Raw genomic sequence first — 127,960 nt, forward strand, 5'->3', positions numbered from 1 at the left:
CAGGAAAGACAGCGATGCAGACTGTCTGTGAAGGAGGAGGTCTGTCTGATGGAGCCGTTCATCCATTAACAGTCGTTTTCCATCAGAACCAGTAGATCCAGAGGTCGGTACAAATCCACTTCCTGTCTCCTGAAGACCCATATTTACAAAATCACTTCCTGAAATCACTCTTCCTCATCCACACAGTGTCCATGATTCTGTCTTGATATTTCTAGATGTGGGTGTAAATGACATCGGAGGAGACGTCAGTCATGGACCTGTGAGGGAGACCAGGACCAGAACCCAGACCCCAGACCAGACCCTCCCACAAAACCCAAAATGACCCCTCTGCCTCAAACTGTAACTGCAATAAACCGCACAAACTTCATTTTTATTCTTGTCTTTGTAAAAGAACCCAGATGGAGGTTCAGTTTGTTTTTGTAGAACATTGTTACACTTGGTCTAGGGGTTGCCAAGATGCAACATGATGTGAGACTCCCCTCCCTCCATGTCCCTTAAAATACAGGAGCAAGCTAAAAAAAAATTAGATGACCAGCAATGACACAACTGCAGTTTGAGGGATTTATTTACATAAAATAAAAAAAAAAAAATCAAGAAAAGCACTCGGAGAGTGCAGACCTCCACCAAGACAGATCTGCAAAACTTAATCAGTTGTTCCATGTGCCAGTGTCAACATTTCATGAAAATCTGTCCATAACTTTTTGAGTTATTTTGCTAACAAACAAACAAACAAACAAACAAACAAACAAACAAACAAACAAACACACAAAGCAAAGTGATCATAATAATACCTCCTGGTGGAGGTAATTAAATCAGGTAGGGAATCAAAGTAACAAACATAACAAACAGAATCATACTCCAAGCTCACTACGCTGACCTACAAACACAAACCAAGGAAACCACAGTGCATCCATCTTACCTACCCTCCTAACATAAAAATAGGAGAAAACTTAAAAAGATTCCCTCCTTTTGCAACTGATTATACAAAGCTCTCCAGCAAAAATGACAGATGGCTGGTTACAAATGAGGAGGATGGGAAGAGAGGAGTCTCCTAGGAGGTAGGGTGATCCTGCTTTAGATTTCCCTGCTCATCGCCGAGGAACCAATGAGCAGCAACAGTCCAGCACCACACCTGCAGCTCATCCTCACTCAACCACTATCTGTAAAGAGAGAAAGGCAAAGAACACACACCCATACACAGAAGAAAAAAGAAAAACTACAAAAATACAACAGAATCCCAATCACAAACCCTGAACAAACATGTCATTGCTTGGATTGTACCTCACTGATCTAGTGGTTCATAGTAGAAGACAGTGTTTAACCCTTAGGGGTCTGAGCCTGTTTAGGCTGTCTTCCAAAACTGATTTTACGTCTATATAGCATGATACTCTTTTTTTTTTTTTTTTTTTTTTTTTTTTTTAGCCATACCCATGTTTGGTACATATTTTTCAGCATTATTTCACCTATATGATCTGGTATTTCCTTTCAGACTTGATCTTACTTTAATAACATATTGGACCCAAAAATACACAAAAATATACTATTTATTTCAATGAAATCCACAATCATGGTCAATGATCTCTTTTGGAAGTTTAACAAGTAAAACAGGTTGCAAATATTAACATATAAAGGTTTTTATTTATCTGTTAATCATATATGCAGGTTTACATGGTTAAAAACAGGATGAAAAACTGTAGTCTGAAAAATAACTTTGAAAAGTAGAATGTCTGACTAAGACGTACAGAAACAGCAAATAAAGTTCTATACAATGAATATACTCAAAAAACTCAAAAATATATTCATTCATTCATTTTCTGAACCCACTTTATCCTCACTAGGGTCACGGGGGTCGCTGGAGCCTATCCCAGCTACTTATGGGCAAAGGCGGGCTACACCCTGGACATGTCGCCAGCTCGTCACAGGGCTGAAAATATATAAAAAATTTCAAAATATATGATATATGATATGTTATGGTGTAGTTATGTCGGTGTTCTGTTTGATAGTACTTTGTTCCATAGTTCAAATTACAGGGGGTAGTGGGGGGGTCTGTAGTCCCCAGTGAAGACCCAGACACTGGTGGGAATCTGACATCCTGTGTTCTGTTATTCATTTTAGCATTTTTATTACTTTTCCTGTAGGAAAGCAATAAAGGGACCGGGAGCATAGAGTTCCAGACTGGCTGTCCTGGACCAGCTGATCCTGACCCTGGTCCAAAAGCCTGAACCTTTCATACATGTTTATTTCCCTTTTAATCTCAAGGCACCTTGTTTTTTTGCACCTTTTGTTTCAGTTTTTAATAAAAAAAAAAAAAATCTAACCTAATACTGTCTGTTCATTTACAAGGCATCAATATATGAGTAGAGTATAAGTACTTTTATAAGTAATACGCAGTCAAATTAAATGCAGGCATTTGAGTAAATCTGTCTGACTTTAGCGTTGAACCTGGACTATATAAAACTATAAGGAAAAAAAAAAAATTAACCACTCACATGTTGGATTTAGGTTGTGTACTTACAAATTAATCTACAAATATACATGCTTTACTAATTACAGACATGAATATCTTGTGTTTTGTAAATATTTCACCCAGCAGACTGAAAATCTAAAATACAAAACATGTTTGAAATAAATAATTTAACGATTTCTGATCAACTGCCCTGTTAGCTCTGATCCCATGGTAGGGTGTCGTCATTTCCTGTTAGAGGTTTTCAACCAAAACTAAATGGAAATGGACAGAAAGCCACCTACATGCTGAAATAAAACACACTTCATGACGCCTGGGCTTTAAGAATTGAACCAAATATGTAGCTAGGCTCACATTTTTACTCTTTAAATCTTAAAGAGTTGCTCCTGTGAAATTTTTATTATTATTATTATTCATGGACTAAAGCTAAAGAACACCTAAAGTCATATCTTGGTGAGAAATGTGCAATGAAAATATTCTATTTGGAAAGAGAGTTGTTGGCTATTTTAGCTAGTTAGGTCAAAACCAGACAGTGTCAGTGATGTAGGATCAAATAAGTAAATGCACATTCACTTGCACATGTGATAAAAGAAATCAAGTCTTGTTTGCTATCCAAAACAGTGTTAACCGCCAATAGCTAGAGCCTAGATTCCCTGTCATGTCTACTCATACAATTCATAAAACATAAGACAACTATAGCAAACCTAGACTGAACAACACAGCAATACATGTTTTCAGTTTGTTCCTCCCAGGCTCCAATAATGAACCAAAATGTTGTCAGCTCCATTGAAAAAACATGAACCCAGTGAACTGCGGACATTGAGCACAAATAGTTAAATCTATCAGTGCCTCATGATGAACACTTATTCCTATTCCAGAGCAAAGAAAATAGGCATTGACTTAAATGCAGGGTCTGGAGTAAAATCAAATCTTGATTTAAAATTACTGACCAGTGGTATTCTGATTAAAATTAATACTTTTGCCATCACACTGCAGATGGAAAAATTATATCCCACAGAAAGTTAGAATAATATTTGTCTTGGTTTGAAAAATGAGCAGTATTGCAATGCCTTTGCACATTGAACTGTGACAAAAATCAGAGGAAAAGACGAGTGTCCCTTGAGAGAAAAGGCTCCAAGTAAATGGAAGAACCACATTATAGAAACACTATGTGTTGCAAACGCTGACTCATGAGTTGACAGGTAGGGTTATGAGAGAAAAAGATAATTTTGCAAAAAGGTTTTGGTTGAGACATCCAAAAATAACATTATTAATGTTATCATTGGGTATAAAATCCTGGATACCAGATGGTTATGGTATGTGATGGGTAACTTGCTTGGTTCAGTGAGGTATTCATTGTTCAGGTGATCTCTCAGAAAAGACCATGGAGACAGAAACAAAATAACAGCAGTATCTACTGAAAGGAAAGAAACAACCAAAGAAAGAAACCCTGCACTACAAACAAAGAAGGAAAGAGCTTCTGTATCAGGTAGAAATATGTTACAAAACTGAAGTGATTTAAAGGATAGAAATGAACCTGCTTTCACATTTATTAAAATAGTTCTGGACCTCCATATAAAATCAAAATCTGGAGACAAAAGTTGGACCATGTGTTGCTGACTAGAACTATCATGGAAAAACAGAAATTTGCTGAATTCAATCAATTCTTCCAGCGCAATATTGCGACAAGCAACATACGGTAATTGAATGAAATAGTTCATAGCTCCATAGAGTGCCAAATCTTGTTAACACCTCCAACCAATAAATGGAGGACATGTGCCACTTCAATCCAAACACTATTTCAGGGCATGTATCTATTCAAAGTGAAAAACAAAGTCAAGTTTGAAAAGTGTGGTTTAGTGAGTAAAATTTTGAAATCTTGATATCAAAATGTATTATTTTTTGGGGAAAAAATTCAGGCGCCTAAAGGGTTAAATTAAATTAAATTGAATTAAATTAAATTGAATTAAATTGAATTGAATTGAATTGAATTTAAGTACATCATTACATGATGGGGGAATTTTCTATTGATACTGCAATGTGAAATTAATGGTCAAATGTCAGTGGAAAAGCTTTCACAGAACAGATAAGGAGTTATCATCTGCAATTGATACCAAAACCTCTCAGATGTCTGTAGAGAAGAGAAGGCACAATTTCTTAAGTGAAAGAATCAGACTAAAAATGAAAGTAGGAGATTTCTGAGGTAAATAAGCTATCATGCAGATTCAGTTCACCTACTGTATATTATGTTAAGAGATGGAGAGAGGAGAGAAATGACCTACACTGCAGGGTTTTTTTCTGTTTTACTGAAAACTTTGCCCAAATTCTGTATTTTGTTAAGTGCACTATAGTTTTATGATTTCATTGCCCCATATCATGTGTTTTTTTGCACATGATATCAGGTGAGAGAACATTTTATTTCACTGTATGTCTATATTTGAATATTTCAGGAGGTTCTGAATACTTTTGGTGCTCTTTAGAAGTTATATTAAAAACAGCTACTGGCGACCAAAATCATCTACTGATCTAAACTGTTAAATAACTATTGATCCACTAATCCTATCAACACATGTAAATAATTATTGTAAAATACAGTTTGTCATCTTTTCATAGTCATCAGATATGATCCATTTGGACGTTCAGAGGCTCTGAAGGGAATGCGGAAACACAGTCATCTTCTACAACATTAATTCACCAGTAAAACCCATGGAGTTGGATCAATGACAGTGGATGGAGACACTGGGTTTATGTTCAGTTACTGATCAATTTTACTGAAAAGTCACTTTTTGTTCAGTTTTCTGTGTTTCTGATCTAATAACCATCAACTTTAATCTGAGCTTTAATGAACATCTATATGATCAGTGAATTAAATATGGGAAAATGTATTATTTTCACTGAAAAACTGCAAAATACAGAGGATAATATCATTAAAAATGGTGATAAATCACTTGAGAACAGTTAAATATAGAGAAAGAGAGAGAGAGTTATAGAGAAAAAACTATTTTGGAACTGCCACATAAGTAGCGATGGGTCTTCATGGGTTAAATTACATTGTGTCCATAATTGTAAAATAGCATCTAGTTGGTCTAATATAAGTTTAGATCTGCTTTCAATGTCTCTAAGGGGACTTTACACATAATGGTAGAAATAGTAGGTGAAATGTAGAAATAAAATGAAAAAGACAGTAGTAATCTTAAGATTTTATGTGACTTCTGCTTTATTAGATAGTATGAATGCAACATAATTAATATTTTGTTGTGTCAACTTTTGCATCCATTCCTGATATTCAGGCTGCAACGTATTAAAGAAAAGGTTTGGACAATGTCAGTGTAAGTATAATGAGTTAAAAGGTAATATAGTGAAATGTAATTAGAAAAAAAAGACCATATTTGGATTTTTGTTTCAGAAACTGTTTTGCATATGCATAATATTGACATCTTTTGCTTTCGTTCTAAACAAAATGAAACTGGGTGCCAGGAACCTACTTCATATGTCACTGAGATGAGCAGAAAATCACAGTTAAATCGCAACTTACATCTGTGGAACAAAGGGAATTGAAAGGTTCATGCCAAGCAAATATGAAAGATTCACTCTGGTCATCAAAAACCACATGATCCATTAAACACCATGAGATGGTCATGAGCAGTTCCTCTTTATTTGAACTTCCACGGTAGAAGAGAAACTAACAGAGTTACTCTAAGTGAAGAAAAGCAGGCAGCTGGAATCACATGTGGAAAATCTGAGCCACTGTCATTTCTGAATGGACCAGACTGTTGGAGCAAAATGTCTTCTACATGAAAAAGCCAAAATCTAAAAGGCAACTACTATGATTCCCATTAACATCCTTACAAAATGTATACTGTAAAACCATACAGTTCATAACATTATGTTACAACTGAGAATGTAATTTTATCCTCTGAACATATACTGTATATTATAAATTGTGGTTAAAAACTAGCAAAAAATGGTATAACTCTTAAAGTATTAGTTGAGTTACCAGGTCTGTGCTGCTGTCAGTACCTGAGGCTGCCTGATATAAAACCAAAGGAGGGCAGATGAGGACCCCTGCTGGATGAGGTGTCACAGGAAATCATAATGAAACATAGAGCAGGGGTGTCAAACATTTTAATTCAGGGGCCAAATACAGAACAATATGATCTGAAGTGGGTCAGACCAGTAAAATAATAACACTGGAAAAATGTACAATTACATTATGAAAATATTTATATCTACAAAGTATCTTTCATATAAATGTGAATAATGTGAACAATCACAAACAGGCTGAAATTTCTTTAAATAAATAAGTGCAATTTTAACATTATTGTGCCTCAGTTTGTCATTTACACATGTGCATCACAACTTACAGATCACAGTGGATCTACAAAAGCACAAAACATTTAATAACAGATACAACATTGTTAAAATTGCACTTCTTGTAATACATTTCATGTTGTTCATTTGTTCAAGTTGTTCACATTTTTTTGTGAAAGAATGGTTTATACGTGTAAATATTTTCATGTAACTTCTTTTTTTTCTTTTTTTTTTTTTTTTAACACAAAAACAAACAGAACAATTTTGAGTTGTCATTATTTATAGGTCATGTTTATTAAATTACATTTACTGCGCTGACCCACTTGAAGCTCCTGAACTAAAATCATTTGGACATACTTCATTTTTAATATCTTTTTAATTGTAATTTTTGTATTTCACACATTCATCCTACAAGGCAGATCAGACAGATGTTTGACATCCCTGATATAGAGTGTAATTCCTGAATTGCCATTGATCCTTCAATAGAAGTGGATAAAATGTACTGCAGACTGATATAATAGAACTGTAAAATATTAAAAACAAATACAAAAATAGCGTAAAATTGGACATAGTGTTTTTAACCTGTCATCTACTGTTTTTTCCTCATAAAAATAATTTATTGTCTACCTTTAAGTCAGTAACTACATAAAATTCTTTTTAAACATCATAAATTCAACAAAAACATGACAAAGACACTGTTGTACAATTAACTCCAATGATAAATATAGTTAGAGAGCTAGGCAAGTGGACTTAAAGGTTAGAAAAAATGAAAAGTTTTTTTAAATATTAGTCTGGAAATAATGTGTCTGGCTGTTTTAAGTGGAATGAACATCGTTTAAGTAGAGGTTTGCTTTTACGTGAAACAATTTAAAGATTTTTATTAACTCTCAAAGGCCCAGACCTCATCCTCTCCAGTTAATTTATAATGTTTTTCTATCATTTTCTATTGATCACCATCAGTTGTTTTTGACTATGATTGACTCAAAGTTCAATCTTGTTCTTTTAAAGTCCAGATTTTACATTTTGTCTGAGAATGGATCATTTTACTGAAATAAAAACTAAATCAGATGTGTTTTTTTTTTTTTTTTTTACTGTGAACATTAGAGAAAGTTATTTTCAGCTTCCAGATATCTTCATTATTTAAATTGAAGGTCCTTCATTTTAATATTATTGTGGGTGTTTTTCAGGGTATTTATTTATATATAGTAAAACGTAAACAGTCAAACATATCTGTTTGCATAAATTAAGGAGCTTCTGACTGTCCAAATGGGGCAAAAAACAAAAAAACAAACAAAAAAAACTCCACATTATATGATTAGAGATTCATCAGTTATTTTACAGTGATAGATATGTTCGGTCATGGCTTTTGGGGGTTAAACACATAATATATCAACTTTGTGCATAAATATGAGTGAAGTTCCATGTTATGTAGATGGAATGCAGCACAAATAACAGTCAATACAGCTCACTTTTTTTTTTTTTTCCAAATATTTTAATTACTTTTAAAATGCAGTGTTTTTTCTTGACCACTAGATGTCCCTTTCTGCATGAGTTACTAATATTAGTCACGGTTCGTGTCAAAATGATATTGTAAATGACATATGGTGCAGGTACTGACACTATTTTTGGACTATTTATGAGTTAAATCAGAATATAATTGAGTTGTTGGTGTATATTTCCAAACTGTTAAATGCATTTAAACATTTGTAATGAAATAAACTGTTTAATAGTTCAAATGGGCTTTTTATTTATTTTCTTTGTACAAATCTGTGAAATCCATAGGACACATTACTGCGTATTTGTAATGCACCTAAAACACCTTAACATCACACAAACACTTATGTAGAGGCATAAACTTCACACAAGCACAGTGAGACTCCAGCTCCAGCTTGAAATCCACATCAGCTCTTACTTCAGACTAGGAGAAGGAACTCTGGCCAAACTTAACAATACTTGTCCAAGTGGCCAAGAAAGAATGTCGCATATGTAAATACCATAATGCTCCCTGTGAAAAATTCTTACAAGTGTGTTTCAAGCATCAAACCAAAGTAAACTGGTTGAAGAGAAAGCTTTAAATCCAGTTCTGGTCCAGAAAAAAAAATGGACAGAAACAGGACTGAGAGGGTGGAGAGAGGAATGTGAGGAGCTGCTCTGGTGGTGGATGGAGGGAAAGTCTTCTTCTCTCTTGTGCTTCGGTAGCGTTTTCTGCGTCACAGCATTGAATTACACCCACAGCTGGACAAAATATTTCAGTTACTAAGACCAGACTCTATTTGAGGTCATTCTTCTGCAGAAATAGATGAAGTACTGTGGAAAATATTAGAGAATAAAATGAAAGCTAAATAATCCCCTGCTATACTCTGTTAAAACTTGAAAACGAATGTGTTTACTACTAAAAAACAGATAGTTAAGTCGTCTGTATAACAAAAAAGCATAATTAGGACAAGTGTAACATGAAAGCAAAGCAGTTTCTTTTAAGTTTAACCCCCCTCCCGTGCAGTAAATTACAGAATAACATGAACAGAGTAGAGAAAAAGCTGCTTTCACATGACAAATTAAGCAGTTTTATCGAGCATATTGTTTGCCAAGGCAAGAAAGTCACGCTAATTGTTATTCACAGTTGGCTTTATAGCAGTGGTGAATTGTTTTTAATTTGGCTCAAACACGGATGAAGGAAAATATTACTATTAAACTACAACAGGATACTGACTGACCGAGGATTTCCACAGAGAGTTGAAGTAATGTTGTGACTCACTTCTCATAATAAGACATTTCAACGTTGCATCACAAACTAGGAAACAATAACTGCTGCTAAATCTTCACTTCAAAGCTGTAATCACATAAAACTCATGGAACTGATGTCGTCATGATTGATTGCAGTTGGAAATGTTAGAGAATACAGTTAATTTTATTTAAAACACATGTTCCATAACACTGCACTGTACACATATTGCACAACAAATCTTTCAAAAATACTGACAAAAATCGAAGGATTCCTCACTTTGCTTTCTTTCTCTGAATTGTTTTTTTTTTTTTTTTTTTTTTTTTGACAAACAGGGAAATTTGTTGGGGAAGTGTTTGAAAATACAACTCATTTAACAACTCTTACTCAAGCCTCTTCTGCTTTAACTTCCTTTGTGGTTTCTTCTTTATTTTCTTTGGCACCAGCTTCAGTTTTTCCCACATTTTCTCCTGGCTCAGGTTTTGGCTTTTCTTCCTCCTTTTTAGGTTCAGGAAGAAGGATGACCTTGCCGATATTTTGGCGTTCATGCATGCGTCTCATGGCATCAGTTACCTGGGAAGACACGCATAATCAGGATGTGGACTGACAATGCTTAGAAATACATAAAAAACGTTACTATGGGAAACAAAAGGTCAGTGTGAGGGTATTAGACTTAAGTGCACTGCATAAAATGTCACATCTAAGGAGTGACCCAATCAAAATAGTATCAAACAATGTAGAGTTTAACAACAAGACCGTTCATTGGACAGTGAACTGGTTTCTCCACTGTCCTACCCCTTTAGGACACTAGCGACAAATTTCTAATCATTCCAATGGAAGCAATTATTGTGAATTACACAGAAGTCAATATTGGAGCCATTTTCTACAATCAGCATATCTTCAGACCATTTTCTAATTACACTGACATTTTTGAGATGCACAGGCCTTATCTAGTGGAGGTACAAACAAGCAGACGAATACAAATACTGATAATTATTTTTTTACAAACTTATTAACAACAGAGCATATTATTACTTATTACTGGATTTAGATCTTATTAATGTGCCTTCAAACTAGGGATGTAACGATTACCGGTATAATGATAAACCGCGGTAAAATTGCCAACGTTTAGTATTACTGTTTAAATTCTAATTATCATGATAACTGTGTGATTACCGCATTTTTCTGGAGAAAATGCCTATGTAAAGATATGCTTTTATGTCAGATATTTGAGCATAATTTTAATTTATTACAATTTTGATTTTATATACCTAATATTCACTTTTAAAGTCTTTGAAAAGGTTTGTTAAGCATCTGTGTGTTATTAATGCAATAAATTATATACATTTTTCAAATCAGATTTTATGTATTTTTTGTGTTTTCTGGCCTTTTATGTTTTTATAGCAGGTTAAACTGAAAAAATAATAGAGAGATGATATAGATGAAGTTGTGCTGAAAAAAAGGATACCAAACATGGGTATAGTAAACATTTCTGTATATAGTATATAAAGGCAAAATCAAAAGTACTGAAAAATGCCCAAAATAGGCTCAGACCACTTAGGGTTAATATTTGAATATTTCTGCCAACAGAAAGTACACTGTACCAATTATTTTATTTGGTTTTTTTGTTGTTGTTTTTTTCAAAATACAACTTGGTTAAATTATTTCAGTGTGCGTATCAGCACTTTTGGAACATTTTGAGCACAATTTCAATAATACCGCGATAATAATGATAACCGTGATATGAAACTTTCTTATCGTTACATCCCTACTTCTAACATTTAACATTCTCAACCCCTGACCACACCCACTTAGGAGACAGGAAGTGAACATATCATTGGCAAAACATGCGCTGCACCATCTTTGCAAAAAGAGGATCTTTGATTTGATGACATTGGACAGTAGTGAAGGATCATGGGAACTTTTTTCACTATCACTGCCAATGCTGCATCGCCCAGAGATCAAAATTACAGATGAAGTAATGTATTAAAGTTAAAACGCAACATAAAATGATGCCATACAACATTAAATAATGTTATAATAATTATTTGTTGTTGAAAATAACTTGTTTTAATTTAAAAAAAGTAAGTCAAATATATATAACTGTATTCTTATAGTCTTTATTGTGGAATAATGTGTTTGTGGAAATGTTACTATATCTTTAATACAATTATGATGATGATAATGAGTTATGAAGCTATCTTCTATGCTGTTGAATTTTTTTTTTTTTTTTGTTTAATTTATACTAATGGGGATCAACAGCATAAGACCATGTTGGAATTATTTGTTTGAGCTTTACTGTGTGATTGAGTTTTGCTAAATGTCTTGTCAGATGCAAAAAATTTACAATATCCTCAAGTCTGTTGTGACTAAATAAAACACATTAATGACTGATGTGCAAAAAGAGAAATTTTTTATCTTATTATTTATTTATTAAAAACAACTGATATTTGTGCTGTAGATCTACATTATTCCATATTTTATTTCCTGCCTCAGCTGCTTGTTTCCTGCTTTACAAACACACAGGATGGATTTTCTTCAATCACACTCCAGTCTATTCTTGAGGACAGCCAGAAAAACTGGAAACACAGATATCCCCACTAGTAGCTGATGCCACGGCAACAATTTAGAGCATCACCTAGCAACGGCCATTAAGTACCATGTCATCTGATGCGGCTGAGATGTGCTCATCGACCATATGAGCGATGGAAAAGAGGAAAACATCAGCAGCGGAAGCTTCCGTATTTACTCTGTTGAATACTATGAGGGATGAAGTATTTCAAGCTCTGTATTCATCATCATTTTCTCTCTAATTAACAGACTGACCTCCTCGAAGCGGAAACTTGAGTCAATGCGTGGCTTGATCTTTCCTTGACTGTAGAGCTCCAGCAGCTTGACCATAGCCTTGGAGATGAGCTCCTCGTCCGACAGGTATCCCAGGTGGAAGCCGCAGACGGCCTTATTGGCTTGCATCAGTTTCATGGTTCCGAGCGAGAGCTGGTTGTACCAGGTCTTCGCCATGGCCAACAGGTTCTTCTTCTGGCCGGTCACACAATTGGCCGCACCTGGAATGACAGTCAACAAAAGTGAATCAGAGAATAAATTCACATTAACTATGCAGAGGCTGTGGTACCGCTTGCAATTATGGGCCCCATGAAAGCTAAACATTGTGGGCCTTCATTAAATTCAGTATCTTGTCCGGGGGCGGGGGGGTGGGGGGGGGGGGGGGGGGGTGTACATGATGGTTCGGTCCATGACTAATGTAACTGTTGTGAAGCGAAACTGAAACTTTACATACTTTCAACACCTGTTTCCCGACTTCTATGCCTCTATTATATACTGACAGTCAATAGAAACTTTGAGGTAGAAATGTCTGCATATTTCTACTTGTAGGGGGGTTGAAATTATTCATTGTGGATAGTTGAGATAATGATGAGTTGTTATGTTGTCACGGTTCATTGCACTTGGGTTGGTCTCTTTGCAAAAGTGGACCAAATACACATTGAGCAATACTCAGTGGATATCTGCACAATTTGAGGATTGGCTTTGAAGGCCTATATAAAGGCCCAAAAAAGGCCACCATTGTTAGTCCAGTGAACGGCATCACACCACGTCTATCACGTGAACAATGTCTCCGGGTGCTGGGTATGGTGGAGGCCGGTTTGAGCTACAGTGATATAGCCAGGCCTATGTATGGGCTGTTCCCAACCCACAATCAGAAACCTGGTTGAACGCCACAACACGACACCTAGTCCGAAGCATGCGCCAACAGATCGCCGCCTGCATCAAAGCAAATGGCCGCCATACCCGGTGTTGACTGTTGTGACTTTGTGTTTGGCAGGTGCCATTTTCTTTTGTTAAGTTTTTTGTTTCGAAATTATTCTTGAAACGTTAGATTTTTGTTTCTGTATGCCAATATCCTAAACAAATGATTTATATGAAAAAATTCCAGTTTAGGGTTTAAAAATAAAAATTATGTCGAAAAATATGGTCTCAAAGTTTTCATTGACTGTGAGTGTACATCGGCCCTTACACGAAATTTTCACAACTTCTAACCCTAACCCACTGGACCCCCCTCCACAGCGCTATGGACCCCCCACAAATGTTGGGCCCCATGAATTTGCCATGTTTACGCCCCCCTTAACAGCGCCCCATTGCAGAGGTCAAATAATTTTTCCGTTATTTCAAGAAAACATGGGATAATTAAGTTCAATGTAAGCAAAATGACAAATATTGTGTAGGAAATTGTGAAGAAAATTATCATTTTCTGTCTTACCGAACACTATGAGTGTGCCCAAAGGTTTCAACAAGCTAAAGCCTTTCTGGGTGTCTGAACCTCCAAGTGGATCAAGGACGACATCCACTCCTACAGAAAAAAAGACAAAGCGTTCACAGGACAGAGGGATAAACGCAAGGTGTTTTGTATTTTGCACACAGACTTATTATTTTATAAGAAAAAAAAAAAAAAGATGACTGGTGACTTTCTCCCTCCCTCACCCTTGGGGCTGATTTTACGGATTTCCTCTACATAGTCTTTGGTGCGGTAGTCGATGGGGTGCGTCACACCGCCCTGGCTGATGGTTTCATGTTTGGCTGCAGACGCTGTGCCAAAAACGGTTACATCCTGCACAGTCTGACACAGCTGGGTAGCAGCAATACCCACACCACCTACAGATGTGCAAACAGCAAGAAAACAGACATGAGAACAGCAACAACGGCAGGTGTTTCACATATGTAGGAGAGGTTCCCAGCTAATGTGTGATCCCTCAGAGAAAAACAATTAAGTCTGAGAGATGAAATCATAAACAGTGCTGTTTAGAAAATCTACTTGTTAACAGTGAAGTGCAGGTGTAACAGCTATGAATATGCTGCTTCCAATCATAATATATTCACCAAACAAAAATAAAGCATGTTTTGTGGAATAGATTCAGAAAGATCCAAGAAAGGGGAGGCAGCTTTTAGTGTATATGCCCCACAAAAACCGAACACCCTGACTGATACAGTTAGACATGCTACATCAGTAGTCGTTTTTAAAAACAGATTAAAAACCTATCTTTTTCCGACAGCGTTCTGTTGTGTGTGTGTGTGTGTGTGTGTGTGTGTGTGTGTGTGGGTATATGACAAGGTTGAAACTTTGAGTATCATTATTGTGAAAAAAATATTGTGGAATAAATGTATACCTTTCATGCAGTGTCTTGTGTTGAATTTATTGGAAAAATTGTGTAGTTTCAGAATATAACATCAAAAAATGTGTACAACTTGTCCTTGTGTGACTTTTTGCATGATATTTGCTGAAAAGTAGGCAAAAATTACCCTTTTTCAATGACAAATAATTTGAAAAGCCATATTAATCCTGTTGCTGCTTGCAAATTTTCATTGAACTTGCTTCCTTTTAACCTTAGAAGAAGAGCTTATGGTCTGCCCTTTTGAATGAGTATCAGTTTCAGTAATTTCAGTTCAAAGTCAATGACGTCAGATCAGCCAGTTCCTCAGAAAATGTTCTGTGACAATTTTGTTTGAATTTTTTGGCTTCTAGGTAAGAATTTGACATATAATTCTTTATGTAGAGTTGATATTATTGTAAATCTGTATGTATTACACACCATTCTCTTTTCTTTTTCTGTTGTGAATAAAGCATTACCCAACAATTAAGTATATTCTAATATTAGATAAGTCAAATCATTACTTCTGCTAACCCTACCCCCATCAGTTTTTAGTTTGTGAAAAAAATACATACCATTGTAAAAAAAAATTGCATTCACTCAATTTTCAATATCTAGCCTCCAAAATTTAATCAGTTATGCCCACCTACATGGGCTACAATTAGTTTATATTATTTAGGCCCATTTACTTTCCTAAAGTGAGATCAAGTTTTTTTTTTTACAACCAAATTTTCATATTCGTTTTTGAAACTCCCCACCAACTTGTTAGATTTTGACTTGCTCTGTCAATGATGAAGCCAATTTAAGCAGCCAGAATCACTTTAGGAAGGCTTCTATAGATCAATTTATAGTTAAACTAACAAAACAACTCTTACACATGTTATGGAGTAATGCTTAATTTTTTCTTTTTTTTTTTTTTTTTAATTTCAGACTAACTAAATAGGGCTAAGATGCCAAGACCAAAGCCATCCAGGGGTGGAGGAAGGAAGGCCTCCTGGGGAGTATACAAAGCTCACAGATGAAGAGAAGAAAGCATGTTATGTTTGATTTTTGACAGAAATTAAATGGTTAAATCAAGTAGTGCATAGGCCAAATTTCATGTTTTTTGTTTCAACCTTCTGTCAATAAAGGCTCAGTGATTTGAAAACCACAAAAGATTTTGCATAAATGATTTCAGATTCCTGAGAAAATTTGACCCTAAACTGGCATATTTTCAGTCCATAACCAAGAACTTGAATTTTTGCCCTTAATGTCACTAAAATGCAACTCAAACCTTGAACTTTGTCATATGCGCATGTGCGAGATTAAGTGTGTATACATATGATTGTTTACTTGCACTCTCTTTTTTTTATGATTTTTTCCTAACTGTTGCTATATTATATACCTGTTGTGAAGCACATTGAGTCTGCCTTGTACATGAAATGCACTTTACAAATAAAGTTGAATTGATAGAATCTTTATTTTGTCAGTGGTAGTTTTGTGCACCAAACACACTGAAATGTGTCTTCTGCCTTTAACCCATCACTAGATCATGCATCACACACACTGCATGCGGGCTCGCCATGTCAGGCGCCTGGGGAGCAAACGGGGGGTGAAGGGCCTTGCTCAAGCGCACATCAGCCAACAACTCTCCGCCAGTCCAGGGAATTGAACCGGTGACCCTTCAGTCACAAGCCAACTCTCCCCGGCTGCCCTCCTTGAATAGATTCACTCTGAAATTTCCGAATATTTTATCAAAACACTAAAGCACAATTTTATTATCTCCGCTATGATGCTGATAATAAATCAAATTTCTCTGACAACAAGTTAAAGAACATAAACCTGCAGGATTTACATCATAAATGAACAAGTATGAAATCAGCTTCTCAGATATTAATAGCAGAAAAAATTGGCCCAGAAAAGGCATGAATCTGGTAGGGCTGGCACAGTCAGTGCTGGTCCAACATGGTCCAGGTACAGCAGCTGTTGCATCATCTTTAATGCGGCAAACAAGATACGGGCCTGTGGTTGAGGGTAGTCTTTGGCTCAGATGTCAAACTATTCATTTTCATCCACACATTCAAGCTACTTTTCCCCCTTAATGCTTTAACCAAATTCATCCAACTATAATTAAATCAAATAAAATGCAAGGATTATCCAAAACTTTTGCATTAAATGAATGAAGTTACATTTTACATACGGAACACCATCAGCTTTAATTGTTTGATGACTGAGTATGATATCAGGTTATGCACAAAGTGACTACATACAAAGGTACAAGTTGATATCACTGTGCTGACTATCACCTTACACCAACCCTGCTATCAAAAACACATCGGTTAATTGTAATCGGTGCATTTTTACTTCTGCCAGGAGGTATTGTGATCACTTTGCTTAGTGTGTTTGTTTGTTTGATGGTTAGCAATTTTACGGGAAAACTATTACAACCATCTTTACCAAATTTTACCCACAGATAGGCCTAGGCCCTGGGACGAACCCATTAAATTTTGGGCCAAGTAGGCCAAAGTTCAAGGTCACAGCAAGGTCACAAAGTCTCAGATTTTCCTATCTCTCATCATTGAGCAATTTTAAGTCAGTTTATACTTCTTCCTACTCCTTTTCGACCATGCAATATTCAGACTTGTATGTGCTGAGATAGATTCTGTTCATTTAAATGTTTTATTTTGTTTATTTTGTTTTGTTTTATTTTGTTTCCTTGCATATTCAAAATAAATAAATAAATCAAATCAAAATTTTCAAAAATTCATAGAAAAATTCAAAACCACTGATTAGCCTCCAATTTGATACACCCGTAGCTTATAACAATATCTTATATCTGGCATAAAAATTGTCCACATCCACTGTGGAATGTGGACTCTGTGGGCATTTCAATTTAACATTGAAAATCCCATTTACAAAACATAAAAAAAAAAGAAAAAAAAAAAAAGAAATAGTCAATCCATACATGTACACCGTTCGGGGTGCTTAGTGGAGGTTTGCGTTCTCTAAACATTTGTTTCTTTTTGGGTCAGTGAATAAAGTGGATGGTTACGGTTTAATTAAGATGTCTGGAACCAGTGGTGGATCTTATCCGGTCCAGGGCAGGGCCACTTAGGGTCAAACCATTGGCTGATATAGCTGTGACATGGGTCATATGTGGCCTTTGTTCTGGCTCACACATATCTTATCCACCAGTTGACTGGAATTTATTGCTATTGATTTGAAGTGGACTTTCAGTTTCTTATTTGGGAAATATACACTGTCACTCATAAAAGGTGGAGTCATTTTATTTTCAGACACATTCTTGTTTTTATTCCTATTTATACACATCAGTAATTACCTTTGACAAAGTGTAGGTGAGTCCCAGTTACACTTTATCAACCAAGAATAAATCACATTGTCACAATCATCTCATGGGAAGAGATAAAAATATTTTATTCCAACTTTACGGGCAATAGTGTACATCCAGAATTCAAATATAATTTTTGTGCTATTTCTTTGGTGTTTTCTGTTGTAGAAAACTAACATGATAAACACAAGGATACTCAAGTAAAACAGTGATATTTGTGGTGTACAGGCAGCGTCATACTTTCTATAAAAGCGTATAAAATAAAAGGTCACTCATGTGAACCAGGTTAGAACAGTTTCCAAACAGTAAGAGCTGCAATAACAACTGCAACATTAGTTGTATCTAAAACAGTGGTGATAGTGATGCTTAAAAGCACTGATTTCTTGGAAGCAAACAGTGCATTCTGGTTTTTACTGCTTCAGATGATGGCTGTGTGAGTGCAGACACACCGGTAATCCCTCCTGCCCTCCTCTTCACCCTGGCCTCATGTGGTTTTCTTACAGGTCAGCTGACAGCCTCCCACTCAACACTGAAAGATGGCCTTGGAAAGAGAGGGGGGTGCAGAGGACCACTCGACCGTGATGGTGGAAGAGATGCTGACAGTAGCTGACCTGTACACTTGGACTCTGTGCTTGTCAAAAAGTGAGCTATATGCACTGCTGCTGCAATATTACCAACAGGCGATACTGTAAGGTTCAATTTAGACTTCAATAGAGACTGGTATTTAACTCTAAATGGAAATGTAAACATGAAAACTGGAAGAATTAACATTTGTTTCATTAAAATAATGGTTGAAGAGTTATAATACCTGTATTTCAACCCTTTTAAGACTACCATTATAACAGGCAGCCTAAGTGTCTTCATGTTTTCTTAGCAATAAAAGTGTCAGAAAATGTCATTTTTTTGTTTTCAGGAAGAACCAAACTTTCAATATGTGGTCATTAATTATCATATGTTATTGCATAAAAAGCTGTGGAGTGACTTTGTGGAGTAATCTAGAACAGGAGATAAAGGAAAGTACACACATAAATGTATTTAAAAATAGGTATAAAGAATCATTTCTAAATAGGTACATGGAACATGAAGGATAAAAATAGTATTGTCTCAAAGACCAGTCGTGGGTTCTTGGAATTAAGAGAGATTCGAATTTCAGAGATTTTCATATGTGTGAGTGGATTAAAGTGAGGGCAGATGTGAGGTCTGGATGAACTGGGATTGTGGGTGTGAAATTATGGAATGGACCTTATGATACAGTCAAGTTATCCACTCATTTGGCGAAATAAAAAAAGAGTACTTTAAGTTTAAATTATTCAGAAATATTGAACCGAGATGGTAGATGTGTTTTTGTTGTTGATTTTTTTTTTTTTAAATTTGTTATTATTATGGTGTGAGTGCTCGATGCTGTACACATTTAAATTGATGTAAGCAGTGTATTACTTGAAAAGGATAGGCAAAAGAATAAGCTTTTGCCTCTAGCCTATTCCTTTTTTGGTTGTTATGTTTATTACGATTGATGTGCTGAGTACAATGATTGATGTAAAACCAAAAAAAAAATAAAAATAAATTTCTTCATTCATTCATTCATTCATTCATTCTTATACATAATAAATGCTTAAAACAGTGTGTTTTAGTAATAAAGAAAAAAATGGACTTGAAGTTTTTAGCTTATTTATGATCAGAAACCACTGTAAATGTCCGTAACAAAACTTTTTGAGATTGCATAAATAAACTTTTGACTATTTTACATCTCCTCAAACAATGTTTTTGGTCTTGAACATTCAGTATTCATATTATGGCTTCATATTTTTTGTTATTTCCAGGCGTTTTTAGCCTGTGTGGAAGTCTCTGAAACAGTTCCTTTCTACTTGTAATAGAGTCGCATATTGCTGCCGTAAACTGTTATATAGTGTCGGAAAGCTCAGCATCTCAGCTTTTTGAAGCCATTTACATTTTGTGGATAGTGCAAACAGTTCAGGAGTTACAGTAATCTGAATACTGTAAAGTGCAAAATGCAGCGCCGGAGACATTGCAGTTGTTAAAGGGTTAAAAAGTAAACTGCCTCTATAGTGATTAAAAATAGAGAGGGCCACTTTACTCCTTCTTGCTTTTGGCTACTTTCTTGCTGGAAAAAATAGTTAAATTGTCTTTAAGTAGTGATACAAAAAGCAGAATTTTGTTTTGAAATATTTGTAGTTTTATGCTACATCTATAAATTCTATTTATTTTTAGGCTGAATCTGCTCATGATCACCATAATAGTTAAACATGTTGTCTTGAAAGCATTTCGCCGTCCAGATCGGCATTTTTGTAACACACTACGACGAGGAACAACTGAAGGTGTGTCTCGAGTGTCCTTAAACAACCGACTTTAACAACCAGGTCATTAAATGAACCCCATAAACATATGCAGCACTTCTTGTCTTTTATCGCTGTTTTTGGTCTCTACCAACAGATGGGACGTATCTGCTTGTCTGGCTGCTTAATGCCTCACTGCATTTACAGGCTAGTTCTTAACTTTATTTTTCTGTGTTTAATGTTGCGAAGGAAACACAACAGAGTAGTGACTGAGTGTGAACCAAGGGAAGTCAGATAATAATTCACTGCAGGTTTATCAGGCAAGTAATCGTGTTCTGCACTGTTAATATAAAACTAGAGAGGAGGTGTGCACATATATGAGTGTGTGTCCATTTATAATAAAGGGCTGAAGGGCAAGAAAGATGATAATCAGCAGTGTGGTGTACTGGTACTTGAAATAGGTGCTAGAGTGAATTTAGAGCCACTTAAACAGGGCAAAGAGCGATTTCAAATGCGCTACAGAATTTAACTGCATAAGCTAATCAGAAAAAGAAGCAGACTTGGGCAGATGTTTGTGTACATGGGACCAGAAACCTAAAACAATTATTAACAGATACTTAGAACACTTGGGCAAAGTCAAGGGAAGGTTAACATCTGGTCAAAAAAAAATTAAACTACAATAATTTACACCAAACTTACTGTATATTTTCAGGAAAATGCATTTTGAAAGGAGAAAAAAAATATGAGGAAAAAAGTTTGAAGAGTTTTATGAGTGGCAATGTTTGGAAAGGGACAAAGTTTTCTGCCGTCATTCTGGGTTCATTTTGTAAACTCTCATAAATAAACTAAAACATAGATATTTGACTATTAAATTATTTATATCATATTCTAAACTCAGTGTTTAAAATTAATAAATGCATATATCTATACAAAATACATTTAAATATAATGTTAATATTATTTGTATGTGGTAAATATAGCAAAAAAAATGTATATGATGTTGATAATTGAAATAAAAAATGTTTAATTTGATATTTACTTTTGTTGTCCATCCGTGACGCTGCCATTTGTCAAAACTCTTGCTATTTAGGCATAATAATTTTTTTTTTCTTCTAACCAATTATTAGGTTGTAAAACAGAGGGTTTAATGTATACACTGAATAAATTGACTTCTGAGGACTTTGTAATTCTTTGCAAAAAATAGATGTTAATTTTTTGTCTATCAGTGACGCAATAGTTTTTGATGTTATTCATTAAAAATATTTGAAAGTAAATTTTGCCCTTTGAGTATGTTTAAGATGACAGTTAGACTTTTCCAACTATGTGTAATATTTGTCTTAAACTTATCTGGTTCAAAAGTTATAAATCAAAAAGTAGTGGGATGTCCATCTGTGACGCCCTTGACCTCACCCACTTATAACAGCTGCAGGACTAACTTACTGCTTAAGGCCAAAAAATAAAATAAAGTGTTTTTGAGGGTGTTTTAATCATGGTACAGTATTGATGGTAGTAGTAATAGTAATGGTACAGTGTAAAAAGCACACATTTGTCTATGAGGTGTCTGTTCCAGAGACTGAGGACCTGTTCACACATTAAAATGTATTTATTTCGAGTGGACAACCCTTAGTACTGTTCAAACCAAGCATTAGAAAGCATCCTTGTGTCTCTTTCCCCTCAATACACAAATAAACACACTCATGTGTGGCCTAATGCACAGCTCAGGCTTTCACTCCAAGATTAACAGGCTGCTCTTGTAATGTTTGTTTGCAAAGTTAATTCAGTATGCAGCGCAAAGACCGGGATAAGCTTTTAAGCGGTGCGTTTTCTCACTGAATGAGTTTTGTTATGCATTAAATCAATACACTTTCAATATCAATATGGCTACTCTAACAATTTTATTTAATTACTGACTCTCTTAAGTGACGATTGAATTTTAAAGCTCAAAATATAAGCAGCGAGATTATGCAAACTGTTGATGTTCTATTTCCTCAAAGCAGCCGACTGATAGAGCACTACATATATAAAGATTGTAGTATAGCCTTTAAAAAATATTGTCCCTGTTGGTAGATTGTGTTTCATTTACAGCAGTGGTTTCCAACCTTTTTTGGCTCGTGACCCCATTTTAACATCAGAAATTTCTGGCGACCCCAGACATTCAAAACAGAGACATTTTTTTGCTAAAATTTATTTGTTTTTGATCATGTAATAGTTTGTTATTGTATGTTGGAAATAAACATTAATTGTAGATGACATTTATGCTATATAATGTACGCTATATTGCCAAAAGTATTGGCTCACCCATCCAAATAATCAGAATCAGGTGTTCCAATCACTTCCATGGCCACAGGTGTATAAAATCAAGCACCTAGGCATGCAGACTGCTTTTACAAACATTTGTGAAAGAATGGGTCGCTCTCAGGAGCTCAGTGAATTCCAGCGTGGAACTGTGATAGGATGCCACCTGTGCAACAAATCCAGTCGTGAAATTTCCTGGTTCCTAAATATTCCACAGTCAACTGTCAGCTGTATTATAAGAAAGTGGAAGTGTTTGGGAATGACAGCAACTCAGCCACGAAGTGGTAGGCCACGTAAACTGACGGAGCGGGGTCAGCGGATGCTGAGGCGCATAGTGCGAAGAGGTCGCCAACTTTCTGCAGAGTCAATGGCTACAGACCTCCAAACTTCATGTGGCCTTCAGATTAGCTCCAGAACAGTGCGCAGAGAGCTTCATGGAATGGGTTTCCATGGCCGAGCAGCTGCATCCAAGCCATACATCACCAAGTGCAATGCAAAGCGCCGGATGCAGTGGTGTAAAGCACGCCGCCACTGGACTCTAGAGCAGTGGAGGCGCGTTCTCTGGAGTGACGAATCACGCTTCTCCATCTGGCAATCTGATGGACGGGTCTGGGTTTGGCGGTCGCCAGGAGAACGATACTTGTCGGACCGCATTGTGCCAAGTGTAAAGTTTGGTGGAGGGGGGATTATGGTGTGGGGTTGTTTTTCAGGAGCTGGGCTTGGCCCCTTAGTTCCAGTGAAAGGAACTGGGAATGCTTCAGCAGACCAAGACATTTTGGAAAATTCCATGCTCCCAACTTTGTGGGAACAGTTTGGAGCTGGCCCCTTCCTCTTCCAACATGACTGTGCACCAGTGCACAAAGCAAGGTCCATAAAGACATGGATGACAGAGTCTGGTGTGGATGAACTGGACTGGCCTGCACAGAGTCCTGTCCTCAACCCCATAGAACACCTTTGGGATGAACTAGAGCGGAGACTGAGAGCCAGGCCTTCTGTCCAACATCAGTGTGTGACCTCACAAATGCGCTTCTGGAAGAATGGTCAAAAATTCCCATGAACACACTCCTAAACCTTGTGGACAGCCTTCCCAGAAGAGTTGAACCTGTTATAGCTGCAAAGGGTGGACCCACGTCATACTGAACCCCATAGACTAGGAATGGGATGGCACTGAAATTCATATGCGAGTCAAGGCAGGTGAGCAAATACTTTTGGCAATATAATGTTTATAATGCACCTTTTTAAAATTTTTAAAAGGAAAAGTGTGTGGTGTTTTAATTATAATGACATATTTTGAATCATTACAACATATTTTTTATTAGTAATTTTTTTTAATCAATTACTATAAATTTCAGGCGACCCCATTTGAATTCCAGGCAACCCCACGTGGGGTCCTGACCCAAAGGTTGAAAAACACTGATTTACAGAGATGACAGCCAGAGTAGGCAGTTCTTCAATCCATCCAGAATGCATTTGTGTTCAGAGAACTAAAAGAATGTGTAAATACCTCTTAATGCAGTCTGACTGATTTGATCTCATTGCATCCTGAGTGTATTCACACCTTGACTGTCTCACAGGATGTGTCAGGTTAGAACAGGACCTGAGCAGGGCCTCAGTCAGTCTTAAATATCAAAGCAGGGCACCGCAAACTGTCAAAATGTCATCTCCGTGGAAGCTTGAGCCAAATTTGTACATTATAAGATACTCTATTGCTACTATTTTACACCTGTCTGTCTTTATAAGGTGGGTTTTCTACTTAATTTGTGTGGGAATTTTAAAAGCCATGAAGGTTCTTTTATCCATGTAATATCTGCTTTTTTGGAGAAAAATAATCAAAACATTTGAAGACTGGTTACATGTACCTGAATCAGTTCAGTTGTGTCCCTGTTGAGCTATATTATGTCTGCCCAGGATTTCCTTATATGTATTTTCCTTAGCCCTAACAGGTTTTATATCAGCTCCCAGGGTGATCCTTCATGATTGGAAAATCCAAGTTAGACTTAAATATCCTTCTGAGACCAAGTAAGTAAACATTTTCGCCAATTTACATTAAATAATTGTCTTAGTTGGAAATAACATGATGCAACATTTTTTTCAGAGACACTGTTATTTTCAAATTTTTTTTTTTTTTTTTTAAATATAATGACCTTTTCAGTGTATTTGTAATTTTTATTTATTTTTTTAAGTCTTTCAATAATACAAAAAGTAAGACAAATATGGAGACATGTACCTGAGGTAAAAGACACTACAAAAAAAAAAAAAAAAAAAACCAAAAAAAAACATACATATACATACACACACACACACACATATATATATATATATATATATATATATATATATATATATATATATATATATATATATACACACACACACATATATACACACACACAGGGTGGGGAAGCTAAATTTACAATATTTTAAGGCAGGGATTGAAAGACAGTGTATGACCAATTAATTTACTGAAAGTCATGAGAATTTATTTGCCACAAGAAAATTGACATAATAGAAAATGTTTTTATTCTATGTGTCCTCCTCCTTTCTCAATAACTGCCTTCACACACTTCCTGAAACTTGCGCAAGTGTTCCTCAAATATTCGGGTGACAACTTCTCCCATTCTTCTTTAATAGTATCTTCCAGACTTTCTCGTAATAGTTTTGCTCATAGTCATTCTCTTCTTTCCATTATAAACAGTCTTTATGGACACTCCAACTATTTTTGAAATCTCCTTTGGTGTGACGAATGCATTCAGCAAATCACACACTCTTTGACGTTTGCTTTCCTGATTACTCATATGGGCACAAGTTTCTGAAAAGGTATGGATAATAGTGTTAGGTATGATTATGACATCAATATATGTTTGGTTTCAAAACAATTGACGTAGTGCCTGCTGAGAAAAAACAAGTAAATGTTCATTGTAAATTTTGCTTCCCCACCCTGTGTGTGTGTGTGTGTGTGTGTGTGTGTGTGTGTGTGTATATATATATTTATATATATATATATTTATATATAAAATTTAAGCTAAAGTAAAAATGAAAGGGTTCCACTATGTAATTACCCAGTCACTTTGTACACAGCTCACATTATCCAGAGTCAAGGTGCATTGTCAGCTGTTCTACACAAGAAATAAAAAGATGCTAAACCACACTAAACTTCCCCATTGACCCATTCAATATGTATCTAATCTTTTCAATTTTAAGGAAAAACATGACATCACATATCCATCTGCCAAAGGAGGGGGGTTTGTCATTCTTCCATTTTAAAAGAATGAGTGGCCGTGCTAAGAGGGAGGAGTAGGCTATACTGGCCTTTGTAGAGGGAGATCTTCTAATGGTACACTTTACTTTATTTTATGTTTTTTTAAAGTACAGCTGTCAAACTCTTGTCCACTACAGAGGACAAAAATGCATTGCTGGGTCTCAGGATGATATAGGGAATGGGTTAACTCGAAGACAGAGACTGTGTGACTTAAACTCATAATAATTGAACTATATTTTATGGTTTTATGTCGCCATTTTATATTAAACACATGCGATTTTTATGCCTTGTTATACAGCTGAGATTCTTTGAGTTGATAAGTTTATTTTTCAGTTTATAATTAGTAAAAAAATCACTTGATAGTGATTGAAGTTAATTAGACTTCCTGTTTGGTGTCATGAGGTTGAATTACTGGTCCATTCCATGATTAATTATATTCCTGTTCAAAAATGGATAAAAAATATGAAGGAAAAAACTTTTTCTGCTAAATTTAACCGGATGTATTTTAAGTAGTATTTTATCCACATACTAAAATATTTTGTGGAACTAGAGGTTATTACCTTTCAAATGAGGGGTCATTGATGAATTTTACCCTTGTGGTTCTTCATTTATCAGCGTTGGAACTTGGTATGATAAATGGACAAAAATTAACACATAAAATATAATTCATAATAACTGAATTATATTTTATGGTTTTATGTTGCCATTTTATATTAAACACATGCAATTCTTATGCCTTGTTATACAGCTGAGATTCTCTGCAATTGAGTTGATAAGTTTATTTTTCAGTTTATAATTAGTAAAAAATCACTTGATAGTGATTGAAGCCAATTAGACTTCCTGTTTGGCGTCATGAGGTTGAATTACTGGTCCATTCCATTATTAATTATATTCCCGTTCAAAAATGGGTAAAAAAAATGAAGGAACAAGAAAAGCACTCGGAGAACGCAGACCTCCGCCAAGGCAGATCAGTGCCCCCCCCCATCACCATCAAAATTTCATCATTTCTTCCTTGTACCAGTATCAACATTTCCTGAAAATTTCCAGAAAATCCGTCCATAACTTTTTGAGCTATCTTGCAAAAAACAAACAAACAAACAAACAAACACGCAAAGCAAAGCAAAGTAAAGCGATCACAACACCACCTGGCCGAGGTAAAAAACTTTTTCATTTTTCATTTATACAACTTTTTTCATTTATAAGCTTTGGAACTTGGTATGATAAATGGACAAAAATTAACACATTATATGGGAAGGAACAGGTTAAAGGTGAAAATGATATACTGTAATGCTGTTTCGTTCAGTCTATGCTGTTTTATTTTAACTGTCTGTTCTTTTTTGTGTGTTATATAAAAACAACAACAATCAATTAAACACTTTAAAACAATTCATCTCTGTGGCAGAGACCCTACCAAATGCACCGATATACATTTTCTGTGGGTTTAGTAAAAACAAGAATATAAGAGGTAATTTTTTTCTGGATTCCAACAGAAACATCTCATCTGATGCATTGCAGGGTTGAATGTGTGAGTGGGTGCCACTCATGTGAATGAAATCTGAAGAGAAGAGAAATTTTTGAGCACCTTGATATGATTTCTCCACTTGAGTTAGTAGGATATTGATGACAGCTGCTTTAGTATTATTTTTGAAGTATTATATTACATTTTTGAGCCATATGTATGTGCGTCACGGTACTGGAGCCCCCGTCTGAATTATCAGGTGTTGCCTTAGTAACCATAGCTGTGGATGATCTTATTGGCCATTTCATGTCTGTGATTAACAAACACACCCGGTATCATCACCTATGACCCATAGTGTCCAGGCCGTTAATTTTCTACAAAGGAAGGGGTTTGCATTCAGAGATCCGATTAGTGACCCTGGAGGAAAGGGCTGCCTGACTTCTCACAGGTTACCTGGGAAACAGGCTGGTTCATTCCTCGTGTATCAGTATGTTCTCATACCTGCTGCCATGTGGATGAGGACACTCTTGCCTGGCCTCACGTTAGCCATCTCAAACAGCATCATGTACGCAGTCAGGTAGTTAATGGGGAGAGCAGCACCCTCTTCGAAGCTCATTTGGTCTGGCATGATGAAAGCACGCTCAGTACGGACCACCACCACCTCCTGCCACATCCCACTGCGGTTCAGCACGATGACACGATCTCCAACCTGAGGAAAATAATGCAGAAAAAGAAATGAGAAGCCAGGTTATCCCATAAAGACCCAGTGCTACTTTTGTGGCAGTTCCCAAATGAATTTTTTTGTGTATTTCATCTTTCTGAAATGATGTATCACCATTTATTGTAATATTAACCTCTGTGTTTTGCATTTTTTTCAAGTGAAAATCTGATATTTTCCATATTTAATTCACTGATCATGTAGATCAGGGGTGTCAAACTCATTTTAGTTCAGGGGCCACATAAGGCTTAATATGATATTAAGTGGGCCAGACCAGTAAAATAATATAAATAATAGGATAAGAACTTTTGAGTGAAAAAAGTAAATTCCGTAATGAAAATGTTTACATCTACGAATTGTACTTGAACATAACCTGAATAAATATGAACAACCTGAAAATTCTTTAGTAAAATAAGTGCAATGTTAACAATATTACACCTTAGTTTATCATTTATACATGTAAATCACAACTTAGAGATCACAGTGGATCTACAAATATACAAAACTTTAAATAACAGGGAGAATATTATTGAAATTCCACATACTTAAGACATTTCAGATATTCACATTTTTGTAAAAAGCTAGTCTGTAAATGTAAACATTTTTGTGTAATTTAACTTTTTTTTTTTTTTTACACTAAAGCAGACAAATTTACAGTTTTCATTATTTATAGGTTATTATGATAATATTTTACTGGTCTGATCCACTTTAGATTGAAATGACCTAAAATGATTTTAACATCCTTGATTATTAATGTCTTCAGTAATTTTTGCATTTCACAAATTCATCCCAGGGGATGGATTGAACCCTTTGGCGGGCCAGATTTGGCCCCCAGGCCGGAAGTTTGACACTTGTGATGCAGATGTTCACAAAAGCTAAGGTTAAAGTTAAGGGTTATTATATAATAAAACAAGAAAAATTAAGAAAATGTGACTGTTTCTGCAAAATAAAAATAACTGAACATAAAACCAAGTGTCTCTATCCACTGTCATTGATCCAACTCCATTGGTTTTACTGGTGAATCAATGTTGTAGAAGATGACTGTGTTTCCACGTTCACTACGGAGCCTCTGAACGTCCAAATGGGTCATATCTGATGACCATGAAAAGATGACAAACTGTATTTTACATCAATTATTTACACATATTGATAGGATTAGTGCCTCTAAAGTTGTTACACATTTTACATCGGTACATATTTTGGTCATCAGTGGACGCTTGGGTCTTTATGGGTTAAATTAGCGTAGAGCAGGGGTTCATAAAGTGGCGTACGAGTACCCCCAGGGGTCCTTTGAAGAAACTCAAAGGGTACTTGAAAAATTTTTTTGAAAAATACATTAAATAAGTCATCATGTACTGAATATAAAATAAATAATGAGAATTAATGCTGAAATATAAGACACAATAAATACATTCATATAATAATTTTACTGTCAATTATCTTGTTTAAGCTTTGGTAACATTTTAAGAACATTTCTATTTTATATTATTCAAAATGAGTTTATTTGAGTATTTTTTGTTGATGAAAGGTTCATTTATTAATTAATGAGCAATTTATTTATTTTTCTTATCAACGAAAGAGGGCACTTTCCAGTTTATATTTTCCACACAAAATTTGCTTTAAAAATGTTTTTATTTTTCATATATTACAGTTAAATATATGTTGTTTGGTTACAAAGTTTTGAAAATACAGGCACAGGAACAAATTTTGCCTAATTTTTTTCAATCAAAAATGCTAAACCGAGAGTTGGGGGTACTTGGATAAAAAAGTACATTTCAGGAGGTACTCCACAGTAAAAAGTTGGAGAACCACTAGTGTAGAGGAATAACTGAATATCTCCTGTGCACCTTTCTTTCGTCTTAAGTATTTAACATTTTCTTTTCTCCATTGTGTATCCAGCATCAAATGACAAACTGAGGTCGAGCAGGGATTATATTATTCCAAGTATTTCTGCAGTTGAATGATATCAGAGCCAGCTATTACACTGCTGCTCTGCTCGATTCATCCTTACAAAGTATATCTGGAGTCACTTTACACTAGACTCCTTCCTTAATACATTTGGAATGGAACTGACCTCAGATTTTAAGCAGGTCTACAATTGACTTCAGGCTTATGGCCAGGTTCCAGTATCAGTTATTCAGAGTATTTCTCAAGTATAAAATGAAAAATGTGAGACAGTTTTCTGCCTGATTATGCTCCATTTCGTTTTAAAGAGTTTTTTTTTTTTTTTTTTTTTTCGAGACACCAGCCGCACTGCACAGCACAGAAAATCATTTGGACGATAATTACCTTTCAGCATGTTGTAATTCAAGTGACTCAAGCGCAATCTGCATTTAAGTGTTTTCAGAGAGGTAAAGGGGATATATATGTGACTGACAACTGGAATTATTTATATCCCCAAAACTCCAGTTTTACCCTGAACGATCCGCTTCATGTGAACGCAATAACTAGGACAGATTTGGTTGGATTTCTTCTACCTTGATAACCAACATAGCGGACCCCTAGTGGAAGAACCCTATTGATTTCAGCTTCTCTATGAGTATTAAAAGTCATCCAAACAGGGGGGTGCTTTAGTTGAAAATCAGTTTTTTGGACATGAATCAAGCAATAATAGGCCGGTTGAGATCAAATTTGGTTCATATTGACCCTCTTACAAATGTCCATTTTCTTGCAACTATCCAAGTTCATATGGTGTCATTTTCATTCACTAGACGGAGTTTTGTGGGAAAAAATTGGTTCTCTGGCCATTATTCTGCCACTATCAGGTCGATGTATCCAATCCAACTTTATTTGTAAAGCACTTTAAAACAACTGCAGTGGACCAAAGTGCTGTACAGAAAAATAACACTGGTCAACAACAAATTTATTGTTTAAGTTTTTTGAGCTGATTTAGGATCATTTTGGTGTGCTGAATCCAAAAATCACATTAATTTTGCTCAATCAGGTCAACTTTCTGAACTATGCTACATATTGGCTTAACATTTTTGCTTACATTTATGGGCATTTTCACATCATATGATACAAAATTCTTTCATATTTCTTGCAATAAACAAGTTCTGAAGATTTTACTTTTGCCAATTTATGATTAATGGTTTTTTTAATATTACAGGTGAATGAAATGGCTTCAAATAGAAGATCTTGCAAAAATAAGCCTGACGTATTCTGCTACATCTGCGGTGAATACACCCTTGTACCTAACAGGAATCAAGTGATCAAATGATTTTTGTTCTCTTAAAACCTATTTTGGGTGAGAACTATATAAAAAAATCAACTGATAAAGTCACAAAAATGTAATCAATTTTGTGAGAAGATCAAATTTTTCAAAATCATATTAGCAAAAAAACCTGACCTGATTGAGAAAACCGGATGTCATTTTTGGATTTAGCGGTGCAAAATGGTCCTAATTCAGTTGAAAAAACCTAGACAACTTGCAAAAAACACTTTTTTGTAACCCAGTGTAATTAAACCAAAATAGAAGTGTAAAATACAGAATAGATTTAAAGACATAGAAACTGTACAAAAACAAAAAAAAGTGCTATACAGAAGAATAAATAAAACCCAAATAAAAAGAATAAAATACAAGAATAGATTAAAAAGCCATACAATTAAAAACAACAATATAAATAATTAAACAAATAAATAGAATAGATAAATAAGAACAATAAACCACTACCAAATAAAAAATATAGCTGTAGCTCAAATTGAGTTCATATCAATTGTCTAACAATTCTCTCTTTTTGCAACTACCTTGAGTTTACATGATGTCATATTTTGACACCAGGTGTGTTTTTTCCAAATGGTTGGGGGAGCTTCTGTTGAAAAATCCTTTTTTTGGACATTATTAATGAAATATAAGGCCAATCAAGCTCGAACTTGGTTCATATTGATCGTCCAACAAATATCTAATATCTTTTCTGACATTATTCAGCAAATAATTTTCTGACATTATTCAGGCTGGATATCCTTTATGTGAACGTGATAACATCTCCCTTTAGCACCACCATAGGTGACCCCTAGGGGAAGAACCCTATTGATTTTGGGTGTTCCATGAATATTATCACTTGTCCAAATGGGGGCACTTCTGTTGAAAAATCAGTTTTTTTGGACGTTATTAATAGATATAGTAGGCCAGGGGTGTCCAAATCTGGTCCTTGAGGGCCGGTATCCTGCATGTTTTAGATATTTCCTTCTTCCAGCACACCTGGTTCAATTACTGATCAGCTCATCATCATGCTCTGCAGAAGTCTGATAATGTAATGGCTTCCAGGTGTGATGGAAGAGGAAAATATCTGAAACATGCAGGACACCAGCCCTCCAGGACCAGATTTGGACACCCCAGTAGTAGGCCATTCAAGAACAAATTTGGTTCATATCAACAATCCAAAATGAAGTTGGTATATTTTTTACATTATGTTGTTTATTTGCTTTATTATATAGCAGAGGATTGGGGGGATTTCGGGGATATACCCTTGTTGCCCAGCCCCCCGACAGCATAAGCCTTTTTATCAGTTACCCTTAACTTTTGAACCACTAATCCTATCAATACATTAAAATAATTCAGGTAAAATTCAGTTTCTTAGCTTTTCAGCGGCGTCACATCTGTCTAATTTGGATCTGTATTGAATATGGAAACACTGTCATGTTCTACAGCAATGATACACCAGTAAAACCCATGCAGTTGTTTGACAAATGCCAGTGGTCTTTGTGTACATTGAATGATCTATTTTTGCTGTATTTTGTCAGTTCTGATATGATGACCTTTAAATTTCATCTGAGGTTTCACGAGCATATACAGTACTGTGCAAAAGGTTTGTTGTTTTTGCAGGGCTGGAATGAACATGCATATTTATTTCTCATTCTCTTTTCTTCATAAACCAAGAAAATATCGATAATTTGAGCACAGCCTCAAAAGACACAAAAAACTGAACTAAATGGATTCTAAAGGTTAAAGTCATTATTTAGTGTGACCCCTGATCCCATGACAAGAAGCAGCACAAACAGAAACATCTGACATATTGAATGAAACATGGAATAAAACATCAGAAAATTAATGCAATAAATGTCATATTCATTCATTCATTCATTCATTCATTCATTCTCTGAACCCGCTCTATCCTCACTAGGGTCACGGGTCGCTTGGAGCCTATCCCAGCTACTTATGGGTGAAGGCGGGGTACACCCTGGACATTTTGCCAGTTCATCGCAGGGCTGACATATAGAGACAAACAATCACTCTCACATTCACACCTATGGGCAATTTAGATTAACCAATTAACATATCAGTGCATGTGTTTGGATGGTGGGAGGAGCCAGAGTACCCAGAGAGAACCCACGCAGACACGGGGAGAACATGCAAACTCCACACAGAAAGGTCCCACCCCCCGTTGACTGGTGTGGGAATCAAACCCAGGACCTTCTTGCTGTGAGGCATATTGTCTGAATAAAAGGGTTAAAGAAGGGTTTATAGTGTATGTTTTTTCCCCTTTATTTTTACTGCTGTAGTTCCAGATTGTATCTTGTATCGTATGGTTTTTATGACTTTTATTGTGTTTTATATTTACAGTTATGTCTTGTGTGTTATCGTGTACTTTCACCCTGCTACTGTGTAGCACTTTGTGACTGATATCTGCTGCTATACAAATAAACTTTACTTATTTACTAAATATGGAGATGCATATGTGGTCAGCATAACTTTATTACACCAACAAACCTACTGTTGGCCTTGGACTTTTGCACAGACCTTTACACAATTAGCTAATTAATTGTAGGAAAACTACTTATTTTCACAAAAAAAAAAAAAAATCAGAAGATAATGTTACAGTAAATGGTGATAAATCACTTAGGAAAGTTAAAAGTAGAGAAAATTCACAAAAATAGCCCTAAGTCTCTCATCACAGAAGCAACATGGCAGCTCCTATAACTGGGATATTTTGGCTTCACTTTGTGGTGTTTTAATTATTATAATATTCATTCATTCATTCATTTTCTGAACCCGCTTTATCCTCACTAGGGTCACGGGGGTCGCTTGGAGCCTATCCCAGCAACATAGGGGCGAAGGCGGGGTACACCCTGGACAAGTCGCCAGTTCATCGCAGGGCTGAACATATAGAGACAAACAATCACTCTCACATTCACACCTATGGGCAATTTAGATTAACCAATTAACCTATTAGTGCATGTCTTTGGATGGCGGGAGGAAGCCGGAGTACCCGGAGAGAACCCACGCAGACACGGGGAGAACATGCAAACTCCACACAGAAAGGTCCCACCCCCCGTCAACTGGTGTCGGAATCGAACCCAGGACCTTCTTGCTGTGAGGCACGAGTGCTAACCACTGCACCACCGTGTCGCCCTAATTATTATAATTTAAAAAAAAAAAAAAAATTATATATATATATACATAAACACACACACAAACACACACAGGGTGACCCAAAAAAACGGGAATTTTTGAAGAGCGTATTGGCAGACATGAGCAAGTGGCAGCACTGTGAGACAGTGACCTTGAGCAAGTAAACACACCCCCATTTTAGTAACCATTGGCGGCTGTGCGAGAATTGTTCGGTAACCGTGTGATCTCAAGATTCGGTAACGTTCACTGGCCCCCTAGATCGCCAGATTTGTCCGCTTGTGATTTTTTTCTTGTGGGGCTATCTCAAGAGTAAAGTGTACACGACTCAACCAAGAACTCTGGATGAGTTAAAACAGAGAATTCAGGATGAAATTCACAGTATCCCAGCTGAGATGTTGCAGCGGTCAATGAGGAATCTCAACAGCAGATTTCAAGAATGCATTCGTACAGGACAACGCCATCTACAGGAAGTAATTTTTAAAAAATGAAAATTCCATCATTGTTTCTTAAATGGCATGGTTTAAGGTTTCAACTACTATGAATAAAATATTTATCTTCCATCACTCTTGGTTTAATTGTATTGTTAAAAAGTTCCCGTTTTTTTGTGTCACCCTGTATGTGTGTGTGTGTATATATATATATATATATATATATATATATATGTAATCATTAAAAAATATGCTTTATTAGTAATTTTTTTTTTTTTTAATCAATTACTAGATATTTCAGGTGACCCCATTTGAATTCCAGGCAACCCCATGCGACCCCAAGGTTTAAAAAAAACTGGACTAGTGGATAAGTAGACATAAAACATTTTACATCAGTAGATGATTTTGGTCTCCAGTGGATGTTTGGGTCTTTAGGGGTTAATACATTAATCTATTCTTACAGTCACAGTATGGGCATAATAAAAAGACAATAATCATGAAACTTTGTCCTGAGCCTCACAAACAGCACACACTAATAAGTGGACAGTACACATGATCACATAAAACCTGATCACATAGTTTCTGGGGATTGAAAAGGGAAACTTATGGAAAATGATATTCGTGCTTCATGTACCCCCCTTTTTCCACAATGATATTTTGCTGTAAATGTCTCAGCAGTGTTACAAAACTTGCCAAAATGTGAAGGGCACAGGAAAGAAGCCTGATCTGATTGTGAACGCTACACTGCTTCCTGTTAAAACAGCTTCAAGAGCTCCAAGCCACACACACACTTCCTGCTACACACTAGTCCATGACAATAGACAGATGACACACACACACAAATATTTATGCACCAAACATAACAACAGACACAAACCTCACAAACACATTTTATATGCGCTTTGTAGTGAGGAGTCAGGTATGGCAGGTTACGTTCTTAAACAACCACCAAAATAAGACTGTTTGTCTTATAAAACACTTCAAAACCTCTTTTAGATGGAGTAGAAAAATGCATGATAGTCATCTTTAAAAAGGCTGAGGTCAGTTCCTGGATAGCGGATGTGAGCTGAGGTAACAGCAGTCATTGGATGTTAAAGTGTGTGTACAAAAAGCCTGTTTATATCAAGCACTTACTTTACAACTTACAGCAACAAGCACCGGGCGACATAGTTTTAAGGTTGTTTATAGCAATACATGACAATACCCAGCACTGTCCAAAGGTCTTAATCCACCTTAACCCATAAAGACCCAGTGCTACTTTTGTGTCAGTTCCCAAATTATTTTTTTTTCTCTCTATTTAACCTCTATTAAGTGATTTATCACCATTTATCTCAATATTACCCTCTGTATTTTGTGTTTTTTCATTGAAAATCATGTATTTTCTTATATTTAATTTACTCATCCTGTGGATATGCGTTAAAACTCAGTTTAAAGTTAAGGGCAATTTTATCAAAAACAGAGAAAACTGAAGAAAAAGTGACTTTTCCACCAAAGATATAAACAACTGAAGATACACCAAGTGTCCCCAATCTTATTTTAATGCACTTTACCTGCTATTTTATTTGTTTTTGTTCATTCTGCTGCCTATTTTGTTATTTTTTTCTTGAATTTTGTTCAGTTTGTGGCTCATTTTGTTCATGTAATTTGATCCCTTTGGCCAATTTTGTGAATTTTGTTTCTCATTTTATTCTTATTTGCTTCATTTTAGTATATTTTTTGCTTAGTTTTTCCAGTAATTTATCATTTTGTATTTTTTTTAATGATTTGTGTTCATTTAATTGATTATTTAATATAAACCAAGTGTGTCTATCCACTGTCAGTGTTCAAACTCCATGAGTTTTACTGGTGAATCAATGTCTCAATTGGTTTTATTCATTTTGTTCTTTATTTTCTCCATGTTATTTTGTTATTTTGTAAATTCTGTTGTTCAGTTTTGTTCATTTTGTTAATTGCCTTTATGTTGTAGAGAATGATAGTGTTTCCACGGTAACTACGGAGCCTCTGAACATCCAAATGGGTCATATCTGATGGCCATGAAAAGTAGAATAACTTTATTTTACACCAATTCCTTACGTGTATTGATAGGATTAGTGAATCAACACATATTAAACAGTTTAGATCAGTAAATTATTTTGGTTGCCGGTGGCTCTTTGGGTCTTTAAGGGTTAAGCAGGGTTGAAATGAGGATACATATCTGTTTCACATTCTCTTTTCTTCAGATAGAACATGAAAATACAGGGAACATGTGTACAGCCTTAGAGGAAACACAAAAAAACAGAACTTAATGGGTTCTAAAGGTTAAAATGGCTATTTAGTATGACCCCTGACCCCACGGTGAGACGACACAAACAGAAACATCTGACATGTGTTGAATGAAACAAAAATATTAATGCGATAAATCTCATATTGTCTGAATAAAAAGGGTTAAAGACATGTTAAGTGCAAAGGGAGCTCACACTAAATATTACAAACCTTTGTTTTTACTATTGTATATACTTCACATATATCCAAATTATATCTTAATACAGAGACTGAGGAATGCACATGTGTGTTCATTCTAACTTTACTAAACCAGTAAATCTAATGTGGGCCTCAGACTTTTGCTCAGTACTGTATACCTGCTGTAGATCGTGTCAGTTCATAATGTTTATTTTACAAGCAGATTTATTTCAACCAAGTAGAAACATTTTTAACCACACTAACTCTCAAGCGAATATAAATATTAGAGAAAAGCACTTTAGACTATTAAGATAATTTATATTTTTCTACCTCCTCAAGGTCTTGCTGGCAGCGAGTAAAAAGACCGTTACAAAATACTGGCTTAAGAGCGAATATCCACCGATGACTGTCTTTAACAATATTGTAAAACATCTCCATTTACTAGAACTGATGACCTACACAATACGACTGCAGAAAGAATTGGGTGAAGAACGTTGGGAAAAATGGCGCGTTTACGTAACCTGTGAGACAGACTTGTAAAACGATTATGTATAAAAATTGATATTTGTTTAAAAAAATGCAATCTTTGTAAGCCCTTGACCTCATGACGTGTTTGTTCTGTTTTTTGTATCTGTTAAAAAAAAAAAACTTTCATAAATAAAAAGTAAAAAAAAAAAAAAAGATAATGTGTATTTCTCTACTCATTTCAACTTATCATAGAGTTTATTTGCAGATGAGGTAAATAATATTTCTTCTGAAGACATTTTTTGGGAACATTTTCACACAAAACATGATTGCATTTTCCAAATCATCAGGCAAATCATTGGCATGGTCATGAAAACGTCTATGACAAGGTAAAGCTAGATCTGGAAATACATAGTGTAACTGGATCTTACACAAAACATCTGCTCTGTCTGCTTCCCAAACGTCTTATGAAACAACCACACCCTTTCGTCCCGGTCCAGCTCCATCGAGCCAAATTAAAACAGGATCAGCCGCTCTATCCACAAACACTCCTGCAATGTGTCTGGTGGTCTGTATTGTCTCTGTGATCCCATGGCTGTAATAACACCATACAGCCATCTCTAATCTTAACGTAAACACACATATTTCCTTCATTTCTCACCTCAAATTCACCCATATGACATGGATTTCACATCTTGGGCCTTTAACCCTTTTTGGATCCACTTTTTTCACATATTTTGATGCATCTAGTTTTTATGGCGTCTTGTGATGAGCGGCTTCCATCCTAAAAAGAGGTGTTGGAATGTACCACACCACCTTTATGATTCCTTAACTCCGAAAAAGGGAGTGAGGGATTGAATGAGGAATGAGAGGAGGGTGGGATAAGAGCATAGTAAGAGAAGGAGGAGGAGGAGGAGGAGGAGGGGAGACATTCCAAACTGACACAAAGGGACAGGGAGGAGCTGCACTGATAAAATACAGCAAATAATGCAAAATACAAAGAATACTTGGGCCAGCGCAATCTGATGGATGGGACCAAACATTCAGATATTGATAATGAGGTTATTTTCTGTCAAAGCTGTCCCATGAGTCTGTCAGTTGAATGAAACTGCTGAAACTGCTGGAAAAGCTAATGCAAATTGTCTTTGTACTAAAAAAAAAAAAATCATTAAAACACACTGTTTTTAAGTAGCATCCAAAGCACAAACTGTCAAAAACAGCTTTATCATTAAACAAATTTATGATAACTGCAGTTTTTCCACCAATAGAAACCATAAAATTGTCTTTTTATCTCTATTTTTATCTAAATTCCAACAAGAAGAGGGGAAAACATGGGTTTAAATAATATAATGCGGCCAGGGACGTGAACCCTGAGGTTATTTTCTGTCAAAGCTGTCCCATGAGTCTGTCAGTCGGATGAAACTGCTGAAACTGTTGGAAAAGTTCAAGCAAATTGTCTTTGTACTTAAAAAAAATATCATTAAACACACTGTTTTTAAGTGGCATCCAAAGCTCAAACTGTCAAAAATAGATTTAACATTAAACAAATTTATAACGACTGCAGTTTTTCCACCAATAGAAACCATAAAATTGTCTTTTTATCTCTATTTTTTATCTCAATTCCAACAAGAAGAGGGGAAAACACCCCAGATAGCAAATATTTTGGCAGTATTATGGCATACATTTGGATTTCTTTTCGCATCATGAAAACCTTTTGGCTTAACTGTGGTATGATTAAGGTTATCCATAATAGATATGGAGGCACCAGCAGTATATGGCTGAGTTATGGCATATGTGTGGTTAAGCAAAAGACTGGGCAAAGAGCAGGATCAAGTATAGGGATGGTATGGCATGTTTGACTAAAGAGTGGCAACATCTTATTCCATATATGGATGTGTTTTGGTTGTGTTTTGGCATATTTCTCTAAAGGCAAAACACTGCACAAAGAGCAGGAATTTCTACCCAGAAGAAAACCCCACTTCATTTTAAAAATATGATCAACACAAATTTTGGGTGAATTTTGGCCTCCTTTTGGCCTCTCTTTGGGTCAGTTTGGGCTACGTTTTGGCTGGATTATGTGGATTTGGGGCTTTTCCGGGACAATTATGGCTATATTTTGGAAGTTCGCAATTAATTTTGGGTGAATTTTGGCTTCCTTTTGGGTCAGTTTTGGCTACTTTTTGGCTGGATTATGGGGATTTGGGGCTTTTCTGGGACAATTATGGCTATATTTTGGAAGTCCGCAATTAATTGTGGGTGAATTTTGGCTTCCTTTTGGGTCAGTTTTGGCTACTTTTTGGCTGGATTATGGGGATTTGGGGCTTTTCCGGGACAATTATGGCTATATTTTGGAAGTTCGCAATTAATTTTGGGTGAATTTTGGCTTCCTTTTGGGTCAGTTTTGGCTACTTTTTGGCTGGATTATGTGGATCTGGGGCTTTTCTGGGACAATTATGGCTATATTTTGGAAGTCTGCAATTAATTTTGAGTGAATTTTGGCTTCCTTTTGGGTCAGTTTTGACTATTTTTTGGCTGGATTATGGGGATTTGGGGCTTTTCTGGGACAATTATGACTATATTTTAGAAGTCCGCAATTCATTTTGGGTGAATTTTGGCGTCCTTTTGGGTCACTTTTGGCTACTTTTTGGCTGGATTATGGGGATTTGGGGCTTTTCTGGGACAATTATGGCTATATTTTGGAAGTCCGCAATTAATTTTGGGTGAATTTTGGCTTCCTTTTGGGTCAGTTTTGGCTACTTTTTGGCTGGATTATGGGGATTTGGGGCTTTTCAGGGACAATTATGGCTATATTTTGGAAGTCCGCAATTAATTTTGGGTGAATTTTGGCTTCCTTTTGGGTCAGTTTTGGCTACTTTTTGGCGGGATTATGGGGATTTGGGGCTTTTCCGGGACAATTATGGCTATATTTTGGAAGTCCGCAATTAATTTTGGGTGAATTTTGGCTTCCTTTTGGGTCAGTTTTGACTACTTTTGGCTGGATTATGGGGATTTGGGGCTTTTCTGGGACAATTATGGCTATATTTTGGAAGTCCGCAATTAATTTTGGGTGAATTTTGGCTTCCTTTTGGGTCAGTTTTGACTACTTTTGGCTGGATTATGGGGATTTGGGGCTTTTCCGGGACAATTATGGCTATATTTTGGAAGTCCACAATTAATTGTGGGTGAATTTTGGCTTCCTTTTGGGTCAGTTTTGACTATTTTTTGGCTGGATTATGGGGATTTGGGGCTTTTCTGGGACAATTATGGCTATATTTTGGAAGTCCGCAATTAATTTTGGGTGAATTTTGGCTTCCTTTTGGGTCAGTTTTGGCTACTTTTTGGCTGGATTATGGGGATTTGGGGCTTTTCTGGGACAATTATGGCTATATTTTGGAAGTCTGCAATTAATTGTGGGTGAATTTTGGCTTCCTTTTGGGTCAGTTTTGGCTACTTTTTGGCTGGATTATGTGGATCTGGGGCTTATCTGGGACAATTATGGCTATATTTTGGAAGTCTGCAATTAATTTTGAGTGAATTTTGGCTTCCTTTTGGGTCAGTTTTGACTATTTTTTGGCTGGATTATGGGGATTTGGGGCTTTTCTGGGACAATTATGGCTATATTTTGGAAGTCCGCAATTAATTTTGGGTGAATTTTGGCGTCCTTTTGGGTCACTTTTGGCTACTTTTTGGCTGGATTATGGGGATTTGGGGCTTTTCCGGGACAATTATGGCTATATTTTGGAAGTCCGCAATTAATTTTGGGTGAATTTTGGCTTCCTTTTGGGTCAGTTTTGGCTACTTTTTGGCTGGATTATGTGGATTTGGGGCTTTTCCGGGACAATTATGGCTATATTTTGGAAGTCCGCAATTAATTTTGGGTGAATTTTGGCTTCCTTTTGGGTCAGTTTTGGCTACTTTTTGGCTGGATTATGGGGATTTGGGGCTTTTCTGGGACAATTATGGCTATATTTTGGAAGTCCGCAATTCATTTTGGGTGAATTTTGGCTTCCTTTTGGGTCACTTTTGGCTACTTTTTGGCTGGATTATGGGGATTTGGGGCTTTTCTGGGACAATTATGGCTATATTTTGGAAGTCCGCAATTAATTTTGGGTGAATTTTGGCTTCCTTTTGGGTCAGTTTTGACTACTTTTGGCTGGATTATGGGGATTTGGGGCTTTTCTGGGACAATTATGGCTATATTTTAGAAGTCCGCAATTAATTTTGGGTGAATTTTGGCGTCCTTTTGGGTCAGTTTTGGCTACTTTTTGGCTGGATTATGTGGATCTGGGGCTTTTCTGGGACAATTATGGCTATATTTTGGAAGTCTGCAATTAATTTTGAGTGAATTTTGGCTTCCTTTTGGGTCAGTTTTGACTATTTTTTGGCTGGATTATGGGGATTTGGGGCTTTTCTGGGACAATTATGGCTATATTTTAGAAGTCCACAATTCATTTTGGGTGAATTTTGGCGTCCTTTTGGGTCACTTTTGGCTACTTTTTGGCTGGATTATGGGGATTTGGGGCTTTTCCGGGACAATTATGGCTATATTTTGGAAGTCCGCAATTAATTTTGGGTGAATTTTGGCTTCCTTTTGGGTCAGTTTTGGCTACTTTTTGGCTGGATTATGGGGATTTGGGGCTTTTCAGGGACAATTATGGCTATATTTTGGAAGTCCGCAATTAATTTTGGGTGAATTTTGGCTTCCTTTTGGGTCAGTTTTGGCTACTTTTTGGCGGGATTATGGGGATTTGGGGCTTTTCCGGGACAATTATGGCTATATTTTGGAAGTCCGCAATTAATTTTGGGTGAATTTTGGCTTCCTTTTGGGTCAGTTTTGACTACTTTTGGCTGGATTATGGGGATTTGGGGCTTTTCTGGGACAATTATGGCTATATTTTGGAAGTCCGCAATTAATTTTGGGTGAATTTTGGCTTCCTTTTGGGTCAGTTTTGACTACTTTTGGCTGGATTATGGGGATTTGGGGCTTTTCAGGGACAATTATGGCTATATTTTGGAAGTCTGCAATTAATTGTGGGTGAATTTTGGCTTCCTTTTGGGTCAGTTTTGGCTACTTTTTGGCTGGATTATGTGGATCTGGTGCTTTTCTGGGACAATTATGGCTATATTTTGGAAGTCTGCAATTAATTTTGAGTGAGTTTTGGCTTCCTTTTGGGTCAGTTTTGACTATTTTTTGGCTGGATTATGGGGATTTGGGGCTTTTCTGGGACAATTATGGCTATATTTTGGAAGTCCGCAATTAATTTTGGGTGAATTTTGGCGTCCTTTTGGGTCAGTTTTGGCTACTTTTTGGCTGGATTATGGGGATTTGGGGCTTTTCTGGGACAATTATGGCTATATTTTGGAAGTCCGCAATTCATTTTGGGTGAATTTTGGCTTCCTTTTGGGTCACTTTTGGCTACTTTTTGGCTGGATTATGGGGATTTGGGGCTTTTCTGGGACAATTATGGCTATATTTTAGAAGTCCGCAATTAATTTTGGGTGAATTTTGGCGTCCTTTTGGGTCACTTTTGGCTACTTTTTGGCTGGATTATGGGGATTTGGGGCTTTTCCGGGACAATTATGGCTATATTTTGGAAGTCCGCAATTAATTTTGGGTGAATTTTGGCTTCCTTTTGGGTCAGTTTTGACTACTTTTGGCTGGATTATGGGGATTTGGGGCTCTTCTGGGACAATTATGGCTATATTCTGGAAGTCTGCAATTAATTGTGGGTGAATTTTGGCGTCCTTTTGGGTCAGTTTTGACTATTTTTGGCTGGATTATGGGGATTTGGGGCTTTTCTGGGACAATTATGGCTATATTTTGGAAGTCCGCAATTAATTTTGGGTGAATTTTGGCTTCCTTCTGGTTTGATTTTGGCTTGCCTATTTTGGGCCACCCAGAACTTTGCAAAATGGCATGCCAGTTTTGGGCCAGATTTAAGCCATAATGGTTTTGCTATCTGGGATGGGTATAAATAATATGAAGCGGCCAGGGACGTGAACCCATGTGCCACCAAGGACCAATAAGATAAATATTTTCTTTTCAAACAAGAACTGGAGCACATTTTCAGTGAAATAGTCCTGAACTCACCGAGCGTAAAATGAAAAATGAACTGATACTTATGCGCTTTTTGTGTGTGTGTGTGTGTGTGTGTGTGTGTGTGTGTGTGTGTGTGTGTGTGTGTGTGTGTGTGTGTGTGTGTGTGTGTGTGGTGGTGGTGGGGGGGGCTTTCCAGGGTCCCTACTCACTTTTTTATCCTTGATATCATCCCCGACTGCTTCGATGACCCCGGAGCCCTCCATTCCCATGATGACCGGTGGGGAGGGCAGCAGATCGTACAGACCCTGCCTCCCCAGGAGCTCGGCGAAGTTCAGCCCGCACGCCTTGACGCGCACCAGGATTTCACCCGCTTTCAGCTGCGGTTTTTTCTGCGTTTTCACCTGCAGCTTGACTTTGTCGTAACCCCCGTACCCCGTCAGGACCAGAGCCCTGCAGGGGAAGGTCTTGTGCGCCTCCACCTCCTCCTTTGCGGCTGTAGCTCCGGGGCTGCTCCCAGACTCCTCGGGGGAACCTGGTGGAGCCTGATCCGGCTTCTGCTGCTCCTGCTCAGGCTGCTGCTGAGTTGGGGCATCTTCACCAGACATGTTCACACTTGTGATTCCTGTTTGTTGTTTTTAAGACTTCAGATTAGTAGTTGTCAACCTTCTTTGGGTGTGACGACTCCAGTTAAATACAAGGATTTCTAATGAAGCTGTTACAAATGTAAAAAAAAAAAAAGTTCTCCCCACCTGAAGACAGACGCGTCCTCTCCAAACTGAGACTGTTTGTGCGGGGTTTCCTGTGTGTGCTGTTCAACAAGTGACCACTGGTAACACACATGTGTTTTATAGGGGTGGTTCCTGTTGTAACTTTCAACATAAAATTCTTGACGCGTTCCACGGATCTGCGTTTTTTGGAACGGATTATCATCTAAATTCAATATACAGTCGAGGAAAAAAAATATTAGACCATCAAAAGTCATCAAAAACAATGGTTATGCAATCAAGTACTAACTCCTGTGTGTGTCATGGGACTAAAACAGACAGAAAAGTAAACATGGAATGCCTAAAAGCACTGTTTTTGGCAGTACAATGCCATAGATATTGATGTAAGAACTGAAGTGATTTTGGTTATTATCAAGAAAACATGGAAAATAGACAGATATCAGCTCTGAAATTCAACTGTCATGAGCTATTTTTGTTGTTATCATTATATTTGTCCAAACAAATGTATCTTTAGTTGAACCAGGCATTAAAATGACCAAGAAAATGAAGAAAACAAGGGGCAGCCAAATGATTTTAAAGTATATTTTTATTGATATTAGCATTGAGAGAGATGGGTTAGGTTCTTTAAAACAGGGGTGTCAAACTCATTGTAGTTCAGGGGCCACATCCAGCCTAATATGATATCAAGTGGGCTGGACCAGTAAAATAATATAAATAATAGGATAAGAACTTTTGAGTGAAAAAAGTAAATTCCGTAATGAAAATGTTTACATCTACAAATTGTATTTGAACATAACATGAACAAATATGAACAACCTGAAAATTCTTTAGTAAAATAAGTGCAATGTTAACAATATTACGCCTTAGTTTATCATTTATACATGTGAATCACAACTTAGAGATCTCAGTGGATCTACAAATACATAAAACATTAAATAACAGGACAAATATTGTTAAAATACTACATACTTCTCTCAAGACATTTCAGATATTCACATTTTTTGTTAAAGGCTAGACTGTAAATGTAAATATTTTTGTGTAATTTTACTTTTTTTTTTTTTTTTTTCACTAAAACAAAAAGACAGATTTACAGTTCTCATTATTTATAGGTTATTATGATAGTATTTTACTGGTCTGATCCACTTTAGACTGAAATGACTGAAATGACCTAAAATGATTTGAACATCCTTGATTGTTAATATCTTCAGTGTAATTTTTGCATTTTACAAATTCATTCCAGGGGCTGGATTTGAACCCTTTGGCGGGCCGAATTTGGCCCCTGGGCTGCATGTTTGACACCTGCGCTTTAAAATATGCAACGAGGACTGTTTTCAGACTGTATGCAAATGAACCAAAACCTCAAAACAGGTTTTTGTGTCATTTATAAATATCGTCACCTTCGTAGAAATACTTGCCTAAATCATCTTTTTACAGCATTTTCAGGAAACATAATAAAAGTATTTAGAAACTGAGTATTTGATGATTCAGGCAAAACTACACATTAGATTTTTTCCTTTACTACTTTACAAAAATACCTAATTTTTCATTTGATTTTGATTTAGTGATTTATTCCAAACATGCGATGAAATTTAACATAAATGCAAACAAGCAAACATAAATAATAATACAAATATCAACAGTCATAATAATCTTAGACAGAAGAATAGCACAATAGTTCTATTTACATGCCTGAAAAGGCATGGGAAGAAGTGCAATTTATTTTATCCCACCCCCTCTCCATAAAATATCATAGATAGATAGATAGATAGATAGATAGATAGATAGATAGATAGATAGATAGATAGATAGATAGATAGATAGATAGATACCTAAACAATCATAATAAATATCACACACATTTTTTTTTAAAGTATCTCCACTGGTGTATTTGTAATAACAATTGAACCACATAATGATAAATACCTAACACTCTACTTGAGGGGTGTCAAACTCATTTTGGTTCAGGGGCCATATTTAGTCCAATTTGATCTCAAGCGGGCCAGACCAGTAAAATAATGACTTAATAACTTATAAATTATGACAAATCCAAATTTTTCTTTTTGTTTTAGTACAAAAAAAACAAAAAAAACAATTAAATTATGAAAATATTTACATTTTACAAAAAAGATGTGAATAACTTGAAAAAACAGAAATTTCATTTGAAAAATTAGTGCAACTTTAACAATATTATGCCTTGACTTATTATTTATACATGTGCATTTACACACAATGTTACATAAACATTTGGTAACAGGCAGAATATTGTTAAAATTTTGGAGTTTGGAACTAAAATAAGAACAGTTTCTATAATATTCCATCTCTTATTATTAACACAACTACAGATCACAGTGGATCCATAAATGCACAAAACATTTAATAACAGGCAGAATATTGTTCAAATTACACATTTCGGTTTGTTCATCTTTGTTTTTATTTATGTATTTATTTGCATTTTATTGTGAAAGAATACTTTTGTAAATGTAAATATTTTCACAGTGTAATGTTATTTTTTTCACTGAAATTTTTTCCACATAATTTTTCCCCAAAAAAATTTGTAGTTGTCATTATTTATGGGTTATTGTGTTGTTATTTTAACTGTAGACCCCCCCCCCCCCCCCCCACACACACACACACACATTAAAATGATCATATTAAAGTCTATTAGATGTGATCATGTTCATTTCTATTGTAAGTTTCTGCACCCTGCATTGCATACATGTGTTAACTTCTGCTCTCACATAAATGCTTTTATTTTAGGTACCACATCAGCTCACTTCCGGATCTTTCCCAGCTGTTTGTGGAGACTTGACGGAGCTCCACTAGTGACCGATCCCTATCGCTGGCAGAAACCTCAGCTGTGGGCCACAGAGCCCCGGAGAGCGCCAAAGCCCGGACACTGGAGCACTGAAATGGGATTACATAAGGTCACAGCTGGAGGATTTAGGCATTCTGGAACTGAAAACAATGATGGGAATCTGGTACACAATCAGCAGGTGTGGGGTCCAGATAGATTTATAGATTTATTATCTCTTTATGCCAGGGGCCACATTCAGCCCGATTTGATCTCAAGTGGGCCAGACCAGTAAAATAATAACATAATAACCTATAAATAATGACAAAAAAAAAAAGAAATTATGAAAATATCTACTTTTATAAACTATCCAAACAAAAAAGATGTGAATAACCTGAAAAAACTGAAATTTCTTGAGAAAATAAATTCAATTTTAACAATATTATACCTCAACTTATCATTTCTACATGTGCATCATGGATCGGATCTACAAAGACATTAAACACTTAGTAACAGGCAGAAAATTGTTAAAATTGTGCTTAATTTTCTTTAGACATTTCAGGTTTTTCATATTACATTACATTTTATTGTTACAGGATAGTTTGTAAATGTAAATACTTTCATAATTTAATGTTATTTTTTGCACTAAAACAAAGCCAAAAAATTTGAACTTGTCATTATTTATAGGCCTACCCAGATAGAAAAATCATTATGGCTTAAATCTGGCCCAAAACTGGCATGATATTTTGGCAAAGTTCTGGGCGGATATATGGGCCCTAAATGGCTGAAAATAGGCGAGCCAAAATCAAACCAGAAGGAAGCCAAAATTCATCCAAAAGTAACTGCGCACTTCCAAAATATAGCCATAATTGTCCCAGAAAAGCCCCAAATCCCCATAATCCAGCCAAAAAGTAGCCAAAACTGACCCAAAGAGAGGCCAAAAGGAAACCAACATTTGTGTTGATCATGCTTTTAAAATGAAGTGTAGTTTTCTTCTGGGTAGAAATTCCCGCTCTCTGTGTAGTGTTTTGGCTTTACAGAAATATGCCAAAACACAACCAAAACACCTCCATTCCAGATAACAAATATTTTGGCAGCATTATGGCATACATTTGGCATTTTTGGCTATTTTTTGGCATTATGAAATTGTTTAGGCTTAACTGTGGTATGATTAAGGTTATCCATAGTAGATATGGAGGCACCAGCAGTATATGGCTGAGTTATGGCATATGTGTGGTTAACCAAAAGACTGGGCAAAGAGCAGGATCAAGTATAGGGATGGTATGGCATGTTTTGGCTACTTTTTGGCTGGATTATGGGGATTTGGGGCTTTTCTGGGACAATTATGGCTATATTTTGGAAGTCCGCAATTAGTTTTTGGTGAATTTTGACTTCCTTCTGGTTTGATTTTGGCTTGCCTATTTTGGGCCATACATCCACCCAGAACTTTGCCAAATGGCATGCCAGTTTTGGGCCAGATTTAAGCCATAATGATTTTGCTATCTGGGATATATTGAATAAGATGTTTCCGCTCTTTGGTCAATCTTCTGTCTTGCCATAAACATACCATACCATCCCTATACTTGATCCCGCTCTTTGCCCAGTCTTTTGGTTAACCACACATATGCCATAACTCAGCCATATACTGCTGGTGCCTCCATATCTATTATGGATAACCTTAATCATACCACAGTTAAGCCTAAATGTTTTCATAATGCTGAAAAAAAGCCAAAAATGCCAAATGTATGCCATAATGCTGCCAAAATATTTGCTATCTGGGTAATGTAATATTTTTTTCTTCACATCAAACTGAGAGGAAAATATGGAGTCATTCTTTTTTGTAGGTTATTCTGCTGTTACGATTTGACCGTAGATCATATTGGTCTGTATGTGGAACCTGAACTAAAATGAGTTCCACAGCCTTGACTGGAATTTTTGCACTTTGCAAATTCATCCCAGGGGCCGGATTGGAACCTTTGGCGGGCCGCATTTGGCCCCTGGGCTGCATTTTTGAGACCCCTGCTTTATGCAGTAAAAAGAGTTAAAAAGTCAATTGCTGGCATAAATACTGTGTATAAACATGTTCGGACTGGTGACAAATTAAAGGAAAAAACCCAAACTTTACCTCCATGATCATCAAATCCTTCAGCGATATCTCTTTTTTTAAGGATAGGGGTGTTATCATCCTGGAGGAGATCACCCCCATCAGGTTTTTCCTGTAATTTGTCGCCCATCTGTATAACATCAGATGCTGATCCTGCTCTCTCATCTTTTCATGGTGTTTAACTCTGACAGGATGTGAAGTAATGGTGAGTCAGATAAAGCTGCGTTTAAAAACAAAATGGCAGGAAATTCCTTTTTAACATGTGAAGGGTTAAGTTGTTTCAGTTGGTATATTTTTACACTTCCTTTGACCCCATTTAACCCATGAAGACCCAAACAGCCACTGGTGACCTACATCACCTACTGAGCTAAAATATTTAACACCTGTTGATCCACTAATTATATCAATACATGTAAATAATTGGTGTAAAATGCAGTTTGTCATCTTTTCATGGTCATCAGATATGACCCATTTGGACGTTCAGGGGCTCCGTAGTGAACGTGGAAACACCGTCATCTTCTACAACATTGATTCACCAGTTAAACCCATGGAATTGGATCAATGACAGTGGATGAAGACACTAATTTATGTTCAGTTAATGAAATATTTTTTTCAGAAAAAGTCACTTTTCCTTCAGTTTTCTCTGTTTCTATATAATAACTTTTAAATTTACTGTGAGCTTTTATGAATATCTACGCTGAAAAAACGCAAAATAAAGAGGATAATATTACAATAAATGGTGATTAATCACTCAAGAAAAGTTAAATATAGAGAACAATTCATTTGGGAACTGCCACAAAAGTATGTGTGTATGTGTTAAGTTCAGAGGAAGCTGAAGTATGACTGACAGAAACCTTCACATGGACTTTCAAACATACAGTGTTTCCACAGACAGTCTGAGACATGGTTTCAGTTCAGAAAACACACTTCTGTGTAATTGGAAGTGTGTTCTGGTGTAGCTGGTTTAACCCTTACATACCGTTCCTACTGTCAGTGTATGGACCAGTTCAGTTTTGCCTCAAGACTACTGTCAAAACAATGGTCTATATCAAATTTGGACTTTGTGGAATGAATAAATAGCCTCTCTGACTGTAATATACTCATGTACAATCCTTATTTAATGCTTCAGAGTGAGGGGAGGGTGTTTTTTTTATGTATCACTGAGCTAATTTATACAGAAAAAGCATCAACTGTCACAAAATGTAATGAATTTTAAGACCTAACATGATGTCATAAGTAAACTTTATTCAGATATGGCTGTATTTGATATAGAAGTGTCTAAAACACTGCAGTATCTGTACTACTGTATACTTTTTTATTGTCTTTTAAGAAAATGGGAAAATATGAAAACATGCATTGCAACTTATACTCACATAATAAAGTAACAGCTATTTCAAGCATTGAAAAAACAAAGGAGGAAATCATACCTTTAAATTTAAATGATGATGTCTCTTTGTTCCCATCTTCAACACTGTGTCTGATCATGTTTTGTTTGTTGAGGATGTAGAAGGGATGATTTTCAAGGTAAATTATTTGCATATCGTATATAAATATAAATAAATAAATAAATAAATACACACATTTCACAGTGTTAGGTGAAAAGCTCTCAACATTTCTCAGGTGGTACTTCTCCTCCAAAGTGATTTTCTGTAGGCCACTTAAGGAATAATCGTGACTTTTTAACCTGTAACGACCCAGTGTGACTTTTGTGGCTGTTCCCAAATGAATTTTTCTCTCTATTTAACCCTTCCTGAGTGATTAATCACCATTTATTATAATATTAACCTTTGAATTTTGCATTTTTTCCAGTGAAAATCATCCATTTTTCTATATTTAATTGACTGATCATGTAGATGTTCCTAAAAACTCAGAGTAAATTCAAAGGTTATTATATAAAAACAGAAAAAACTGACAAAAAAGTGACTTCTTCAATAAAATATATCATTAACTGAACATAAAACAAGTGTCTCCATCCACTGTCATTGATCCCTCTCCATGGGTTTTACTGGTGAATCAATGTTGTAGAAGATGTCAGTGTTTCCATGTTCACTATGGAGCTCTGAACGTCCAAATGGGTCATATCTGATGACCACGAAAAGATGACAAACTACATTTTACGCCAATTATTTACATGTATTGATAGGATTAGTGGATAGATCAATAGATGCTTTTGGTTGGTGGATGTTTGGGTCTTTACAAAAATTGACATTCACACTATGTTATTGTAGGTTATGTAATGTTCAAATGAACTTTAAATACATTGTTGAACATCATTAAAAAAAAAAAAAAAAAAAAAAAATTAAATATGTAAAAAGTGAAATCTGCGTTTTGAGTCATTTCCCAAAATATGTTTTAACACGAAAACATGCTTATACTTTACTTTGACCACTAGATGGTGCTATAAACCTGAGTTCCAACGTGCAGAACCAACTCACTGAAGTTATATGTGACAGTAAAGTTAACACTGTCATGTACGGACGGTTTCATATGTTCAGAATGATTCACAGACTATGAATGGGTCATCATTAGACTGTTAAGACAGGAATCCAATTGTGTTGTGGAAGAACAACCAGAATATTGTGAGACTATTACAATGACAAAAAAAGGCAAGAGTTTATCAACCTTATTTCTCAGGGGCTTATAATAGAATCATTCTGACACAGACTGACAGTTTAGTATCTGTTAGTCACTAAGGAAAATGACAGTTTATGTGGTGTTGTGTTAAAAAACAGTGTCAACCCGTCTGTCACTGGGATCAGACTGATATTTATTTATTTAATAAGTCCCACTGAGATTAGAAATCTCTTTTGTAAGTGAGACCTGGCCAAGATAGCAGCCATACAAAGTCAAAACTATATAAAACACATGATACACAGTGAACAATAAAACAGAATAACAATTATATCTAGATATCTAGGGAAAAAAGCAGAAATACACCAGTAGTATAGGGTTTTAAATACTATACTACTACTATACTATGAATAAAAAAATAATTAAAAAATAATATATATAAAAAGAAGATAATAATAATAATAATAATAATAATAATAATAATAATAATAATAATTATTATTATTATTATTATTATTATGATAATTATTATAATCTTTATAATAATAATGAATGAATGAATGAATGAATGAAATCTTTATTTCGAACATGTAGACAATAAAATAAAAACAAAAATCAATCAGCAAAATATAAGTACTGGTACATAAATGATTGATAAGAAAACAAACCACAAAAATAAATACATAAATAATAATATTAATAATTAATTAAATAATAATAATAATAATAATAATAATAATAATAATAATAATAATAATAATAATAATAAGAAAACAAAGGAAATTAAATGATACATGCTCGAAAAATAATACCAACATTATCTACTGTACAAAGTAAAATCCTGTCAGTCTTTTACTTTGTACAGTAGGTATGGCAGACACACACACACACACACACACACACACACACACACACACACACACACACACACAGATCCATAGACAGATGCTTTTATTTTGGCATATCTCGCACAGAACCTGCTCCAGTCTCCTCTCTTGGTGGCGTCAGTGCGTCTCACTGAACCAGTGGAGCAGAGGAGCGCAGCAGTGCGCAGAGCATGTAGCCGAAACTACAGCAGACTGTGGAGCTGAAGTTTTTTTGTGAACGGGATCCGAGTTCCATTGTTATCAGAGAAATAAACTAGGGCTGCCCTCTCGACATCCGACCAGTTGGAGCTAAATGACAAGTGGACAGCGGCTCAGAAGCACTCAGTGATACACGGGGCACGATGGAGAGCAAGGGACTACTCCGCTGTAAGATCGTAGTGGTCGGTGATACGCAGTGTGGGAAGACGGCTCTCCTCCACGTTTTTGCTAAAGACTCATACCCGGAGGTAAGACCGACAGTTTTTTTTTTTTTAATATTAATAGAATTAATAAAATGATAAAGGCTTGATGGATGACTGCAGCTCTGGTGCTTAGTCTAAGTCTTCATGTGACCTTTCCACAGAAACTTCCAAACCTTACAAGGTTTCCATTATGACTCTGCTGTTGACCAACATGCCTTTAATATTAGATTTTATTTACACTTATGCCATATATTTGACTGTGCTTTTGCTTCTGTTATCACCAATGACGCACCGTAAACCGCGCTCCTCAAAAGTGTTGGGTTTGTGTCCGTCTTTCTCCATCCTACCCTGTCTTCTATTTTCTTTCTTATTTATTTAAACATAGAAGTGAACATATATTTTTGAGTCCCTGTGAGGCTTCGTGTTTATATCGTCACCAGCTGCGCATTCGTCACTAACACCTGGGGGTCTGTGCGCAATTTGCGCATCGCGCGCCTCAGTGGACGTTGCATCGGTTGGTTTACCGGAGCGGGTTGGTCTGTACTGGAGCAGTGTTTGCCCACAGAGACCACCAGTGTGTGGAAGGGTCTAACAACAGAATGTCAATATTGGTGTTTGAGAAAGAGAGAGAGAGAAAGAATGTGAAGGGTGCAATAAAAGGAGATTAAAGACAGTTTTCACAGTGAAGGGGTTCGTCTATGGCAAAGGTGCCAAACTCATTTTCTTCCAGTGCCACATTCAGCCCAGTTTAATCTGAAGTGGGCTGGACCAGTAAAATAATAGCATGACAGCCAATAAATAAATAATAACAACTCCAAATGGTTTTAGTGCAAAAAATGACATTAAATTATGCCAATATTTACAAAGTATCCAAACAAAAAGGATGTGAATAAGCTGAAAAAATTAAATTTGTAAAGAAATATAAGTACAATTTTAGCAATATTAAGCCTCAACTTATCATTTATACATATGCATTACAGATCAGATCTACAACGGCACAAAACATTTAGTAACAGGCAGAAAATTATTAAAATTGCACTCAATTTTCTTTAGACATTTCAGGTTGTTCATATTTGTTCATCTTATTCACATTTTATTGTTAAAGGATAGTTTGTTAACATAAACATTTTCATAATTTCACGTTTTTTGCACTAAATGAAAGAGAAAAAAATTTGGTGTTGTCATTATTTATAGGTTATTATTTTATTATTTTTGAGTTTGATGCCCAACTTGCACTTTCCAAATTCATCCTGCAGACCGGATTGGAACCTTTGGCGGGCTGGTTTTGGCCCCCGGGCCGCATGTTTGTCACCTGTGGTCTATGGAATAAATGCACACACTTGTCTTCATTGTGTTCAATATGTCGCCACAGCCTTCAGTTAAAAAGAGTTTAAGGCTATTATTCACTATTTTGAAGATGTAGGGTGTATATTTTGAGTCCAGTAATAAGGATATGTTTCATGGATTTGTTAGAATTGACATGATATTGAAAATGTTTCATCAACTGGAAATAGGAATCAAACAGATAGAGTATGCTGGACTAGACTGAGTTCCTTCTAAAACTCCTTAAACATGTTTGACATGTTAAAATCCAAGCCTTTTGACCTAAATTGCTGAATTTGGAAATAGGTCAAAGCTCAGAATTGGCTTCATCTGATTTCCTCTCACATCCTTCCTTCTCTTTTCTCTGATGCTCATCAAAGCACTTGAGCTGATTGAATTAATTAGAGTTTTTTCTTTTCTACCTGATAACCTTTTATTTGATCGCTTCATAGCACATTTTACAATCTTGATCTAAATTTAGCCTCACGTGTCATTTCAGAATTATGTCCCCACTGTGTTTGAGAATTACACAGCCAGCTTCGAGATTGACAAGCAGAGGATTGAGCTCAACATGTGGGACACTTCAGGTAAGGAGTTCTGTGGGTTTTGCTTTTACATGTTAAGATAATCACGCCAACGTGACGAGAGCTGAGCTGGATCGAACGAAGAAGACGTCAACAGGCTCTCTAGATTGGCACCAGACTCCACAAAGCATTCAACAACATCCAGGCTTTGGGCCAAAAAACCATTAAAAACCACAGTGGAGTGTGTCAGGATGATCTGCTGGGAGGAATGAATGATAGTCGTACGGATTTCAACCTCATCTTAATCTGTTTAAGACAGAACATCTCAACATCTCCACTCTGGTGTCATTGTTTAACATAATTTGACACTTGAGGTTCGTCTTCAACAGCATCATTTACTCTGTTAGAGAATAAACAGCTTTATATCTAACATATGCTCTCTCTCTCTGAATAGCTGCCATAACAACACTCATGCGCTCTGATGAATCGTCTGCCTGCATAATTTGGCCTTACCTGTGACGAGTGGATTTTATTATTTAGGGTTAAACGCTAATGGCAGATGTTTGTGTGTTGCTTGTGTTCTGACTCTGCCGATACAGCCTTGAGGCACTTATTCAAAACTGTTACTCTGATAAATGCATGAAGTGTTGATTTTTAGTCTCACAGCTCGCATATTCCACTTTTAAGTAATTTTCTTCTTTTCAAACAGACAATTATCCTTGTATTCTCCAGACGTGAGCTAACTTTCCCCCTTTGTTTGCCTTTAGGTGGTTTTTGCATTAGGTTTCCACTTACGTAACAACCCTAAAACTTCCTCTCTCATAGGCTTTTATGCATGGCCTTCCTTTCACCGGTGTACAACCAAAGCAGACAGAGCGACAGACCAGCTAGACAAGCTAGAGATTAAGAGCTTGGGCTTCTGAGGGTGTTGTTGCTGCTGGTTTGCAGTGGGTGAGGCCACTCCGCTGTGTTCAAACAACACCCAGTCAAATTGTCGGTTGCTTTACACAAACGTTTCTCACACAGGGCTTTGGGTCAGATAGCAATTACACCGGCACAACACCTAAACAGTCATTTATTCCACCTCCATGTGAAATCTGATTCATCTTGTGTACGGCATATGCCATTCGAGGCTTTAACTTGTCATATTAAAAGCACTGATAGTGGGCAAATCTCTGGCAGGTGTGAATGTGTGAATCTGCATGAATAAGATGCAAGCTGTTTCAGAGAAAGAGCCCACACACTGAGGGAAGCTCAACTAAACCTCAATAAATCAATTGAACCATATTCTTTTCCATCTTGGCATGTGAGAAGGAAATGTAGATATATAACTTTTTAATAAAGACGGGTTTATGAGAAGATCTACTGTGTAGAAGCCAAAAGGATTCTACTTTACAGTTTGGCAGCCCAAATGATGGCCTCATTAATTCTGTTTTAGCTGTTAGAAAGCATATACAAAGTGAATTACTGGCATTATTAAAATCCTTAGTTACAGATAAGGCTGCAATTAATGATTATTTTTATTGATTATTTTCTCCTGTTTGGTCTATAACGGGGGTGTCATACTCATTTAAGTTTAGGGGTCACATACAGCCCAATATGATCTGGAGTTTTTCCTACCTGTTTTTTTTTTTTTATGTTTTGTTTTTTTCTACCTGTCTTTTTATCTGCACTTGCTTGTTGTATTTTTGCTGTTGTTAACTGTGAAATTTCCCCACATGGGGTAAATAAAGTCTTATCTTATCTTACCTTATCTTATCTTAGCGTATCGTATCTTATCTTTTCGTATCACATCGTATCGTATCGTATCATATCGTATCTTATCTTATAGTATCTCATCTCGTCAGTGAAAAAAGTCAAATTACGTCATGAAAATGTTTACATCTACAAAGCTTCCTTAAAAATGTGAATAACATAAACAACCTGCAATGTCTTAATATGAATATTTGCAATTTTAACAAACTGCTCCATACAGATCACAGTGGATCTATAAAATACACAAAACATTCAGTAACAGGCTGAATAATTGTTAAAATTGCACTTATTTCTCTTAAGACATTTCAGGTTGTTCATATTTGTTCAGGTTATTCACGTTTTTTGTGAAAGGACAGTTTGTTAATGTAAACATTTTCATGTAATTGTACTTGTTTTTTTTTACACTCCTACTATTATTATTACAGTGTTTTACTGGTTCAACCCATTTGAGATGGAATCAGTCTGTATGTGACCCCTGAAATGTGAAAATGATTTTGACACAGCCGGATGGGATCTTTTGGGGGACCGATTTTGGTCCAGGGGCTGGATGTTTGACACCTATGATCTATAAACTGTAAAACAACAGTGAAACACACTGGTTAGTGCTTCCGAAAGTCAAAGATGACATCCTTAAATGTCATGTTCGGTCCACAACCCAAAGGAGAAGAGAAACTGAAGAAACGGAGAAATAGTTTTGAATGAATCAATCAAAAAAGTATTAGTTGATTAATCGTTACAGCTCATAACAAAATGTGTTTACAGAAAGTTGTGTTTAAGGTTGTTAAGAAAATTGATTTTGGAAGGAGCCTCCGTGCCCTCAGGGTTAAATATAATTAATAAATTCCTGTAATTCCTGTCATGATAAAATTGGCAGGTGATCCACGTCTGACTTGAGCCGACTTCTGCAAACTCTCCATAAACTGGAGAGAAGAGCTTTTGCCTTTCAGCGTCCCTGTGAGCTATTCTGGGTCCATCTCAGGGGACAGGTGCACAAGCACCCACATCAGTATTCCCACAATTCCCCCTCATACCTGACTCCTCTAGAACGAATAACTGAATATGGGGATTACAGTCACTTTGGTGTTGGATGGTGTGTGTGTGTGTGTGTGTCCTGCTACAACATTATACCCTTGAGTTTTCAGCTTGTACTTATATTTACTTGTGTAATCACCGTTTTGTTTGACTTTTTTTTTGCTGTGTGCATTCATGGACATGTGCAGGCATGTGTAAGAGACAGTTTGTAAGCGTGTCAGTATGTGCACGCTATGCCAACGTGTGCAGTTTGTATGACAGCAGGTGAAGCGCATGAGTGGGAGTGAGGTCGAGGCTGATACTGAGATGTTTAAAAAGCAATTATAGAAAAATCTGCGCTGTTTCTATCTTTGAATATCATAGCGGTTTTGATTAGATTATTTCAAATGACAGGGACATTTTAATGTTTTATAAATTACTAACTGAATCGCATTAAATGTCAGATTTATTTCTAAAGAGCCTTCCACTAAACAGATTGGAAATGAGTTGTGTCAGGGGCAACAGGGGACAAGAATACAGATGATAAAAGAAAACATCTCATCACAGATTTTAAGATATAACACCAGAGCTCCTGTGTTGATAACAGATACCATTATAAAAAAAAAAAAAAAAAATTAGACAGATAAGAAGAGAAGGAGCTGGCTGAGTTGTTGTTGTACAGTAACAGAGAGGAGACAGTGTTAGGCAAGGCGCCAGAATGAGCCTCCAAGCTGCCCACTCATTGTGCAGAAACAAACAGTGGATTTAATTAATCAGGCGCTCGCTGTGTGACCAAACACTTGCCCCTGTCTCCTTCATTCTTCATCTTACTCCACCACCCACTGCCTTTTCAACTTCCTGCCTCCTTCCTCTGCATCCTCTCGCGCTCGCTTGCAGACTCCCTGCTTTGTAGGTTAACTTGTACTCTTCGTCTTCTTCTTTTTTTTTTACATCTGCTTCAGCCTTTTGTCTTCTTTCTTTTCCAGTCCCCCCAGTGCCATGCCTCTTTTATGAAAACTTGTGGGACAAAGTAGCTAAGAGGATTCAATTTCCGAATTTAATTCCAGATCATTAAATATAGCCTGAAATTGGAAACAGTGCAACTTTCCGGGCAATATTTACTGTATTATTTAGACTGTTTTGGTCTGGATGTGTCTGGACATGTAAGCGTGTTTATCATTTTTTGTTTGGGAGGGGTTTTAAATTGCGCCTCACATCAGCACAACAGACGCCAGTCATTGTCGCCTTCTCATTTCACACAGAACCAGTGGCAGTGGCCATAAAAAGACATTCATTCTTGTACTCACATCATCGTAGAAGTATGCTGCTGTAAGTTGACTCACAGCAATTTTTATAGCTGCGTCAGTCACTTCTACGCTGTCATTTTTATGGCGACTTGACGTTCCCATTCCTACAATGTTATGATTCATTTGGTTGTTTTTCTTGTCACATGTGGTTTTATTAAAGTGTTTTTATATTTGTGCATTAATACAGTTTGGCAACCTCATTTTCTCATAAGAAAAAGCCAAACTGAACATAGCAGATACTGAACTCACAGGAACATAATAGGGTATAAAAGGCCTTTGTTGTGTTTCTAACCAGGGACACAGCTGTCATTTACAACAGTGGATCTGTTTCAATCACTGAACAATTGGTGATGAGTTCAGTGTGGTGTGGAGCCTCTGGTTAACACTAAACTCCTCCTGCAGTCCAGCTTTCACACTCTAATGTGTATCAGCGTAATGTATTTTTAATGCAACATATGAGCAACTGTATTTTGTTGCAGTGTTAGGAGATATCATTCAGTTACATTCTTAAATTTTGCATTTCTTGCTTGAAATTCTAAAGGTATCACCGATTTCCTTTCTCATCAAATCACTCATTAACCCTTTCATGCATGGTGGTCACTACAGTGGACAGCTATTCTATAATGTAATTTAACCTGAACTTCTATAACAGTACCTGCATAATATCTGCATGAGTGAATATAAAGGCTAGGAAATAAAATGTTACTAATATTTAACCCATAAAGGCCCAGTGCTTCTTTCATGGCAGTTCCCAAATGATTTTTTTTCTCTCTATTTAACCTTTCTTAACTGATTTATCACCATTTGTTATTATATTATCCTCTGTTTTTAGCATTTTTTCAGTGTAAAGTAGGTATTTTATTATATTTAATCTGCTGATCATGTTGCTGTTCATTAAAACTCAGAGTAAATTCAAAGGTTATTAAATCAGAAACAGGGAAAACAGAAAAAAAAAAGTGACATTTTCAGCAAATCTATCATTAATTAAGTGTGTCCATCCACTGTCATTGATCCAACTTCATGGGTTTTACTGGTGAATCAATGTTGTAGAAGATGACAGTGTTTCCATGGTAACTATGGAGCCTCTGAACGTCCAAATGGGTCATATCTGATGACCATGAAAAGATGACGAACTGTATTTTACAGTAATTATTTACATTTTCACGGAGTTAAAAAATGTCCAGCTGAGTGGACATTTTTTAACTCCATGAAAAATAGATTCCTACATTTTTTTTTGAAATTGCATTGTTTTTTTCATGCCTAAAGAGGAATAAAAACACTCTAGAAAAAAAATATTGACTAAGGTTCTCATAATTTGTACATGAAAGGGTTAAACTGATCAGCATTATTTTTTTTTTACCCATTTCATGCTGTAAAAAAGTTAAAAGCTGCCTTTTCTGATAGCCCTTTTTACTGTCACAGTCATAGCAGAAAAGAAAAACAAAAAAAGCACCTCAGACACGGAGAGAAAACATAATGTTCTACTGCGGACATGGAAGCTGATGCTGAGGAAAATAAAAGGTCAAGGAAAAACTGATCATCCTTTTTGCTGGACGAAGCATAACACTACCTTTATGTTCACAGATGCATGCAGCTTACATCTGTACAGGAAATATTAATATACATACATTCATACATACATATACAATATTAATATATACATTCAGATTAATATATACTTCTCAGGTTAGGTGGCCACTTTGTTTTGATGCCATATTTTTTCATTCTGTTTCATGTCAGTAAAAAGGAACACACTTTGCAAAACACAATCATTTTACATTTTTTTTTTAGTGGAACCTATTACTGCACCACAGTGGAGCCGTCTGTCAGGAGAAATCGTGTGTTATTAAATAAATCAAATGTTTGAAATTTCAACTCAGGAGGTGAGTGAGCTGTCATACAGATCTGTCAATCAAAGCGCAACATGGCAGTCATTGAAATGTTGAAGTGTTTGACCTGAAATCTAATCAACAGAAGAAAAAAAAAAACTTGAGATTACTTATTTGACGGTTGAAATAAAACAGATGAGATGGGAATGAGCCTTGAAATAGTGACTAAGTATATTTAGAGAGAGGTCCAAGGTATAACAGAGGTGTAAATCTATGGGAGCTGTCAGTGGTATTACAACTTTACCCCATAAAGACCCAGTGTTATGCTGCATTCCAGGTAACCCGTAACTCGTGTTTTTCCAACCTTCTACCGGTGAAAATGCACTGGAATGGCAATCAAACCCCTGACTTCCCACCCGTGAACTTGTACTAGATCGATGTACTCCCAGTTCCGAGCTCCGACGTCACATCGCCCGTGAAACAACAATGGCGGCCCCCATGGATGCAAATCGTTTATTAAAACAAGGTATTGCTCTGACATTTATCTGCAAATGTTCTGCATAACCAGCAGCTGCTCTAGTGTTAGCTAGTCGTCAGTCCATTGAGTGCAGGAATAAATTAATACCAAATACGTATCCAAATATACAAATAACATAACATGAAAGGTATAACAGCTTCTCTTGCCTTATGTGCCATTTTCACTTCTCTGTTTCCCTCAAATAAGCAAGGAACGAGCACCTTTGGCGACAGAAATGATTGTAAATGAGCATAACGTACAGTCCACCACGCTGTTTTTTTTTTACATCTAGCTACCACAATTCCTTGCACTCATACAGTTTAGCGTGACTAGCCTGGAACGTTACAAAGTCGTGACTCGTGGTTTGAAGTTGTGACTTACGGGCTCAAAAACCAGCCTGGAACGCAGCATTACATTTGTGACTGTTCTAGGGATGTAACGATTACCGGTATAACGGTAAACCGCGGTAAAATTGCAGATGGTTAGTATTAATGTTTAAATTCTAATTATCATGATAACCGTGTTTGATTACCGCCGATGTAAAGATACGTTTTTATGTCAAATATTTGAGTATAGTTTTAGTTTATTACAATTTTAGTTTTACATACCTAATATTTGGAACCAATATTCACTTTTAAAGTCTTTGAAAAGGTTCGTTAAGCATCTTTGTGTTATTTATGCAATAAATTATATACATTTTTCAAATCGGATTTTATATTTTTTTTTTTTGGTGTTTTTTGTCCTTTTATGTTGATATAGTAGATTAACCTTCATCCTACCAAGCGGGGTCATTTATGACCCCAGACGTTGTTTCATGTGTGTCATTGTGTGTTAAACTGAAACATTTATTCATGGTTTCAGGAGTTTGTTCCCTGGTGTCATCCGGAGTTTGTATTGTAAAAAGTTTTGGATCATCACATCAACTGAACTTGTTATGATGGACTGAATGTCCGGGGTTATGGATGACCCCAACATTTTTTTCCCAAATTGGCAGTATGTGTCTGATGACACATATGTTTTCTAACATACTTACCTGTAATAATCTATCTGTAACATGATATTCTTTTCCTTTATAGTGAAATATGGCTTTGAGAGGTAGACCTGCTCGATATACTGCTGCACAAGCATTTGTCAGATTAGTTGTTTGTTGATTGTTCCATTGACCATTTCACAATAAACATCACTACAAAATGTATTTTTATACTTTGGTTACATTGCTGCATACTAACTATTTGACTAAGTGACATATCATGACAATTTTTTTTCAATTCATACTGAATTGCATCCAAAATAAGACTGGGGTCATAAAAGACCCCACTTGGTAAGTTTTGTATGTAAACTGTCATGGTAGGATGAAGGTTAAAGTGAAAAAAATAATAGGCAGACGATATAAATGAAGCTGTGCTGAAAAAGATACCAAACATGGGTATAGTAAACATTTCTGTATATAGTATATAAAGGCAAAATTACAAGTACAGAAAAACGGACAAAATAGACTCAGACCACTAAGGGTTAATATTTGAATGTTTCTGCAACAGAAGTACATTGTGCCAACTATTTTATTTTATTCTATTTATTTATTTATTTTTAAATACAACTTGGGTAAATTATTTCAGTGTGCATATAAGTACTTTTTGAACATTCTGTGCACAATTTCAACAATACCGCGACAATAACGGTAAACGTGATAATTTTGGTCACACTAACCGTGATATGAAATTTTCATATCATTACATCCCTAGACTGTTCCCACATAAATTTTTCACTGAATTTCACCTTTCTTAAATGATGTATCACCATGTATTATAATATTATCCTCTTTAGTTTGTGCTTTTTCTTTGAAAACCATGTATTTTCCTGTATTTAACTAACTGATCGTGTCGATGTTCATATAAACTCAGATTGAAGTTAAGGGTTATTATATCAGAAACAGAGAAAACTGAGAAAAAAGTGACTTTTTCGGCAAAGATATCAATAACTGAATATAAACCCAGTGTCTCCATCCACTCTTATTGATACTGGTGAATCAATGTTCACTACGGAGCCTCTGAACATCCAAATGGGTCATATGTGATGACCATGAAAAGATGACAAACTGTATTTTACACCAATTATCGATAGAATTAATGGTTCAGATGTTATTAAATATTTTAGATCAGTAGAGGGTTTTGGGTGCCAGTTGCTGTTTGGGTCTTTATGAGTTAAGATACTTAGGCATGAGTTTCATTTTGAAGCTGAGACCCTTGCCCCTTGGTCATACTTACACGGTCAAAAAAATGAAGTGTTAAATATAGTCCCTTTGGAAAAAAGTGTCTGCCAAATGCATAAACATAAACATAAATATGGAAGTATGGGATTAGAAACACAGTGATATCGACTACATCATGAAAGCAGCTTGTGCATTGATTTCTTTGTAGAGCACTTGTGTCTTTTTTCTGTAATAATGCTCATGTTTACTCACGAGCCCTTCAGTGCCTCTTTCTTGCTCATCTGTAGTAGCAACAGTGCATAAAAATAGCCGCGGTGAGCTCAGTAGTGGAATCAGCTAGCATCAACAAATGACTCCAACATAAACTTCACACGAGCACTTAAACATGTGCACATCACACATACTGAGCCTTTCACAAAACAATCAAAACGACCAGGTTTGTGTTATATAAGAATCTTGAATGCTGCATTGTGGGATTTTGTGGGATCAGTAAATAACAACTGTTGGATCCAATCATCATGAAACACAAAATCAGCCTCATAAATTCTAAGAATGGATGATTGTGTGCTGACCTGACCTCCTGTGCTGTTACATTGTTTTCGTGTCTTCATTTGCCCCCCTCTGCACTTGGTCTCTTCCTCCCTTTAATCTCATTCATTCCTCTTCATATCCGCTGTGGCTGCTCGCTCTTGTTTCCAACAAGTCAAGGTCAAGAGTCCCACCGCATTGGGGCAGTGCCCTCTCAGCACTCTCGGACTTGATTAGCTTACCTTGCGTTTTCCTTGTCTGTCTCTCTATCTGTCTTAATGTCCCTCCCTCACTTCTCATTCAATCTTTTTCTCATTTCCTGCAGTAATCCCACACTACCTCCATTTTGCGCTCGATGCATCCTGGCATTTCCCATACCACATATGGCTCGCTCTAATCTGTCTTTACACACTGTGACAAAAGCAGAGACTTGGTGCTGAGTGTAATTTCGTCGTTGATTGATCTGTTTCCAGTTTGACCACACTGCCAAATGGCATCAAATGTGGCAACAAATGATCTTTATCTAGAGTGGATGTAGGAAGTGATTTATAGATATCTGCAGTGTTGTGCAAGTTACTTCTAAACTGCAATACATTACAGATTACTTGTTACTGTTATTTAACCCTTTCATGTATGAATTATGAGAACCTTAGCTGACATTTTTTTTCATGAGTGTTTTTATTTCTCTTTAGGCATGAAAAAAAAAAACAATGTCATTGAATTTTTTTATGAACCTATTTTTCATGGAATTACAAAAATGTCCACTAAGCTGGACACCATGCATTTAATTTTTGAAGCAAAGAAACATGTATTTAAAACCCATTATCAGAAAGTGATATACTGTGCAAAAACAATGAAATAATAACATCTTTCATGCAGCTAATCTGATGTTTTCTAACATTTTAACATACTCTAATATTAGTTATTACTCACTTCATGGAGATAATATGCAAAAGAAAACTTTTAAATTACAGTCTAATAACAATTAGCTATTGATTTACACTAAAGCATATTACTGCAGATCAGATTTACCAACAACAGCAAAGTTACAGTAAAGGTATAAATTGCAGTTTATGGGATGGTGCATGTGCGCCCACTGTGTTGAATGATATGAAACTAAAACAACAAAATCCATGAATATACAAGACAACAGCTGTAGAATGGCTGTCCACTCTAGTGACCAGTATGCATGAAAGGGTTAAAAGTAATTCCTTACCTTCTTTTTGCACAAATTAAAGGAATTTTCCCTAAACTACCAGATTTTATCAAATTTCTATCATTGTGTTATTGAAAGCCTCCTTACCTTCTCGCTTACAGTGTGGATTGGTAATCTAACTGTAAAGGATCGAAAATCCTTAAACAGAGTCGTCCATTTCACCCGCAGGACCACTGGTACTGACCTGCCACATCTTGACGTCATTTACAGCTCTAGGCTTCTGTCCTTAGGTTTTGTATAGGACCCTACTGGTCACCCTGGTCTTTTTGTTCTTCTTCCACCCGGCAAACACTATCGTTCTATCAAATGTTCTACGTCTCGGTCTGCCAGCAGTTTCTTTCCCAGTGCTCTGCATAGCCTTAACAACTCCATATCACTTACTTAACAATGTATGGTGAATATTTTAGTTTTGTATTTGTGTATAAATAATGCACTTTATATTCGTGCACTTTGTCCTAGTGAGTGCCGGTTGATCTACGGGGGCACCTGTCTTTTTCTTACTTTTATTCATGTAATTTTTCATTGTTTTTTACTTTGTAGTGTCTTTTATGTATTTTTATGCTGAGCTCTTGCAACTCGTTCTCCAATGCAGTTTTTCTGCAAATGGCAAATAAACTGATTCTGATTAGTCTCAGAATTGTAATGTGTTACATGACCCCTGTATTATTTGAGTTACACACAGACTCCTGTCATAAATGGCACGTGTGCAGTAGAATCCAACCCTCCCTCAAAGTCAAATAATAATGTACCCCCCCATACAAGAGACAGAAGAGCCTTGGGATGCACACATTTGTGCCCCAAAGTACATGTGCACACATAGCTTAGTAACTAATGCTACAGTTTACAACAGGGGTATTCAAATCCAGTCCTTGAGGGCCGGTATCCTGCATGTTTTAGATATTTCCGTCTTCCAACACACCTGGAGGCCATTATATCGTTATCAGGTTTCTGCAGAACTTGATGATGAGCTGATCATTAATTGAACCAGGTGTGCTGGAGGAGGGAAATATCTAAAACATGCAGGATACTGGCCCAAGAGGACTGGATTTGAATACCCCTGGTCTACGATGTTCAAATCCCAGCAGCAAAGCTTGCATTTTTTTCAACATTTTACATGTTCAAACAGGGGTCGCAGCGCCGAGAACACCGGTAGATAAATCTACAATCAATAAAGAATTGTAACTAGTCATAGAAACGTTAGCTTACCTTGTCACTGTTGATCACTGGGATCATGCTAATGCTAACTAGCTTGTTGTTAGCAGGGTTAGGGTTAGTAATGAGCGTACGTCCATGTGGTCAGTGGACTGTCTTCTGCCATCTTCACCCACTGGCTGAACACCAACAGGAAATAGAACTTTCCTGCTGCATTTTTGATTCCTTAAGGCAGGGATGTCAAAGTCATTTTAGTTCAGGGGTCACATTCTTCCCAGTATGATCTCAAGTGGGCCGGACCAGTTAAATGATAACAGTGAAAGAAGTAAAATTATATTATGATAACGTTTACATCTACAAAGTTTCCTTAAAAATCTGAATAACATGAATAACTTGAAATGTCTTAAGAAAAACAAGTGCAATTTTAAAAACATTCTGCCTCAGTTTGTCAGTTTATCATTTACATATGCTTTGCAACTTGTATTACAAATACACAAAACATTTAATACCAGGCAGAATATTAGTAAAATTGTATTTTCTTCTTTTTAGACATTTCAGGTTGTTCATATTTGTTCAGGTTATTCACATTTTTTTTTGTAAAAGTACAATTTGGTAATTTAAACATTTTCATGTAATTTAACTTTTTTACATCAAAACAAAAAGAAAATTTGCAGTTGTCATTATTTATTAGTTATTATGATAATATTTTACTGGTCTGACCCACTTCAGATTTAATTGGATTTTGTGTGTCTGTATGTGGAGCCTGAATTAAAAGGATTTTGACATCACTGATTGTTAATATCTTAAGTGTAATTTTTGCATTTCACAAAATCATCCCACGGGCCGGACTGGACCCTTCGGTGGGCCAGATTTGGTCCCCGGGCCGCATGTTTGACACCTGTGCCTTAAGGTCTCACGGTCCTGCTGTTTTTTTGTTTCATTTGAGCAGTTAGATTATGGGTGAAAAGTGTGTTGTAACCAATTCAATGCAATTGAACATCTACTGAGTAAAATATTACTGAAAATTGATTAGTAATACCTTACACTACTGTGTTACAGCAAAAGTAATCTGTTACTGTAATGCACTATTTTTGTAATGAGTTACTCCCAATACTGGTCATCTGTATACGCCTGTGTGGACGGTTTAGAGTTAACTCTTTCTTTCAGCTTAGTGTTCTCCCAGTATGGTTTTATACCAGCCTCTTCTCCTGCATTGATTCTTCTCTGTGCTTGTTAGAGTCGGAGCAGTTCTGACTTATTTGACCCAGTTCACCGTTCACAGGCATCTGTTGCGGTCGATCTACTATCAAAGTTGGCGCGTTCACATGCCAACATTCGCTAATTAGCACTTAACACAGAGTCTAGTGGGAATATCATTAATATTGAAGCTAATTTATTTTAAAAAGTATTTGCCAAATGAAAATTTTGACCTGATAAAAACTCAAGGGCTCAGTCACTGCAGCTATCAGCCTGTCAGACCCTCGAGTAGTTATGGAGTGATTTCATCCAAAACCATGTGAATGAGGCAAAAAATAAGACCTAATCAAGATAGAATATCTTTATACAAGGAAATGTAGACTAGACAGGATATCTATTCTTACCAGGTAGTTTGGTGTTTCACATGTTTCGAGCTTTTTTGCTGCTAGGTATCTTAATATTAAATATGCAAATAGATTTTATTACAGGTTTTGAATAAGTTAATGTATGAAACTAGAAAAACTAGAATTTAAGACATGTTTGAGCTGTTCTTCACACTTGGTCAGTGTTGCACCAGCGTTGGATAAGGACTGGAACAGAAGTAATAAAAAATGATCTGGATTGTGTAACTAGTGTGTATTTCTTTAAATGAATCACACTCATCTTGGTGCCAAATATAGGATTCAACAACAGAAGAAAAGTATCAGCACAGAACTTGTTTTGTGGGGATATTTTCACGTCATCATCCAAAAGACTCATCTCTTGTCATTTTTTGCCATTTGTAGGTTGCAGTGACAGCTCAGATTTGGTTGTTTTTCTTCCTTGTATTGAGGAGGATACTCATAGGGCTGAGCCATCCAGCAAAGGATCATATTTTTTGATGTAGAATCTCAATCCATGATCTGAATAACAATTTTCTTACTTCTGATAAGATGTAGGTGAGTTACAGCCAAACTATTCATACTACTTCCTCTAGTTTTCCTCTGGTTTTTGGAGGCTTAGGCTGTGTGTGATGGCTTTTTATTGTTAGCATTAGAGCTGCAACTGATTAATCGACTCAAAGTGATCCAAAAAAAATCATTCAACCACAATTCTCCTGAATCAAAGCTTTGTTTCCTTCATTTCTCTGCTGTTAAACATTGGTTTCACTTTTGTGTTTCACACGGACGCTTATTGTGACGCACAAAGAAGCTTCAATTCAGGAAAACTGCAAAAGAATATTTCCCTTCAATCAATTCGAGTCGATTAATCGAATCGGGACTTTTTGCATTGACTTCAAGCACCTAGTCGATTAATCGGTTGCAGCTCTAGTTATCATCTCTCTAGAAACTCTTATTTTTGCATCATTTGAGATCAACATTATCACAATGTTGACAATATCTAGACACTAGTTGTCATTTTCTCCACACAACCACTGTGTTTCCATTCTTTCCCTTGATAGTGGTAGCCTAATTTGTCCTGTCAAACTTTCATAATGAATTAAAAACATTCACACACCAGCATAAGTAGTGGATTTCAGAACCTGAACTGGCAGATAAAGGACTTATGGTAATTCTTTGTCATTACTTCTTCCGCATGAGCAAAACAACACATTACACAAACTCAAATTAATGCAGAATAAGCTCTTCAGTGCAGACAAATGCTTTAGTGTTGCTATAAACTGAAAGAAGCTGAAATAAACCAACTGACCCATAGATCTATGCTAACAGCAATGATGCTACAAACCATAGGTCAATGCTGCACTTTCTGTGAAATACTCTTGTTACACTGATAAAGAAAAGTATTGACAGCGTTATTTATTTTTATGACACCCTGTACAATCCCTCTGAAAAGCAGATGATAGGCTAAATTACGGCTGATCACAATCTAATCTAAAATCATGACATGTATACATATATACTCCAGCAGAGTACAAACTGTCAGCCAGATTCGTTTGGCTCCGAAAAGTACCAAGCTGCTTTGTTGAAGTGAGAATTTATCATTTTTATCTCTCGAAACAGACTATTAAACATTTTGCAGTTCATTGTTTTGTGAGTCTTAGCACAACAATCATGTGTCCCTACAGACAAAACAGCACAAAACAAAGACACTTCAGATATTAATCTTATCTGTGTCCCTATTTTGGGAAAATATTTCTCAAATCTTTTCTTGTACTGAGACAATTTACTTCTTTTTCGTTTTTTTTTTTAAAGATATCTATGGGTTCTTTGAGACTTGATATTGGTTCTTAGATGACATTTTTTCATCAGTTTTGCTGATTTTAAGTAGTATTCCCACTATTTTCCTTTTTTTCTTTTTAGTTCATGCAGTGAATCTCGTTGTCATGGTTTTATGTTCTGTGCCATTATTTAGTTTCCAATTTCTGTAGAGATTTAAGATCAAATGACAGTGAAAACATCAGTATTTACAGCCCTAATATGCACATGGATTACAGTTTGGGAAAATAAAGCTGCAGTGTGGTGCTACTGATAAAAAGTTGTTTTTTAATTTTACCTGTAGACTGCATAATTAAAACACAGTTAGAAACTCCTTGACAACAACACCTTTGTGTTCATGTCTTGGTAATGCAGGGATTGAAATTACTTTTGTGATGTCTTGTGACAGGTTGTCTTTGTGTGCTTTACTTTCAGAACAAAACAAGAAGTTATATTTAGGTTCAATTCCAGGTTTGATATCCCTCTGTTGCTCACTGATGCCAAAAACCAGTTTCATGCCTGCGGGATGATCTCGCAGAGTCTTGCCATAAAAACAAAAGCCCTCAAAACATGCAGCGTCAGAGTATGAGCATGTGAAAGTCAGAGGTATGGTAAAGAGTGGAGAAACAACTGGCTCGACCTGCAGTGTCACACCTTAAAACAGTAAATAAGGACGGAATGTATTAAGGCTCAGTGCTTTGAACTCAGTCCTCCAGGCGGCTTCTTGTTAAGAGGAACTTAAAAAATGTAATCTGAATTTACTGTGATGTTTCCTTGAGGGCTTGACAAGTCAACAAAAACATGTCCTGGCAAAACATTAAAAACACTCACCTGCTGCTGCTCACTATGAACACGCTCTCCTTTTTGACACATACTAGTACTCTATACCGTAATACTTTAAAGACATCTATACCTCCATCTATCCATCAATCCATACATCCCATGTCAGCAGAGTCTGTAGCTGAGATTGCCGCCACAATCCATCATTCATTCATGAGCAGCTTTTATGACCCCAATTACATGTTGGCTCCTTGAAAGCACCACCCAGATGTGCTTTGAGAAAGCATCTGTGTGAGTGAATGGCACCTGGCTCCATGACAGAAAGGAGCGGAGTAAATAGCTTGATGTGTTGAAGCGTTTCAGGGGCTTTTTGGATAGCAGTGCAGAAAGCAGGGAACTGGGTTTTTAGTCCAAGTGCTGTTGGTTTTTTCTACTAAATGCACGCAGGGGTGTGTCTGTTTGTGTGTGAGTGCATGCAATCGTATGAGTAAGAGCTCTGAGGGGTGAGATGAGTGGGAAAATATATAAATAGAGACAGCGAAGAGATAAAGGGAAATAGTGCGGTGCTCAGTTTTAAGTGCTTGGAGTCATGTAGAGGAAGAGGTATGTAAGTGAAGACATAATGGGTGACAATAGGTTTTCATAGTGCAGACTTGTGCTCCAGTCACCCTAGACTTGCCTGTTCATGGAGCCCATTAGAAGACCAAAGGTACATTGAAAATCAATGGCTTAGATGGGAGTCCGTCCATGGGAGACAGTGTGTCTCTGAGCCTCAGGTGAATGTGTAAGTGATCGGCCTCTAAAGGAGCTAAGTCTGGATGAGCATGCAACACTGACTTTTAGATTTCGACAGTGCTAGCTGTTGTTAAATAATGCAAAGATTACAGCTAACAGGGCTTCGTTAGGTTACAACAAGTTCAATTCAGGACCATTTAACCCTGTAAAACCTGAACCATTAAATCACTGACAGAAAATCCCAGTTCTTTGAAAATTAAGCCTTGATTGGTCCAGCTGAACAACCAAAAAAATGTTTTTTTCAAATATCAATTTCCATGTATTTTGTATAATATTTGATACATCAGGTCTCAATGCTCAAATATTATTATTTTTGAACAAACAAAAACATAATATAACACAAACATGTCTAATTAATAGGTAATTCCTTTTCAAAATTGGCAAAGTTCGTCCTCCTGATAATCTTGTAGTGTCACTGGAAAGACCCCTGGTGAACAAATTCCTCCCTCCTGGTGATTTATCCATCTATTGCATGTATCTAATTGTATACATCAGGTTTTTTAAGACAAAAAATATCACACTGATCATGTAGAGGGCATCAAAACGCATGTATCACATATGATACGTTCGGCGTTATAGGGTTAAGGTAATAATGAATGCAGTTTGAGACATGTTGAGATAGCCTTAACTTAGTGGCCTATAGCACTGGACTACAGATAAAATACCTTCAGAATAAAAGTAGTGAAACTTGAAATAAAGTCAAAAATGCTGGTTGGCTGTAGTTTCCAAGATACAGTCTTGGATCAAAATGTGAAATTCTATGAATTAATGAGAGAATGGGTTTAACTCAGCATGAATGTTTGTCTCAGAGCTACCAGAGCTACTTCAAAGACTGTCTGCACATGATAATACATTCACATTACAAGTAGTTTCTAGTGGAAGGTTTATAAATCTATAAATGTGCATAAAACTAATATATATGTGAAATGAAACTGAAAACCAGCACTTTGGTCATTTGCCTTCCCAGTTCATCTTATTAAAGTATGTAAGATTCAACACATTTAATCAAAAAATTGTAGACCAGTGCAGCTTATGTTTGCATTTGTCTGGCTGTTTGATATATTTATCTATCACTCTGGCTTACATGTTTAGTTCAGTGGCTGTCTACTTTATAAGAAAGTCAAAAAATTCCTTTCTGATGTGCATGCATCTTCGGGGGGTGGGGTGGGGACGATCAGCTTATCCCTCCTCCAAACCATCTCTACTGGAGTATTAATACCTTCATCTGACATTTTTGCTGATGTCTGTGGTGTCTTTATGTTTTTCTGACTTCCCTTGCAACTTCAACGGCACCAACAGACAAACTGTCAAATTCCTGGCAAAGCCCTATGTGCAGAGGACTAGTATTACATGTAATGTTTAATAGTTGCTGCATGAATTATGAGAACCTTAATCAAGATTTTTATTCCTCTTTAGGCATGGAACAAAAAAAACAAAACAAAACAAAAAAAAAACAATGTGACTGACATTTTTTTATGAACCTTTTTTTCACAATTGCAAAAATGTCCACTCAGCTGGACACCATGTGTTTAATTTTTGAAACAAAGAAACATGTATTTACTGATATACAAGGTGGGGAAGCAAAATTTACAATATTTTGAGGCAGGGATTGAAAGACAGTGTATGACCAATTAGTTTATTGAAAGTCATGAGAATTTATTTGCCACAAGAAAATTGACATAATAGAAAATGTTTTTATTCTATGTGTCCTCCTTCTTTCTCAATAACTACCTTCACACGCTTCCTGAAACTTGCGCAACTGTTCCTCAAATATTGGGGTGACAACTTCTCCCATTCTTCTTTAATAGTATCTTCCAGACTTTCTCGTAATAGTTTTGCTCATAGTCATTCTCTTCTTTCCATTATAAACAGTCTTTATGGACACTCCAACTATTTTTGAAATCTCCTTTGGTGTGACGAGTGCATTCAGCAAATCACACACTCTTTGACATTTGCTTTCCTGATTACTCATATGGGCAAAAGTTTCTGAAAAGGTATGGATAATAGTGTTAGGTATGATTATGACATCAGTATATGTTTGGTTTCAAAACAATTGACATAGTGCCTGCTGAGAAAAAACAACTAAATGTTCATTGTAAATTTTGCTTCCCCACCCTGTATAGTGTGAAAACTATGAAATAAAAATATTTTTAATGCTGCTAATCTGATGTTTTCTCACATTTTAAAATACTCTAATACTAGTTATTACTCACTTCATGGAGATAATATGCAAAAAGAAAAAATATGTAAAAAAAAAAACAACAAAAACACAAAACAAACAAAAAAACCCCCCCTGTAAATTACAGTCTAATAACAATTAGCAATTGATTTACACTCAGACATGCTACTGCAGATCAGGTTCACCAAGAAAACCAAAGTTACAGTAATGATATGAATTGCAGTGTTTTGGATGATGCACAAGCGTCCACTGTTTTGGCTGATACGGAACTAAAACAACAAAACCCATGAATATTTAAGAGAATAGCTGTAGAATAGCTGTCCACTGGAGTGACCACTATGCATGAAAGGGTTAATCCCATGTGAATCTGCCATGTCTGTAATTTATAAATGAAAAATTCCACTGCAAAAGACCTATACTACTTCAGCCTGTTTCCTGGAAATTCAGGAGGTTCATGTTCTGATATAACATGAATATTGACAAAAGAGCAAATTAAAGCTTCCAGAAAAGTGACAATCTCAACAGATGATGTGTTGCCTGAAAAACAGACGTAGGGGTTTATTTTACAAATCCTGGAGCTCCACAGCTTATACTCGTCCCATGCAAAAGGGGCCTTACAAACCACACTATGAAATGGATCTAACGAACAGTAAGTTTGATGCGTATAGACTGTAATGACAACATCATCACTAGGTCCATCACCGTCCATTTGTGACACTTTAGTTGAAAACAGTGAAGCTACACTAAAAATTGCAGAAAATCCATAGAAGAATGTGGAAAAGTGCCAATTAATAGGTCTATATGTGTTGCATGATCCGTGTGACATATGATGAATTCCTGTTGGTTGGTTCATAGTTGTAAGTTGTAGCAATTTCACAGAATTTTCAGAGTTTTTAACTGACTGCTTTAGTTACAGTGGACTTAACATTTTAGGACAGGGGTGTCAAACTCATTTTAGTTCAGGGTCCACAGACAGCCCAAATGTTCTCAAGTAAAATAATAGCATAATAACCTACAAATAATAATCCAAATTCTTCTCTTTGTTTCTGTGAAAGTTAAATTACTTCATGAAAATATGAATAACCTGAAAAACCTTGTACACCCTGAAATACCTTTTAAAAAAATAGGTGTAATTTCAACAATATTAAGCTGTAGCTTATTGTTAACACAGGTTATAGATCACAGTCGATCTACAACTGCACAAAACATTTGTAACAGCCTAAGAAGTCTAAGAAATTATTCATATTTGTTCAGGTTATTCACATTTTATTGTGACAGGATAATTTGTAAATGTAAATGTTTTCAAAATATAATTAAATTTTTCCACATTAAACCAAGGAGAAACTTTGGAATAGTCATTATTGAAAGGTTATTATGTTATTATTTTACTTGATATCACATGAGTTGTATGTGGCCCCTGAACACCCTTGACCGTTAATATTTTCAGTGTAATTTTTGCACTTTCTCAAATTCATCCTTGGATTGGACCATTTGGTGAAACAATTTTGGCCCGCGGGCCTTAAGTTTGACACCCTTGTTTTAGGACCTAGTAGGAGAACCCTACATTTTGTCATCTTTAATACGGAGGACCAGGATTGGACACCCCTGGTTTAACCCATAAAGACCCAAACAGCCACTGGTGACCAAAATCATCTATTGATTTTAAATGTTTAATACCTGTTCATCCACTAATTCTATTAATACATGTAAATAATTGGTGTAAAATGCAGTTTGTCATCTTTTCATGGTCATCAGATATGACCCATTTGGATGTTCAGAGGCTCCATAGTTACCGTGGAAACACCGTCATCTTCTACAACACTGATTCACCAGTAAAACCCGTGGAGCTGGATCAATGACAGTGATTGGACACACTTAGTTTATGTCAGTAAACAATATATTTTACTGAAAAAGTTACTTTTTCTTCTGTTTTTTCTGTTTCTGATACAATAACACTTAACTTTAATCTGATTTTTTTTTTTTTTTTTTTACATCTACATGATTAGTAAATTAAATATAGGAAAATACTTGATTTTCACTGGAAAATGTTCAAAGTACAGAGGAGAATATTGTAATAAATGATGATAAAAAGGTTAAATAGTGGGAAAATTAGTTTGGGAGCTGACACAAAAGTAGCTCTGGGTCTTTATGGGTTAATGCTTAATTGCAAATTCACTATTTCCAACAGGTTTAAGTAAATAATAAAATATTAAATATATGATTATATTATATCAAAATATAATATCAAATGTTTGCTTCCTCTCATATTTAAAAGATGTTACTGCCTAAAATTCAGATTCCTAGATGAAAGCTTTTTAAGGAACCACAAAATCCTTGTATACACACTCCTCCAGGCTTTGTAAGCATCTTCATGTTCTATTGTGCTTCAGTAACATGGTTGAAATCCTTAAACAGTATCAGATGCACTGTTTGATGGAATTTCAGATCATATACATCATAAACACTCTACATCAGTTGAAAACTTTCTTCTGAAAAATCTGCTGACACAGTCCCAGTCAGCATATAACCCATTTAGTCTAATTAACAAAACTTTGTATGGAAAGCAGGCTTAAAATGAAATACGTGTGACAACATAAACTAAACTATTGTGTACTCTGTTGGGAACTAAATGGCCTAAATATCAGAGAAAGAGAGGCTGGGAAAGTCTGAATGAAGTGAAATGCAGACTCATGCTGCAATGGCTTTGGTCTATTCATGGAATTAGCTGACAATATGAGAACACAGAATATTCCTCGATGTCGTCTTTGTTTGAAAGTGGGATTTTCAAAGGCTGTTCAATGTAGAAACAGTTGTGGTTAGTGGTGATTCTTTTAGTTGGTCAACCATGAGAGGTCAAACTGTAATCAAATGTTGCAGTGCACTTTGCTTAGGCACTAAAAGACGCACAGGGCACTCAGGAGGTCCATTCACCCACTTAAAGCTCTCTACATTTTTCTATTAATGCACAGTGTAGCTATAACGCCTCCATTCAACCCCAACACCTCGGCCATTATCCAGGGGACGGCAGGAGGTAGAGTGGTGCTGACCCTATTCCCACCATGTGATATAATCGATGCACAAACACCAGAGTTTCCTGTTTTTAAAAATTCAAGTAAATGCCTGAAATACATCATAGCACAGAGAATGAATCACACTGTGACAGTGGGCCAGATCCTGGAAATACTACAGCACTATTTCCATTAATACCAACTCATAAATTGTAAATCAGTCTGGTGAAAAGGGTTCTGCGCTGATAAAAATGTTTCCTGTTACTGTAGGCAAAACAATTCCAGGCATATAATACACTGGAGTTTCAGGCAATGCAGGAGTAAAAGTGTGTGGATCATTATTGATACATTAGGTTAGAAATTAACCCTTTAAGCCCAGGGTGTCAAACATGCGGCCCGTGGTCCAAAACCGACCCGCCTAAGGGTTCAATCTGGCCCATGTGATGAATTTTTGAGGTGAAAAAACTTCGAGGCAGACTGATATTTCAGCCGGCCAATATATTGGGCTGGTATATAGATTTTTTTCAATATCAGCCATCGGCCTTAATTTTTTTTTTTTTTTTTTTGAAAGCCGATATTTGATCAGTATTAAAAATGTTACCTGCATCTGTGTGGACAGCACTTGAAGCTCAATAAATGTTAAAAGAATACTATGTGTTCATATATTAATAATTTCATTTATATTGCTGCTTAAAAATCTTAATTATCTGAGTGTTTCAATTGTATTTTATGGTCAATGTGCTTTAAAAAAAAAAATCTGCCTTAAACATCGGCCTCAAAAATCGGCTGTAGATATTGGCCATCAGCTGACCAAATTTTTAAAAATCAGCATCGGCCTCAGAAAAACCCATATCGGTTGACCTCTAGAAAATATTACACTGAAGATATTCACAGTCAAGGATGTAAAATTCATTTGAGTTCAGGGGTATAAATGATGATGATTCCAAAGTTTTAACTTTGTTTTAGGGTAAAAAAAAAAAAGTTAAATTATACGATGAAAATGTTTACATTTACAAACTATTCTTTCACAAAAAAAAGGCTAATCTAAATAATCATGAAAAACCTGCAATCTCCTAAGAAAAATAAGTGACATTTTAACAATCCTTTGCCTGTTACTAAATGTTTTGTGCGTTTGTACATCCACGGTGATCTGTAAATTGTAACACGTGTAAATGAGAAGCTGAGGCAGAATATTGTTAAAACTGCACTTTTACTTTTATCACTGAAACAAGAAAAATATTTAGTTATGATATTAATTTACTGGTCCGGCTCATTTCAGATCAAATTGGGTTGTATGTGGTCCCTGAACTAAAATGAGTTTGACACCCCTGCTTTAACCCTGAGGCATTATTTAAATGAAAAAGGTTTTTTTGTTCAGTGGTTTTGTTTTACTGTGTGTTTTAGGGTCAAAACAGGGTGGAATAACAGAAAAAAACAAAGACAGGAATTGAGGTTTTACAGGTTTTTACGAAATAAAGCACCCAGAATGTATATCAGTCAGAGATTTAGGATGTTGAACATGAACTGTGAACTGGAACACACTGAACAAAAACAAGTATTTGAATTTTGGCCTAGTAGTTTTTATTTTGGGGCTCTTTTTTTTTTCTTTTTCCCCTAAATCAGTCCAGCTGCTTTTTGACACTTGGTTGAACTCCGAAAGGCAGTTGCATGGTCAAAACCCGGTAAAAATACAGTAAAATCAAGGAAAATCAGTAAAAACAAAAAACGACAAGGAAAGCAAAATAAATATAGCATACATTCAAAGCGCTCACCGCAGACACGTCAGGGGTTAAAGGCTTAACAACACAAAATCTAACATTTATGGTCCAGCTATACCTTATATTTGCACTCAGATTCAAGTCTGTGCAGGTGGACTGAACGCAAGGCTACGCTGAAACTGACGGCATATATAATCACAACAGGATATGGGGGGTTTAATGTGAATAGGAGATGCCCAGATGCCAGTGTGTCATTAATTTTAAAGAATCCTGCTGATTACTGCTGATTTCAGGCAAAAGCGTGCTCACTGGCAGCCCTCTCCCTCTGTGCCCGCTGAGTTAGAAATACGCCAGAACATTTCTCTCTGAAATCCTGTAATGTTAAAAGTCCACTGTAACTGGAAAATACCCATTAGAACTGAGTAATCTTATTAAACAAAACAAAAGTGAACTTGAACCCTGATGCGTTTCCTCCTGATGACTTCAAACACTTTCAGTAAACACGTTTCATCAGTGCACCCGCTTTGAAGGCGGCAAAAACAAGATTTCAACCCAAAGTTTTTAACAATAACACGTCCTGTTGTCCTCATTAAAGGTTTTATGCAAAGACGTGAAGTGAATATCTATAAGTAGGCAACGTGTGGTATGGAAATCAACCTTTTTTGTCACATTGTTGACAAGCACATTGTAAAGCAGCACCAGCATTAGTCATTCCTCCATACTGCCACAGGCTATTGTTTGGTATTCAACAAAAGAAGTATGGATGACAGCAAGTAATGAGTAGAGCTGTAGCATTAGTCTAAGTTATAGGTTGTGGAAAAATGATCTGAGGCTCGACGTGGAGAAGATCATTTAACATACAGGACATCCTCCATTCTAAACTGTTTCTGTTGTTGACATCAGTGACCATTCTATGCTTTGTGAAATTAAACGCATTCATAATAGATTCTACTAGGGATGTAACGATATGAACATTTCATATCACGGTTATTGTGACCAAAATTATCACGGTTATCATTATTATCGCGGTATTGTTGAAATTGTGCTCAAAATGTTCAAAAAGTACTGATACACACACTGAAATAATTTAACCAAGCTGTATTTTGAAAAAAACAAACAAAAAAACAAACAAAAAAAATAAATAAAATAATTGGCACTATGTACTTTCTCTTGGCAGAAACATTCAAATATTAACCCTTAGTGGTCTGAGCCTATTTTGTCCATTTTTCAGTGCTTTTGATTTTGCCTTTATAGACTATATAAACAAATTTTATTTATTTTATTTTTATTTAACCGTTATTTAACCAGGAAAAAGATCCCATTGAGATTAAGAACCTCTTTTCCAAGGGAGTCCTGGCCAAGAGACAGCATGAAACACAACACATAGTTACAACATACACCCATGTTTGGGATCTGTTTTTTCAGCACAACTTCATCTATATTATCTGTCTATTATTTTTTTCACTTTAACCTACAATAAAAACATAAAAGGACAAAAAACACAAAAAAATATATAAAATCTGATTTGAAAAATGGATATAATTTATTGCATAAATAACACACAGATGCTTAACAAACCTTTCCGAAGACTTTAAAGGTGAATATTGGCTCCAAATATTAGGTATATACAATTAAAATTGTGATAAATTAAAACTATACTCAAATATTTGACATAAAAGCAGATCTTTACATCAGTGTTTTCTCTGGAAAAGTGCGGTAATCAAATATGGTTATCATGATAATTAGAATTTAAACGGTAATACTAACCATCTGCAGTTTTACCGCGGTTTATTGTTATACCGGTAATCGTTACATCCCTAGATTCTACAAATGTGATTGGAAAACAGGATGTAAAAAAGAGTATTCTAAAATAATTTATAAGATCAAAGTGCAATGATTTCATACTGAGTCCCAATTACACTTTATCTATCACAAATAAATCCCATTGTCACAATCACAATTATGTTGAGAAGAGGCAAAAATAAAAGTTTATTCCAACTTTATGGCCAACAGTTTATATTTCACTCATGTCATATGATTAATGTTTTTTTATTAACCCAAACAGACCCAGTGTGACTTTTATTAATTAATTTTTCTCTCTATTTAACCTTTCCTAAATGATATTTCACCATTTTATTATAATATTATCTCTGCATTTTGCATTTTTTCAGTGAACATCATCTATTTTCCCATATTTAATTCACCGATCATGTAGATGTTCATCAAAGCTCAGACTGAAGTTGAAGGTTATTACATCAGAAACAGAGAAAACTGAAGGAAAAAGTGACTTTTTCTGCAAAATATATCATTAACTGAACATAAACCCAGTGTGTCCATCCACAGTCTTTGATCCAACTCCATGGGTTTTACTGGTGAATCAATGTAGAAGATGATGGTGTTTCCACGGTAACTACAGAGCCTCTGAACGTCCAAATGGATCATATCTGATGACCATGAAAAGACGACAAACTGTATTTTACATCAATTTTTTACATGTATTCATAAGATTAATGGACTAACAGTTTAGATCAGTAGATAATTTGGTCTCTGGTGAATGTTTGGGTCTTTATGAGTTAAAAAGACAGAAATATCATTTGTTTTATGTGTTTCAAAAGGTGTACTTGTATAATTAAAATAGTGTAGAGATAAACCAATTAATCATTGTGGATAAGACATTTTTCCAGCTATGGTATCGGTTGAAACTGGCCGTGATAGGCTGATATTTAATATAATTCTCCTCAGCTGGAAGTACTGATTTTGAGGAAAACAGAAGCAATTAAAGGATAGAAACCACCCCCAGCAAATTTGCTCATTCCCACATTTATTAATGAATTGCTTTGAGTTTGATGCCCACGGATCCAGATTTATTTTAATAAAGTGAACGTAGGCAATTTTGGACTTGTATAATGCATTTTTAACTCTAGATCTTATGGATTTTGAGTGGGATGATAGCAATTAATCAGTTATTTTCCTACTTCTCCTTATTGAATCTATTGGTATTACATTGGTTCAACCTCTACTACAGCAGCAGGAAGTTGTGCCATAATGTCACTAATTGCAGTTTTATGTCTAATAATTAATCATCAACTCAAATTGTGACAACGCTTGTGTATCACGATCTGTTTAACACTATTATTATTTGATTTTCAAGGTTAAATTTACTTCCAATGCTGATGAAAAGCTGTAAGTTGCTAACACATTACACTGAAATCCTTGAAATTTACATTATTACACTATTTTTTTAGACCATCTGGTAGTTTACTGCTTACCTTTGGTCCATTTCAGGTCATTCAATGGCTTAAATTTCAATAAAATTGGAAAGAATGGGTGGTTCTGATCCGTAGTGTATAAAATTTCATTTAAATTTTAAAATAAAGTGTACTTTTTCAGCAGGGCAGAGGGACAGAGGAGCATATTGTGTACTCTGCAGGGCATCTAATAGTGTTTATGCATGCTGAGCAGATGTATTGAGGGGACTATATGATGATGATCTGACATACAGGCGGATTTTTCTCTGTTATTCACCAGGCGGTCATGTTGTTCTCACACTTTGCACAGCATGAGGGGCAGAGCTGTAATGCTTAATCTCTGTAGGTGCCGTGATTTAACAGCAAAAATCATCGATCAGTGCCATTGAATTATACAGCAATTTTCCTCCTTGATGTTTTTCAGGATTTGAGACTTGAATAAAAACATAAAAACACACTGTTTTGATGGAGAGGTGTGACTGGGACAAACAGGATTTTAATATTAATGAACATTACTCTGCTGTGATTGAAGTTGGCAGACCAAAATGTCATAAGAGAGGATTATAAATGATTTTCTTTGCAAACATCTCCAGGTGTGTGTATTCTTTCTGAATCACACTGAGTCATGAATGCTGAGAGATATGACATGCAGTCTGATTGTCTCTTATCAGTCACTTTACAGCTTTGAGCTTGACTAACGAAAGAAATTTCCCAAAATATGACAGTGGATGTTTAATAATGAGTTTTACAAGTTCAGTCAAAATAAGAAAAAGCGGTATCTCTGGAGTATTGGAAATCACTAATAAGATTCAGCACATTTAACATTGAATAGATAACATGCCTCCCTTCATTTCATAATTAAGGAACCTGCCCGATGGGGCTCATTAAAGGGTCTCTCATCAAGATATTCCACCTCATAATAAAACGCTTACACTCATATGAGCTGAACTTGCTCTAAATGTGACAGACAAGACATAAATCAAAGGGAAACCCTGAATAAACCAGTGGCTACAAACGGGCACATGGGCCTTCTGGACAGGGTGATGAGTGTGAAAATGATCTAAACCATATATTCTATGGCCTTTGTCGACAACAGATGTCAACCAGCAGACCTGATCGCTGAGGCCGATTTCAAACTGTCGTATTTCTAATGCAGTGTCAGCTGCACTTCAGTCCACATAGCGTTTTGGACACAAAGGACATGAAAGAACCTCATTCACTGCAACAGAGGACGATCAAGAAAGACTCCTAAAAGAAAAATAGTATGTTCAAATGAACTTATTTGACAAAAATATATCTAACATAGTCTTAATATTATAGCTAATGTTGAACTATAGATTTAATGGTTACATTTGACTGTATCATATGATTTGTTACATTTGCACTATTTACACTAACTAATGCCTTGTTACATTAGCTGTTTACACTGTTCACACGGTTACATGGATGTTTACATTATTTACGATGTTACATTTTCACATTTTTATACTACTTTTAATATTCTTAACTCTACCTTTTCATACAGTGTATCTCTAATTTGCACATATTTAGATTCCACACTACTACAAATCTTATATTTTTCTAATATACAGTATGTCTATTTTTTTATTATTTAGATGTAAATGCACTGTTGCAACTGTGGTGTCGGTCACTGTGGTCACTGTCGAGACCACCTGCAATTTTGTTCCACAATTGGTGTGAAGACAATAAAGCCTATTCTATTCTATTCTATTCTATTCTATTCTATTCTATTCTATTCTATTCTATTCTGTTCTATTCTAATCTATTCTATTCAGTAACACGCTGAAACAATGGCTTGCATAATATCTGATGCATGCTAAATTTTCTTGTTTCAAGGCCTACTATTGGGTGGAAATTCTATTCTATTCTATTCTATTCTATTCTATTCTATTCTATTCTATTCTATTCTATTCTATTCTATAGCAAAGCAAAATGTGTTTGCAATGTCCAGTATGTGATCTTAAGATCTAAGTTTGTGACTATTTCTGTCATACAGTGGTGGGGCAGTCAGTAGTAGAACATTTTTTCAGGACACCCTTGAATTATTACACGATCTCAAATACTGTCGTGAAATCTTTTTTGTGTTTCACAAGGTGTGGCTGCATCAGACAGACACAAAAAAATGCAAATGATTTTTTTGTTTATTGTTAACAAGAAAAAAATTATAAACTGAATTCTTGACAGTTTCAATGTCATACCCTGGATGTGTTTCATTATGTCGCTGAAACACCTAGTTTTAACCTTGATGGAACAAAGCATGCGGCAGAAGCATGTGGGATTCAAGAATAGCACAATACTTGGCAGACTTTAAGGACTTAAGAGTGATACTTAATGCAATATATCATAGTACTTTCTTCTGCTATGTGAAAGACCCTCTGAACTGCAACTACACTCTGAAAATGGCAAATTTTGACAAAGACACATGTCCTTAAACTGGGATTTAGTCATTTAAGTACCATTATGCAAACTTCTTTACGGATGTTACTTTGCAAATGAAGCGCCAAACAAACCAAATAACTTTGACCCTGTATCCAGAATGATGGTGCAGGTTCCACACCAGACCGATCTACAGCCCTGGAAAAGTGGAAATGTGGAGAAACAGCAGGTCTGGTTACATGAGACCACAGATTTTTAGTGTCCACACCTCAGTCACCTACTATAAAAAGTAAAAAACAGAGATGTCTTTATTGGTTCTGAGATAATGTAGAGACATAATGGTGGATTCACACACTCAATAAAGATATTAAAAGATTATTCAAAGGTAATAATAACTTAGCCATTGTAATTTCTAGGATGACATCTTGTATTCCATCTGTGTAATTGGATCCTCCTAAATCCCCTGAAATCTTACACACTGGACCTTTAATATATGCAATTTCATTATATTTCATGATATATATTTGCAGTGGTAAGAAATAACATCTTACGTAAAGAAGCCTGGTTACTTTGCAGCCTCTTTAAACTGAAATTTCTGACCTTAAAGGTATCACTGAGAAAAACAGCAGCGCTCTATAGGAGGACAAATATAGAATAAATGCAACATGTGTTCAAAGTGCCTTTCACGCACAAGTGCGTTACGTAAAAGTACAAAGGGAGTGTGTTGTTATGAGAAACCAAACAGACAAGAATTAAAAGGAAGCAGCTTTTGTAAGCAATAAACATCAAAATCATGACAACCCCATGTGGAGTCGCAGCTTGGTGTGGCTTCTTTCCAGACGACTGTGCTTCATTGCGCCAACGGTATACAGCAGACACATATCAAACACACACTTGATATTTCTTCGTCTCGGACTCGAACATGTACTTCAGTAGATTTGTTGCATCCTGGAGTGTTATTATTACAATATTTAGCTGTAAATGTCAAACAATAATTAAACTGTATGTGATGAAATGCTGATATAAACACTGTAAATGAGCTTTAAATGTCAGTATTATTGTCCTCTGAGCTAAATGAATGCAGGATTTAGTGTCTGTTAAGAGACTGCTTTCGATCAGAGGGTTTTTGACAGAGACAGATGGGCTGGGGTTTCTTTGTTCTTTGCTATAACAGCAGGAATCCTCCCATGAGAGGCATCATACTACAGGTCCCAAAGAGGGTCAAAAAAGCTACAGATCAATACACATTAGCTGCTGCTTCAGTGCTGAACATAGATTAGTTGACATCATGGAATCGGAAGACTTGTGTGTGTGTTTGTATGTGTGTGTGTGTGTGTGTGTGTGTGTGTGTGTGTGTGTGAGAGAGTATGGATTCCTCCTTTTTATGAAGAGTCAAGTAAGCACTACCATAATCCAAGATTATGCTAATGATCATGCCAGTTTTGTCCAGAATAGTGCTGCTAAATTCATTTACTCGCACGAATGATTTCCAATAATAATCATCACCGCTGAAATTCATTTGCTACACTGGATTGGCTTATTTATCATCATTTGACCTGGCATGTTGTGCTTTAGGTATTAAAGAAGCAGCTCATCTTTGGTAATACACTCACATTTGATTTCTTTTAAGCTTTAAACTGGTAAAACTTCATATTTCAGAGCATCACAAACTAACTATATGATACAAAGTCCTGCCCACGGTAACAGTGAAAGGTGACTCAGTGATGCACTGAGGGGCTATCACATATAAAACATTACAATGTGTGTGTGTGACTGAAGAACAAATAAATAAAAGCAGGAATTGTGTATTTAGTCACTAAGTCGTAGCAGTGTCACACCAAGGTTATTATCATTAACGAAAATGAACGAAATGACGAAAACTAGAATTGAAAAAACATTTTCGTTAACTGAAATAAATAAAAACTATAATTAGAAGAAAAAACGATAATTAACTGAAACTGTATTGTGTGTTTACAAAACTAACTAAAACGGATAACAATTATGGATAAAATTCCCTTTGTTTTCGTCTTTGTCAATGTCGGATTGATATGAAATCGATTTATTTTGCTCTAGCAATTTTAGCTGCTGGCACCGTTTGATATCTGTCACTTCTCATCACTTATCGTTTAGAGTCGTCTTCTGGTCCCCACTACCTGGAAACATGGAGACTAAAGTTGGGAGAAAGCAGCAGAGTCCTGTATGGGATTTATTTGAATATGACAGAGAAGAAGAGAAAAGATACGACAAAACTAAAACTAAACTAAAAATTTAGAAAAAAATGAAAACTAATAAAAACTAACAAACCTGCTCTAAATACTAACTAAAACTAACTGAATTACAGAAAAAATAGTCAAAACTAAATAAAACTAAACTATAATGAAAAATCCAAAACTATTATAACCTTGCTTCACACAATTAGGCCACTGAACTAAACTAAATAAATTGTACATTGCAATATATTTATGTATCAACACAATAAAAAATTAAAATTATGAGGCTGGAATAGACAGATCATTACTGTAACATACAGACCAAAGGAAGGTGACGTAGAAGAGCTGAGAACATTTTGAAAGATCCATCCCACCCTGAATGGTTCAGGACCATAAAAACACACACAAACAGGCTAAAAAACAGTTTCTATCCCATAATAGTTAAAACAGTAAACTGTAAAAAGCTGAAACATAATACAGTATAATTGGTATAGTGCAATAACTGAAGTATACACTGACGGAATGTTCAGCGCATGTTAGGTGTGTGTGTTTTTATAGATTTATATTTGCTTTTAGCAATTTTAGATGGCATTAAGCCCTTTTTGTAGAGTTTTTATAACAATTATATTTTAACAATATGGTAATTTAATGATATTTTATGACTGTTTGCACCAATGAGACTGCATAGAATTTTGTGGTATGTATACAATGAGAATAAAGACACTGAATTGAATTGAACTGAACTGAATTGAACTGAATTGAATTGAACTGTGAATACAGTTCAGCTGAGGTAAATGGTAAAAATAAGCCCTTACAGCTCTGGAAAAAATGAAGAGACCACTGTCATTTCCTGTGAAATCAGCATGTCTGCATGTATGACAGCCATTCCATTCCATTGTCTGTTGAATTCCAACACAATCACACCTTATTCTACTGAATAAACACCTGATCCTTGTCTTATTTAAGAAGGAGAAGTATAAACACAACTACTGTCTCCATCACTATCTTCTTACAATAGGCAAAAGCAGTGCTATTAGTACTAAGTAATTAGAATCCAAAAATAACTATTGAAAACTACTGGACTTTTGCTCTGACGATGTTCCCAAATTCTGAGGACTGGTTTTTCTATCAGGATAATGCTCCTTGCCTCAGCTAGGTCAAAAAAAGTGTGGATGACGGACCACCAGATGAAGACCCTCGCTTGAACCATATTGAATCTTCCCATTATCTTTCTGAATAAGATGACATGTCAGGTCGTCTGAAAAATGTCAAAGTTAGGTCAAATCAATGAAAATGAAATGCCCCGTCCACAATAACATGGAGACATTCTGAGCAAAAAAATTGTGCCCATGTGACCTTCCTTTCACAAAAATATCTCTGTACAAATGCTCAGACAAACCATTGGACTTTAACCTGTGTACACCGTGGATAAAACTAGACGTAGCAGAGTTAGAGGTAGTTTAGTTATAAACTTAAGTTACATTAAGTGTTGGTTCAGGTTGTCCAAGTGCATTATTTATATGATGTGGTTCGATGCTCAGGTGAGTCCAATCCCCCAAAGGTATCTGTGCTGACCTCGATCTACTGCAGGTCATACTCTGATTTATACAACTGGGTTTGATGTTTCAGGTGCAGTTTCTTTACACAAAGCAGTAAAAGAAATGCACAAAGTAGGGCACGATACCATTGTTTTCCAATCTATCTATTTTCCCAGAAAACATGATTTTTGTGGCCTGAAATGCAATTAATGTGTAAAAGAGAGGCTTAAACATAGAGAAAATATCTGTTTGCAAAATATTAAGTGTGGATGGGTCATAGGTCTAAGTCAGTGTGGGTCAAGTAAGTTAAGTCATAAAGACCCAAACACCCACTGATGACCAAAATCATTTATTGATATTAAAAGTTAAATAACTGTTGATCCACTAATCCTTTCAATAATTGGTGTAAAATACAGTTGGTCATCTTTTCATGGTCATCAGATATGACCCATTTGGATGTTCAGAGGCTCTGTAGTGAACGTGGAAACACCGTCACCCTCTACAACATTATTCACCAGTAAAACCCATGGAGTTTAATAAATGATAGTGAATGGAAACCCTTGTTCTTATGTTCAGTTCGTGATATATTTTACCGAGAAATCCACTTTTTCCTTCATTTTCTCTCTTTTTCATATAATAACCTTCAACTTTAATTTTAGCTTTTATGAACATCAATCATGATCAGTAAATTAAATGTAGGAAAATACCTGATTTTCCCTTAAGAATGCAAAAATACGGATGGTAATAGTACAATAAATGGTGATAAATCACTTAAGAAAAGTTAAAAATAGAGGAAAAACCACTTGGGAACTGCCACAAAAGTAACACTGGATCTTTATGGGTTACATCATAAAAAAGTGGGAATTAAGTCACCTACTTGTGGTATATTCAGTTGCGGAAAAAATTATTAGACCACCCCTTGTTTTCTTCAGTTTCTTTGTCATTTTAATGCCTGGTACAACTAAAGGCACATTTGTTTGGACAAATATAATAATAACAACAAAAGTACCTCATAAGAGTTGAATTTCAGAGCTGATATCTAGCCATTTTCCATGGTTTTCTTGATAATAACCAAAATCACTTAAGTTCTTGCATCAATATCTATGGTATTGTACTGACAAAAACAGTGCTTTTAGGCATTCCATGTTTTCTTTTCTGTCTGTTTTAGTCACATAATACACACAGGAGTTAGTACTTGATTGCATAACCATTTTTTTTGTAGGTGGGGGCACGGTCTATACATACTGTCACTTACACTAGCTTGAAACGAAACTGAAACTTAACATACTTTAAACGTCCGACTCCCGACTTCTATGCCTCTCTTATACAGTGGATCTTACATGAAATTTTCACAACTTCTAGCCTGTATCCACTGGACCCCCTCCGCTGCTTTATGGGCCCCCGACAAATGCTGGGCCCCATGAATTTGTTACGTTTACCCCTCCTTATCGGCGCCCCAGGTTCCCTATGTCAGTGCATGCTGATGTTAACCCCTTATCATCGACTGTTGCAAATTTGTATCAGATCGTTTCCATTACAGAATCAGCCAGGATAGCGTATGTATTCCCCCAATGCTGGTTCAGGCATATTTGATATCTACCTAGTCAGGATGCTGAAATTTATTTTGTGGCATCAATAAAACCATCTATTTTATTACTTTTTCATTACTACTGATCATTATGCATGTTGTTGCAAATTTGCACCATACTCAAATTTCAATCTATTTTATGTGCTATTGTCAAATTAACCATCTCCACTTAATTTAACATCCGCATAAAGGCAAAAACACAGACAATTTTTTTCTAATATTCTTGTATATAAATTCAGGCATTAAAGGGTTTTAATCTAAAATCGCTTTTTCCAAAATTAGGGTCAGGGTAAAAATGGATGGAAGCCGTTTTTATTGGAGCAAATAAAATACATAACAATATGAAGGAAGAGATACCTCAGACCTCATGTTAACCAAATCTGTGCACAATATAAAACACACCATGAGATAAAATTGATTGTAAAAAGAAACTTTGACAGTGTTGTGACAGTGGAAAAGTCAACCAGTTGTGTGTCTGTTTGTGTGTTGTATGTGTATGTGTTATTGTGACAGTGTGTTGCTGCCTACATAACATTACAAGCTGATGGTAGAAGTCATTTGCTCCAACAATCCATCTTCTTAATTCAACACTGTTTTGAATAGCTTTGTAAAAATGTAAACCTTGCAGTAGTTTGTGACTTATTTATCAGTTTTGGTTCAGGGGAAACACTTTTTTTTTTCTCTGTGTTCTTTTTGTTTTGTTTGTTTGTGAAGCGTATTTGAGTGTCCAAAAAAGCGCTATATAAGTGTGATGTATTATTATTATAAAATCTATTGTGTGTATTTGTGTAACCGTGATCTGCATAAAACCACAAGTAGTCATTTTAATACTGCTGTTTGCTTATTGACTGAACCATGTGTAAAGTAAGATTTAGGTTTTAGAAGGTATATTGTTTTACTTGATGGACCATAACACATCTGTGTGTTGTGTCAGGACTTTTCCCTGAAGCCAGGATCTGTTTTTGTATCTACTCATAAGGTGAAGAGGCTGTAAGTGCAGAGAGACCTGCATCTCAGGAGATTCTCAATGTGTGTTTATTCTCACAGGGCGAGGTTGGACTGAGCAGAGAACTTGGCAGAACAATAAACAACCATGTTAATACTAAAGCATCACCAGCTTATGAATACACCTGAGAAAAGCGCTCACCTATACTCAACAGACAGGCTGTGAAATAAACAACATCTTTACGGGTAGCCAGTCTGAAGGATGAAACAATATGAAGAGATGATACCAAACACTGGTGTCTTCACCTGTTTACTGGTTCCACTGATCCCTCATTACTTTCCACTGGGAATCCCGGTGAGATCGCTGTGGAGACGCACATTTATTTCCCAGGATGGTGCATTTGCAGAGTGCATCGCCGTATCAGCACCTTGGATAGTGCTTGTAAATATGTTTTATTTGGAAACATTTGTGAGCTAATTTACCAGCTGTGCTGTTATATTCAACTATTATGTGCCTTAGCGTTTATGGAAAATAAATTTCCACATCCATTATTTCTGGTTGAAAACACATAGAAAACTAATGTCTTTTTTTCTCTTTAGAAATTACATTAGAGCATAATGGAGTTTCATTATGCCATCATGTCTGCATTGTGCCCTTTTTTTTTACTCTTATTTGCCTCGGGAAAAGTTAAGGAGAAACATAATTGTCTTGATTTGAGCTTTATGGAGAATAACGATGAAGCACAAGTGAGAGAATAACCCGCCCTCAGTGACTTTAGATTTTCCTCAATTATATCGTATGTTCAGAATTAGTTTTTGTAGCATTTACCGCCTCCTTTAGTCTGCTTTCTTCTTTGCTCATATTTCAACAGTGTTTCTATTGTGGCATCAGCCTGTGCAGATTACACTGGTCTGTAATGTTCTAGAAATGATCTGCCTCAGGTTAAATGTGCTAAATCTTAGTCTTTAGTAAAATAAATTGGAAAACAAATGACACGATTGCTGGTTAGTTGATGTTTCAGTGTATATGATAGTGTTATTACACATAAATATTGGTTTAATTACATTTATACAATAGATTTATAAATCTTCCACTTGAAAGACCCTGAACAGTGAATGTAATTTAATGTGCAGACAGTTTTTGAAGTACATCTGGAAGCTCTGAGTCATTTTAGCTAAAACCCATTCTCTTATTAAATCTCAGAATTTTACATCTTGACTCAAGACTGTATCTTGGAAACAACAGCCAAGCAGCATTTTTGACGTCATTGTCCTTATTCATTAGTGACTCATACTTAATAAATTTCAGTACCTTTATTCTGACATTTTAATTGTAGACCAGTGTTATCAGCTGTCAGATTTTTTATTTTCAATCACAAATATCCTGCTGTAAAGCTATACATGACACATTAAATAACAGAAAACCTGTGGAAACTCGAAGCCCCCAGCATACAGCTTGTGCTGCTTTCACCTGTACATGCAATAACTTATGTCCGAGGGCAAATATATCATCTGTTATTTTGCAACACTCGGCTTCTTCAACTTCTTAAGATAGCAGCTAACCAAAAGACATTACTCTGCATAGCTGTAGCCTACATAGGCTTGGTGTGCGAGTGAAAGTGCTTACTGGGCAGCTGTGCAAATGATTTCTTTACAGCTTCCCGTCCTATTGCCCCACAGTATTTCATCAGTGTAGTTTGGATAGTGTGGCTTCAGATTGAGATTTCATATTATTTCACAAAAAGACAGCTTTGATTTTAGATCTGTTAACGTTTTTAGGAAATGTGTTTTGACATTTGCAAAGTTAATAAACTGTTACTATTTAAGAAAATACATATGAAAATGCTCACTATTTCTAATCTTTGTGAACTTGTACACAAGCAGTGAATTTTCACACAGACAGACACTAAATCTTTTCCGTGCTGTTGCTGATCACAGCTACCGTCTGTACCGAACTGGAGATGACAGTGAGGCTGAGCTACAGCTGTGTACGAGTCGGTTCACTGGTGATAGTGTGTGTGTGTGTGTGTGTGTGTGTAGGTGTGTGTGTGTGTGTGTGTGTATGTGTGTGTGTGATTGGTGGAGACCACGGGTGGTTTATGGGGACTATCAGAACCACATCCACTCTCCCCTGTTCCTTTCACCTGTTATTGAATTAATCATCCTTGTTTTCTGTGGACACTAAGACCACTCGTACAAACTGCTATAACAAAGAGTGGAAAATTAGATTTTGTGAGTATGTATGTATGTGCATTTATTCATGTGTAAAACCCCAGAGGCTGCAGATCATTGGGGTTAAAAAAAATAGTCATGGCTTTAGTTTGACATTTTTGATCACAGATATACACATGCACAAACAAATTTTGCTTTTGGGTACAAATGTTGATGGCAGATCACAAATTATGGTAAATATGGCTACTTATTTTTGGGATGTGACACACATATCGTACATGTACGCTGGCCTCCAGGTGTGTTGATGTTATGTCATAACTCATTATGACTGATTAACTAACCTGGGCTTTATTTTAATGGGTGGTGTTTGTCAAGCCACCGATTGTCTGGAGAAATAAGTCATTTTGATACCTCTGAATCAGAGGCGATTTCTCATAGACTGCCCTAAAATTATGAAAATTAAATGGTCAAATATGTACGGTTGTGTTGACATTTCATTGACTACAAATGTGTTAGAACACGTTCATCTCACAGACGAGTTCGTTCAGAATCAGCTTTATCACAAATCAGCGGACTCGATGTTGTTCACTTCTCATACATTCCCGTTGCGCTGTTTTCTCATACATCTCTGCTCAGTGCATTTGCCCGTAGACGCTCAGCGTCCATGCACTTCAATGGGACTGAGTGGAACAGTTTTTTTCAGTGCCTCAAAACTTGACGGTAATTGTATAAATGCCACAATGTTGTCCCGCCCCCGGATGCTCTGCGTCTCTGGGGGTGAATGGAGCTGTGGGCGGAGCTCGGCCGGGCTGGACGCCGAGCTTCCATGTGCTGATTGGAGGATCAGTTGAAAGGCTGAATCCCATTTTATTGACAGCTATTTTGAGATCTACTCCTTCACTTGACAGAGTTCAGTTTAATACTGTCGCACATTCTGCTGTGAAATTGAGAGAGAAACTACTACGAAATTACGTGTTCATTTCTTGCACTGTAAATAAAACACACTCATTGTACTTCCTTGTTTCAATTTAACATAATTTCAACGTTTTCTTGTTTACTTGGTACGATAAGGTCACTGACCATTTTCTTAAAAAGGAACGGAGGGCCGAATTTATGTTCAAATAACTTGACTTTTTTTTTTAATGTAAGCTGACAATGATCTTCCCCTGTCTGACAGACGAGCAGCTGCCACTGCTCTGAATACATAGCCTGTCCACTTTGTACCTCTGACCACAGTTATGGGTAAATTACAGTTTTACAAAATGCACCATCCTTTATGTCTGTGAGGTATCACATGATCGCTTCTTTTTTATACATAACAATGTAGCCAAAATCAGGATTTTTTTTTTTTTTTTTTTACACATAACGTGGCTGAACTTAGACCAAACCGACTGAATCAACCCCAGATAATATCATTGCCCCCACAGGCTTGTACAGCAGGCACTAAGCATGATGGGTAATCCCTCTGGAACAGGGTCAATCTGGACTCATCAGACCACATGACCATTGTCCATTGAAACACAGTCTAATTTTTATGCTGTCTATCAAACTGATGGTTGTTTCAGAAATGAGAATTTTCTCACTGAAGGGTTAAAGAACTTGTTGCAGGTAAAATAAATTAATCGCTGCAGTATTTATCCAAAGGGAGGGTCTGAGCTATTTGCTTTGCTTTGTTAAATCCATTTGATTTTTGTTTTGGTCATGCTATGTGTATTACTCTATAACTACTCATGTCTAAAATATAATTAAACACTAGGACATTGAATTGTTTAGATAATTTCTAAAAATGTCAATATCTGCAAAGTAAATTTTATCAGCATTATGCGCTGAATAAGTAAGCCTGTAGATTTTTGTTTATTAATGACATTATGTTACCAAACTGTGGCAAATACGTTCATTTCATTATGTTATAAAACTGGTTTAAGTGTAAAAATGCCACAAATATACAGTCATGGCCAAAAGGTCTGGGAATGACACAAATGGATTCTTTGCTTAAAAGTTAATTGTCAGTAGAAATCTCTGAAACCTATATAATACTTCTAATTGTTCAGAGACACATGAAAAAATAAATAAATAAATAAATAACTTGTGTCATTCCCAAAACTTTTGTTCGTGACTGTACAATTAACGAGTTGAAAGAGGCAAATTTAGGAAATAAGTACACATTTGAATAAAAATATATAGAAGCTGAAAAAGACAATGAAAGATTTCTACCATAATGTAATGCTTCTCTATGTTGAAATGGAAAAAAAAGTATAATTTAGGAACATATATTGACGCCAAGGTAACAGTGAGAGTATAAAAAGCTGTTTACTATAGTAGGACTCTTTTAACAAGGTAACATGGCTAAATGTGGATGAAATAAGATGTTTGAAATTGGGTTAAATATAGGTATCCAAGTGCAGTTATACAGGATAAAAACAAGAATAATTACAATCTGTTTCACTTATTTGACAAAAAGTTATTTTCAGCTCACTTCAGCTTTGTATTTATGTCATAATGAGTGTTTTTAATAAACATGTAGATGTGGATTGATGGATTGAGAGTCAGTTATTTTCTATGGGAATTTTCTGTTGAGCACATTTTTGTTCGGTTGCCAAAGCCCAGTGTATGGAGTCAAAAGCACGTCGTGTTGGAGACAATGTGGAAAGGGAAAGGGAATGTTGTCCCCTCCAGATAGGAATGTGTCCCCTTCCCCACGTCACAATGCTCAATTGTGTCCAGGCCCCTAGCAAAAGAAAAAAAAAAAACGCCATTCTGAAATACCAGGTGACACTTTGTGAGAGCCATTCATTATATCAGTGTCACATGTCTGTCTGTTGGCTTATTCAAGTCTGTCAGACCGACAGACTCAGGGCTGTGGACGAGGGCTCTATTCAGTTTCGAAAGCAATGAATCACACCCACTCACTGTCATCCACAGAGAAGCTTACTTCATTGTAATTACATTTAATCATAGTTATTACTGCCAAAGAGCACTGTAATGACTCACATCATGATAAAAAAGTTAAGTCTTGAGCAAAGTAAGTAAATTACACATAATGCACTTGGAAACATTATCATGCCAGTATGTTTTTTTTTGGTCTCCCATAGGTTCATCTTACTATGACAATGTGCGGCCGCTAGCTTACCCGGACTCTGATGCTGTCCTCATCTGCTTTGACATCAGCCGTCCGGAGACAATGGACAGCGTGCTGAAAAAGGTCAGTATCACATTAACACAAGTGTGAATGTGCCCTTTTTAATTTTTGCTTTTTTTTTAACATAGCTGAGACATTTAGAAGGACACTTTACCCCCTGGACAGTGCAGACAGGACTAAAGAGAAGAAAATAGGAAAAGAAAAAAAAACAAAAAACAAACAGGACTAAAGGTTGACTGATATGGGTTTTTTTTTAAGGTTGATGCAGATTTTTAAAAAATTTGATCAACTGATGGCCGCTATCTAGAGCCGATTTTTGAGGCTGATATTTAAGACTGATTTTATTTTATTTTTTAAAGCACATTGACCGAAAAATACAATTGAAACACTCCGATAATTAAGATTTTTATGCAGCAATATAAATGAAATTATTAATACATGCACACATAGTACTCTTTTAACAGTTTTTGAACTTCATGTGCTGCCCACACAGATGCCTGATGAAATATCTTATAACATTTTTACTACTGATCAAATATCCACTTTTAAAGAAAAAAAAATTAAAGCAGATGGCTGATATTGAAAAAAATCAATATATCAGCCATCCGATATATAAGGCAAGGCAAGGCTGCTTCAGGATGAATTACATATTTGAATAACTGAGTCCCAGTTACACTTTATGTATCTAGAATAAATCTCACTGTCATAAAAAAAAGAGATAAAAATATGTTATTCCAGCTTTATGGGTAACAATGTAGATCTACAGTTTGTCTTTGTCCTTATTATTGTCCATCAGCACCTGTTCCTTTAAGTTCATAGGGCTCTCTTTAACTTCATATCACTCCTGAACAGTTAAGAGGTCAATTATTTTGTGCTTTATACTTTGCATTACACTACTTTTTTTCTGTTTAGAGAAAAAAATGCTGTAAATCATATACGGTTTGATAGGATGACTTGGAATGGTGAATATATGATAGTGTCATTGCATATGTACATAGGTTTATGCACACTTTTATAGAAGACTTATAAAAATTAAACTAGAAGGAATCTGAAAAGTGAATGTTTTCCAGTGTGCTGACAGTGTTTTCATGTAAACATGGTTTCTCACAGACTAAGACTCCCTTTTGATTAAAACTCATTCTCTCATTAATTCATAGAATTCACAGTTTGACCCAATACTGTAAACACTCTGGCCAAGTTGCACTTTTAACTGAACTTGTCTTTACTAGCCATCCACATTTCGCCAAGTTTTTCCAGTTTTATTCCGGAAGCGTTTTGCCCTTAGACCAGTGTCATCTGTGCAGTTTTAAAATGAACAAAGTCTTGAAATTTTAATGTATGTAAATGAACAAATATTGTATTAGTTGGTCTCTGTTGTTCATTTTTCTCTTTTCTGTGGCATGAAAATTGTATTAGTGTTTGCTTTATATGTCTCCTCAAATCCTGACACATGACGTATGGAACTATACAGTAACATTGCCTACTTTAAGCACAAAACTTCCCCATAATTGTTATAATTTCTGTTGATAGGAAGAAAGATAGCCGCTATTTTTTATTTTTGTCAGCTAACACGCATTCAGCTTCACACATTCCTGCAGTCGGCATCATCACTCATCATCACATTATCAATACAACAAAACCCAATCTATTATAGAAGCCGAATTCCTCACATCTCCAGGGGTCCACGTGAGAGCTAACTTAAACTTTGACCTTGCTATATGCCTTTAGTATTAGCGCTGAATATATTGATCTACAATGCATGCACAGGATGCCACAGTGACATGTTGAGGGTCAGTCTATTCAGAGTTTAGAGGCAAAATGGAGCCACCTTTCTCCTCGAGTACCTCAAGCATGTAATTTAAGTGTTTGAGTATGGTAATGTGCATTCATGCGTCGCTTCTGTTTACTTTAGCGCGCTTTATTTTTGCCTTATTTTAGTCTTCACTTCTCAAATCATGCCCTTGCACTATATAGCACTTTATCCTTTGCCATTTCCGACAGCATTCCGCCTATCCAACTACTGCACCCTCCAGTTTTCTCTTAAGAAACCCTATTATTGCTCAACATTACTAAGCTACAAAAATACCCCTTTACTTCCTACCCCCGCCTTTCTCTCTTTGTTCTCCTCAGTCCAATCTCTCATTCCAATCTCCCATGTTAGGCTTCCTCTATCTCTCTTTTATCTAGCATTAACCAGCTAATAATGTTATCCCTTCCTCTACTATTCCGCTCCACTCCTTTCCATCTTTTCTTTTTTTTTTTTCTAATTTTCTGTCTTCCCTGCCTGTCTGAATTGAAGTATCAAGTGTTGATAGTGAAATACGAAAGATTATGAAGGCTGTGAAGAGGCAGCCACTACAACCTTCAAGGCTGCTACATCCAATATCCTCAGACGTGATATTTAATTATGAAGAAGGTCGGGAAGACGACGCACGCTCAAAGGCTAATGATGCAAGGGTGTACAGCTGTAATTACAGGTCGACTAACAAACCGTTGTCTCAGTGTGGCTGAATTAATTATCTCTGGGTCGGTCAGTATGGAAACTTTAACAGCAAAAACAAAAAATAGACCAAATTCTGCCCCAGATACACTCATCAGTAAAGTAAAATATGGAATATATTTGTAGCCAGAAAACTGTGACAATTCAATTTCTTTTCTGTGACTTAGCGAACACAGGTCCTCCTTAAAGGGGTTATATTTAGCATTACTACATTCAAATATTAAAAATGACCTAAAATGATCACTACATTGTTTAGAATAAGGAACACTAAAGCTCTGCCACAGATACCAGGGAATTAGATTGTACAGATATGAACTGAATATATTCACATGGATGCGACAACGGATCTATGTGACCACTAGAGGGAGTAGTGAGTCTCTCTGAAACAAATTTTACCATCTAGGAAAGTGACAACATCATAAAAGTTAGAAGCACAATTGTTGTTTTATCCACTGGTCACAGCTCTAAATGAAAAGAATGGAGTTTGATACTGAAATCATAGTGTTTCTTCTACATGGGTGAGTTTGATTATGAGGCTTAGGATGGTATAAAGTTATTATGTCATGTAATTATCTTTGCTAAATTTACCGTTTGTTGATCCATGGTTCAGACTGAACTGTGACAGTTCTGACCTTAATAATAATAATAATAATAATAATAATTATAATAATAATGGATAAGATTTATGTAGCGCTTTTCTATGAATGCATACTCAAAATGCATACAGTGGATCCATTATTCATTCACTCAAACATTCACACTCTGGTTATGGTAAACTACACATGTACAGGGTGGGGAAGCAAAATTTACAATATTTTGAGGCGGGGATTGAAAGACAGTGTATGACCAATTAATTTACTGAAAGTCAAGAGAATTTATTTGCCACAAGAAAATTGACATAATAGAAAATGTTTTTATTCTATGTGTCCTCCTTCTTTCTCAATAACTGCCTTCACACGCTTCCTGAAACTTGCGCAAGTGTTCCTCAAATATTCGGGTGACAACTTCTCCCATTCTTCTTTAATAGTATCTTCCAGACTTTCTCGTAATAGTTTTGCTCATAGTCATTCTCTTCTTTCCATTATAAACAGTCTTTATGGACACTTCAACTATTTTTGAAATCTCCTTGGTGTGACGAGTGCATTCAGCAAATCACACACTCTTTGACGTTTGCTTTCCTGATTACTCATATGGGCAAAAGTTTCTGAAAAGGTATGGATAATAGTGTTAGGTATGATTATGACATCAATATATGTTTGGTTTCAAAACAACTGACGTAGTGCCTGCTGAGAAAAAACAACTAAATGTTCATTGTAAATTTTGCTTCCCCACCCTGTAACCACAGCTGCCCTTGTTTAGATGATTCCAAACATTCATTCATTCATTATCTGAACCCGCTTTATCCTCACTAGGGTCACAGGGGTCGCCCTGAACATGTCGCCAGTTCATTGCAGGGCTGATATATAGAAACAAACAACCACTCACATTCACACCTATGGGAAATTTAGATGAACCCAGTGTTTTTCAACCTTGGGGTCGGGACCCCACGTGGTGTTCAAAATGTTCTGTACTAAGTAAAAGTATATAGGTATTATGTGCAAAATACATTTTCAAGTATAAAAAGTAGAAGTACTCATAGTGCATGTCTTAAAGCAGTGTTTTTAAACCTTGGGGTCGGGACCCCACATGGGGTCGCCTGGAATTCAGATGGGGTCACCTGAAATTTCTAGTAATTGATCGAAAATAAAATTAAAAAAACTTACTAATAAAAATTATATGGTGAGTTGGGGGAGACAATCACAATACATAAAAGACATGACAAACTGTGAAGCTGAAACTGAGGCACTGTGGTTCTGTTTATCTGTCAAATGTTCATTGTGGTCGGTTTCAGATGCTGCAGCTCTTTCATAATTCATAGTTTGAGTTCTTGTTTGTTCAGTATTAATTGTCAGCCTTGTAAATACAAGCTGGACTGAATACAAGCTTGTTGGCAACATAGTATAGCAAACTATTACATGATCAAAAACAAATTAATTTTAGCAAAAAAAATGTCTGGGGTCGCCAGAAATTTGCGATGTTAAAATGGGGTCACGAGCCAAAAAAGGTTGGGAACCACTGGATTAACCTATCAGTGCATGTCTTTGGATGTGGGAGGAAGCTGGAGTACCCGGAGAGAACCCACGCAGACACAGGGAGAACATGCAAACTCCACACAGAAAGGTCCCACCCCATCGACTGGTGGTGGAATGTCCTGGGTTCAATTCCAACGATTCCAAACAAGCTGTCATTTATGTTTTCATAGAATTAGTGAGTGAAAGTGTCAGAAAAGAAATACAAAAAGAAAATTCATATGAATGTCCTCCGTGCATAATTGGCAGAACATTCACAGGAAACATAAAAAAATCCAAATGTTTATGATTTCACTAAGTCAGCCACTAAGACAGTAAAGTTGATCGTCAACTGAACTTCTAAGCCAAGCTCCACTTCCAATCTTTGATAAACCACACACGCAGCTCCAACAGCTCACATTCTGCACTTCATCTGCTGCAGAACTCTTACCAATTCTAAACATTTGCACAAACAATAAGCCAGCCTTCCCATGGTTCCTTTGTAATTCATCAAAATTACAGCTATTGAACTGTTTGACTACATCTCGTTTTGCACAACAGCACAACATGCTAGTGCCTGTAACAGCAGTGACACAGGCATGGGCGACAAAAGACGTCTTTGTAAAGGAGAACAAATGGTGCAACAGCGCCTTGGCTATGGTGAAGAGAGAAAAAGACAGAGTTTAACAGCTGAAGTCATGGCTGTGGTCTGTAATGAGTACTGTCTGTCTCTGTCTCTGTTGTCTACAACTTAATGGCCACGACCATTGTGCTGTTGTCAGATCATGTTGTAGCTAACAAAACAACTACTGTCATTAATTTACTGTTCGTCTCTCCTCTAATTCACTCTGATCTGTTAAGACTAGTTTTCATGTCACAAGATTGTCCAGTCAAGTGAACATCAAAAGAAGTAATGCTTCATCAAGCACCCATTTCTAACAGAACGAGGAAAATAAGTGGAATTACACTAGAAGAACAGGACAGTATTAAGCATTCCCTCATCTCAACCCTCTTGTTGTAGCACCCTTGGGTCCTCGCCTCGACTCCCTGCCTCATATCTTAATCCCTCCCACCAGAGATGCTAAATGAGGAGTCGAGGAGAAGCGGGGATTTTACATAAGTGCATCATCTGTTATTTTGTTACAGCTACTGCTATATTTTATAATCTCTGTCAGACAAGTGTTCACGTGAACCTATAATTATCATTTAATTCACTTCACAATGTGGCATAATGTGTCAGTGGGCAATGTAGGGGTGTCATACACTTGCACATCAACCGTTCAATCATTTTAAAGAACTAGTGCAACGTCTAAACGGGGAAAACAATTATCTGTAAAGTGCTCCATCTGCTGTGGTTTGTATAAATCCAGATGTGTGGCATGGCTTTTTTATATATCATGGGGTCTGATCACGAAAAATACTGCAAAAGATATACCTCAACAACCTCTTAAGTCCTCGTTCTTCAAAGTGTGTTAAAGAAGTGGGAGATTCCAATGTCACAACTGAGGACTGAAAAGACTAGAGGGTGAAAAATAAGGAATTGATAATAGTCTTCTGTGTTGAGCCTTGGGGGGGGGCTTCTGTATACCGACCAATCAGAAGACAGCATACTTTTTGGGTTGGAGTTAGACCTAAAGCACCATTTTTAAGAGAGATGACATAATTAGGCATGGAGTCTTTGAAAGGAAATCACTAAGGATCCTAAAATGAATATGGAACAGTCAACTAATGGTGGATTTTTAAAGGCGGATAATTATGATTATACAGTCAAGGACAAAAGTTTTGGGAATTACATATATGAATTCTTGTCAATAAAAGTCTTGCTATTAACCCTTTCATGCATAGTGGTCCCTACAGTGGACAGCTGTTCAAAGGGGTTCTCTTGTATATTTATGGATTTTGTTGTTTTAGTTCCATATCAGTCAACACAGTGGACACTTATGCATCATCCCATACACTGTAATTCATACCATTACTGTAAATTTGCTGTTCCAGATAAACCTGATCTGTAGTAACATGTTTGATTGTAAAAAAAAAAAAGGCTAATTGTTATTAAACAACAACATTAACAGTTTTTTTTTTTGTTTTTTTAACAAAAAGTTTTTTTTTTGCATATTATCTCCATGCAGGTATTGTTGAAATGTGAGAAAACATCAAATTAGCAGCATTAAAAAATGTTTTTATCTCATAGTTTTCACACAGTATGTCAGTATATACATGTTTCTTTGCTTCTAAAATTAAATGCATGATTTTGTAACTCCATATAAAATCGGTTCATAAAAAAAAAAAAAAATTCAATCACAGTTTTTTTTCATGCCTAAAGAGGAATAAAAACACTTAAGAAAAAAAAAATTGATTAAGGTTCTCATAATTTGTGCATGAAAGGGTTAATTATTCTTCAATGTACTTCAGAAACACTTAAAAATTAAAAAAAAAAAAAAAAAAAAAAAGAACAACTTTGGCAGCAAATTTTGCAAAACCAAAACTTGTGTCCATGACTGTAGTTCAAAGCTGGTAGGACTGATATTGATCTGTATTAGTCTTACATTATAGTGGTTGTGATGTTTATTATAAATGGGATATCTCATTCATTCATTCATTCATTAACCTATTTACCAACCTACCATGGGTTGAAGTTGGAGTACATCCTGGACATGTCACCAGTTCATCCCAGGACTTACATACAAACAAACAACCAGTGACTCCCACATTCACTTCTTTTAGTGTTTTTGATCAACCAGTTAACCTATTAAAGTGCATGTTTTTGGGCGGTGGGCAAAAACCAGAGTACAGGGACAACCTACAAACTCTACACATAAAGGACCCTGCTGGGATCAGACCCAGAAATGAACTTCTAAAACCTACTAAATGAATGAACAAATGAATGAAATCAGAAACTAAACATCAAACTATTTTATTTCTTTAGTTATTACTTCCTGTCACAGTCAGTAATTCTAGTTGAAAAGCTTTATACTGAAAGTTGGCCACTACTGGATTACTCAGGCAAAAAATTAAACCATATAGTTCTAGTAATTTATTTACAGGACAAGAAGTTTGAGGTTATTTAATTGCTGCATCAGTACAGTTGTGTTACTCTGTGTTGTATTTGTACTCAGGTTTGATTCACAGCCCAGATTTATCGCTTAGAACAGCTTTGAGGAGGTACTCAGAGACTTTGAATGCTTATAAAATATTCTGAATATCCACAGACTACGGCACTCACACTGCTTAAACTACTTTTGGGAATTTTATGTCCTGTTTCATGAGCTTGTTTATCTACACAAACGCCAAACCAGAGCCTAACATAGAATAGAATAGAATAGAATAGAATAGAACAGCCTTTATTGTCATTGTGTGTACAATGAAATTAGGAGTGCTATTCCAGTCAGTGTAACAATATTAATAAAACACCAGTACATTTAGAAAATAAGAACAGAGCAAATATAAAATTGGGTCAAAACATGGTATTCAAAATCTTTCTGACAGGACATTTTAGAGACAATGAGACAGATTAGTGTTGCTAAATAACCCACATTTTTACTTTTAAACTCATTTTTGCTTTAGTTGGACCAAAAGGGATTATTATAAATGTTGGAATGGCAATCAATTAAAGTTCGCTCTCTGACAGGACATTACTATGTTTTGACCCAATTACAAAAAGTAAAAATAAGATAAGAAAATAGAACATAAAATTTAACAAAGTAAGATATAAATAAAGCTAAGTAGAATAAACATAAAAAATAGAAAAAATGTAAATGGACACAAATTTACAATATTAACAGTATGTGACAGTATGTGTATTTATGAACAGTATGAACAATATTAACAGTATGTATTATCTATTAAAACAGTATGTACTGTATATCTATTAGGGCTGTCAAAATTAATGCGTTAACACAGATTAATCCATCAATCATGATTAATCGAATTAAAAATTTTAACTCAACCCATCTGCAGTGCAGAATGACTCTGAACGTCTCTGGCAATGCATTTTGGGCAGTTTGTCCAAGTAGAGTTAGTATTCCATATGAACAAATGGACAGTTGATCTGGTAGTAACAGGCAGCAGAACCAACCCATAAAGATGGAAGAGACTGCAGAGTGTGCATAAAGTATTATGCACACTCTGCAGGAAGGAATTTTCTTTTCACAGAGGCACTTTCATCTTAAAATACCACATTAATGTGAAGCATACGTTAGTTGGAGATTCTGCTAGCACTTTGGCTAACGCGTCGCCCAGCTTGCAGCAAACACGTGAAGTGCATATATATTCCCTTCTTTGAAATGAAACATGATTAATATAGACTAAAAATGAATGATATTTTATCGTGATTAATCTAAATTAATCCACAGCAAGCCTGTGATTAATCTGATTAAAAATTTTAATCGTTTGAGAGCACTAATATCTATGTAACAGTATTAACAATATGAACAGCATGTATTATCTATGAAAACAGTGTGTGTGTGTGTGTGTGTATATGTATGTATGTATAACAGTATGTACAGAGTGGGGAAGCAAAATTTACAATATTTTGAGGCAGGGATTGAAAGACCGTGTATGACCAATTAGTTTATTGAAAATCATGAGAATTTTTTTTTTGCCCACAAGAAAATTGACATAATAGAAAATGTTTTTATTCTATGTGTCCTCCTTCTTTCTCAACAACTGCCTTCACACGCTTCCTGAAACTTGCGCAAGTGTTCCTCAAATATTCGGGTGACAACTTCTCCCATTCTTCTTTAATAGTATCTTCCAGACTTTCTCGTAATAGTTTTGCTCATAGTCATTCTCTTCTTTCCATTATAAACAGTCTTTATGGACACTCCAACTATTTTTGAAATCTCCTTTGGTGTGACAAGTGCATTCAGCAAATCACACACTCTTTGACGTTTGCTTTCCTGATTACTCATATGGGCAAAAGTTTCTGAAAAGGTATGGATAATAGTGTTAGGTATGATTATGACATCAATATATGTTTGGTTTCAAAACAACTGACGTAATGCCTGCTGAGAAAAAACAACTAAATGTTCATTGTAAATTTTGCTTCCCCACCCTGTATATCTATGAACCCAAGTCTATATATAAATAGTGTATTTATATTTTGATAAATATTGAATAAATATTGCATTATTTTCGCAGAACAGAAGATAATTGCATCACGTCTTGCACATAATGTCACATTTTGTAGGGTTGCATGCAGTTCATAATCTGCCCATTGAATGTCATTTTTGTCTTGTATTTGGTCACCTGTTCACTGATACGTCTGTCTGTTGATACACAGTGGCAGGGTGAGACGCAGGAGTTCTGCCCCAACGCCAAAGTGGTGCTGGTCGGATGCAAGTTGGACATGAGGACAGACCTCAACGTCATGAGAGAGCTCTCCAAGCACAGACTAATTCCTGTCACCCACGAACAGGTGAGCAGAGCAGTGAAAACACCGCTCATCTATAAAATTAGTTTGTTTTTTGTCACAAAAGCTCACTGAATATATGTGATCATTTGCGGTGTCAATCCTAGCTTGAAATTAACTGCTGTTCATGATATCAGTTATGAATAAATAGTCTGTACATACGGTAACAATGTACCAGTTGATTTGCATATGTGAACAGAGCAGCTATTTAATTTACTTTACAAAATACTATTTGGAACATGCGTGACATATTGTTTTATATGTATAGTCCTTATTAATTTTCTGCAGCAGTGCTTTTCATTTACCTTTAGTAAAACTGATTTACACTCAAACGTAAGAGTATCATCCCTGACAAATGACACCCATTATTTTTCTCTATTCACAAACAAAGAAAACTTATGAAAATTAATTCTGAGAATGACATTTGCTTCAGATCATAACTTCCTGCAAATATGGAAACATGAAGAGTATAAAAGAGCTGGAACTGAAAAAGCAAAAGACAAACAACAGGAAGTGCGATAACACAATTGTTTTGTTTGTGTCTTGGAGCAATGAACAGTGGCACGCATGAATTTTAATAGCCTATTTTCATGTAAATGTGAATTCCCACTTCTTGGCAGCCTTTTGTCAACAAATTAATATTTCCTCATACCTCTGACAAAGCTAAGGTAACGACCCTCATTGTCTCGTCAGTAATGGCACCCGAATTGGTCCATCAAGATCTGAGATTAGTTTAGTCCTGAACTGATTTGGCCCCAGATCCACAGAAGTCTGTGATTACACCAACACATCTGTATATTTTTAGTGCAGACACTTTCACTCTATTTCATTCTGTCTCATTCATTCACATCAAAACTTAATGTGTTTTAACTTGGATGGATGTGCAGCAGTGATTGACCTTTGACACTGATGCTGTGTATGAAGCCTCTTTATACACCATAAAAAAAGAGTAAGCAAGAAAATGTCACTAAGAGCGCTGCAGGCTGCATTGAAAATACATGAATATACTTGCTTTTGTCATTTTTTAACCTCTTTGCTTGTTATTAATCTCTTTTTTCCCACTTAATTTTCATACCAAGTTCCAAAGCTTATAACTGAAGAACCACAAGGCCAAAATTAATCAATGACACATCATTTGAATGGTAATAAAATCTTTAGTATGTGGCTAAAATACAACCTGAACTACATTGGGTTAAATTTAGCAGAAACAGCTTTGAAAAGGAATATAATTAACCATGGAATGAACCAGTACTGTGACCTCATGACACCAAACAGACAGGAAGTCCCATTAACTTTGATCGCTCTGTGATTCTTTCATTAATTATGTTTTAGTACTCTGAAACACTGTAAAATAAAATGGACTCAATTCAGAGAATCTAAGCTTTATAACAAGTGAAGTATGCATACATTGAGCCTGTTTAGATGCATTCGAAAAATCTGATCATTATCCGATTTCTGGAGTTGTCAGATTATTCAAGTGATCGTATAAACAGCATAATCTGAAGGTAGTAATCTGATCAACCACACCTTGATTTCTCCTCAGTACGCTGTTATCTTCATGCATGTATACCCATTTATATGATTTATGTATTTTCTTACATCTAAGCATGTGTAAAAAAAAAATATAGAAAACGGAAAGTGAGCAGAGGACAATAATAGGAATATTGAGTCATTTAAAAAAAAAACAGGAAGTTTGAGTCTATTGTCACTACATATGTACGTACTCAGAAAGAAATCTGATAATGGATTAAAACATCTAAACCAGGGTTTTTCAATTATCGTATTTCTGAAGTGCATGTAAATGCTTTAGATCTGATTCTTACAATTATCTGATTACTCCAAGTTATCATGTAAACACATTCATTGACAAAAGTTTTACTGTAGAAACCCATAAAGGCCCAGTACTACTTATGTGGCTCTTCCAAAATAGTTTTTTTTCTGTATATTTCATTTTTCTTAAGTGATTGATCACCACTTATTATAAAATGAAACTCTGTATTTTGTGGTTTTTCAGTGAAAATCAGGTATTTTCCCATAATTAATTGGCTGGTCATGTAGGTGTTCATAAAATCTCAGATTAAAATGGAGTATTATTAAATCAGAGACAGATAAAACTGAAAAAAGCGACTTTTTCAGCAAAGATATCAACAAGTGGTGCCGGGCACAACAAACCCCACCCCTTGCACGTATTTTACCCATTTTAAATAAATGGGAAGATATTTAAAAATCATAAAAATGGGGGGTGCGGGGTAATAAGAAAGTAAATAAGTGTCTCCATCCACTGTCATTTGTCAAACTCCATGGGTTTTACTGGTGAATCTGTGTTGTAGAACAGGGCTGTCAAACTCATTTTGGTTCAGGGGCCATATTCAGCCCAATTTGATCTCAAGCGGGCCAGATCAGTAAAATAATGACTTAATAACCTATAACTAATGACAAATCCAAGTTTTTCATTTTGTTTTAGTACAAAAAAACCCCAATTAAATTATGAAAATATTTACATTTCACAAAAAAGATGTGAATAACCGGAAAAAAAACAGAAATTTCATTTGAAAAATTAGTGCAACTTTAACAATATTATGCCTCGACTTATTATTTATACATGTACATTTACACACAATGTTACATAAACATTCAGTAACAGGCAGAATATTGTTAAAATTTTGGAGTCTGGAACTAAAATTTGAACAATTTCTACAATATTCCATCTCTTATTATTAACACAACTACAGATCACAGTGGATCCATAAATGCACAAAACTTTTAGTAACAGGCAGAATATTGTTAAAATTGCACATTTCAGGTTGTTCATCTTTGTTTTTATTTATGTATTTATTTGCATTTTATTGTGAAAGAATAGTTTTGTAAATGTAAATATTTTCACAGTGTAATCTTATTTTTTTCACTTAAAATTTTCCACATAATTTTTCACAAAGAAAATTTGTAGTTGTCATTATTTATGGGTTATTGTGTTGTTATTTTTACCGGAGATGAATTTGAACCAAAATGATTTTGACAACCTGGACTGTTCAGGTTAATTTTTGCACTTTTATCCCACGGGCCAGAATGGAACCTTTGATGGGCCAGATTTGGCCCCTGGGCTGCATGTTTGACACCTGTGTTGTAGAAGATGATGGTGTTTACACGTTCACTACAGAGCCTCTGAACATCCAAACGGGTCATATCTGATGACCATGAACTGCATTTTACACCAGTTATTTACATGTATTGATAGGATTAGTGGATCAACAGATATTAAACAGTTTACAGCAGTAGATACTTTTGGTTGCTGGTGGCTGTTTGGGTCTTTATGGCTTAAAAGGGTAGCAATCAACAGTGATTTGGTTTGATGCACTTGAAGGTGACTATTGAGCAGACATTAGCTTTAGATGACTTTAATCCTCTCACTAGTTCTTCTTTGATGAAACACGATCAGACTCAGTCAATATATTAGAAAAAGATGGAGAATAAGAGCTGAGAATGGATACGAGTTATACATAGAGCACCCTGAACCAAACAGCTGGTGTTAATGAGCCTTATTTAAAGGGCTACACTGTGAGAGGCCACAAACTGGGACCATTACATTACATTACACCCACTAGACCAACCGATGTGATCTTAAGGGGAAGTGCAGTCACCAGAATGAACAGCAGATAATCTACTTCGGCTGCCCTTCAACTGTAACCAGCTTTCAGAGATCAAATAACAACTTCAAGTGCTGAGGCAGTGCCATAGATGCAAAAATAATGCAGAATCTGAGCCTATTTCTCACACAAAAAGTGAATAACGTTGCCCCATCTGGATGCTCAATACTGCTTTTGTATGGCAAATCTTTCAGACTGATGGTTGAACACCTACGCTGGGGCACACTGTAGATATTTCATTACCAAAGAAGCAGCTGAGTCCAACAAATGATAGAAAAAATGAAGTTGAAAGCATGGTAAGGACAGACAACAGTGTAGCACCATGAAAAAGCTACTGCAGAACAGGCTAACATGACTGAAAACCCATTTTTATTTTTGTTTTTTATTACAGACCAAACCAGTGAGTGTGTTTTTGGAGAGTAGGTGACTACGGTAACATAAAAGCATACAATCAGCTGGCATTTAAAACCGTACTAAATACTACTGGGAATATGCAGAGCTTTTACAGTCAAATTTTACAGTTGCACAGATCGCTTTGAATATTTCATAGCCGTGTGGAGGATCGTAGCTTTCTTTTTGCTCCATCTTGTTTTTGCAAGTGTAGACTTTTATTAAGTGGGGAGATTTTACTGTACATTACCGAGCATATATGGGTCCGATGAGCACGAAAACCAGGGAAATCTGATATGTAACAACTGGTGGGAGCTAACTATAATAATAATAATACACTTTTAGAGTACACTGTGTTGCAGTAAATTGAATATGCATGTACTCATGGCACTGCAACAAACAAACAGTGGATTCACTAAATGTTGTGCTCATTGCATGGTTTATTTGTTTCTATAAAATCACATGAGAGGCTCCAGTATTTAAGGATTTCAGAGGTTCGGCTTGGTTTAAGGACGTTCAAGGATGCAAAAAGCATCATTTCTCCAAAACGACCCCACTCTTTACCTCCCAGACACACACAATTTGCTCATCATAGCTCTAAGTACCAGCTCTCAGCGGCTCTCCAAGTGAATCACCTGCTGTTCAAGTACACAAGCACAAGAGCTGGATAAATGTTTGATTTTCAAGTCTTCAATTTCCAACCTCTTAACATACCCTTTTCCTGTATTTTCAGGGGACTAATTTGGCGAGGCAGATCGGCGCTGTGGCCTACGCAGAGTGCACCTCCAAGTATTCGGAGAACAGTGTGAGGGATGTGTTCCATGTCACCACCGTGGCGTCCGTGGCCCGCGTCCACCGGCCTCAGCTCAAACGCACAGGCTCACGTCGCGGCCTCAAGCGGGTCTCCCAGCAGCCGCCTCGGACTGAGATTCACGAGCACCCGCCTGCCATTAGAAAGGACCGGGCCAAAAGCTGTGTGCTCATGTAGAGTCAAAGTGAACCGGCGGCAACCTGACCTGTGCGTGCTGATGGACATGAACTTTATTTATTGATGAATTCTTGTCAGATCTTTGCACTGTATAAAGGACGATGCAATGAAAACAAGAACGAATGCTTTTCTGTGGACTTCTTTAAGGAATTATCTGTCCATCTTTAGCAAGTATCCTTGTTTTCGTTTTTTTTTTTCCGCTCCTGTGGCTGTGCTTTCATCAAGTGAGGCCACTGTAATGGGAAAACATATCTTATTTAATGCTTTTACTTGAACAAGCTGACACGTATAGTCATGGATGACAATGGGCTGGTTGGCAAAATGAAAGAAAAAGGATAGAAAGTAGTTAAAAGGAGAATAATAGGTGTACGGAGATTGAAAAAAAATCTATTTGTTGAAAGATTACTTTGCAAGAAGCGACTATTCCAGTACTGGCCTTGACCTCTGTTGTGTTGTTTCCTGTCTTCAGATGGTTTTCTCTCTTTAAGTGTTTATGTGAAGCACAATAAGATGCACGCAACCTGTTCTGAGTTATCTGTAAATGTCAGGGACTAAACTCTGCAGTTCCACTTCATATGAGTTTAAAAAAAAAAGAAAGAAAATCCGGACAAAAAAAGAAAAAGATTTAAAAAAAAAAGTCGTGGGCTGAGATGACACTAATTTTCTTAAACCACAAGTGCTTTTGATATTAAAAACTGAATAACCACTCGCCACATAATACTGAAGTGTTGTGAAATTAATATTGTTCTAATAATCCACATCGGGAAAGAAAGTCACAAAGGGAATAAAGAAGGTGACTGTTATATTGTACATGTGAAAATGAAATAAAAAAATACTTCTGCTGAGTGTTGGGACATTTTTAATAACTAATACACTCATTTGACTGTGACCCTGAATAGTGTTGATCCTGGAATAGTGTGTATAAATGGAAAACCTTTGATTTATTCTGTCTTTGCCAGAATACTTCCGACTCTATCTCAGTTCATCGAAGCAGAGAGCACAGAAGTTCCCGCTCAGTTTTACTGAAGAAGACAAGAACATTTCTCTTTGAAAAAGCCTATTCTGCTGGGGAGGAAATAACATTTCACACAAAGAAGAAAGTCGGTGTCTCCTAAATAAATCTACAGCTCAGAAATAGAAACAACAAAAAGTAACATCTCAGGAAAAAGTATATAAAGCCATGAATGTATTTCATGCATAAGGCAGGCTGTCTGCAGTGACTCAAGATAAAATTATAAATGACCAGAAATTAATTAACTCACTGCATTGTGTTTATAAAAAGCTAAATGAATAATCAACATTGAAAATAGCTTATTTAGAAAGAGTGAAAGCAACAAGAAACATGGACTTCACTTCGCCTACGTTAAAGCAACAGCTGGCTCGTGAGCATCAGATAAGCATTTTTTTTTAAATTAACAAACTCAAGCCATGAATTTTAAGCGAGAATAGGGAGAAGCAAAATCACTCATGAAAACACAGCACTAATGCACCAGCAGCTGTTTGCACTGTTGCTCTTCCTCTCCTATCCAAGACACTGGAAATAGCTTAAAAAAATAACTCCTGTGATTTGAGAATACAGACAGTCTAATATTTCCAAATTCACCTTCTCAAACCTGCACTGTTTGTCACTTTCAAAAATAAATGCTACTTACAGCAGGTCTTTGGAAATGGATGCTGCATAATTAGCAGGGCACATTTTGGCACTATAATTAAAAAATACACTCCTCAACCTGGAGTGGTTTTGGCTGCACATGCACTGGAGAGCTGTACTGTTTAAAAATAACAATAAGGGAGAAACTGTAACACCTTTAAAATGACTTATTAATAAATAACTGCACAGTTAGGAATAACTAGCACTTTGTTTCCGTTCTCCAAAGTCTTCCAACTGCAAAGCCAAGGCTCACTGCATATTCCATCCCCATGAGTAACTTGTCCTGACCTGTCCTCCTTTACAGTCCAGAGGATTATTGGAGTGATAGGTTTTGAAAGGGAGCCAGCTCTAATATACTGTAATGTTCACTTGGAGCTGGTTCCGTATATATTAACATTATTACGTATTTGATTTAAATGGTGTTAGAGTAGATACCATTTTTCAAAGAAAGTTTCATTTGTGTTTTGTTCTAAATGACAAAAAAAGACGGATTAATCTGGAACAAATACAATGAACAACATCTTTTCTACATTCGTACGAACAGAAATAGAAAATAACAATGCAAAACTATTCTGAAACATCACTCCATATGTGAATATATGTCCGACAGATTAAAAATGACTGCAGCTGTTCCCGACTGCATTCATGAGCCTTGTGGTCTGACCTTTAACTGTGGCTCTTGTTCCATTTCCCACCACCATGGATGTGGCCCTGCAGCAAATCGCTGCCTCTATGAGAAACGGCAAAGTGACATTTCACAGCATCGCTGCTATGTTGCCATGCGGGGAGCGTGAGGTCGCTCTACATGCCTGAGGCGAGACCAGAGCAGACCTCCAGTCAGGGGGCAGAGGACATTCACCCAGATGGCAGTGTAGCAATCTGTATATACACAACATATGACAATGTCTGCATAATTATTTAATAACTAGAGCTGGTGGCTGAAAAGAGCAGGCTGGACTCATGGATAATGATCCTCAATAGCATGGTCTAATTCTGAAAATAGGGCATCTAACACCAGTTTATTATCTATATGCAATGTCATTTTCTCTATTATCATTTGAAATAATAAGCCTGATGGGTGACTTCACTGTCAAATTAGTGTCAGACCTCTGGAAGTGCACAGCTACATTCTTTAATTTCTGCCAAACTGCTGCAGCCTCTGACGATTCAATAAAATCATGTAGGAGAAAAAACTAGTAGAGTGACCACGGCACTGGGGCTGCCACTGCTTGGTTCAAAGAAATGTTTGTTGATGCTACAGAGAATGTGAACGACGTCACTTTGCCGTCCTTCTAGCCTTCGGCTGGTGAGCAAACATATTTAGCAAACACTCATCACTCTTGCCTTACAGCCTCTCAATGCCATTCTATAGTACTAACAGCCAAGTAGTAAAGCACATCAGCTACAGACCATGGCTAGAGCTGCACCCTGTTTATGGCAATAATTTATCTAGTATTGTCCCGGAGACTCCTCATTTAGGAGAGGAGGGTTTATGTAACAAACAAATGGAAGAATCCAGGTTTCTGCTAGTTCCAGTAAGTTAAATGTGATACTTTTAATGACCTTCACCTCCAGCTGCACAGTTCAGACTATTTTTAGCGGGGTTTATTTAGCTTTAAGACATTATAATTCATCAGAGATTATGAAATTATTAGATCTGAGATGATATCATACTTTTTAAGGATCCAGAGAAACCCTTACAAGTAGAAAAGTGAACCAAAAAATGTCTGATATTTTAAGCTTAAGGTTTTTATTTTGAAGCCAAAAATGTCCAAATGTGTCCTTTTCCTGTTATTCTATGACAAATGAAGTAGATAAAATGCCTGGAGTTGATTCTACATGTTGAATTAATATTTGGTACATAGAATTTACTGGAAATGTCGTATTATGTCCAAAGATGTGTCAATGCAAATGAAGGAGCCCATCATTCTGAGAAAAAGTTGAAAACTTTACCCAAAAACAACTATTTGGTACATTCAAGAAAGAATCCACTGGTGAGTTCAGCAACACCAAAACTCCTGGAAGAACATGAAAGATGACTAAAGTGGATGATCAGAGTTCCTTTGCTGGTGAAGACAAACCCTTTTACAACATCCAACCAAATCCTGAACGCACTGGAGGAACTTAGTGTCATTTCAAAGTCTATATTCAAGACACACCTTTATGAATGTTAACACAGAGGGTTAACAACAAGGTGCAAACCACTGGTAACACTAAACAATAGCGAGGACAGAGTAGAATCTGCAAAAAAAAAAAAAAAAAATCTAGAAAAGCCTGATCAGTACTGGAAAAAGATTCTCTGGATAGATTAAAAAAGATTAACTTGTACTCAAATGACTGTAAGAGAAGGAAATGAACAGCTCATGTCGTGTCCAACATGGTGGAGGCAGTGTTAACAAGAGCATGCATGGCTGACAGTGGAACTGGGTCACTGGTGTTTAATGATGATGTGATGGTGATAGAAGTAACAGGATGGATTCTGAAGTATACAGGGCTAACCTCTCCGCTTAGATTGAGAAAAATGCTGAAAAAGGACAGTGCTTGATATTGCAGATGGATAATGACCACAAACATTCTGCAAAAGCAATAAAAGAGCTTTTAAAGGTAAAGAAATGGGATGTTCTTCAGTGGTCAAGTAAGTCACATGATATCCACCCGATAGAGCAGCTTTTCAGTTACAGAAGCCTAAACTGAGGGCACAAAAACCCACAAACAAGAAGCAACTGAAGACGGCTGCGGTAAAGATGTTGTATGCTGCTGCACATACAGTATGTATACTGATAATGATTCCATTAAGCTGCTCATACTGACAGTGTGTGCATGTGTATTCTGATGATGTCTGAAATGTCCGTGTCTGTGTGTTTTTGTTTTTTTGTATACTGTTCTGTGAGCCGCTGAAACCGTGGAGACTGTTAACAGAATTGCCCACTGTTGGGATAAATAAAGTTATCAATATAAAGGCCATTACTAACAGCAAAACAACCCTCATATTTACAATGATCATGATTTATCTTCTCATTTAGCCCCTGAAAATGGAGCGACTTCAATTAAAATGGTTGTATTTCCTAAAGGGTTAATGTAATATTATTGTTAAACCCCTTGAATTAAAGCTGAAAGTCCACACTTAAATCACATCTTGTTTCTTTTCAGATCCACTGTGGTGATGTACAGAGGAGATATGTCTGAATTTGTGTCACTGTCCAAATACTTACGGACCTGACTGTACGTGTCCAGATCCTTTCTCGGTGTTGGAGGATGTGTCCTTGCCGGAAGTTTCCAGTCGGATGAAAAAGGTGGATAGCCTAGAAATCAGTTAAATAGGTGACATATATCAACCCATAAAGACCTGGTGCTACTTTTGTGGTAGTTCCTAAATTATTTTTTTCTGTATATTTAATCTTTCTGAAGTGATGTATCACTATTTATTATAATATTATCCTCTGTGTTTTGCTTATTTTTGGTGAAAATCTGGTATTTTCCTATCTGGTATTGTCCTATATGTAATTCACTGATCATGTAGATCAGTGCCCCCCACCCACCCACACACACAAACACACACGACCCCAGGGGCGTTGAGACACCATCAGGGGGTGTTTGGAATGAGAAAGCGCCCCCTAGTCTTTGCAGGTAATGTCTGTCACACCCCCACGGTCGCAATTTTTTTTTTTTTTTTTTTTGGGGGGGGGGGGGGGGGGGGGGGTAGGAGGCTCATGATGACGTAAAGGGGCTTTTGTTCAAAAAATGTTGCGAACCACTAATGTACAGATGTTCACAAAAGCTCAGATTAACCCTTTCATGCATAGTGGTTACTACAGTAGACAGCTATTCTTTTTTTTTATTTTTTTTTTTTATTTTATTTTATTTTTTTTTTAAAGACGCTTTTTTCCAAAGCGACTTACAGGGGAAAACCAATCAAATCACTCAATCAATCAAATTTTATTTATATAGCGCCAGATCACTAAAAAAAAGTTAAATCTCATGACACTTTATATATAGAGTTGGTCAAAACCAGACTCGAAGCCAATTTACAGAAACCCAGCAGAATCCTCCAGGACCAAACACTTGTGACTGGTGACAATGGCGAGGAAAAACTTCCCTTTAACAGCAGAAACCTCGAGCAGACCCCGACTCCTCCTATTCTACAGCTGTTCTCTTGTATATTCATGTATTTTATTGTTTTAGTTCCATATCAGCCAACACAGTCGACGCCTATGCATCATCCCATACACTGCAGTTCATACCATTACTGTAACTTTGCTGTTCTTGATAAACCTGATCTGCACTAACATGTTTGAGTGTAAATCAATTGCTTGTTGTTGTTAATAGACTGTAATTAACAATTTTTCTTAAACAAAAAGCTTTTTTTGCATATTATCTCCATAAAGTGAGTAATAACTAATATTAGAGTATGTTAAAATGTGACAAAACACCAGATTAGCAGCATTAAAAAAAAAAAAAAGACTTCGTAGTTTCAACTCAGTATGTCAGTAAATACATGTTTCTTTGCTTCAAAAATTAAATGCATGATGTCAAGCTGAGTGGATATTTTTGCAACTCCATAAAAAATAGGTTCATAAAAAATTTTTCTCTTATCACATTGTTTTTTTCATGCCTAAAGAGGAATAAAAACACTCAATGTCTTGATTAGGGTCAAAACACGGTATTCAAAATCTCTCTGACGGGACATTTTAGAGACAATTTGACCTACATTTTTACTTTTAAATTCATTTTTGCTTTAGTTGAACCATAAGGGATTATCCAAAACAAGGAGTTACTTTATATTGAAATAAATGTTGGAATGGGAATCAATTAAAGTTTGCTCTCTGACGGGACATTACTGTGTTTGGACCCATTAAGGTTCTCATAATTCATGCGTGGAAGGGTTAAAGTCGAGGGTCAGAGAAAACTGAAGACAACGTGAATCTGCAAAATATCAATAGCTGAACATAAAACAAGTGTCTTCATCTACTGTCATTTATCAAACTCCATGGGTTTTACTGGGAATCAATGTGGCAGAAGATGACTGTTTCCATGGTAACTACAGAGCCTCTGAACGTCCAAATGGGTCATATCTGATGACCATGACAAGATGCCAAACTGTATTTTACACCAATTATTTACATGTATTGATAGAATTAGTGGATCAGAAGTTATTAAACATTTTAGATCAGTAGATGGTTTTGCTCATCTGTGGATGTTTGGGTCTTTATAGGTTAAGGAGGAAGAAGTCAGCCAAGTCATCAAATGCATCCTTTTTCTCAATAACAAAAAGTACCCCAGGCTAAGAATGGAGTTGGACACCAGGCAAAATAAATGCAGAAACATTTTAAATATTGTAAACATATGCAGATCTCCTCTAATTATTTATGTTTAATTCCTCAGAGTGGAAACCCTCATTTAGCCTCTGGGACATCAGCCAATAGCAGAGCTGTCCCACTGAACTATCCTTTCTAAAGGACACTTCTGTGAATCACTGCTCACAAGTAACAGGATGACGCCACAAACAACAACACAAGTCAGTGTGTCAGTGTTTTTCCTCAGGATATAAAGCCCTGCTGTTTTTATAGTGTAACTGTCTAACACAGCATTCACCTGAAATATGAAGTGAATGCAGCCACGGGAGAGTAACAACTCTAACAACTACTTTTAAAGGTCCGAATGCAGTCTATGACCTAAATTATAAGTCTCTAGGTAGATGAGTCAACCACATGTAAAATAATGTGAAGTCACACATGGTAACATAAATAGTTTACATGTAATTATGGAAATTGTGGCATGTAAAATTTATTACGCATATTCTATTAGAGAAAACACTATATTTGTGCACTTTTGACAATAATCTCTCTAGCCTTACTATTGCTTTTCCCTCATTATTATTATATGTGCTATTACTTTGACACAAACGCACTTTGCAGGGGGTCCATTTTTCATTTTAATTCCTCTATAAAGTGGTGCTGATCAGTGACCATTGAGGCTCAACCCTTCTGCATCTTTAATGCCTTTCCTGCTTACTTGGTGTCAGTGGCCATAAACCTACACCCAAATGCTCCGTGGGTAGGAGACGGCTGACAACACTGCTCTATTATCAGCTCCGTTTTACTCAAATCCCTGCCTTTAACATTGCAGCAAAAGGGGGATTCAGTGAAATAATGCTGTCAACAAGCATCCGCCACCCAATACAAGCGCCACCATAACAATGCCAGGATAATGGTTGCCGTGTCAATGGGAGAGCGCAGGTCATAAAAAATGCAGGACCCATTTAAACAGTATGTAAAATTGAGCAGATTAAAAATATATGTGCCCTGTGTCTATGAGGGCGACGGCTTCTGCTTCTGTTCTCTCTGCGCAACAATGAATGCGGTAAATTTGCAGATTCGATACGAGGGAAAGGGTGGTGACAAAACAAAATGTATACAGGAATGTATGTGGCACAAGCACAGAATATAGACATCTCATTGATTTTTTTTTTTTTTTTTAACTTTCTGTAGGACTGTTGCCAATTTAACACATAAAGACCCCAACATCCACTGGTGACAAAAACCATCTACTGATCTAAACTGTTTAATACCTGTTGATCCATTAATCCTATCAATACATGTAAATAATTGGTGTAAAATACAGTTTGTCATCTTTTCATGATCATCAGATATGACCCATTTGGACGTTCAGAGGCTCCGTAGTTACCGTAGAAACACTGTCATCTTCTACAACACTGATTCACCAGTAAAACAGATGGAGTTTGACAAATGACAGTGGATGGAAGTGCTTGGTTTATGTTCAATTAATGATAGATTTTACTAAAATTAAAAGAGTCATTTTTCTCTGATTTAATAACCCTCAACTTTACTCTGAGCATTAAAAGAACTACAAAATCAGTGAATTATATATGGGAAAATACATGATTTTCACTGAAACAAATGCAAAATACAGAGGATATTATAATGAATGATCATTTTAAATCTTTTAAGAAAGGTTCAACAGAGAGAGGAAATCATTTGGGAACTGCCAAAAAAATACAGTTGCCGAAAAAATTATTAGACCATCAAAAGTCATCAAAAACAATAGTTATATGATCAAGTATTAACTCCTGTGTGTATCATGTGACTAAAACAGACAGAAAAGAAAACATGGAATGTCTAAAAGCACTGTTTTTGTCAGTACATTGCCATAGATATTGATGTAAGAACTGAAGTGATTTTGGTTATTATCAAAAAAACATGGAAAATGGCTAGATATCAGCTCTGAAATTAAACTCTTATGAGCTATTTTTGTTGTTATCATTATATTTGTCCAAACAAATGTACCTTTAGTTGTACCAGGCATTAAAATGAACAAGAAATTGAAGAAAACAAGAGTGGTCTAATAATTTTTTCTGCAACTGTAGCCCTGGGTCTTTATGGGTTAAACAGGAGTAAGCAAATGTAACAGTGGCAGGTTTAACTTCTTTACAACGCCTTCATTCCAACTATGCAAATTCTTTCAATGAGGAAAAACTTAATGTGGCCTAGAGCTGACATCCCAGAATACCCAACCGGTTTGTTTTTACAGATAGTTTCTCTGTTCATGACCTGGCTTTAAGCGCTGTAAGTTGAAGAGATACTTAAAGACAGCGTTCGGGTCGCAGTCAGAGGGTGTGACCAAAATACTGCTAAAATACTTTAAGGGGCTTGAGGCCAGAAACTAATGAGGATCACAGCGGCGAAGTGTGAGAGAAGTTGAGTTCATCATGGACGAGTGCACTTCACTTGCACTTCAATTCACAGCAACCTGACATCACACAGCACATATTAATGTGAAGGTATGAGAACTGAAACAATTAGCAGATTTTTTTGGAACAAAAAAGATAAAAATTCTTAATTGCAGCCTATTAAATGTGAAGATTTTCTGTTTTTTTTTCTCCTCTGTAACATTAAACTGAATATCACTGGGGTACTGCCCAAATGAGATATTTGAGGATGACATATTGACACATTTAGTAGCATTTTCTGCCACATTAACCCTCAAAGACGCCAACAGCCACCGGCAACCAAGAGTGTCTACTGATCTAAAATGTTTAATAACTGTTGAACCACTAATCTTATCCTGCACTGAAATAAATCAGGTCAAATACAGCGTCTCAACTCTTCAGTGGCATCATATATAGACTATTTGATCTACATTCAGAGGCTCCGTAGTGAAAATAGACACCATCATTTTCTGTAACATCGATTCATCAATGTAGTTTGATAAATGACTGTTTTTATATAATAACATTTAAATTTACTCTGAGCTTTTATGAACATTTACATCATCAGCAAAGTAAATATAGGAGAATACCTGATTATCACCGAAAAAATGTAAAATGCAGACGATAATATGACAATAAATGGTGATAAATCACTTGAGAAAGATTAATAGTAGAGAAAAATTCATTAGGAAGCCACCACAAAAACAGCTCTATCTTTTTAAGGATTAGTCATCACTGAAAATAATTTTTCATTGATAGCCCTATGTGCAAGTAAAAACTAAAATCCTCTCCTTTACTGGTTCATCTAAAGCGTGTCTCCAATAACTTCATTTATTTTTTTAACCCAAAAAAAAAAGCAAGAAATTGTATCTGAAAAAACACTGTAAAACATCTAAAGAATACATTTTGTTTCACAGGCGCTTTTTGGTCAAATAAAGCGGTGAAATGATTAATCATCAATATTGTTGCAGGATTTCAGCCGTGTTTGAACATTAAAAACTGAGATAAAAAATGTGAACTTCATGAAAGTCATGCATCTCCAAATCATCAATATTGTTGCAGGATTTCAACTGTGAACATTAAAAACTGAGATAAAAAATGTGAACTTCATGAAAGCCGTGCATCTCTAAAATCTTAGTATTGATTCTGTTCTTTGGAGTTTCATTCAGTACTCTCGTTGCTACTATTATATCAGTCCTGAATGGAAGAAAAACAAACAAACAGGAAGCATCACTCTACGTATGTAGAATTTAGCTGGGGGGTAAATAACTGCCCTCAGGTGTTTGCACACACGCACACAGATGTGCAGTTTCACAAACAAACAAGCGCACGGAAACATTCCAGATGGCCAAGCAGATTGTTTCGTGCTAATTTCCCATGTGAAGCATTTGAACAGAAATATCATCCACGGTGGGATTCCCCGGTCCATGCTGAGGCACTGAAACTCAATAACTCCAACTATCCAACAAGCAACCTACTTTTTACACAACGGTCTACTCTACACACTCGGACAGACAGCTGTAATTCAGTTAGTGTGTCTGTACAGAGAAACTGTGTGACCAGTAGATTATACTTAAATCAGTTATCACCAGGAGTGTAAACAACATTTTTTTAGCCCAGTTTTGATCCTGAACCTTTAATTTCATCAAGTGACATTATAATAAATCTATGTCCAGTTATGTTCTCGTTTTATTCTTATCATTTCATCCTCTATTATACAGACTATAGACGAGCAAAGCTGATTAATTATCTGGTTTCATCATCGTATGAAGACATATTGTTAGAAATCACTTGATATTTTATTGAAAGTCTAACAAACAAGCATGATTCAGCAACTGTAGATGATAAAAATAAAGCAAGCAGTGTTGCATTTGGTTAGTAGGACTCATCATACTGTAACTGAGCTGAATGTCCGCTCCACTGGAGCTCAGCGCTGAAAAATCAGCTGACTGGAGGAAAGCAGCATCCTGGCACTGTGGCGTCTGGCATCGCACATCTGGCATTTAAAAGGCCTCAAAGCAAATGTGCTGACATTAGTGTTTCATGTGAGTCCTTTCTCTATTTTCAGCCACCTGGTTTTTGATATCTGTTGTTGCTCAATGTAATAGACTGCAGTATTTGTTTTTATCCTGCAGCCAGATTTCACCGGCATAATTTGGCAAATAGAAACTGATCTTAATTTTTGGGAAAAGCAAAAATGTCCTTTTGTCTTCAGGTTTTTTTGTTTTTTTTTATAGTGCAAAAGTTTAGTCTTATATGAGTAAATTCTCAAAAGTAGGAATTTCTCCTTATTCTTATCTAAAATTACTCTATCTTTGAGCACATTTTCTTAAAAAAACATACATTACAATCATAACTTTGGCCCTTAGAGCAGTGTGGGGTTAATATAGGTCGCAGTCATCTCAGTCTACTTATGTCCGTAAGATATAATTGTCCCATTGTAAGCTTATTCTGCCAGAAAAGTTTCGACTAGCCTGCAGGAGTGTATTTTTGCACACACATCTTTGCCCTCACAACACTGACTCACACACTTATTTTTTTTTTGGTGCTTCTAAAGAAATGATTCCTTCTAGTTATTGCATAAATTACAATCACCAGCGTCAAACCCTGAGGGATGTTGAGCTCCTGCTATGAATAGAAACATTTATTATTAAGGTGGTATGTTTTACATATGTGAAGAATGTTGTCTACATATTGTCTAAACTTGATGTTCATCTGTTTCCTTATGCATGAATGACTGATCACGGAGCTCCAGATGGACTAAAGTTATGAATGAAACAGTAGCTGCCGGATTGGTCTTCAAATGTAAAGAGTGAGGAAGTCAGGCTTCAAAATAAATATTAAAACATTTCCGCACAATATATAGAGTGAATATCGTCATTGTCGGGTGGAAACCTCTTATGTCTGACAGTGATTTTTCAGAAAACTGAAAAAAATTATGTATATTCTAAATAAATTATTTTTTATAATTACTTTTAATTGAGGGGAGGTATGGGGGAACACATACAAAACAATCATCCAACCAATCTCCACCCTGCAAAAGAAAGCCATTAGAATTATACATCAAAAGGATGTAAGATTTTTCTTAGATTTATGTTTGTTTTATTTATATTATTTAAAACTGTGCCATCTTGTTATCTTATCCTTTTTCTGAAACTTTCCTTCTTGTAAAATAAGGTAGGGAAAAATAAGCTGTTGCCTCAGCCTACATCTTTTCACCCATACTTAATATACAAATCCAAACTGTATATATGTATATATTATGTTCTGTTAAATGGACGAATAAAATTACTTACTAGCAAGTGGTGCCAGATACAACAAACTCTGCCCCTCGCAGGTATTGTAGCTTATTTTGGCATGACCCAGCTGATGTTGCCTTATCAACTGCCTCAATATATGTGCCAGGTTTGAAGTAAATTGAAAAAAATTGATGTTTTTATAGACGTGAAATTTTGCCCATTATAAGTAAATGGGAGAAGAAAAAAGATTAAAAATTCATAAAAAGTTGAAACTTTGACCTACTTTTCCCAAAATATAATCAGATCTATTCTGGGTCACTGGCAATCTATAAACCCAGTTTGGTATGAATTCAACCAATAGTTTTGCTGCTAGAGGGTTAACAAACAAACAAACAAACAAACAAACAAACCAAACCAAAAACAATACCCCTTGCCCTCCCTTCGGGGGGCGGGGTAGTAAATGAATGGAGTTAAGTGATGTAGTCACAAGCCATTTTCAACACTTTTAATTGGTTAAATATTTCTAAAACCATCAGGCCAATGTGAAAACTGACCAATAGAATCGTTTTATGACAAAAAAAAAAAACAAAAAAAGAAAGACCAAAAATGGACTTATGAGGATTCCGCCTGACAGTGACGATATGCTTAAATAAACATGTAATAGTGCACAAAGGTGTAAATCATGCCCTATGAACTACTTCCGGCCACTCTTACATGTTTTTGCTCCAAACTTTGCTGTCAGTGTGTGTTTTCTTACTAATAATATAAAAGAAGGTGCAGTCATGTACTGATAAAAGTGGACAGACACATTACCTGGCACAAAATGTTTTCATCAACTGCATGTAGAGGAAGAAATGCTCTTCTGTTTCTCCTTCTGCCAAAAACACTTTGACGCTGCAAAACATGCCCTATAATATTCTATAACCTGTACAACAGATAAGATATATGCGCGTGCACTTTAGTGGGAAAGAAGGCATTTTAAATAAGCACAAGCCATATTGTTTTATTTACTGCAGTGTTAAAATATAGTTTATTCATTTAGGTACTTTTAAGAGACTAACAACATTTAGCTGATAAAGCTTAATGTTATTAGTCTCATAAAAGAGGCTCACACTGAAGATGTGCACTATTTGCAAATGTGTCTTTTATAGTTTTTAACACATAAAGACCCAAACAGCCACCGGAGACACAAACCATCTACAGATATAAACTGTTTAATACCTGTTGATCCACTAATCCTATCAGTACATGTAAACAATTGGTGTAAAATACAGTTTGTCATCTTTTCATGGCCATCAGATATAACCCATTTAGACATTCAGAGGCTCCGTAGTTACCATGGAAACACCATCATCTTCTACAACATTGATTCACCAGCAAAATCTATATAGTTGGATCAATGACAGTGGATGGACACACTTGTATTTACATTCAGTTAGCAATATCTTTGCTGAAAAATGAACTTTTTCTTCATTTTTCTGTTTTGATATAATTCACTTTCAATTTACTCAGAGTTTTCCTGAACATCTACATGATTTGTGAATTAAATATAGGAAAATACATGATTTGCACCAAAAAACATGCAGAAATCTGTTAAAGGAGTGATATTTTGCTTTTTTAAAACAGAATTATTCTTTTTAAAACATTTCCCTGTGGTCTACATAAACTGTAAATGCTCTGCTTGGGTCTGAATTCTTCATTAATTCAACTCCACAGGTCCATCGTCAACCCTATTTCTGAGTAATGACACCAGAAAGGTCGTTTTGAGCGCTGGCCCTTTAAATGCAAATGAGCCGCTTCATGCCCCGCCCCCTCCAGGTTGTTGGCTGTGCTGCTCTGTCCTGTTCAACCAACAACTGAATATTTTAGGTAACTGACTCGAAGTTTGGACATATTTTCAGTTTTTAATACAACCGCTGCTGCTGATAAACAATTATGTCGTACTTGGAGAAGTGTTCGTCTGAAGTCTTGACCTTATATGTGCAAATGTCGTCGCGGAACTAGTTATAGACGTAACAAATTAAGCAGGAATTGAAATGGGTTGTAGAAATCCAGTCGATTTTTGCCAAAATGAATATAAAGATAGCTTTGCAGCACCTGGAGGGTTCAAATTCAAACTTTACGAACTATTAGGGTCCAAATACACAAATAAATGAACCAAAGACTAATAAAAGTGGATTTAACAAAATATGACCCCTTTAAGAAAGGTAGAAATAGAGAAAAATTCATTTGGGAACTGCCACAAAAGTAGCACTGGGTCTTTATGGGTTAATGTCTGCTAAGGGGAAAACGGTGCAGAGTATACCTAATATATGGTTTTCTCTCTGTACATTTCTGAAAGATGTGGTTGCGCTGCAGATGTAAGTGGAAAAGTTGTATCTCAAATCCACTGGCCTGTGGAGTAAATTGGACAATGCGTCTTATGACAGTATGCTTCTACAGAGAGATGGTTTTGTCTTGTGTTAGATTTAGATGCTTAAATCACAATTCCCCCCCAAAAAAAAAAACATCTCCCATCCTACTGTGATGAAAACAAAAGTTATGATTGGCTGTAATTACCTTCATTTTAACACTTACAAAGGAGATTTTTTCATCTGATTTAAAAGATTTTCACTCTAATTGTAAATCAGTTATTTTTATTTTATATTTAATTTTATATTGTACAGAAGCGGCAAGATTTTCTGCAGCAATTACGAACATGGCCTGGTCTGACATGTGCTTTTGTTCCTCATGTTACGTAAAAGCTTGTCCACTCTGCACAGACAGAGGTCATTTTATACCCTCATATGGCTCATTTCCTGTAAATCTTTCCTCTCTCATTATATTCCCACACACGGCGTATTTAATAATTCAAGAAAACTCGGTGCTGAACACGTTGCTGAATACAGGCTGTGTTCAGGGGAGCTACAGGCTCTCTGCTACGACCAGAAAACTGCTAATCCCTTGTGTAACGCCAAATGAAACTATGGAGCAGCAATGGGAACAATAGAGAGCCAGGATAAGAGCTTATTAAAATACATTAAACCTGAGAGGAGATGTCACACAGTACGTATTACAAACCACGCTTCGCTAAATGCCCAAAGGATGATATCGAGTGTACTGAGAGGGTGAACCGCAGCTTAAATTTAGCATTTCCTGAGTTTGCTTTTGTGGCCTGCAGACTGGTCGGCCTTTGAGTTGCTGAGACTGTGTGGTGATGCTTTTTAAAGCAGGTCACCTCATGTACATGTTTAAAACCTGCAAAAGTTTTCTGGAACACCCACGTAAAGGCTGTGACTCTGAATGGTAATTTTTCTTTCGAAGTACAAGTCATCTTATTGTTTTGCATGAAACTGACAGCAATAAAAGCATTACATATATTAGTGTAACAACAAAATATAATGATTTTTCAGTATGTAATAACTAATAATCACTTTTTTTTAATAATCATCTAATTTTAACCCTTTCATGCATAGTGGTCACTCCAGTGGACAGTTATTCTCCAGCTGTTCTCTTGTATATTCATGGGTTTTGTTGTTTTAGTTCCATATCAGCCAACACATTGGACACTAATGCATCATCCCATACACTGACATTCATACCATTACTGTAACTTTACTGTTCTTTTATCGAAATCAATTGCTAAATGTTATTAGACTGTAATTTACAGTTGTTTTTTTGTTTTTGTTTGTTTTTTTTTTGCATATTATCTGAGTGAGTAATAACTAGTATTATAATATGTTCAAATGTTATTATTTAGAAGGGGGCAGGGAAATATAAGATTTTTTTTTTTATCCTGCTCCTTTTCGAGCATGGGTGTGTACATGTTTGTTAACTTGATGATTATTGAATGTTTACTGATGAAATGCACAACCATGAACGAAATAAATAAATAAATGGAATAAATGGAAATGTGAGAAAACATCAGATTAGCAGCATTAACCTCCTGAGACCTAGGAAAGTGAAAATTTTAGCTTTTTTCCATTAAACAATTGTCTTGATTGGAAACTGCAGAATGCAACAGTTTTTTTGTTTGTTTTTTCAAATACATTTTATTTATTTATTTATTTATTTTTATGGAATGTCCTTTGCAATAGACAGCATTTTTTAAGTGAAACTGTCACACTTTTGTCCCCTACAGAGGACAAAAATGCATTGCTGGGTCTCAGGAGGATAAAATTATTATTTTTTGATAGTTTTCACACAGTATGTCAGTAAATGCATGTTTCTTTACTTCAAAAATTAGACTCATGGTGTTCAGTTGAGTGGACATTTTTGTAGTGCTGTGAAAAATACGTTCATAAAAAAAAAAATCAATTACATTGTTTTTTTTTAATGCCTACAGAGGAATAAAAACACTCAGGAAAAAAAATCTTGATTAAGGTTCTCATAATTCATGCATGAAAGGGTTAATACTAAAATGCATAGTTGCAATATGTAATACATTCAACTGCATTTTCTACCAGGTGACCTATGATGAAAATGTAATATTAGATGATGTCTTACATCTGTACATAATTTTTTAATGGTGTCTTTATTAATTAATTATCCTCCTGAGAACCAGCAATGCATTTTTGTCCTCTGTAGTGGACAAGTGTTTCACAGTTTCACTTAAAAAATAAAAAAATAA

General features: G+C 36.1%; 2 protein-coding genes across 3 annotated transcripts; one reads left to right on the plus strand and one right to left on the minus strand.

Moving 5' to 3' along the window:
- Positions 1 to 7,847: 7,847 nt before the first annotated feature.
- LOC115410676 (synaptic vesicle membrane protein VAT-1 homolog) lies at positions 7,848 to 44,552 on the minus strand. 2 transcript variants are annotated; one of them, XM_030122423.1, is made up of 7 exons: positions 44,486 to 44,552; positions 43,946 to 44,358; positions 27,796 to 28,003; positions 13,995 to 14,165; positions 13,774 to 13,863; positions 12,324 to 12,562; positions 7,848 to 10,070 (listed from the first exon to the last, which is right to left on the minus strand). In XM_030122423.1, the coding sequence occupies exons 2-7, from the start codon at positions 44,339 to 44,341 to the stop codon at positions 9,885 to 9,887; spliced, it is 1,290 nt and encodes a 429-aa protein (XP_029978283.1). In that variant the 5' UTR covers positions 44,342 to 44,358; positions 44,486 to 44,552; the 3' UTR covers positions 7,848 to 9,884. The 2 variants fall into 2 exon arrangements, with proteins under 2 accessions (XP_029978283.1, XP_029978282.1); XM_030122422.1 differs by lacking the exon at positions 44,486 to 44,552 and having other exon boundaries at positions 43,946 to 44,477.
- An 8,372-nt stretch (positions 44,553 to 52,924) lies between these two features.
- Positions 52,925 to 111,580, plus strand: LOC115410632 (rho-related GTP-binding protein RhoN-like). Its single transcript, XM_030122355.1, has 5 exons — positions 52,925 to 53,260; positions 55,038 to 55,125; positions 95,649 to 95,758; positions 105,585 to 105,719; positions 110,481 to 111,580. The coding sequence occupies exons 1-5, from the start codon at positions 53,156 to 53,158 to the stop codon at positions 110,733 to 110,735; spliced, it is 693 nt and encodes a 230-aa protein (XP_029978215.1). The 5' UTR covers positions 52,925 to 53,155; the 3' UTR covers positions 110,736 to 111,580.
- Positions 111,581 to 127,960: the final 16,380 nt, after the last annotated feature.

The sequence above is a fragment of the Sphaeramia orbicularis genome, chromosome 19 (genome assembly GCF_902148855.1).
Source record: "Sphaeramia orbicularis chromosome 19, fSphaOr1.1, whole genome shotgun sequence".
NCBI classification, from domain to species: Eukaryota; Metazoa; Chordata; class Actinopteri; order Kurtiformes; family Apogonidae; genus Sphaeramia; species Sphaeramia orbicularis.

Excerpts from the sequence above, each read along its gene's own strand:
- LOC115410676 (XM_030122423.1), bottom strand. The coding sequence starts at position 44,341 with ATGTCTGGTGAAGATGCCCCAACTCAGCAGCAGCCTGAGCAGGAGCAG. Across the intron at positions 28,004-43,945 it reads ATGATATCAAGGATAAAAAA|GTTGGAGATCGTGTCATCGT; the intron begins GTGAGTAGGGAC and ends TATTTTCCTCAG. Across the intron at positions 13,864-13,994 it reads CCGTAAAATCAGCCCCAAGG|GAGTGGATGTCGTCCTTGAT; the intron begins GTGAGGGAGGGA and ends TTTTTTCTGTAG.
- LOC115410632 (XM_030122355.1), top strand. The coding sequence starts at position 53,156 with ATGGAGAGCAAGGGACTACTCCGCTGTAAGATCGTAGTGGTCGGTGAT. Across the intron at positions 53,261-55,037 it reads CTAAAGACTCATACCCGGAG|AATTATGTCCCCACTGTGTT; the intron begins GTAAGACCGACA and ends GTGTCATTTCAG. Across the intron at positions 105,720-110,480 it reads TTCCTGTCACCCACGAACAG|GGGACTAATTTGGCGAGGCA; the intron begins GTGAGCAGAGCA and ends CTGTATTTTCAG.